The sequence below is a fragment of the Tenrec ecaudatus genome, chromosome 2, assembly GCF_050624435.1.
Source record: "Tenrec ecaudatus isolate mTenEca1 chromosome 2, mTenEca1.hap1, whole genome shotgun sequence".
Taxonomy (NCBI): Eukaryota; Metazoa; Chordata; class Mammalia; order Afrosoricida; family Tenrecidae; genus Tenrec; species Tenrec ecaudatus.
The window spans coordinates 73,612,817-73,734,712 of NC_134531.1; the positions used below are offsets into that span (position 1 = coordinate 73,612,817).

Below are 121,896 nucleotides of genomic sequence, written 5' to 3' on the forward strand. Positions count from 1 at the left end.
GTGGAATCGTTGACCACGAAACAAAGGACGCAAAGGTTGAAAAGTGACGGTTGGTTTGGATAAATCAGAAACAATTCAACGGTGACAGCATATCCAAAAGAATGGTATGTGAGAAGGCTAGACATTTTCCATAGTGACTTAATGTCCTGGAAAAACGAATGTGTAAGTGCTAATTCGGGAGCCTCAGAACCAATTATTTGTTTTCCATTATTTCTTGTGGGAACAAGATGTTTGGTTCTTGAACTTGTCAGTGTTTAAACAGGAGTTTGAACCGATATCTCTGTAGTTATTGCCCGTTCCCCCTCACTTCTTCTCTTAGCAGCAACTCGCCTGTTTTCTGTCTCTGTGGATTCACCTGTCAGGTATAGTTCATATAAAGAAAGGTAAAGTTCATGTGTGGCCTTATACTGAGCATGGTGTGGGGGCTTGTATCTTGAACTGAGCATAATGTTTTCAATGTTCTTCCACATCGTAGACTGATCAAAGCTTCACTCCATTCTACAGCGGATGTATGTATTCTGAGGTATGTATGTGTGCATGTATGTATTCTGAGGTATGGATATCCATTCGTGAATGAATGGACATTTGGCAATGTGACTAGTGTTTCAGTGAATGTTTGTGTACACGGTTTTTTGTTTCGGCATCTATTTTTAATTCTTTAGGGTATGTGCATAGGATTGGAGCTGCTGGTAATTCTATGTTTAACTTTCTGAGAGTCACCAAAATAATTTCTATAAAAGCTGAACTGTTTTACATCCCCAACAATAAAAATCGAGTGTTCCAATTTCTGCACATTCTTGACAACACGTTTAATCTTCTTTTATTTTGATAAAACCGTCCTGTGGTTATGAAGTGGTATCTCACGGTGGTTTTGATTTGCACTTCCTTAGTGATTAATGATGTACATCATTAATGATACATCTAGTGGTTAATAAGTACATTTTTTTCATGTACTTCTTGGCCATTTGTATGTCTTTTCTAGTGAAAAGTTGGCAGTCCAGTGGTGGTTAGATTTTATGTTGACTTGATGCTACCTGGGTGGAAGTAGGAGTGGAGTTCAACCCACCAGTCAGATGTGTGTTCGCTTGGGTTCTCGAGAGAAACAAAACCAGTGACTTCTGTTTGCCTGGCATATAGATAGAAATTTATATACAGAAATGGCTTACACTGTTGTGTAAAGTAGGTAATTACAGTCTAGTTCAAGTCAGGCTTCTCCTGACTGGTGTGAGCTGATGAACAGGAAGCAGGACGAGGAAGAGATGAAGGGAAACAGCAGCAGGTGCAGTGGTCTAAAGCCACTGATGTGTCCACCGTTGGTTGTCTGCCGAGGGCTTCTGGGCCTGAAAGGCAGTGCAACAGCAGATCCAGGACCTAGATGCCAGATCCAACTCCAACAGGAGGGGAAGGACCCACAAGGATTCATCTCTCTCTCTCTCTCTTTCTCTCTCTCTCTCTCTCTCTCTCTCTCTCTCTCTCTCTCTCTCTCTCTCTCTCTCTCCCTCCCTCTCTCTCTCTCCCTCCCTCTCTCTCTCTCTACCTCCCTCCCTCATACAAAAAAGCTTGTGACACCAAGGAGGTGTCATAAGTCTGCAACCCAATTGATAGGTTGGGCTCTGCCTTTACCCTTACCCAGGAGCGTCTGATTGACATCATCCATAACTATCACAGGATGGTAGCCTGGTGATGCCTCCTTGCAGGTGTGGCCTCCTGTATAAGAGAGAGGTCAAGCAGAGACCATTTCTCTCAGTGCCCATTTCACCTTTATCCTTGCTGGAATTTCGTCTGCATCAGGGTCAGCCCCACATGGTCCCTTGCTGACCTTGGAAGCCATCCTGGAAGCTGCCTTCGCCCTGCTATGTTTCCACCAAACTTGGATCCACGCAACTCTGCACCCACCAGCCTGTGATCTCCCTGCACCCGCTTCACCTTTCTGCATTACCGACCTGAAGATTACATGAATCTGAAGAGGGCTCCAGCTAGCATCAGACCCATAGACTTAAGTTGGACTGTGATGGGGTGCCTTCTTGATAGAAGACCACTTTTTGATATAAAATCCCTTCCTATACATAGATGAGTGTCATTGGTTTTGTTTCACTAAATAACCCAAGCTAACACACTTTTCAAGGCTGTAATCGGCAGAAGCTGACTGCTATACCTTCCCCCCTTCCCCACCCACCTCCCACGCCCAGAGTGGCTCATGAGTTCAAACCTACTAGCAGCTGAGTGCTTTAAACACTGCACCACCAGGGCTCCCTAATAGGAACTCAGTACCCCATAAACAATAACTCCCTATACCTTTCACCCATCCCCTTAGTAATGACACGTAAACTTTGGTCCCTATAGATTTGAATTTGCATATTTAGATATTATTTGGAAGATCCCTGGTGGCATAGCTATACGAGAGGTTGGCAGTTTGAAACCACCAGCTGCTCTGAGGTAGAGAGACTGGCCTTTCTGCTCTCATAAACAGTTACAGTCTCGAGACATCACGGGGCAGTTCTACTTTGCTCAACAGGGAGGGTAGTGAGATGCCACTTCATGTAAGTAGAATCATATCATCTTTGTTCTTTTATGTTTGACTTAGTTTACTCAGCAGAATATTTTCTAGGTTCATCCATGTCATAGCATATATCAGGACTTCATTACTCTCTATGATGGAATAGTACTCAATTTTATGAATATATCATTTTAATTTTATTTAACAAAGATGCCTTTCCCAATTCAATGCCCTGCCCAGAAATGAATGTTGGACCCCGCACGGTCACCCTGTGGCCAGTGATGTATACTTCCAAGTCTGAGGTGCCTCCCTCCTGCGACGGGAGTCCTTGAAGTCTGCCTGCCCTACATGCGCTTACGCATCCTCCTATTGCACTCTCTCTTTCTTCTAACCATCACTACATGCTGTTGCCCAAACTCCCTTCTGTATGGTTTCTCCATTCTGTCTGCCTTTCCCTGGGAGATCCTGTGTTAGTCTGGGTAGACTAGAGAAACAAATTCACAGACATTCATATGTGTATAAGAAAAAGCAAATGAATAGTGAGAAAACAGCCCAGCCCAGTCCAGATCAAGTCCATAAGTCTGATATTAGCCCATATGTCCAATACCAATCTATAAAGCCCTCTTCAGTCTCACGAAACACATGCAATGATGCTGAATGCAGGAAGATCACAGGCCAGTGGGTGGAAGTCTTGTGGATCCAGTGACACTGTGAACATCTCAGCACTGGCAGGGGTCTACATGTGGCTTCTCTGGCTCTGGAGTTCTGGCTCCATCAGCCTCTCTCCATCATGTCTTCTCCACAGGGATGTCTATCAGGGAGGCAGCAGAGAGAAAGAGGGTCTCCCGCCTCCAGAGAGGAATACAGAAGTTCTCAGAATCCTCAGGGGAAGCCCCTGCCCAAACTGAGGCCTCATTGGCTATGGTCCAATTGACAGGCTAGACTCCACCCATTCACTGGTACTCCTCTCAACTTGACAACAGATTACCTCGCTACCACCGGGTCCATTTACTGGGTCTACAGACTACCTGCAGGGGTAAGGAAGGGCGGGGGCAAAGAATCAAAAAGAAGGCAGATTAAGGTTATGAAAATCCAACACTTACAAGTCTGTTTGTTGTGGTTAGGAGCCACCGCATCGATCCTGACCCATAGCAGCCCTATGTACAACAAAACAAAATACTGTGTGGTCCTGTACCATGTTGGCTGCGTTTGAAAAAGATCTTCCTCCTCCTGCTCCTCCTGCTCCTCTTCTTCTTTTGCTCCTCCTGCCTTCTACTCCTTTTTCTTCTTCCTCCTTTCTCCCCCCTTCCTCCTCCTCCTTTTAAAATTTTTAATTTATTTATTAATCATTTTATTGGGGGCTTGTGCAATTCTTATCAAGATCCATACATCCATCCATTGTGTAAAGAACATCTGTACATTTGTTGCCATCATCATTCTCAAAACATTTGCCTTCTACTTAAGCCCTTAATATCTGCCGCTCATTTCCCCCTCCCTCCTCACTCCCCCCACCTCATGAACCCTTCATCATTCATAAATTATTATTATTTCATCATATCTTACACTGTCCAATGTCTCCCCCTGCCTTCTTCTCTGCTGTCCATCCCCCAGGGAGGAGGCTATATGTAGAGTCTTGTAATCAGTGTCCCCTTTCTACCCCACATTCTCTCTACCCTCCAGGCATCGCCACTCTCACCACTGGTCCTGAAGGACTCACCTGTCCTGGATTCCCTGTGTTTCCAGTTGCTATCTGTACCTATGTACATCCTCTGGTCTAGCCAGATTTCTAAGGTAGAATTGGGATCATGATAGTGGGGGGAAGAAGCATTTAAGAACTAGAGGAAAGTTATATGTTTCATCGTTGCTACCCTGCACCCTGACAGGCTCATCTCCTCCCCACAACCCTTCAATAAGGGGTGTCCGGTTAGCTACCAATGGGCTTTGAGTCTCCACTCTGCACTCACCCACGTTTTCAATGATAAGACTTTTTGTTCCTTGATGCTTCATACGTGATCTCTGCGACAGCTCGTGGTCACACAGGCTGGTGTGTTTCTTCCATGTGGGCTTTGTTGCTTCTCAGCTAGATGACCACTTGTTTATCTATAAGCCTTTAAGACCCCAGACGCTATATCTTTTGATAGCTGGACACCATCAGCTTTCTTCACCACATTTGTTTATGCACACGCTTGTCTTCATTGATCGTATCAGGGAGGTGGGCACCCATTAATATGATTTTTAGTTCTTTGCCTCCTCCTCCTTTTTTACTGACCATCTACTTTACCAAGAATGATGCCCTTCTCCAAGGACAGGTGCCGGCTGATGCAGTCTTGGAAGCCCACAGGGGCAGTGTTAGTCTGTTCAATAGGCCACTATGCGTCCGAATTGACTTCATGTAAATTAATAAATAATTAATAAGTTCATAAATGATTATATAATGAGTTAATGAATGATTTGAGAAGCTCTGCTGGTGCAGTTATTAAGCATTCAGGTATTAACCCAAATGCGATAGTTTATTGTGCCAGCCTGGCCGATAAACACAAGTAGGATTAACTGAAGGGCAGAGGGATAAATGGCTCGGTGAGCCTCTCCTTGCTTGTTCTGTGCCTCAGTTTAAAGGGGTACACTACCTGTGGGATGCCTAGCCTGTGGACTGTGTCGCTGTAAGTTGAGGTCCCTTTAAGCCCACATGATTGGAATGTTCATCTCTGGAGCTGGGGACCGACAGTTGATAACAGTTGGGGACCTGCCTTGCTGTTTGCTGCCTGGATATATATAGCCCAGCTCTCTCTACAGAATGGGACTGGCACCTGGTGGCTCTCAAGCCTTAAAGGACTGCTAGTGTCTCACTGCTTTATAATTTAACTGTTAATTTCTTGTATTATCTATCTGTATATAATTTAATGGTTCATTTTTTGTATTATCTATCTATCTTTATAAATATATTTATATATAATTACTAGAAATCTGGTTTGTCTCTCTAGAGAACCCTGTCCAATACACCAAAGGTCAGCAGTTCGAACCCACCAACTGCTTTTGGGAGAAAGATGTGACCATCTGCTTCCCTATAAATGTACTGCTTGGAAAGTCTCTTGGGCAGTTCAGCTCTGTTCTACAGAAGCACTGAGTCAGAACCACTGATGGCAAGCGGTGCCATTTGGATTTGGAATGCACTGCTTGGTTTCCCATTGGCATGGTTCATAAAGATGAAGTCAAACACAGCTTTTCTTTACCCATTTCCACATGCGTTTATTTCTGAATGATCCAATATTCACACCACAGCAGGCATTGCTGAAACACGACATGTAAAGTGAGTGGCACAGAAAGATCTCACACAAACATATACTTATGGGATGCACGAATGTGTCAGGATAGTCAGCATGTCTCTTTGTTTCTTATTTTCTTTTTAAAATAAAGCTCTAGAGAAGATTCTGGATTATTGTAGGATTTTATTTTCATCAAAGGAGCCATGATGGCACGGTGAGTTATGCTTTGGACTGCTGATCACAAATCAAGAGTTCGACTCCACCAGTCACTCAGTGGAAGGAAAATAGGGCTTTCTACTCCTGCAAAGATTTACAGCCTCAGAATCCACAAAGGGGCAGTTCTCCTCTGTCCTACAGGGTCATTGTGAATCAGAATCGACCTGATGGCCATAGGGTTTAGGACATACACACACGTGTATTTTTATGAATTTTTAAAATTGTAAATTAGGTGTTTGTGGGGGCTTATATTTAGGAGAATCAACTCTGCATCCATATTTCAAACCATTCATCAAACCCTGCCTCCCATATTCTATCCCACCCCTACTTCCCCTGATTTCTCCTCCCTTCACCCACGTCAACACCTGTTGTCCATTGCTTCATCTTCCCACCTTTGCGTTCCATCCCGTGTGGTAGTCTGGGATTTAAATTTAGGCTTTTGATCTATCTTGAGTTCAGTTTAGTTCCTGTTTCTTTCTTCTGCAGATGGAAATCCAATTTTGCCAGAGCTATTTGTTGAAAAGACTCTCTCGTTCCTATTTCATGTTTTTTGGCCCTTTGTCTAAGATAGATGGTCTATAGATAGATGAATTTATTTCTGGGTTCTCTATTCTTTTCTATTGGTCTATGTATCTATTATTGTACCATACCTGGCTTGGTAAAGGAGAGGGTTAACAGAAATGGAGGAAGTACTGCAATGAGAGGAACTGACATCATGGTTGCAAGAATGAGTTCAAAGAAAGCACTGATTGTGAGGAAGACAGGGTTTCATTCTGGCACCCAACACAACATTTGGTTTGTGCAATAGATTAGCCTATGTGTATATTCTTCAAATTACTTCCTTGTTAATATCCAGTGCGGGGCCACACTGTTGAGATGGCTGACCTTGCTCCCAGGGCTTTCCCAGTTATCCATACTTACCATGGTATAGCTGAATCACCAGGATGCAAGTCTAAGCTTCTGAGCCCAAGTTCCTTCAGGGTGGGAATGGGATTGTGCACTGTAGCTGAACAGTGTGCTCTGATTCTTTCATGGTTGGAAGACAGCAGGCATAGGCTGTGGGTCATCTCCACCGGTCGCCACCATTTTGGCTCCACTACTCAGAACAGGAAACAGCTCAACCTATGCCAGGAGTCTTTTGTCCGGGTCAGTGCTTTATTGCCATCTGCTGGCCACAAGGTGATATTCACGTGGTTTCATAAAAAGGGTTGAGAAAATAAAAATTCATGACCAAACAGCCATTCTAGCTTCCAGTGACAATTTAGAATATTAAGTTTGTAGACAGACTATTTTATATCCTTTTATTATTTCCCCCCAAGTATCCTCACATATATATTGGTAGAGGAGACTTGGTGGTGTAGTGGTTACACATCAATCGGGCTGTGATGACATGGTTGGCAGTTTGAAACCACCAGCAACTGCGCAGGAGAAAGACTGGGCCTTCGACTGCCTTACACAGTCTCAGAAAACCCCAGGAGCCCCTGTGAGTCCTCATTGGCTCAATGGCAGTGAGGGAAAGGTGTAGATTACACACACAGAAAAGAATACAGTCCTGAATGTTAGCGTAGAAGAGGCAGAGGGTAGTTTAAAGATCTGCAGGTGTGTTTTAAAGAAGTCACTACATGGTGTATTCACATGTGATCATTGTACTCTGGTGGCTAGCAGGTTACTCTATGTCAGCAGTTCAAAACCACTAGGTGCTCTGCTGGAGGAAACCGAGGCCTTCAATTCCTGAAAAGAGTTAACACAAAGGCAGTCAGTTCTCCCCTGTTCTCTAGAGTAACTGAGAGTCGGAGGCACCTTGGGTGCAGTGAATTCACATTAATTAGATCACTGTAGCACTTGAGATGAGTGGTGAATGATTTCTATAGCAGCCCGGTAAGAATACAGGGAATCACCACGGACCATTCCATTTTCCTACTGATCATTGGTGCTGCCACTCTTTCTAGAATGATCCCATGTATACTTTCTTCATGAGCAAGTCTGTGCGAGTCCGGATAGGCTAGAGAAACAAATCCATAGACATCCATATGTGTGTAAGAAAGAGCTTTATATACAAGAGCAGTTGAATATGAGACTACACCCCAGCCCAGTGCAGATCAAGTCCATAAGTCCGGCATTAGGCCATATGTCCAATACCAATCTATAAAGTCCTTTTCACACTCACGAAACACATGCAATGATGCTGAATGCAGGAAGACCGCATGCCAGTGGGTCTTGCGAATGCAGTGGAATTGTAAGCATCTCAGTCATGGCAGGGGTCTCCATGTGGCTTCTCCGGCTCCAGAGGTCTGGCTCCATCAGCCTTTCTCCAAGTGTCTCCACAGGGATGTCTCACAGGGAGTGAGCAGAGAGAAAGAGAGACTCCCACCTTTCGGGAGGAAAAATAGGAATTCCCTGACTCCTCAAGGAAGGCCATGCCCACACAGAGGTGTCATTGGCTATGACCCGATTGACAGACTAGACCCCACCCCTTCACTCTTAATCCTCTCAAGTCCCAAATTGACACCAGATTATGTAACTCCCACAAAGTCTACTTGTGCAGCACAAATGCAAGTCAATGAATAAAATTGATATGCATAGTTATGTTAGATAGGGTTCTCTAGAGAAATAAAACCAGAATGCAAATAATTTTATAGATATTTATACAGATAGCTAGATATATAACATAAGAAATAAACAATTAATTAAATTATAAAGCAGTACAAATGGCTAAGTGCAACTCACTCCCGTGAGACAGTTGTGAGACACTGGCAGTCCATCAAGTCTTGAGGGCCACCGGGTAGTCCTCTGTAGAGCAATTCAGGCTATCCAGGCACAGGCAGCAAACAGCAAGGCAGGTCACCAACAGTCATCCAGATGACATGGTCCAACAGTCCCCAGCTCAAGAGATGTAAATTCCAAAGGTGTGGTGAAGCAGGTCTTAAATAAATCTCAAATTACAGTGACACAATCCAAGGGTTAGGTGTCCCACAGGCAGTGTAGCTTGCAAATTGAGTCACAGAACAAGCAAGGCAGCCGCACACTGGTCCAATGATCAAAGAGCAAGAGACAAGACAGGCAAGGCTCGCTGAGCCATTTACCTCTTCGCCCTTCAATTAATCCTACATGTGTTTATAGGCCAGGTTGGCACAATAAATGTTAACTATCTCAATAATTAATAAAAACACTTATGGTGTAAATAGGCAAAACACTGATAAGGACTATGTCTGGGCCCTTCTGTAAAACAAGAAGGTAAATACATATGCAAGGCATTTTAATTCCTCCACTGGATAATTGCAATTTTCCTTATTGTATTCTTGGGGTCAATTGCTCAGTGCTTACCCAACAGTGCCACGGAGCCTCTTGCTTCTTTATTGTAGTCTTAATGTTTTAAACCACTGAAGACCGCATTTCAGTAGCAATTGCTCCATGTTTGTGAGAAAAAGCAATAACGAGGAGGAAAGGGTTCCAGCAGCCTGAGGAAGGATGTCTTCCATTAGCATCATCCCCGGAACAGTTGAGGAACACAGCTTCACATCATTGCACTGCCAGCTCAGGTCCTGCCAGCGCTCTCCTTCCCCTGGACTTCCCGGGTCTCTTGGAGACATGTGTGCACTGGACAAGGGGATGCAGGAGGGCAGGTTAGCCGCAAAGCCTTCTGGTCTGTCAATGGGGGATAAGGGTGCTGAAGAAATGAGTCCTTGTGAACCCCAAGGGGAACCGTTATCAGTATCCTCTGGTGCAGGTGATGGAGCAGTTCCCTCCAATGAGAGCTGAGCAACCTGCAGGTTCCCGAGCACCTGCGTCAACAGGGTGCCCCTGTGTCACATGGTCTCACTGGGCTCTTTGTTGGTGAACAACGACCACTGGCTATCACCAGAGCTCCCAAACCCTGCCTTCCTCCCACCACACTCTTCAAAAACAAGAAGATGAAATGTTTATTGTGGTTTGGTTGAAGGTTTGCAGAGGAAATTTGCTCCCATTCAACAATTTATTCACACTCTGTTCCATGGACAGCACTCTTCCAAATTTCTCCCTGGGTTTCCATCGCCATTCACCCACCTTTCCTCCCCCTGCTGATTGGTTTTGAATGCTGCCCTTTTGGTTTGGTGTATTTGGTTGTTCCGAGGGGCACATATATTCTCACAGGTGTGAAATTCGCTGTGCAGGTCTATTCTTTGGCCGAAAGATGAGCTCCCGGAGTGGGTCAGGCTCCACATTTGTAAGTTGTCTAAGGGTCAGAGTCTTGGGGTTCCCACCAGTCTCTATTTGACCAACCAGTTAATGTAGTCTTTTTTAGGATTTTGGATTTTTTTGTTCTACATTTTCGCCCACTCTGTCCAGGATACTTGATTCTGAGCCCAACCAGCGTAGTCAAGAGTGGTAGCCAGTTACCATCTGGTTCTGGCTCAGACTATGAAGACTATGGTTCACGTGGAACATTAGTTCTTTGGACTAATTATTTCTTTGAGGCTTTTATTTCTTTAGTCTTCTTTACTCTGGGCAGGAAGAGACCAGTAGTAGAGACCTTGAACATAACTCTTATTTCCTTTCAATCATAGGAAAACCCATTCCTTCTTTTAGCGCCTCACCTTCTCTAAAGATGCAGGTTTCTCTTCCATAAACTCAGGTCTTTGGAGTTCATGATGGTGTGGCAGCCTTAGAACCCATCACTGTTCCGCAAGTGTTCAGAGAAATTGATCTTCCCAAAAAGGTAGCAGGGGAAATTGTATCCTGCACTTTTGCTGAAGCAGAGCATAGGAAAGGAGATGAATTTCTATAGTAACATGGTCTGAACGTTGATATCTACTCAAATGAACAATTTCTATAGTTACATGGTCTGAATGTAGATATCTACTCAAAAGAAGAATTTTGATAGTAATGTGGCCTGAACATTGATATCTACCCAAATGCCCTGGTATGAGTTTAACTGCCCCAAAGAGACTGCCAGTGCAGGGGAGAATTTTGAGAACATTTCTGAGCAACTTTTGGGTCCTTAATAAGGAAAAAATATTGACTCTGTTGCAGTTGTTTGTTTTAATCAACTAAAAGAGAATTTTTTGTGGCTTAAAATTTTTTTTTGTATCTCTAGCTAGTAGAAAAAAAGAATTTGTTGCAAGACTTTCCTTACTCTGTGTTTACCTTCTTAGCACTTCTGTCCCTTAAACATAACTTCTATTACAGTTTATATTTACAGAGCTGGGAGTATGAACTAAGTTATATCTGCTAGGTCTCTAATCCTGGAAACCTTGTCTAGTAATTATACTACTCTACATGAATTCTGGATTAATATCTGGCCCCTCACTAAACTAGATGTCATACCTGATGAGGACATGCGTTTCTTTTCTTTCTTTCCCCTTCCGCCTCTCGAGCCCCACACCACAACTGGCTGGTCACAGAGTCAGAATTCAATAACTACTTGTTGAATAAAGGAATTATCCATATAACATTGCTTGAGGCATTTGAATAGTGCTTTAGAAATAAAGCAGCCGAGGAACCGAAGCAAGAACATTGACAGGCCAAGCGGGAAGTAAACGCAGGCCTCCCATGTTCCTGCTCGCTGGATTTTACTTGGGTGATCTAAGGCTTTCTCCACGCCACAGCCTCATCAATTGGTGTTGGCTCCTGGGAGAGGTTCTGTTGAGAAGGATTGCGAAACGGAGCCTACGCTCAGTGCGAAAGGATCCAGTGAGGGCGTACATGCCGTAAGGATCCTGCCTCATGTTGAAAAGCCACGGAATAATCACATAGCAATCATATTTCACACAACTCTTTTCAGCACGTAAATTTTGTGAGGCTCACAGTCCTACATGACTCCAATTCTACACTCCTCCTGAATCCCAAGGTCTCTGTTTGGTATTGCCATTCAACTCAGCAAGCATTGACTGAACAGTCACTAGCTTTGGGGAGCACAACGCATGCTCAGAATACACACACTCTATTTAATACTCACTTTGAAAAACAGCTGGGAGGAAGAAGCAGCTTCTTATAAAGCAGCAGTTCTCAACCTGTGGGTCGTGACCCCTTAAGGGGTTCAAATGACCCTTTTGCAGGGGTCGCTCAATTCATAACAATCGCAAAATTAAAGTTATGAAGTAGCAATGAAAACAATTTTATGGTTGGGGGGCCACCACAACATGAGGAACTTCATTAAGGGTCGCAGTATAAGGAAGGTTGAGGACCACTGCAGAGTGAAAGTCTCAGAGACCCACAGGGGCAGTTCGACTCTGTCCTGTAGGGTCACTACGAGTTGGCATCAACTCAATGGCAATGACATTGAAAATTAGTTACCTGCAAATATAGCAACGTTTGCTTTGCATATGAACCCCTATAGCACATGTACACAAAACAGCCCACCTCCTCTCTTACCACGTCAACAACTTATTCCAGAGACCATTCCGTGTTGAGTATTTACCAAAGGGAAAGGAGAAATTCCGACTATGTGATAATGCCCTAGAGGCCATTGTTTTGGTCACGTTTCTTTACCAAATTCCTAAAAGGGTCTAAGATCCTCCTGAGGGTTTATCAATTAAGTAATGTCGACCTCCTGGGGGATACAAGGTTAATATGGGAGCCAACCCTCCTGAAATGCTTCTTAATAAGTGTGTTTTCTAGGACATTCGACATTCACAGGGGCAGCACAAAAGATGGTGGGGGAAATCCTGGACACTCTCAGATCTTAGCATGCTAGTTGAAAGAGGAAGTTAGAATGTCTTTAAATTTCATGTCATCTTATCAGCGGTCATTCCATGGGTTGAAGTTCTTATAAAAATAAAGTGTGATCACCAGCTAGCACAGAAAATGCTGCTGCACGGAGGCACGGGGTTCCTGAAAGTTCCGAAAGCAGGTAACGAAGTAGAAAAACGACCTAAAACGGATTGTGTCTTTTTTGAGTATGCGTGACATTGGGTGGAGGGAAATGCAAACCTACCCATGGTGACTTCATCAAGAGCGGTGGACTTTTCTCATGCAAGAGGAAGTCTGGGGCAGGAGGCTCACAACGTCACCACCTCAGGCTCCCTCTGTCCTTCTGACTAGTCATCAGCTTTCCAGAGAAAGTGGGGTTCACCTCATGCTTCCCTCGCAGGCGCCTCCAGCTTCAGATCCACTTCCCAGAGGCCTCCCCTCTCCTCCATGTCACACATGCCGCATGGCCCCCAGCTGCGTGGACGAGGGGCAGCAGAAACTCACTGTCCAGCACATTGTTAACCTGAGCAATATCGGGGGCTCTTCTATAAGGAAGGAAGAAGAATGGCTCTTGGGTTCGTGCCTATCACTTTGTGAAAACGGATTCGGGAACGAGGATGTTCCCCATGCTCCCACCAGTAGGCAATGAGATGTGGTTCAACATGGATTTGTAAGAACTCGCAAGACGCCTGCTCTCTTGTGCTGTTGCTCATGGCTGTGGCATTGACCCAACTCATGGGGCCTGTGTTGTCTGAGGCAGCAGTCCTTATTTCATGTCTCTGGGTTCTAATACCCGCTGCAGTGGCTACACAGGGTTCACAGGCTGTAGTCACGATGAAAGGGTTTATTAAGGAAGTTGACAGGTTGTAATGCAAATGACAAATACTCAGGATACAGTTGTTTACCAGGATATGTCACAGAGCTCTTTCAGGGCCGCTAGTGACTGCCCCCAGGGGCAAACCACACCACAGTAAGCCTCCACCTGAACGCATTCAGCTCAAGCTTCATGGTCAGTGAACCCTGCTCCACACACAGCCTCCTGCCCCAAAGCACTCAACGCAACTTGTTCTCTGGTCTGGGAAGTCCACTTTGTTTCATGTTCTGGTTCCTGGCTCTGCTGCTGCTCCTCTGATAGTGTAGCTGTCATCTGGATCCAAGAGACTCGCTGCACAGGAGTCTTGGGTCCAGAGGACATGCTCTACGCCCAGCTCTTGTTGGTCATGAGATCCCTCCTCTTGCTTCTCAGAGGATTCATTTTTATACACTGCAGGATGGCACTTCTGGGACTCCTGTTCACAATCACTCACAGGTGAATTCCATCAGGATCTGAGGTAGTTACATAATCTGGTGTCAATCTGGCCTGTCAATCAAGATATAACCAATGAGGCCTCTATGTGGGCATGGCCTTCTCCTGAGAATTCTAGGAACTCCTGGATTTTCTTCCTGGGAGGCAGGAGACACTTCTCTCTCTCTCTCTGCTCACTCCCTGAGAGATGCTCTACTGACAAGACACATGATCCTACACCCTGGAAGTTGGAGAAGCCACATGGACCTACCCTGATGCAACCAGACCTCTGGAGTCGGAGAAGCCACGTAGAGAGCCCTGCCAGTGCTTAGATGCTTACAATGCCACTGGATCCACAAGATTTCCAACCCACTGGCCTGTGATCCTCCTGCATTTGGCATCATTGCATGTATTTCACAAGTCTGAAAAGGACTTTATAGACTGATATTGGACATATGGGATAATATCAGACTTAGGGACTTGATCTGGACTGGGCTGGGATGTTTTCTCAATATTCAACTGCCCTTGTATATAAAGCTCTTTCTTATACACATGTGAGTCTCCATGAATTTGTTTCTCTAGTCTACCCGGACTAACACAGCATATTACCTCACTTTTGTACCCCCTGCTTTCTTCCCCTATTCACTCATACATTTTCTTGTATTTTGTCAAAATATAGATGTATGATGAGTTAGAATATGTAAAAGTTCCTTTACTGCAGAGAGTTTGAGGAAGTACTGCTCTAGTCTACAGCATTGGTCTCCATCTCGGTGACACAGAATTGCCCCAATGGAGATACAATCACATTTGGAAGTCAGCATTGCTATTATTAGGTGTCCTACAACGATGTGCCCTCTCAGAAACACTATGCAGGTCTCGATGCGTCAGAATGGGCTCAGGGGTGGGTGTGTGCACAGCGGAGAGACAGCGTGGGAGGACTCGCTGCTGGTGCTGGGTGCCAGGGAACAGATTCTCACAAGCTCACCTGACACGGGAGAACCGCCTGACGAGATTTCCTGTATGCTTAATCTCCATGGGAACAACCGCCACGGGTTTTCTCCCTCGGAGTCACGGGTGGCGTTTCACCCCTGACCTTTCAGGTGGTTTAGCAACCCTTGTGCTAGACCGGGGCTCCTAGGTTAGACTTCTTAAAAAACGGCAACAGGAAACCATGGCCTTGGAGTGATTCTGACCCACAGGAATCCTATTAGGAAAACATATAATACTTTGTTTGTTTGTTGTACTCATTACACATTACGCAATCATAAAAAGCCAAAGCAAAACATATCTTTCAGTTGGAGGGAGGAGGGCCTGCAGAGCTTCCTCTATCAAAGCTCCCATGTCTCAGTGTTACACCCACTCACTCTTGCTTGGGCCTCCAGAGAAAGAACCAGGTAATGGTCAATTGACTAAAAGTAATCCGGAGCAATAAATCAGAACTAGCGAAGTGCTATTGCTCCCCAGGTATTCTTGTGTGACAGCAAACATCTGGGTCAGATATCAGGAGATGTCTAGTCACTGGGTCTCACATAAATTATCACAGGTGGATGTTCATTAAATATAGAATTTATGACATTCTAAAATAAATTGGATATAAATCTGGTTTTCTTTAATGGACAATATCCCTCTATTGTGGAATATGATACTATCTCAGTTACTTGGGCTCCAGCCTGCTGAAACGCACAGTCTTCTGGAATTGTGGTAGATCAGATTGGGGACTGCTGCATGCAAACCACCCCAACACACAGGGGTTCCACGTACGCGTCATTTATTATTTGTTATCAGCCCTGTGCTCACTTGGGGTTTGGCTGCTCTCTACCTGGGTGGAGTGAAAAGTAAGGAGTTTCTATTGACAGGCAAGGTAATTTGCAAATTGGGAACCACTAAGTCCAGAGGATTTTGAACTAAGTGATTCAGGCAGGAGACAGTTCAGAAAGCTTATGCAAGAGAACATGAGAACGTCAGTAAAAATCCAGGGATTGGCTGATATTTAGGTAATAATTGTAAAACTGGGTACCTCTGATTGGGAGATCACTTACATGGGTTTCTAAAGTTGTTGTTTCTCGAATTGCAAAATAATCATTAAATTGAAGGCATCTCATTAAATTGAATACATCTAGCCTCAGCCAGGGCTTTCTACTCCCGTGAAGAGTGACAATCTCAGCAACCCACAGGGACAGTCACCCCATAGGGCCGCTTGAGTGCAAGGAGGACATGCCTAATTCTAAAGTTCATTTTGAGTAATCAGTTGCCCTGGGAATTGTTTTGGTCCTGGCTTCCTAAGCAGGAAACAAAGTGCTTCAGTAAGCAGGACAGTTTCTCTGGAATTGTTTACTAAGTAACTCCCTCAAGGTGCAGTGGAGAGTTGCAGAAATGATAGACTGCCTTCCTGATGCTCAGGCTGCTTGTGATTCAAAATGGGGTTTTAGCCTCCGATCTGAGCGTAGCCACCATCCCATGTCAGGAGTCCTAGGGTAATTTGGGAAGCTCTTACACAGAAGGTGACTTGTGGTCTCTGCTCAAGGTGGACTTGGTTGTAGCACCGTAGGTAGGACAGATCCGCTGAGACCAGCAGACATGCCCAGCAAGTCCTTCTCCTGGCAAGGCAGGGTATGGGCTATAAACACACTTTCCCCCAGCTTTGTCTCCACCAAAGATATGCCAAACCTTAGAGGCTATTTGCCAGCACATGGTGGGAGGTCAGATGCTTAGAGATATTTTCCTTGAAGGCATTCAGCCATCAGACTATGGTCTGGTCCTCTGTAGGTGGGGCTCACACCCTACTGATAAGGATAGTAATTGTTTCCATGTAGAACCAGAGAAGTGGTCAACCTGCTCAGTGACATCCAAAGTTAGGCTTCCCATCTTGCCACATGTATACCCCCAGTCCCTCCCCTTCCTATTGTGTGTATGCCCCTAGATTGTCCCACTCGCTTTACTGTATTACCTATCGTACAACCCCTTCCTGCATGTCTTTACCTATAATCAGGGGGCTTGCACACCCCCAAAAGATATATAAGCCTTGGTTAGTAATAAATTGCTCTCTTGCCCTGCGATTCCCACCTTCCACATCTTCATATGGACCACCAAGTGGGGCTGAGGTGAGCATTCTACCATGAAATGTGCCTGACTCCTTCATTTTATTCTCTCTCCTATCTCTTTTGTTCTCTATGACTTTACTACCATCTTTACATATTATTGCTGTACAATTGTGCCTGCCAGCCTGTGATGATTTGTTAGGGGCTGGCTCCCCTGACAGCAAGGATGCAAGACAGCCTGAGGGTAGACTAAGGCCTGGGACATCACCCCGATAACCCCAGCACAACATCACATTCTCTTGGGTAAACAAAGCACATGGCCAAACCTAGATTCAAGGGTGATGGGTAGACGTCAGCTCTTTACAGGGGGGAATCACCAGTCATGTGGCAAGCAACATGGATACGGGACCAGATCAATAATTGGGGCTACAAGAGTGGTGGTGGGGGACTTTATATTTACTCTTGTAATGCCCCCCTTGCTTTCTTTTGATGTGTCTTAATCTTATTGGCAATGGTTATGCCTTTGTGAATTAGTGTTAGGGAAAGTTTTCCCTTATCATCAATCCCCATTGTTTGTGTAAATAGTGTTGTCTGCCCAAGAGTTTAATCTGCCCAAGTCAACAGTTCATGTTTTGGGTCTGAAGTCAGCCTATACTTTATCACTTCTTTTTCTCAGCAGTGTTTTAAATTCTATACCATTGGCTAAATTAACGACCCTATCAATAAAATTATCTTATGCCCCATGGGGATGATTGATCATGTTCTCTACCTCTGTAAAATGATAATAATGCTCTAAAGTGAACCACTGACTTATATAAACCATAGACATAGGAATGGATTTGGGGCTCATCCTCAATCATAACTCCAATCTAAGAACATTTAGTTCTATGGCATGGCCCTACTCAATACTCACCCTCATAAAGAGATCACCGAAGACATGGGTGCCGTGGCATGGCATGGTAATGAAAGCAGATGGTGCCAGGCTATAGAAAGAATGGTGTCTAAGGTCTTAAAGGTTTGTCTTCAAACAAGCAGTCATCTAAGTGAGGTGTCAACAAAGTCTACATGGAATAATTACACCAGCCTGTGTGGTCCACGGATTGTGAATATTAAAACCCAAATTCAAAAGAGGGAGCGATATCAGAGCTTACAATGTGAACCACTGTTTGCAGCAGGCTGTGTATGACAGTGGAAGCCAAAAATCCATTTGCAGGGTCCCCACATGGATTGTCTCCATTGAACTCCGTTGACTATAGTCCAGGAATGTGATTGGCCTGGCTACCAGACAAAGAGCGCTCTGAAGTTGATTATGGCAGATGTAGTTAAGTTAAAGGGAGCCCTGGCTATACATTGGGCTGCTAACCACAGGTCAGCAGTTCGAAACCACCTGGGTTTCGGTCCATGGGAGAAAGAGGCTTTCTACTCCCTTAGAGAGTTAGAGACTCCGAAACCCATAGGAGCAGTTCTACCCTGACCGATAGGGTTGCTGTGCGTCAGAAATGACTTGATGACAGTGAGTTGAATTGTTGAGTTAGGTTAAAATGTAATACCTTATCGTTTGATCTCCTTTTAAACTCATTTTGGAGTTATTTCCATTTTTAATATAGTTCGCTTTCTTCTTGATGGAGGCTTTTCTGTTTCGGCTAGTCATTTTTGTTGTTGTTTGTTTGATTTCTGCTTGAATTTTGAATGATTTTTTTGCATATGAAATCCAGGATAGGTGGATCTCCAAAGACAGTGAGGGGATAGGAGCACAGAAGGGGAAGACGGGGTGGGGGGAATGGGGTGCTAACAGCAGTGAGTATGAGAAGAAATGGTCTGAAATTGTTTGTGGTGATGATTACACATCTTAATATGATTGAAAATTTAAACTGTGTGATATGTGAAGTATATGCCAATGCAACTGTTAGAAAAAATAGGGCTATTGCAATCATTTAATGACATCTATTGGAATAATCAAAGTCCTAAAGATTACATTAGACCTGGGCTCTGTGGACTCATTGCCTGTGTTGACTGGAAAAATTAGTAATAGACATCTTACAATGATTTTATGGCTTTTTTCTTCTGTGGCACGTGGGTTAGAGTGCTTGGCTGCTAACTGAGAGGTTAGTGGTGCAAACTGATAAGCCACTCAGAGGGTGAAAGATGTGACAGTCTGCTTGCATAAAGAATTTAGCCGTGGGCACGCTGCTTCTACGTCGTCTTCTGAATCCAGCTTCAATTTCTGGAGGCTCCTTGTTCATGTTCTGCGGCAACTGTGTTGAATTATCTTCAGCAAACATCACTTAGATATTGTTGGGTAATTTCCACACTTTGTTGAGTCATCTTTCTCTGGAATGGCACATTCCAACCCCTTGCACAGGTGTCTTGAGACAGATGAGTGAGTGCTTTCCACATTACATTAGTTTGTGGAGACATTTCGATTGATATGCTGTCAATTTGGGGGCTTGGTTTTTCACTAATGCTTTCAACACGGCTTGGACTCTGTCTTCCAGTGCCAGTGGTTCTTGATCGTGTGCTACTTCTTGACATCACTTGGTCCAGTGACTGTGCATTCCTTCCATCTTTTCTCGATGCTTCCTACATCATTCAATATTTTGCCCATCTGGCCTTCAATATTACAATTCAAAGCGTGACTCATTTTTTTATTTCTTCAGGTTGATAAATGCTGGACATGCTCTTTCCCTTTTGCTTTTTAACTCTCCAAATTTAATTCTAATAATTTAATACTTTATTTTGTCTTCTTGAACTGTGCTTTGAAATCTGCTCAGGTGGTTTTTTTTGTGCCATTTTTATCCCATTCATTTTAGCTATTCTACATTCAAGAGCACGTTTCAGAGTTTCTTCTGTCATCATTTTTTGTCTTTCCCTTCTTTGCTGTCTTTTCAATAACTGGTTTCTTTATGCACGATATTCTTTTAAAAATCATTTTATTATGGGATTGTACAACTCTTCTCACAATCCATACATCGACTGAATCAGGCGTGTTTGTACATGTTGCCTTTATTCTTTTCTACACGCTCACTTTCTATTGAGCTCTTGGTATCAGCTCCTCTTTCCCCCCCTTCCCTCCCGCCACCCTCATAACCGCCTGATAGATTATACATTGTATTATTTTCAGATTTCACACGGACCACTGTCTCCCTTCCCCCATGGTTTCTGTTGTTCTTCCCCCTGGAGGGGTGTGTGTGGTTATGTGTCGATCATTGTGATCAGTTCCCCATTTATCACTTCCTCGTTCCCCTGCCCCCTACCCTTCTGGTATCACTATTCCCACTCCTGTTCCAGGATTCTGTGTGGCGTGAGCTCCCATCTCTTATCTATACCTGTGCACATGTTCCGGTCTAGTCTGAATTGAGAAGCAGCACTGGGGTCATGGTAGTGGGGGGTGAGGAAGCCTCAAGGAACCAGAGGAATAAAGTGTGTTTCATCGATGGTTTACTGCATCCTGGTGACTCATCCCTTTCCTGTGGCCCCTCTGTGGGGAGATTGTTCCATAGTCTACAGATGGACTTTGGATCTCTGCTCTAGCTCCCCTCTCTGTTGACAATATGTTTTTGTTATGTATCTGCTGATACCTATTCCCCAATCCCTATGACTCCTCATGATTGCACCAGCGGCGTGCTTCTTCCATGTGGACTTGTTGTTTCATGTTGAATGGTGGCTTGTGTAACTTCAAGCCTTTAAGACCCCAGATGCTGTATCTTTTAATAGCACCATCCACCTTCTTCACCACAGTTGCTTATGCACCTGTTTTGTCTTCAGAGATAGTATCGGGAGGGTAAACACTCAGACCGCAGATTTGTTAGAACAAAGTGTTCTTGTGTTGAAGGAGGGTAATGCAGGATATTCTTGATGATTCATCATAACCCATCTGGTCTGCAGTCATTCATGTTCAATGTGTCAATATCTTCTTGAGTTTATCTCTAAATTCAAGTCATCTAAGCTAAAGGTTTTGCTTGGTTTTCACTGCTGTGTTTTAACTTGAACTTGATGGTCTGTAGCACAGCCTTATTCTGACGGATGACCTTGAGCTTCTCCGGCATCTCTTTTTATAGAGGTCGTAGATTGTGTAGATTACCTGATGAAGTACATCTGTGTTGTGGAGAAAACGTACGTGGTCTCGCAAAATTCTACCGTGTATTCTCCAGCTTCAGCTCCACCACCAGTGCAATGTTTTGAAAACACTGACCTTTTTCCTTTGTTTCCGACTTTCACATTGCAGTCCCCAGTCGTTATCAATGCATCTTGATCGCACGTTTGATCATTTCCAGACTGCTGACCATTGTAAGAATCATGAATTTCCTTGTATTCGGCATCGGCGGTGGGTTCGTAACTTCAACAGCAGTCAGATCTGCTGGTCTTCCTTGCAGCGGTGTGGCTATTTCCTTTCCACGGACAGCGCCGTGCTTCAGGGAAGATCTTGACGCGCTCTCTTTGATGCTGAATGGGGCTCCACTCCTTTTCCAGTTGTTCACTCCCTGCAGAGTGAACCCTGGGATTTGCCCATTCAAAATGGACATGCACAGTCCATTTCAGTTCACGAATGCTACGACATCAGTCGGAATGGTTCCATTCCATTTTTGATGACTTACAAAGCTCCATAGTCATGCTTCATACATTCATGGGCCTATTATTCATGGATGTTTGCGGCTGTTTCTTTTTCACTTTGAGTTGTGCCACATCAGCACATCTGGAAAGCTTGACTCCGTCCACATCACTAAGGTCAGCTCTGCTTTGAGGAGGTACACCCTTTGCCAGATGTATTTGTAGCCACTTTCAACCTGAGGGGCTCATCTTCCAGGCTACGTAATGTTCCGCTGCTAGGATAAGGTTTTCACTGGCCAGGATCACCAGACCCTCTTTCCTAGTGTGAAGCTCTGCTGAACTCTATTGCCACCATGGGTTGCCCTGCTGGCACCTGCAATGTTAGTGGCATAGCGTCCAGCATCATGCCAACCAGCCAGCTAACCCACAAATGATGGAATGATGAGATACTTCAGTACATTCGTAAGAATGGTTAAGTGTACAAGAGTGATTTTTAGGCGCTAATTCAGACATCACGCTATTCCATAGTTTAATCATATCAAGCAGTGTTGTACAGCTGCCACCAAAATCAATTTCCAGACATTTCCTTCCTTCTTGAGCTCCTTGATATCAGCTCCCCTTTACCTCCCCACCCCCCCACCTCCCTCGCCATACCTGCCAGGAGCTCTGATTCTAGTTGCTGTCTGGATAGATTCACCCACCCTGGGTTTCATGTACTGAAAACATAGAAAAACACATGACAGAGCGTCAAGGAGGGTATCAACAATGACAAGATGCAACAGAGATAAACCCCAATATAACAAAACACACACAGAGAGAAAATATTAATAATCAGATCAACCCCAAAGGGTATCAGAAGGGAGATCATGACAGGTCTAACCAGCTGAGTCAGATTTATCATTTTAATCTTTGATAGTCATCTCTCCAATGCTGCTGCCTGAGAGCCAGGTTATTCCCATCACCAGAGGCTACTCCCTGCATAGATCCTGCACATTTATTTTCGGGTTCCACTGTCCTCCATAGCCTTTTGTACATGAAAATCTCACCATTTAAGCTCTGATACTATTACTCTCCTTTGGGTTTGAATTATGTAATCTCTAATATTTGCATCAGGGATGCTGGTGCACTTCTTCCATGTGGGCTTGGTTAATGTCTCATTTAGATGGTTGCTTGTTTGCAAACAAGTCTTTAAGACTCCAAGCATTATTTTTATGTGATAGCCAGGCACCATCTAATTTCTTCAGCCCACGTTGCTATAGCACTCAAGATGCCTTCTTAAGCAGGCTCTCTGCTCTGTGTTAGCTTTTGTCATTTCTAAAAGGCTTGCAAACCTCTGAGAGGTTTGGGGGCTTTTAGTTGCTCTTCATGAAGTCGCAGCCATCGTGTAGATTGCAGATCCTGGAACTGGGACACTGAGCAGGAGTGGATGTGGTCCCTCGTGTCTTCTTTGATCTCTGTGGCTCACTCACCAGCCACAGAAATACAGGAAATGTAAGAGTAAACTCTGTCCTTCCCTGATCTAGTGGGGCTCGGCTCGATGCGGGCAGCTCATTTTTGACAGGACAAGGACAAGTGTTTCTGATAAAACTTTGAAAAACAACCAACAAACATATTTTAGGAGTTTCTTCCCGCCAAAACTGGATTTTGCCCCCAAACGCTATGTATTTACAGTTTTGTTTTGTTTTTTGCTCTTTTACACAACAACCTTATCACCTTCAAAGTACTCTCCATTACACTTAATACATTTGTCAAATCTCCGATTCCATTCTTGGAAACATTTTTCAAACTCATCTGTTTGGATGGCTGACAGCACCTCCTATTTTTCTTCACCTCTTCTATGTCGTCAAATTGCTGTCCTTTCAAGTCCCTTTTCATTTGGGGAAACAAAAAGGGAGTCAAAGGGAGCGAGGTCAGGTGAGTGAGGTGCGCGGGGCAAGAGAGGCATGCTGGGGTTTGTTTGTGTCTTTGCCAAGAACGGGTCCACTTGAGATGGCTGAGTGAGCAGGTGCGTTGCTGTGGTGGCAAAGCCAGTCCCCCGTCTGCCACAGAGCAGGCCTTTTTTGTCGCACACGGTTCCGCAGTCTTTTCAGAAGCTCTAAATACAAAATTTGATCAACAGCCAGACATGGTGGATCACACTCCAAATGCACTATCCACCTCACATCAAAAAAACAAATGAGCGATGTTTCGATTTTTTATTTCACTTGATAAGCTTTTGTGGGAAAAGGTGATGATGGCATCTTCCACTGGTCTGATGGATGTTTGCTTTGGGGCCATAAAAATAGCACCATGTCTTGTCACCACTAATGACCTTGGGAAAAACGTCTGGGTGGCATCAGAACTGCTCTTTTAAAGCACAGCATGATTCCATTCTACGCTCTTTTTTCCTGGTCAGTCAGAACCTGAGGCACAAATTTCTCAGTCAATATAATCCAATCTCTGCTACTAGCACCTTAATGCAGTTCCTAACAATTCTGACACCCATGGGGTCGCCATGAATTGAAGTCAACTCGATAGCAGCTGGTATTGTGTTTGTATGTTTGACAGACAGGCTTTCTCTTTTTTCTCAAAGATAATATAACTTTTATTTTTTCCTAGACCAGTGGTTTTAAGTGACCAATAGATCAGCTGCATGATGGGGTTAAAGAATTCGGATGAAATCACTAGGAGTCATATATATATATATATATATATATATATATATATATATATATATATATATATGAAACAAACGTGTATTAGTGGTTTCCAGTGGTGGAGGAATGGTGATGGAAAAATCACTTTGATTAAGGGTAAGGTTGCACAGCTGATTACTGTAAAATTACTGTCAATGAGTTGGACACCTGTAAAAAATTAGATTGGCAAAAGTTGTATGATAGATATATTTACAATAATGACTGTAAAAAGATGTTGATGCTGTGGTTGTTTATGGACAGCCAAGCACCTCCTGTGATTTGGTTCCTTAGTTGGGAAGTTTAGGGGCATGGTTTTGTGGGCTATCCCATTGACTGCCTCCTAGTCCATTTGCCTGATAATTAAGTCCCAGCCATCAGCAAGTCAGGGTTTTAGTTCCTCAGGAGTAATTACTGGACTTCAACCCTGCTCATGAATGTTTCCTCTTTTTCAATGGCTGGCCCTTTTTTCCTGAGGAAGCTGAGATGTCTCACCGATACTGCCAGCCGTCTCCATTTCCAGATGTTTTCTGTTCACTCTTTGTTTCCATGAATGTCTGAAAAGCTTGCAAGTGGCCGTCTCAGGCACAGCAGGTGGATTCTATTCACCTCAGCCCTTCTTGGTGGTCCACGAGGTGATGTGGGAGGAGGAGAGGGCCAGAGAGAGGGCGGGAGCAGGGAAGGAGGGAGAGGGAAGGAGAGCAAGAATCTTATTTTAAAATTTGGATAGATGGCCTTGAAAATATAAAAAGATACATTCGAACAACTGGTTTTGGAGAGTACAGATGACAGCTGCCAATACGGATTATGATTTAACATAATCCAAATAAGTGGATGACATCATGATAAATGGAGAGAAGATTGAAGTCATGAAAGGCTTATTTCACTGTGGTAGTTACATAATATGGTGTCAATTTGAGGATTCAGAGTGAACTGGTGGAGTCTAGCCTGTCAATCTGCCATAGTTTGATGACCTCATCTGGAGGTGCTAAGGGGACAAATAGTTTGCTGGAGGAGGGACACATGCAGACTCCCTGTGAGATATTCTTGTTGACAAGCCACATGGAGACAGGCTGATGGCAGTTACAGCCTTGGAGCTGAAAGAACCACATGGAGATAGATCCCTGCCAGTGCTGAGATACCTCTACTGCCACTGGATCCACAAGACTTTCGACCCACTGGCCTGTGATCTTCCTGCATTTGGCGTCATTGCATGTGTTTTGTGAGTCTGAAGAGGATTTATAAACTGGTACTGGACATATGGGCTAATATCGGACTTACGGGCTTAGACTGGACTGGGCTGGGATGCTTTCTTCAGGTATAATTGCTCTTGTGTACAAAGCACTTTCTTATACACACACACGAGCTGCGAATTTGTTTCTCCAGTCTACCAGGACTAGCACAGATCCAGAATCAAGGTCCATGGAAGCAGCAGTCTGGAAATCAAATGATGAATCACACTGGCTATGTCTGCTGCAAAAAAAGAAATCACTTTAAAGTGTTAAAAAGCACTTGGCCCCACACCAGCAACGTGGACAACCGCCCCTCCCCCAGAAGAATTTACTTGAGAAGATGTCACTGAAGCTGCAGCTAGGGGAGAGGGGCATGTTTGATCAGAGCAAATGGGAACAAATGAAGGGGGACGAAGAGAGAGTGGAGCACATCCTGGCCCATCAGGCCTGGAGGACAATATCCCCTCTCTGAACAGCCAATGGACAGAGTGGGCAATAAGGCTGATCCCACTTCGAGACACGCCAACCCATTGATGGCCCAGGGCCCTAAGGGCGACACCACTGGAGACTTAGGGTTGGGACTGGCCCAGACTGACACTGTGACACCGAGACAAACCACTAAAAGTGTGCGGCCGAGCAACCGTGGGAGCAGAGCAGGAGCCCCTGAGGGAGTAACAAGGACAGACTCTGGGGTCAGAGCATGGTACCCCATTGGACCTGACTGAAGGACACGCCTAGAGATCAAAAATCAGAATTTGATCTATTTACAGGGTTTTCTTTCTTTAAAAATTTTTTTTCTTGTAATTAATTTATTCTTCTATATGTAATTGGTTTCCTTTTTTGTTGTCATCGCTGTGTTCTCACTCATCACCTATCTTGGTATGACTTGATTTTTGGTATATATTATTATCTCTACAGATCTATCTAGAAAAGATATACTGGATGAATAGTCTGGAGGAGAAAACAATGGGACCAATGGTTCCAGGGGGATACGGGAGAGGGGGAGGAGGGAGTAAGAAGATGGTGCTGACCAACCCTGGGACAGTGATCCAAAATCAGTAGCAAGGAGGGTGTGAGAAGCCTGGTAGGGATTCAGCAAGGGCAATGTAGCCGAGAGAAACTACTGAAACCCAAATGAAGGCTGAGCATGATAGTGGGACAAGAGGAAAGTAAAAGGAAATAGAGGAAAGAACTAGGTGACAAAGGGTATTTATAGAGGTCTAAAGACGAGAATGTTCATATGTAAATAAATTTCTATAAGAGTATGGGGAAACAGATCTATGTGCATATATTTATAGGTTTAGTATTAAGGCAGCAGATGGATATTGGGCCTCCACTCAAGCACTTACTCAATTTAAGAACACATTGTCCTATTAATTTGGCATTCCAGGATGCACACCTTCCCAACACGCTTGCTGAAGAAAAATGTGTGCATAAGCAAATGTGGTGAAGAAAGCTGATGGTGCCCGGCTATTAAAAGATATAGCATCTGGGGTATTAAAGGCTTGAAGATAAATAAGAGGCCATCTAGCTGAGAACCATCAAAGCCCACATGGAAGAAGCACACCAGCCTGTGTGACCACAAGCCGTCGAAGGGATCAGGTATCAAGCATCAAGGAACAAAAAACCATATCATTGTAAATGTGATTGAGTACAGAGTGGAGACTCAAAGCCCATTGGTAACCAACACCCCCTTACTGAAGGTTGTGGGGAGGAGATGAGCCAGTCAGGGTGTAGAGTAGCAAAGATGAAACATATAACTTTCCTCTAGTTCTTAAATCCTTCCTCCCCCCCCACCCCCCCACTATCATGATCCCAATTCTACCTTACAAATCTGGCTAGACCAGAGGATGTACATAGGCACAGATAGCAACTGGAAACGCAGGGACCCCAGGACAGATGACTCCTTCAGAACCAGTGGTGAGAGTGGCGATGCCTGGAGGGTGGAGAGAATGTGGGGTAGAAAGAGGGAACTGATTACAAGAATCTACGTATAGCCTCCTCCCTGGGGGATGGACAGCAGAGAAGAAGGCAGGGGGAGACGTCAGACAGTGTAACATATGACAAAGAAATAGTAATTTATGAATGATGAAGGGTTCAAGAGGTAGGGGACAGTGGGGAGGGAAGGGGAAAATGAGCAGCAGGTATAAAGGGCTCAAGTAGAAGGCAAATGTTTTGAGAATGATGATGGCAACAAATATACATATGTTCTTGACACAATGGATGGATGTATGGATTGTGATAAGAACTGTATGAGCCCCTAATAAAGTGATTAAGAAAATAATAAAGTGTGAAAGAGCAAAGGTATCCCTTTGAGGAAAGACTAAGGTATTATTTTTAGTTGCTTCACATGCATTCAAAAACTTGACATTTAATAAGAAAGAGAAGAAATTATGCATTTGAACTATGGTATTGATGAAAAGTATTGAGTAGATTATGGACTTCCAGAAGAACAAGCACAGCTGCCTTGGAAGAAGCATAGCCAACACAGAATATTCATAAATTCATGACTTTGTCTCACATACTTTGGACACGGCATCAGGAATTTTTAGTGAAAAAAATCATCCTTGGTGGAATAGAGAGCCAGTGAAATGTATCTGGATCCATTTATGAAATGAATCATAGCTTCACTGAGGTTAGCCACAGGGGCTCAAATGTACCAATGACTGTGAAGACAGTCATTGACAGACTGCGTAGATCTTCTGTTTTCTTTTACGTGAGGTCCCTGTGAGTCGGAACTGAATCAGTGGCACATAACAGCAGCAGTTCTCAAATCCAAAAGGTACTGAGTATCATGGACAAGACCAATGCCCCAGAGAAACTGCAATGCAGTCAATTATTTAATATAGCTCTGTCAGCCATAGTCCTTCTTACTCTCACAAAAACAACCTTCATTTCCCGTTGGGTCTTTGTAACAAGGTGGGGGAAGATCCTTACTGGATTGTATGATTCAGCTATGAATGATTGTTAATAGGGTTAACTGTGAGCATCATTCTGCTGGGAATGGGAAAACCAGCCATTTCAGAAGCAGATTTTGGAGTGGCTTAGTAACCATGATCAAGGAGTCAAGAATAGACTGTATCCTTTGAACCCCCAAATTCCTATGCACTGAACCTCATTGATCCAAAAGATACCATTGATATCAGAGAAGGAACAACAGCAGCAGAACCAGGAGGCAGAGTGGCGAACTTTCCTGGCTATCCAGAAAGTAAAGCAGAGTGCTTTCAGGCAGGAGGCTGGGTTGTGGAGTACAGTCCCTTTGGACACTCTGACCCAGAGCTGGAGCTGAGTGATTTCAAGTTGAGGCTTATGGTGAACTGGCATGCCCTGTTGGCATTTATTGGCAGCCCTAAAAAAATCATTGCTCAAGCAAGGCAGAGGCCAGGCCATGAGGCAGAAGGTCAGAGAAGGGCCAGCCTGTGGACATGGCATAGAAGACATTGTCCTGAATGAACAACTGTATCCTGAGCATTTCTCACATGAATTATAACTCATTAACTTACCCTAAACACCATAATCATAAGCATCATCTGAATTTTGTGTGGTCTCTGCAATAAATTATCACCAAGCTGAAAAGAACAGAGGGGTGTGGAGAACAGAACCGAAACATTGCTTCAAATTGCAACTAATACATTTACTCATTCATTCTTTGCTGTGAGGCATTGGTAGTTCAGAGGTAAAATTCTTGAGTCCCATATGGGAGACCTGGGTTTAATTCCAACCAATATACCTTGAGCGCAGCCACCAACCCATCTGCAGCTGGAGGTTTTCCAATTTGCTGCTATGTAAAACAGGTTTCGGGGACACTTCCAGACTAAGACAGACTAGGAAGAAAAACCTGGAGATCTACTTCTGAAAACCAGCTGATGAAAAACATGGACCTGGCAATCCACAACCAATCATGGATAGTGCAGGCCCAGGGAGCGTTGTTTTTTGGTGCCAACTTGATGATAGCTATCAACATGCACTCAGTAATAATTAAGACTCAAAAAAAACCCTTATTTTGGAGCTACCTACAGATGAAGTTTATGGAATTTCTAAATGGCTCCTATATAATGCATTAAGTTCTTTTTTTTTAAGCACTACATTCTTATTTTACATGGAAGATGGGAGAGGATGTACTGTTTTCCCACTAGATTTCCTTTAAAGGCTAGAGGGAAACTTCTGTCTGCTCCTCAGTGTCAGGGTAGATTCCTGACGTTTTCAGGTGGTGTCGTGGGTTCTGTATTGGGCTACTAACCACAGGTCAGAAGTTCCACACCACTGGCCACTCTGTGTGAGAAAGATGAGGCTGTTTGATCCCATATACAGTTATAATCTCGGAACCCCCAGGAGCAGTTGTACTCAGTTTTATGGGGTCACTGTGCGTCAAAACGGACTCAAGAGTAATGAGACCTTACAGGGAAAACTCGTGGGAAATGTGTGCACGATCTAGAGAGGGCAGGTCCTGCCTGTCTCAATGTGTCAGCTGGTGGGCCAGACAGAGTGAATCAGAAAAATAATGGTTATTGAACACCAGAGTACCCTTATACTTGGCAGTTTTATTTTTGTCTTAATATTTATGAACACTTGCTCTAAAACAGGCTCCGTGGTGGGCCTGGGTGAGGACAGACATTTAGTGTTAGGTCGAGCATTTGGAATATAAGGTTTAATTCTAATTGACCTTGCCAAATGAAAAGCCCTTAATCAATTTGAAGACTAGTGACCCACTGCTAATCCCCAAGCGGACGAAAAATCAAAGCCACCTAAATTGAGCATGTCCCTCCAGCCTCCAGAGAATCTTGCCACTATTTCCCACCAAGGATAATCTCTACAAAACAGGTCTAAGGAATTTTTCTTTTCCCTGGGGCTAAACTCTTGTAAGCCGGTAAAGTGACTACAAATTGGGTGTCAGAACCAAACCAAAACTAAACTCACTGCCATCGAGTCAATGCTGACTCAAAGCAACCCCCTGTGGGTTTCCGGGACTGTTTACGGGAGTAGAAAGCCCAGTTTTCTCCTTCGGAGCTGCTGGTGGTTTCAAGCTTTCACCACCAGGATGGCAGCCCAAAACATACCCAGTAGGCCAACAGGGCTCCTAGAGCGTCAGAACAGTAGGCACTAATCCGGATTATAATCATCTCTATAAGCCTTTGCTAAACGTCTCTCCGAAAATGTGCTCTGAGCTGCAAAACTGGTAAACGAGATCGTACGCCCTGCAGAGAAGGGCGCAAACACGCGTTTGAGAACCTTGCCCACCATCTGGGACGGCGGGAACCACGCCCTCCCCGCCACGCCGCAGTCGGGGCGAAGCGCGCATGTGCACGGCCAGACCCTGCCCGCTTTCCGTCGCTTCCTTCCTAGTTTCGACCCCGCCCCGTCCCGGACACCGTCATTTCCGGTGCACTCAGGAAAGACCGGAGAGCTTCTGGTCTCCGCTTCCCTGGCCCGCCCACCAGCTCGACGCTCCTCCTGCTTTCTCGGCCGCTGGGGAAGGTAGTTGCCAGTAAAGTTTTGGGTTTCCGCGCCGCGCGGGTCGCAGCGGAGCCTGCGTCCGCCTTGCACGTCCCCTGCCACCGCGCTCGGCCGCAGGCAGCGAGCTTTATTGAGGTCGTCATGGCCAGGGGCCGCCGCAGCCGGGCCGGCGAGAGGCGGCCTTTTGCTGCCGGAGCGCTCCCGTGGCTTCAGAGCCGGCCGTCGCCCGCCTGTGTTTGAGCGTCGCCCCCTCCGTGCCCGTGGACCCCCCTCGCGCCGGACCACATGGCCTCCGAGGTGCCGTCCCAGCCGCCGTCGCCTTCGTCGTCGCCCCCCACTTCCCCCGAGCCCGAACTGGCCCAGCTGAGGCGGAAGGTGGAGAAGTTGGAACGCGAGCTGCGGAGCTGCAAGCGGCAGGTGCAAGAGATCGAGAGGCTGCTGCACCACACGGAGCGGCTGTACCAGAGCGCCGAGAGCAACAACCAGGAGCTCCGCACCCAGGTGCGCGTTCCGCCGCCAGCCCCGCGCCCCGGCCAGCCCCAGGCGAGGCCTTCCGAGCCGCTGCCTAGCCTCCAGCCGCCTGCATGGTTACAGAACGACTCTATAAAGTACTTGAAATATTGAAAAGCCAAAGAAATCGCTCTCAGCGCAGTAATTCTAGGCACTTTCGGAGCATAACTAAGCATTCGGGTTACTCGATTTTTAAGTGTTGGAGTAGCCGTTATGGCTGGCCGGAATTGAGTGGAAATGTTTTGGTTCGATGATGCCCATTCTCACCTGTAACGCCCCTTTGGCAGTTCATTTGTAACAGTTTATTTCTGGATCATTTCTGAGTGTGTTAAAGCCCTGGACTTAATAGCAGCAGCCCCACTTCATCGCCCACTCACTAGATTTGTGAATTTCAAATCAAGTGTAGAACCATTCCACAAGCCCTCTGCCATCAAGTGGATTCCAATTCATAGTGACCCTAGTAGGGAGCCCAAGAATAAACCATCTTAGGAAGAAACAGCCTCACCATTCTTCCAGGAAGTGACTGAGGAGTTTGATTCACAGGCCTTGCTGTTAGCAGTTTGGTGCTGGCACAGGGCACCCATTCCAAATGTCACCTTAAAAAACCCCAAAAACTTGTAACAGTAAAGTAAATAATTTTGAAGGTTGGTAAAGCAATTCTAGCTTCCAAGGGAAGGGACACAAAATTCATTTTTCTCTCCTGTAGCCAGACTCAATCTTCCTGCTCAGCCCTCATGTGCTGGAGTCTAGACACATAGGTTCAAGTTAGTGCCACATAAATGCACATTTAAATTGAACACTTTGTGGCACAATGGTGGATGTACTGGGCAGCTAAATGCAAGGTGAGCAATTTGAAACCACTAGCCACTCCTGAGTGGGAAGACAAGGCTTTCTACTTCTGTAAACATTTGCAGTCTTAGAAACCTACAGGGGCAGTTCTATTCTGCCCTATAGGGTCATTCATGAGTTCTGATGGACTTAATGACAATGTGTTGAATCCTAAGACACCCTGGTGGCATCTCAGGTTAAATGTTGGCTTCTACTCAAGATTGGTGGTTTAAACCTGCCAACTGGGGCAAAGGTGTGACAACCCACTCCTTAGAAGATTGCAGCCTTGGACACCGTATGAGATGCTTCCCTGTTCTATAGGGTTGTTGTGAATCAGAATCCACTCAACTGTTACAGGCTGGTTGGGTTGAGCTCTTGAGCATCTACAAAACTAGTAAGGACCGTGCTAGGAAAAGATGCCTCACGTGGTAAAAGTGATTATGCAAAATATAAAAAGAAAAGTCCTGTTTCCCAAAGCGGAATATCATCCCCTGGGGGGCACTGAAATGATTGGGGGGAGGGGGTGCAGCCAAAGCAGATACCTAAACTTTCCTGGATTATGAGCTATTGTACAAAAGCTTTTAATTGCCAAGGGGATGCTAAATAACTTTTTCCGAAAAGAGGGTGATTGGCCAAATACAGTTAGGGAACTTTGGTAAATGGTTAAAATGTTGCTTGTTATAACCAAAAGCCTATTATCATTGAGCCAGTTCTGATAAGTGATTCTGTAGAGCTTTCGAACATTTTTACTAATCTTTTGAAGAGCCAACATTTTGGATCTGTTAATTTGATATTGGCCTACCATGAAAAAATTGAAATGCATCTGGCAACTTTGCTGATAATCATAACTCCTCCCTACTCTCTTAAGGAGCACTAGTGGCCTTTAGGGTGAGGTTCTGAGCTGTTAACCACAAGGTCTGCAGTCAAATTTACCAGCTGCTCAGAGACAGTTGAGGCTGTATGCGAATCAACTTGATAGCAGTGGATTTGGGGGAAAGTTCTTTTCTTTCATGGTCGCAGACAGAGTGGAGTTTTATTAACTGTAAGCCAAGGTAATTGTATTTAGAGCAGTAAACGGCCTGGGACTTAAGAATGAATGAATAGAAAAACAGTCTACACAAGCTTTGGAGTTTAAAAAAACAAAATAATTCTTGTGTAAATAGATGCTATTAGATCAGTTCATACTTCTAAGTATGACCTTGTAGTTTTCATCCATTGGTAGAAGGGGTTAAGACATCCTGACAGTGAGTGCTCACATTTGGTGCTCTAGGTACCTTGCTTGTTTCACCCCAATCCTTGCCCAGACAGTTACATGAAACACAGAAGCCCACTACCATTGAGTCCATTCTGATGCCTAGTGATCCCATATAGAGTTTTCAAGGCTGGAGATCTATGGGAGCAGATAGCCTCAATTTTCTCCTGAGCTGTTGGTGGGTTTGAACTAGTCTCTTGGCTAGTACTCTGCTCCTAGTGATTTATAAAATGTCCAGGTAATCTGTTCACAAGTCTTACAAACTTTATGCATCATTAAATTATTTATAGCTGCTTTTGGTTTGTTTCATGCTTATAAGACGAGATGTCTCACATTGAGCCAGCGCCCTACTCCTTCCCTGGCTTTTATAGCATCCTTTCAATGTATGGAGCACATGGTTCCCTTCAGAGTCACCTGTGCCCTTTGCCTCTAGCTAATTAGTCCTGTGACTGTAATCTAAAGAAAATGGTGTATATTTTAGATTGGCATGTGGTTTGTTTTTCCTAATGCCTCATTTTCTTTCAGGTGGAAGAGCTCAGTAAAATACTCCATTGCGGGAGAAGTGACGATAATAAAACGTCTGATGTAGAAGTACAAACAGAGAACCACGCCCATTGGTCCATCTCAGGTATTCAGCATGTAGTGAGGGTATTGTAATATTCTGCTAATAGTTTTCTTTAAATTTCAAATGAACAAAGATATCTGAATATGAGTGATGTTATAATGTCAACACTTCTCCATCTGATTTGATATTTTCAGATCTGCTCTTTTCGTTAACATAAGAATTGTTATCACTCCTGTAGGTAATGGGTTGATAATGTGCAGGTAGTACAGTGTGGGTCATTTTTGCAGTGATGGGTGTGGCTGTGCCATCTACTCATAGCTAGCCCTCCTTGTGACCAGCATGCTTTCTGGTGTGTTGTTTTTTATTGTATTTAGTGCCAGAGTGTTAGACTCTTTGAGGATTGGTGAACTCATCACTGTGGGCCACCTCATTGGCATTATGTTGAGGGGGGGGAAAAAAACCCTAACCTGAGTTTAATCAAGGTGACCATAAGAGGCGCCCTTTTCCTCTTATATAAGTTTCCCTGCTTTATCTTCATTCAGGGCACAGCTCACATCATTTAACTGTACAACAAAAGCATCGTGAAAGAAATCTGACAGAAACATCAATCCCTGAGATCTTTATTTCAATGTCAGTTGATAAAGCATGATATAAAGGGGTATGGCTAGAAGATATTAGGCTGTTTTTTTTTAAGCCTTGCCAGCTTGGATAGTGAACACAGTAATATTAGAATCAAAAATACAGATCTGCACCACCAGTTTTTACCCTTTTAAAGTGTGTACACTTACATGTAAAACTCTTAATTTGTTTGCAGCCCTGTTTTGGAATAAGTCCTTTTTATATATACTGTTCTAATATAATATCACTTGATTTGTCTTTACTGCAGATTATTATTATCAGACATACTATAAGGATGTTAGTCTTCCAAATAAAACAACTGAATTTTCAGCTCAACCAGGTCAAGATACTGAAGCTTCGACGTTTAAGTCTGACGAGCAGACACAAATAGGAAATGATGCTTACACTAGCACTGACGGAACAGAGAATGTTCAATGTGGACAAGAAGATCGTCTCTCCTCCACTGCACAGGTAATGTTAAGTGTCCAGTGCCTCAGACCTTGTCCTTTTCTGTTCTTGTAAGGTAGAAGAATTGACTTTGGTACATACATGTATTTGTGTTTTGAACATTATTGTGTATGTTTAAGCAAAGAATATTAGTTTTTGAGAAACACAAATCAGTGCGTGTTCATATGTGTACTTTGTTTTCCTTCTCTGTTGTATTTTAAAGAGGAAGTGGTGTTAACAGACCCAGGGACAAGGGAACAACAAGTGATCCAAAGTCAGTGGCAAGGAGGGTGTGAGAGGCCTGGTAGGGATTGATCAAGGGCAATGTAACGGAGAGGAATTACTGAAACCCAAATGAAGGCTGAGCATCATAGTGGGATAGGGGGAAAGTAAAAGGAAATAGAGGAAAGAACTAGGAGGTAAAGAGCATTTATAGAGGTCTGAATACAGGCATGTACATATGTAAATATATTTATATATGAGGATGGGGAAATAGATCTATGTGCACATATTTATAGGTTTAGTATTAAGGTAGCAGATGGACATTGGGCCTCCACTCAAGTACTCCCTCAATGCAAGAACACTTTGTTCTACTAAACTGGCATTCCATGATGCTCACCTACCCGACACAATTGCTGAAGACAAGTGTGTGCATAAGCAAACATGGTGAAGAAAGCTGATGGTACCTGGCTGTTGAAAGATAAAGCGTCTCAGGTCTTAAAGGCTTGAAAGTAAACAAGCGGCCATCTAGCTCGGAAGCAACAAAGCCCACATGGAAGAGGCACACCAGTCTGTGCGATCACGAGGTGTCTATGAGATCAGGCATCAAAGGACAAAAAAACCATATTGTGAATGAGGGGGAGTGCGGAGTGGAGACCCAAAGCCCATGTGTAGGCAACTGGACTTCCCCTGACAGAAGGATCTCAGGGAGGAGACGAGCCAGTCAGGGTGCAGAGTAGCAACGATGAAACACACAACTTTCCTCTAGTTCCTAAATGTCCCCCACCCCAACTATCGTGATCCCAATTCTAACTTACAAATCTGGCTAGATCAGAAGATGTACACTGGTACAGATAGGAACTGGAAACATGGAATCCAGGAAAGATGATCCCTTCAGGACCAGTGGTGAGAGTGGCAGTACTGGGAGGGAGGAGGGGCAGTGGGGGAGAAAGGGGAACCGATTACATATAACAACCTCTCTGGGGGACAGACAACAGAAAAGTGGGTGAAGGGAGACATTGGACAGTGTAAGACATGACAAAATAATAATTTATAAATTATCAAGGATTAATGAGGGAGGAGGGAGGGGGTGTCAAGGAGGGAGGGGGAAAATGAGCTGATACCAAGGGCTCAAGTAGAAAGCAGATGTTTTGAGAATGATGATGGCAACATATGTACAAATGTGCTTGATATAATCTATGCATGTATGCATTTTGATAAGAGTCATGCGCCCCAATAAAAAATTTTTTTTTAAACACGGTGTATATAAACTAAAGCCAAGAAAATATGTTGTGCATGTTAGACATTTTGACTTTGAAGTAACAAAAGAACTTTGGACAAGGCCAAAGATAAATGAGTATGCTTAATTAAAAGCCAAATACAGGAAATCTTAAAATAGACAAACACGTTTTTTTGTTAATGATATCAATGTCCGTTTGCGTTTTCTTCAGAATCTTGTGTGAATTGTTGATGCAATAGGCGAGGTGGCAATTATGTGAGAAACTTTCATTATGGAAAAATGTACGCATGTACAAAAGTAGATAGAAGAAATTATTAAATGAACTGACATGGACCAGGCACTCATCAACTGATGGCCAGATCCAAAAATCAAACCCACTGCCACTGAGTGGATTCCAACTCATAGTGACTCTGAAGGACAGAGCAGAACTGTTCCCGAGAATGTCACAAGTCTGCAAACCTTTGTGAGAGCAGGCAGCCCCATCTTTTTCCTCCCGAGCAGCTTGTGTTAGACCAGTGCGTAACCCACTGGACCACCAGGACTCTTAGCTGATGGCCAGTTTTGTCTAATTGATAGCCCTTTCTCCTTTCTCCACTCCCATGTTATTTTAAAGCCAATCCTAGCCATCACGTGATGAAGATTTCTTCACATATATGAGCAGGAAAAGGACTTGAAAAATTATTGTTTTTACACCTAATATTTTAAAACAGCTTCTTTCTATCACATATCTTTTTATTGCTCAAATTTCCCTGAATGTTTTACAATTCTGTTTTTTACAGTTTGAGTCAAATTCCCGTGCAGTTGATAGTGTTAACTGGTCCGTGTGTGCTTGAGCTCACTTAATCTGTAGTTTCCCTACCTCTCATTAAGTGTGACCGAAGAGTTCACCTCAGTGGTTCTCAACCTTCCTAATGCCATGACCCTTGAATACAGTTCCTCATGTTGTGGTGACCCCCCCCCCCACCATAGTTATTTTTGTTGCTACTTCATAACTATATTTGCTACTGTTATAAATCGGGTAACCCCTGTGAAAGGGTCATTCAATCCACACCCCCAAAGGGGTCACGACCCACAACTTGAGAACCGCTGGTTTAGATCATTTGTCTTACAGGATTTTTTAGGGTCTTTACATTGTGACTTGCTGTATTTAGAGTTTGAAACTACTAGCCACTCCAAAGGCGAAAGATGAGGCTTTCTACTCCTATAAACAGTTAAAGTCTTAGAAACCCACGCTGATCTTTAGGGTCATTGTGAGTCAGAATCAACTCATTGCCAGTGAGATTTTTGTTGTTGTTTGTCTGGATTTTAATTTGGAACTTTCATTGCCTTCAAAAATGGGTTATTTTATTAAATCACCCTAGACATTTAAAAAAAATGGATCAAACCTAATAGTCACCCTTTCCATTGTAGACAATGAAGTTTTATTTAAACATAGATTTTAAGTGTTATTTTATTTTGAATTCTGCTAAGTTTTAAATCTAGAGCATTTTGTCTCAATTCTCATTTACCTAGGAGTCTGTGTCTGCATTAGCAACAGAAGATACATCTTTAGAAGGTTCATCATTGGCTGAAAGCTTGAGAGCCGCTGCAGAAGCTGCTGTATCTCAGACTGGCTTTAGTTACGATGAAAGTACTGGATTATATTTTGACCACAGCACTGGTTTCTATTATGATTCTGTAAGTATCAGACTTTTCAATTCTTTGTGAAGCTATCCGCTCAATAACAAGTACGTGTATAAATGCCTAAGATGAACAAGAAAGCACGAAACCACACTTTAAAATGGTGTGTGATGCAGTGATGTGACAAGAGGCAATAATAATAAAATAGCCTTTGATGCTAGTTTTAGGTTGTTGTGGTTTTTATAGATTAATAATATTGAGTGGTACAAGAACTCTTTTGGTGGTCACAGTGGGTAAGTGCTTAGCTTCTCTCTGAAAGGTAGGCAAGTCAAACCCATCAGTCTTAAGTGAGAAAAGGATGTTGCAGTCTGCTTCCATAAAGATAGCCTTGTTTGGCTACTTAGAAAACAGCTTAAGAGGCTGGAGCAGTTCTACTGTAAGGTCATGGTGAGCCTGAATCTGACTTGGTGGCAGTGTTTGTTTGTTTGTTTGGAATAACTTTTTATATGTAGGGTCATAAGGACCCTGCTGGTCTAGTAGGCTCTCTGTTGGGTTGCTGTGCGCTCAGCAGTTTGAAACCACCAGGGCCTCCAAGGGAGAAACCTGAGGCTTTCTACTCCCATAAAGATTGACAGACTCTGAAACCCACAGATGAAGTTCTTCTTTGTCCTGTAGAGTTCCTAGGAGTAAGAATCAACTCAATGGCACTGAGTTTTTTAGATAGAAAATCACGTTCAAAAGTTAAAGCTTTTAAAGCTACTTTTTTAAAGGGATGTAAATTATTGCAGAAATAGTGAAAAATTTCAAAACCTAAGGTAACATTTTATAATTTAAAGTGAGATTTTTAAATTGTAGGCTTGACATGAGATTTCTAAAAATTTATTTTAAAAATTGTTTTCTCTCTGACATGAATAATGGATTTTTTTGTTCTTTTAAAATAAATTTTTATTGTGAATGAGTGAAGGTTTACAGAGTAAATCATTACTTTTACATTCAGCAACTTGGCAATTCTCCCATTGTCTTGTCTTATTTCCATCATCTCACCTCCTTCCCCATCTTCCTTCTTCTTCCCCTTCACCCAAATAACATCTCTCTACCCTCTAGCCTGTCGTTTCCCCTTCCTTTCCTTGCCCTCCCCACCTCTAGTGACCATCAAAGTCTGTTTCTTCAGTGTGAAAACGTTTTCTTGTCTTTTTTTAAAAAAACAATGCAGTGGTCTCAGAATATTTATCCTTCTGTTTGACTAATTTCACTTAGCACGTTGTCCTCTAGGTTGAACATGACCTGAAGGTGTTCACAGATTCTTCGTTAGTCTTCAGTGCCTCCTAACCTTGGACTGTGTGGGTATACCACAGCTTCTTTATGCAGTCTTCCATCAGTGGGCATTTAGCTTGTTTCCATCTTGTTGCTGTTGTGAACTAATCCTGTGATGAGAGCATCAGCGTGCACTTCTCTGTGTGATGACTCATTTCTCTAGGATACAAACCGAGTAGAGAGATGGTTGGGTCATGTGGCAATCTATTCCTAAATTTGAGGAAGTACCATACACTTTTCCACAGTGGCTCTACCAGCGGAGGGGTGTTCCAGTCTCGCCATTCCTCCCCAGCATTTGGTTTCTGTTTGGGGGTTGGTTTTTTTGGTGGTTTGTTATTAATTCTGGGTGAGGTGAAATCTCATCGCTTTTTCTCATTTGCATCTCTTGAATGACTAATAATCACAAGCTTTTCCACATGTTTGGTAGCTGCCTGAATGTCTTTGGTAAACTCTGTACATATCTTTTATCTATTTTTACATTGGATTACTTTATTCTTGTTGAAGTGTTGAAATTTTCTATAGATTTTAGAGGTTAGACCCTTGCCTAATATGACATTGCCAAAATTTCCACCATCTGTGGGTCGGTTCTCTTTGTACTCATTTAGTAAAGTTTTTTGATGCATGTAAGTGTCTTTAGGGAGTCCCAGTCATCATGATTTTTGTATGTTAGTCTTATATCCGGCCAATTTGCTAAATCTTTCAATTGGTTCTATCCATTTTCTTATTGTGTCTTCTGGGTTTTCTATATATAATCATATCATTTACAAATAGAATTTTATTTCTCTTTGGCAACTTAAATGCCTTTAATTACCCTTTGTTGCCTGATAAATCTGGCTGAGACTTCCAGCACAATATTGAATAACCCAAGCTCGCTGCTATCAAGTTTATTCTGACTCATGGGTGAGAGTGGTAATGGAAGGGCACCCTTGTCTGGCTCTGTTCCCCAGGGGGATGCATTCAGTTCCACTCTATTGAACACGAGAGGCAGTGGCTACTGACCTTTGTATGTGCCCCCTTTATTATGTGCTGGGGCACCTCCCTCCTTCATTCCTTTTCTGTGTGGGTTTTCAGAAATGGGTGTTCGCTTTTGTCAAATGCCCCTGTGTACCAATAGATAGGACCATGCAGTTCTTTTCCTTTGTTTTGCTTATGCATGAGTTGCATTGATTGCTTCTCTAATACTGAGTCATCCTTGCATACATGGTATCAATCCCACCTGCTCATGATGTATTTATTATTCTTGATATGTTGTTGGGTTCTGTTGGCTGAGGTTTTGTTGAGAATTTTTGCATCTATGTCCACATGTATTCCCCAGCTCCCCCTGCCTTCAGGTTGATTTCAACATAGAATGACCCTGTATAGGGTGTCTGAGGCTTTTACTCTTTACAGCGCCAGCATAGTTTCCTCTGTACCTTGCCAGAATTTAGGTTTGTGTGTCTGATTTACTAATATGTCATATATATATTAGGTATTCTGTTTTTGAGTTAGTGAAGACAACTCTTGATTTCTTTATATAGAATGTTATATTTATGAGCTTAAGTTTATCTTCAAATTCTTTTTTAATGATTTTGTAATGAACATTAAAGGTAAATCTTTGTTTTATGAAACTGAGAGGCAGATTTGAGGTTTCTACTACTAAACTATTATTTTGCAATCATTAAGGATAGTGACTCTAGAATCGCTTTGATATATATGTTTATTTAATTTATATATTAAAAATTTTAATATATATTTTATGTATGCGTTAGTTGTCTGCATTTAATAAGCGTTTTAGTTACTATTTTAATGTGTTAAGTTAAACCCTATGAAACTGCAGTTTCTGTAAGTAAAAGCAGTTCTGTTCACATAATGGCATTTTCATGTGATTCAAATGAGTTGACTTTGAGAAGTGTGCTTTGGGAAATCACTAGCACTGTTCATTCTGTTAGTTTCATTTCATTATCTTGAGAAAGCATTAACAGTCCTAAAAGAAACAAACATTTCCTATGCTCGAATGAATTTGGCATTTCTAGTCATCTTTTTTTCCCATTAATTGTATTTCATTTCACATGACTCGATTTTACTGTTTTCTTGACTTTGAAAGGAAAATCAACTATATTATGATCCTTCCACTGGGATTTATTACTATTGTGATGTGGAAAGTGGTCGATACCAGTTTCATTCTCGAGTAGATCTGCAACCTTACCAGACTTCTAGCACGAAACAAAGTAAAGATAAAAAATTGAAGAAGAAAAGAAAGGATCCAGATTCTACACCAAGTGAAGAAAAGGTAACGAAGGCCTGTATCATTTATTCTTAAGTTATATAATGGTGATAGCATGATATGTCAGAAAGTTTGATGAAGCCAAATATCATTTGGTAAATCTGTACTTCAAACATACTCCCATTAAGAAAACAGTGTAGCATAATCCTTATAAATCAAAGAGATTTTAGATGAGACAAACATGGACTTGGTCACAAATTCTCAGCCACTAGAACCAGAAGGCACTTCATACTTGAAAGGTAATTTTAGGGCAGGTAATATCTGACTGTGTAATATCTGAAGCATGATCCTGAACTGAGAAGTTGAAACCCATGCGCAATTAACAAAAAAAAAATAATTTGTAAGTAGAGTTACAGAAAGATTCTGCTTTCTTGGTTAGGATGAGTCTTTTCTGCTTGCTAGAAACCATCTGCTGTGAGTCGACTGGCTCGTTGCAGCCCTACGTGTGTCAGGGCAGAGAACTGTGCTGAGTAGGGTTTCCGGTGGCTAGGTTTTTAATCACTTTACTGGAGGCTCTTACAGCTCTTAGAACATCCCATACAGCAATTATGTCAACCATATTTTTACATATGTTGCCATCACCATTTCCAAAACATTTTTGCTTGAGCCCTTGGTATGAGTTCATTTTACCCCACCCTCGTGAATCCTTGATCAATATATATTGTTATGAAAGGCTGGTTTCTAAAAAGTAGATCACCAGGCCTTTCTTTCAAGGCCTGTTGGTAGACACCACCTTCCAACTTTTTAGTTAGCAGCCCAAGAGAGTTGATCATCTTCCCTACCACCCAAGATGACTGTTAGCAAGCTTAAAAAAAAAAATGCTAGCAAATAAGGAATGAGATATTGGTAGATTCTTTTTGAAAATGGAATGGCTCCATTTATCAGTAACCCTAAAAAGTGTTCACCTTTTCAATTAGAAATGATCAGTTCTAGCAACTTACTATTTTTTCATACAAAAAATATTTGCATAATGATGTAGCAATATTTATAAGAACATAGTATTGAGAAAAATATTGAGTTTAAGTCATCAGCAAGTTAGTGTTTACAAACATTACAGTAATTAAATATAATTGTAAAAGGATTGTGTAGCCCTTAAAAATTACAGTTTTAAAGAATGGAAATTTAAAAAAATACTTATGATAGCAAAGTTAAATTTAAAGTAGAATGTAAAAGCGTTATCAGTGTTCTAGTTCTGCTCCCAGGTATAAGGATGGTGGTGTAGAGACTGGAAACTGTCTATTTTGTGAATTGTGGCAATTGTTTGATACTTTACTCTTAAATTTTGTCTCGTTTGTTTAATAAGAATTTTTTTCTATTCTCTTTATCTTTTCCCTGACAATATTTAGAAATTGAGTAGTCTCTGACTAGAACACTAACAAGGGTTTTTGTTTGCTTATAATGACTGAAATGCAGTGCTAGTGAATGTCAAGGGTAGGTTGGTAAGTGCTTCTTAGCAGTGAGCAAGGAACACCTAAAGCCAGCGTCACTGCCACCGAGTTGGTTGGACTCAGCAACCGTGTAAGCCAGACTGCGACTGCCCTGTGGGCTCAGAGGCTTTAACTCTTCACGGAAGTAGAAGCCCGTCTTTGTCCTACAAGAACATGTAGGGGTCCTCAGATGACAGTTGCTGCCAACATAGAGAATGAACGTTGAAATTGTTAATTAACTACGTCCTATAACTGCTCATCTTTAACACTTTCCCGCTGAAAATAGGTGAGTCCCGGATACTCAAGAAAAATCCTGATGGAATTTTGAGAATTCCTCAAGGGTCCTTAAAGGTGTTGCTTTGAAGAATGAGAGACCATATAGGCCATCCTCATTTTCTGTTGCCACCCCCTACCCCCCATATGTTTTGGTGCCTGCCTTTTTAAAGGAGGAGAATTTGTGGAGGAGAGGAGTATAGTGAAGAGATTGGAAAAATGCCTTAATCTGTACAGATGTGTCTCGGTGTCCACATGTATGCACCCGCTTTTTAATCTCTTTTAATGACTACTTAACATTCTAGACTGGCATATACTGTTGGAAGAATAGTCCTATGGCAGTTTGACCAATTTTTTATGTTGTCCAACGGACATTAATAATAACAAAATTTCAAGATTGGAAACTTTTTTCAGTGTACTTACATAGATAAGACTTTTTGTTGTTGTTGCCATTATCCCTGGTGGTTTGTAAAGCTCCTTGTAGTTTTTCAACTCCTTGCCCTTATTCTTGTCCTTGATGTGTTTGTAGTGCTAGAAACAAACAGTTTATCACACGGTAATTGTTTAGTCCGTCTCCAAACTGAATTTATGCTGCTATTAAATGTGTGTCTAAGATGTTGTCATATTTCATAAAATAGCAAAGAGCTTATAAATTTATTTCATCATGTTGCTTTATACTACAAAAGAAATTCAGAGCACGTTACAAATCAAAGACAAAAGAGAAAAATAATTTCCTTGCCTGCTCTAAATTTAAAATAATAGACTTGTTTGGTATAAAACATTCAAAAAATGCATGTATAAAAAAGCAGTACAAAAATTGAATATAAAATATCTCATTCATTTAAAATTGATTACATGTTAAAATGATAATATTTTGCTTATACTGGGTTCGATAAAATATTAAAATTAAATTTCATTTCTTTTTACTTTTTTAAGGTAGCTATGCGAAAATTTATAGTCACAAATAGGACTCATGTTTTTATTGGACAGAATTTGTCTAGGTTTCATGATTCATGATGTGGGATTAGACGAGGATTATTGGTCTGTTGAAAATAGATGAGAATATATTTGGCATAAATTGTGGTTCCATGTGGTTGTTAAGGATAATTACAGGATTTTTAATTTGGACGATCAGGGTCTGGTAATAACATTCAGCAAGCGAGGGAGCTGGATGAGGAAAGGGGACACGGATGAGAACTATTAGTTTTGAGTTGGAGGAAATTCATAGCTGATTGTATCTTGGTAGAAGGTGATGGCTGTACACACAGATTTGGGCATTACCAGCATGTAAGTGCTAGTCGAAACAGACATTGGTGAGATAATGTGAGAGTATTAAAGGCAAGTGAAAGGGTGATGGTGAATCTAAGAAAACACGTTTAGGGACCTAGAGTGAAGGATATCTTTGAACCGATTATACTATCCTGCCAAATATTGTTTAAGAAGTAATTTCTAGGGAAATTAGCATATTGATGAAGTTCACTGAAAATGAAATTTGTAAAGATATGAATGAAGTCAACTAGATTTTAAATTCTTTTTTAAAAATCATTTTATTGGGGGCTCTTCAAGCTCTTATCATAATACATACACATGTGTCATCATCATTTTTAAAACTTGAGCCCTTGGTGTCAGCTTATTTCCCCTCCCTCCTCATGAACCCTTGATAATTTATTAATTTTATGTGATTTTAATTCTCATAACTCCTGGATTCTAAACTATCTCAGCATATATTATCATTTTGTTCTCTAGCCTCTCTCAAGGAAGCAAACGTTCTGATAGTGGAAAGAATGCTGGACTGAGGTCAGGAGACCCAAGTTCAGTTGTACTTAATTAGGTGGCTTACCTCGGTAATTCCATTTACCTCCCTCTTACTTAATATTCTTAATGTGTAGAGCAGAGGTTCTCAACCTTCCTAATGCCGTGACCCTTTCATACAGTTCCTCATGTTGTGGTGACCCCCAACCATAAAATTAATTTCATTGCCACTTCATAACTTTAATTTTGCTACTGTTATGAATCATAATGTAAATATTTGATATGCAGGATGTATTTTCATTGTTACTAGTGGAACATAATTAAACATAATTAAAGCATAGTAATTAATCACAGAACAATATGTAATTATATATTGTGAACTATTTATGTGTTTTCCAATGGTCTTAGGCAACCCCTCTAAAAGGGTTGTTTGAGCCCCAAAGGGGTCACGACCCACAGGTTGAGAACTGCTGGGGTAGGGTGAAGTCTGTGGGTTAGGTAGGGATTATTCAGAATTTTTATTAAATAGACACCTGCTCCTTATCAAATGAATTCTTCACCTAGAACCCCAGTGTATAAAGTTAGAGATACTTCAGTGGTTGTAGTGTCTTATGCAGTGAAAACTGCTACTCATAACCCCCTCTCCATCTAAAACACTTGTAACCCAGGGTATTAAGCGACACACGAATTTGACTACAGGAAGCCCTGTGACGCTATGGGGTAGGCATTGGGCTGTAAACCACAAGACAGTGGTTCAAACCCACCAGCCATGCCACAGGACAATGATGAGGCTATCTGCTTCTCTAAAGTTACATAGCTTCAAAAATAATAAAAAATATTTTTAAAGGTTTATAGTCTCCAAGGCCCTCTGTAGGGTCACTGTCAGTTGGAATGAACTTGATGGCCATACGCTTGTTTTAACTAGACTACACAATCTCTAGAGGACTCCTGCCTACTACTTTCCTTCCATTTGAAAGCAGTATGACTGAGCTTGTTCTTTGAGTTCGATGGTGGGAGATTTAGATTAAACATCCACGCTACCATTTTTGTTGTTTTCTTCTGTAATAAACAATTCAGAAGAGCTAGCCTTTATGCGGGAGAAGGATGAGGCTTCTTAATTGCATAGTGCAGCGGTTCTCAACCTGTGGGTCGTGACCCCTCTGAGGGGGTCGAACAGCCCTTTCACAGGGGTTGCCCGATTCATAACAGTAGCAAAATCACAGTTATGAAGTAGCAACAAAAATAATTTTATGGCTGGGGGTCACCACAACATGAGGAACTGTATGAAAGAGTCGCGACATTAGGAAGGTTGAGAACCACAGGCATAAAGAATTACAGTCTCTGAAGTCCACATGGGCGGTTCTATGTCTTACAGGGTTGTTGTGAGTCAGAATCGATTTCATGGTAGTGAATTTGGTTTTTGGGTTTGGCCTTTCTATTCACTGCTCCTCAACATGTGGTCTGCTGACTGCCACTAATCTATGAACTGACCACACAAGTCATTTGTAACAGAAGATAAATCATACTCTGCCATTAAGTGTAGTGTTTTGTTTAGTTCACCTGAGTTCCTTGTTTTTTGATATCAGAATATTCTCTATGATAGAAGCAGTGTCTTGATTTGCCTTTTGATGGAAGCCTTTTGGTAGACAAGTTCTACAAGGAACCTGGGTAGCAACAGCAATTAAAGTGCTTGCTTTTTAACCAAAAAGTTAATGGTCCAGACCCATCACCCACGGGAGAAAGATGTAGCAGTCTTCTCTTGTAAAGATTACAGCCTTGGACACTGTATGAGGCAGTTCACTATACTGTAGGGTCAATATGAGTTGGAATCAACTTGATGACAATGAGTAAAAGGTTCAGAACCAGCACTTTAGATATCATTGGCAGAATTTCATAATCAGGGAATTAGTACATAATCCAATATTTTCTAAGCCTCCTTCCCGGTTTTTAAAATAATCCTGTTTCGTTAAGCAGTGAGTAAAAAAACAATGTCATCAAGTTGATGCTAACTCTGATTGTATAGGACACAGCAGAACTACCCCTGTGCGTTTCTGAGACGGTCACTCTTTACAGATAAGGTGGTAAAGGGGAGGGGCAGCAAAGGAGGGGACAGCCCTCCTTCAATGAGATGAGATGAATTGACACCATCCATCCTTCAAAGGGCTCAGGCATGGGAACAGGCATGTTCCATTCTGTTGTGCACAATGTCCCTCTGGGTCACAGCCAACTCAATGGCATCTATCAACAACAGTCAAACTCTTAGAAGAGTAAAAAGCTGTCTTTATTCCACAGAGTGGCTGGGGTATTGAACTGCAGCCCAACATGTAACCACCATACCACCAGAGTATATAATGTTATATTCTACAAAAATAAAACATTGTTTTCTTACCAAGAAAAAATATTCTTTGAAGATACAAGTTGAATCAGTATCGCTTATCTATCCATGTGTCAAGGCTAAAATAAACATAATTATTACCAGCTTTGTTATTTTAGAAACTAACCTTCACAACCATGGGTATCAAAGGTTATTTGTTTTGTGTAAATTGATTTAAAAAATCGTACTGATGTTTTGGGAAAGAAGTGTGCTACTCGTATAGGAACGTAAAGGGGAGGGAAAGCTCATGGGACACACAAAGGGCATTTTAATCTTTACCACAGTCACAGGCCTTCGCGGGGCCACTCGCAGGGCTTGACTCCACCTTCTGTTTGGCGTGTCCTCCTCGGGAACAAGGAGAATGATGATGTAGTGTGTGATTAACAAGTCTGTAAACTCCTGCGGAGCTTCCTGAAACAAAGTGGAATTACTGAATTAAATTATCTGGCACTCTTTGATCAATCTAGACAAGTGAACCAGAATGTCACAGTCTACAAGTATCTTGATAGGACATTTAAATGAAACTTTACTTTTGAACAAAATATTTTTAAGATTTTGTGTATGTTTTAAAGTGTGGACATTAAGAGGAAGGGGGAGCGGGGAGGGAGGGGGGAAAAAGAGGACTTGATGCAAAGGGCTTAAGTGGAGAGCAGATGCTTTGAAAATGATGAGGGCAATGAATGGACAGATGTGCTTTACACAGTTGATGTATGTATGAATTGTGATCAGAGTTGTTTGAGTCCCTAATAAAACATTTTTAAAAAAACAAGTGAAAACAAATTCTACAGAGTATTGCAAGATCAGGCCATGAAATACAAAACAAAGTCATACCATTCTTAAACAGATTGTAATTTAATTTCTTGCATAACCTCTAACAGTTTTTTCCTAGGCTTCATAAGTATTAAACACTGTACTATGGAATGTGGACTCATTCCATAAGGGTGTCGTTAGTCAACTTCTGTTTCACTGTAGAGTCCCTTAGTGGTGTAACAGGTTAATGTGCTCAACTGCTAATCAGAGAGTTAGGCATTTGAGTCTCCTCTCGAGACGTACGGAAGAAAGGCCTGGCGACGTGCTTCTGGAAAAGCAGCATTGAAAGCCTCAGGGAGCACACTGCTCCTCTGACAGGGTGACCATGAGCCAGAATGGGCTCGATGGCAACTGGTACTTGGACTAGAATACTATTTTGTCTTATTGTCAGGTGCTCTGGAGTCTTTTTGTGTCTTAGCAATCCCTACTACAACGCTGCCTGGTCCTGTGCCATCTTCACAATTGTTCTTATGTTTGAGTCCATTGTTCCAGCCACTGTGTCCGTCCATCTGGTCAAAGGCCTTCCTCTTTTTTGCTGCCCCTCTGCTTTACACGCTTGATGTCCTTCTCCAGGGACTAGTGTCAGCTGACAACATGTCCAGAATATGGGAGATGACGCCTAATGATCCTTGCCTCTAAGGAGCACTCTGGCTGTACTTCTTCCAAGACAGATTTGTTATTCTGGCAATCCGTGGTACTTTCAGTATTCTTCACCAGCAATTCAAATCCATTGATTTTTCTTTGGTCTTCAATTAGACACCACTCATAGTAACCCTATAGGACAGAGGAGAACTGCCTCTGTGGGTTTCTGAGACTGTAATTCTTAATGGTAGTAGAAAGCCTCATCTTTCTCCTGAGGAACTGGTGACTTCAAACTGCCGACCTTGTGGTTGCTAGCCCAGCATGTCACTACTATGCCATCAAGGCATCTCTGATAGTGCCTTTAATGCCTTCTCACTCAAAGTCGATGCCGACACACAGCGACCCTATAGGACAGGCTAGACCTGCCCCTCTGGGTATCCTAGACTGGATAGCTGTTTACGGGAATAGAAAGCCCCATCTTTCTCCCGAGGAGCAGCGGGTGTTTTCAAACTGCTGACCTTGTCAGTAGCAGCCCAAACTGTAACCACTATACACTCGGGCTCCTGCGGATAATACCTTAGTGTTGTAACTATTAACAGATCTTCAGAATTTTTAAAATGTTTGTTTAGAAATCCATGCAGTGGGTTAGCAGCATAACATAGTAGTTACTAATTCATTGGCCTGCTTGCTGTGGTCAGGAATTCTGGCAGTTGTCCCTTGCAGGGGCCCTCTTGGATGCAGTCAGATGTCAGTCGAGGTGGCTGCTCTCAGAAGACACAACTGGTTGGCTATAGGAGTGTCAGAGATTTGGTAAAGACTGCTTTCATACCACTACACACTTGATTTGTAGTCATTCTACTTCATAACTTACACAGTAATTTAGTATAACATTTAATGATGTAGTATTATGAAAGGATATTTAAAATTGTTTTTCCCTGTTTCTGCCTCTTCACCCACCCCTTTCCAGGATTTGAATTTAGAAGACCAAAAAGCATCCGGCATTGAACACACAAGCTGCAATGAAGACGATTTGGCAAATGTGAAAAAGAAGGCCAAAAGAGACATCCATTATAAACGGAGTGCTCCACAGTTCGCTGCCCCAGTTCATGGAAATAGTATTGAATCGCCTCTCAGCGAAAACACCCATAATTCCACTTCATATAAGGATGAGAAAACCATAGAGACTGACAGTGAGCCAGAAGAAGGTGAAATTACCGACTCTCAGAGTGAGCACAGTGCTGATGACGACATTACCAGTGAAGACAGTGTAACTGCTGAAGACACAGAGGACGAAGGTAAGTAGCCATATGCAAGTTTAACTTAATAACCCAGTCTGGTAACTGAGGGACTGGAGATGTTACTGACTCGCACAGAATATGGTAAAAACTTCTTTCATTTAGAGCAGTTTTAAATGGATTCTTTAGGGCATTGTTGAAGATGATGTGGGCTACCACTCAGTTATTTTCAAAAGTAGGATAGGCGCAAATGACTGATACTTAGACCAAACAGAACCTGCTGCATCGAGTGGCCTAATCCATGGAACACAAAACCAAGCTACCTATGTTCTCTTTCCCAAGTGCACACGGTGGAAGTATGTTTCAGTGGCTCAGGTATGTACAGAGGGGGAGGTTAAACCAACAAAGGAAACTCGTGTCAGTCCAGTAGAATCTGACTCGGTAGTGACCCTGTAGAACAGAGTAGAACTGCCGGATTGAGTTTCCAAAGCTGTAAAGTTTATGGGTGCAGACTGCCACATCATTCTCCCACGGAACTGCTGGTGGATTTGATCTGCTGACCTCTTGGTTAGCTGCACCCCAGAGCTCCATGGTGAGGGGTTAGTTGCCTTTCAAGAGCGAAGTTCTTGAATTCAGCTACCTGGGCACTGCGATGAACCTCGTTTGTTTGTTTGTTTATTATTTCTTTCCTTCCATGTAAGGATATAAAGACAAAATTTTTAAACATGATATAGTGTATGCTCCAGGCTGCTTTTGATCTGAACAAAATTTATTTTTCACTTTTTATCCAAAATAGACTCAAGGTTTCTAATTTTAAAAATACGAAAATTTTCACGTAGAATATTTTCAAATTCTAAGACATTAAAGCAAAGGTGATTACTTATATATAAAACTGAATACCCAGAGATTGATCATTTAAATGGCATTATTCACTGTGTATGACATACATTAGGATTGGAGAAATCAGTTAAGATTTTCTTGAGCAATACATTTTTTATCTCCTTTGGGATATCTCTTACTTATCCCTAAACATTAAAAAAATTAAATTTCCCATAATATTTTAATTAAAGAATATTTCTAATAAATCATTTTATTGGGGGCTCTCACATCTCTTATCACAAGCCATACATCCATTGTGTCAAGCACATTTGTGCATATGTTGCCCTTATCATTTTCAAAATATTTTCTTTCTACTTGAGCCCTTGGTATCAGCTCATTCCCCTCTCCTATCCTCCCTCCCTCATGAACCCTCGATAATTTATCAATTATTTTCATGTCTTACACTGACCACTGTCTCCCTTCACCCACTGTTTTGTTTTCCATCCCTCTAGGAGGAGGTTATATGTCGATCATTGTGATCTGTTCCCCCTTTCTCCCCACACCTTCCCCTTATCCTCCTGGTACCTCTACTCTCAGTGATCGAGAGGAGCTCTATCTGTCCTGGATTCCCTGTGTTCCAGCTCTTGTCTTTAGCAGTGTGCATGCTCAGATCTAGCCGGATTTGTAAGGTAGAATTAGAGCCATGCTAGTGGGGGGAGAGGAATCATTAAAGAACTAGAGGAAAGTTGAATGTTTCGTCAGTGCTATTATTTTTTTAAGCAGAGTGTTTAAATTAACATGTGCCCATTTCTTTCTCTTGGCAGACGAGGAGAAAATTTGGCCCCCGTGTATCAGAGTCATTGTCATCAGATCACCGGTGCTGCAGATAGGAGCACTCTTTATCATTACCGCTGTGAACCCTGCTACGATCGGAAGGTAAACAGTGGCTAATGTCAGGGTATCATTCTTTTAAAAAGACTTTCTGTCAGGCGTTGTTCAGTCTTCTAGGAATATAAAAGACGACAAGCCAGAAAGCACAGTGTGAGGGGGTGTGCATTACTACTCGTTGTGTAAACAGTGTGATTGAAACACAGAGACGCATGCTCACGTCTTACCTGTGAAGAACCAGGGGTTGTGGATAACAGGCCACTGGGGAGCCTAAGAGTTGATGCTGGGGCAGTGTTTTGATGGGTAACTTGTCATTTTCTAGGCAGAAAGGGCTTGTGTAAAGGTTCAGTGACACAAAGGTATGGTGTGTGTAGAGAACGGAGTATTCTGATGTAACTAGAATCTAAGGCATGTTTCAAATCATACATGGAAAATGGGTTGAGCAGATTTGGTAAAGAGCTTTCTGTGCCAGCTGTGGAATGTGCATGTCATCCCTTAGGTATGACAGTCTGTTAAAGGGTGTTCTAAACAGAAGAATGACCACCTACTCACTCTTCAGCTTCTGTGGAAAACTGATTTTAGAGTGGACCACGTGAACTTCTCGTTATGTGCCTCACTGTTTTCTACCTTTCCCTGTAAAGGACACTCCTAAGTTTGGCCGAGTCTCACATCTGCAGGATGCGGCCGTAAAGATCTGCATGTGAGCCCACAGTGTGCGATCGTACTGAGCAGGCTCTGCTGCTCTCTCCGTTACAGCTGCCATTCGCAGGGAAAGGCTTTACCATCTCCTGTCAATCACCTTGGACGTGTTCCCTTTAATTATGCCCTAACTAGTCACAGGCTGTTGATTCTGCCATGAACATCTCTCACCTATGCTTACCTGTCAGTCTCTGTTGCCGCCCTCCTGGTTAAGATGGACCCCACGATACCCAACTACTCGGTCTCCTGTCGGCATTTCCCTGGGTTGTCTCAAAGTCCTTGGATGATATTCCGTAGCCTAATGTGTGATTCCTAACCTCTTTAACAACTCTGGTGCTAAAAATGCTCTTTGTTACTAATGTCGTCTGCATCAGGGATTAGCAGATTTTCTCTTAGACACTATGCAGTGAGTAGGCATGTCCATGTTCCAAAACAGCTCTGTTTTTAACTAGAGATGGGGCATAGTTTGACAAGCAGATGCTAGTTTGTCAGCCTCAGGTTTAAATGAACTCAGGCTCCTCTCTACCTGTTCATGACATTCCTCCTACATCTGGAATCTCTCCCTTCATGGCTGGCGTACAAAGTGCTGTCTGTCTGCACGCTCATCCTTCCAGGCTCAGTCCACTGCCATTGTTTCTGTGACGTTTCAGACTCTGGGTCAGAACCAAAAGTGCCTGTTTCTGAAGTTACACGGACATAGTAATAGCTACTTCATAGTATCGATTGGTTGAAGCAAACTCAGGAGCCTGATACTGTGCTCTGATGTGCATGGGTACAGATAAGAGCTGGAAACACAGGGAATCCAAGACAGGTTGGTCCCCTCAGGACCAATATTGAGAGTAGTCATACCAGGAGGGGAAGGAGAAGGTGGGGGACATAGGGGGAACCGATCACAATGATCTTCATATAACCTCCTCCCAGGGAATGGACAACAGAAAAGTGGGTGAAATCAGTGTAAGACATGAAAAAAAATGTATTAATTATCAAGGGTTTATGAGGGAGGGAAGGGGAAGGAGGGGAAAAAATGAGAAGCTGATACCAAGGACCCAAGTAGAAAACTGTTTTGAAAATGATGATGGCAACACATGTGCTTGACACAATGGATGTGTGTATGGATTGTGTTAAGAGTTGTACAAGCCACCAATAAAATGATTTAAGAAAATACTGTGCTGTGATTCGAAGTTGGCACTGATTTAATTATTCTCTTTTTTTATATGAAGGTGCTTCAGAAAGTTTGGGGAAATTCTATTATTTTTTTAATTCAATTTCCCCGTGAATTTTTGAAGCCCCTTTTGTATTCTTTCATTTCCTCTGAATTCTTCAAACACCATTCCTGAAATTTTCGTAAATGGCTTATGGTATTAACTTGTCTATTTGTATATTTGTCTTATCCTTCTAGTGAATTAATTATAGGTTTCTTAACCACTTATGAAATAAGCATGACACTTGTTAAATAGGCAAAAAATGACAGTGACATCCCTAGTCTCTCACCCATGCAAAAAATGCTGGTGGCATCTACCTTTTATCCTAGCTTTTAGGAGTCAACCTAATGACATCTCTCTAGTCCTGAGATGGAAACCTGCTGTCGTAAAGAGAGAAGGCCTTGGTGATACCTTCCACTGAGGTTTTTGTTGCCTTACCTTTCGCTCAGTCTCTCTCTGAATTGTGTCCTGACCTAAACCCAGTCTTGGCTTCCTTTCCTTTCCCCTCTGTAACTTAGGACTCGCGGCTCAGAGGTACACTTCAGTCATGAAAGGAACCGTTCTCCCTGCCCAATGGGAAAGGTAAATCTAGCCTATCGTGGTCTGTTGGGATGGACTGCCACTGCCAGCTCGGGAGTTCAAACCCAACCAGCTGCTCCAAGGGAGAAAGACGAGGGTCCCTAAAGATTTACAGCCGTGGATGCCCTCTGTAGGGTCACTGTGACTCAGAATGGCCTAGTGCCCTTCGTTTACATCTTGTACCTTACCTTTAAATGCTTGGAAAATAGTAAGTTTCTGTTACACATAGTAATAGAAATAGGACATTTAGCCTTAGGTGGACAGAATATCCCTTTTTCCTAAGGAAACTAAATAGGACTAAGAAAACTGGATAATCTATAACCAGGAGACTCACCACAATAGGGAAACAAAGTTTTTAAATTATCTGTCTTTGTATATAGGTTTTGTTATGTTTTCACCTGTGCCTGTCACTCTAAATATTTATGCATATGCTCCAAAAATTATTGAAGACACTGTACTTTACTTCACAGAGAAAAGGATATGAAGCATACTCTGCGAATCCCTGAAGTCGGCGTCAGTAAGGTAAGTGCTTGGATGTTTACACAGCCCTCGGAGTCAGCCTTTGAGAGCCTCTTACAGCAGGAGGCGGAGGGGTCTCCTCCTCCTCGTTGAACAGGAATGTCAGCATTTACTATCGTAATGACAGTGAGAGTAATGCAGATGTGTTTATTCTGGTGCTTGAGAGAGAAAAACTTTTAATTATGTTCATTTTTTAACAGGCTAGAGTAGAAAATGCAAATTAATGTATTATAGTGGTCATCATTTAACAAATATTTATTAAATGAAATAAATGTGCTAGGGTAATAAAGCATTTCAAAACTGAATCAGACCTGGATTCAGGTTCTCAGCTGGATACATGGTTAATTTGAGGCCATAACATGTTACAATCCAATAATCAAAGTTTAAACGTTCTGATCTACAGCCCTTTCCAAAACTGAGCCATAAGATAGTTTCAAGAAAAAGAACCAATTTACAAACAATAAGAACAGAGTTGCAAGTTAGGTGGAAACCAGAAGAAAACAAATGTTTTAGCTACTCTTATAACTGGTATTTCCTTCTTTTCTGTACTACAGACATATTTTGTGGTTTTCTCCCTACCTTCAAATGGTTAATTCTTTCCTTTTTGTTTTTCTTTTACCTGTTCACTGCCCTCATTTTGATCTCATTTAATCGAGTTATAATACGGACATAAAAGAGGAGAGGGGCCCCAGCATTTGATATACACTTTGATGTACATCTCTCTGATCCATCCCTAGCATTCCTGACATCTTCTCAGCTTAATGCTGTTTGCTGAATTCAGTGTTAATTTAGTTAAAATACATCTCTTTACTTTTACCATATATAAATGTGTGTATCCAGAGATAATATATACAAGGGACCTGCCAGAAGTTCTTTAAATTCCATTTTTATATGAACTATTGAAGCCACCTCATGTGTTTTATATGGTATTTATCTCTTTGGAATGAAATTTGTTTCCCATTATCTGAAAGTCTGTTTTTTCCCCCATTCTTTTAAAGTGTAATTTGGTTATCATTGTAACCAAATTACAGAAGAAGGAGAAGCTAAAATGACAGTGGTATAAAAGAAAGTTGTTGGTCTCTACTGTATTCGGGGAAATGCAAATTAAAATTATACTGATTTCACATCAATTTGACTTTGGCAATGCCTGATGTTGGCTAGGGAGAAAGCCAATTGTTGACTCCTGTGAACAGTTGCCGTCTCAGGAACCCACAGGCATCTCCCTTGTCTAACAGAGTTCCTGTTAGTCGGCATCAACTCGATGGCAGTGAGTGAGTGTTGGTTAAAGATACACAGAGCAATCAGAATTCTCATACCCTGCTGCAGCTGCTGCTGGGAATGTGGATTGAGAGTGTCTAATCATATAAGGTTGCCGTGTGCCCGGCCTTGACTCAGTGGCAGTGAGGTTGGTTTTGGCTTGAGTTATACTGGAAAGTAGTGTGGCTGTGTCTAATGACAGGGAAGACTTGCATCCTCTGCGACTTACTCTTCCCATTAAGTATGTGCTGCACAATGCTGACTGTGTGGTTTTTAACTTGCATCATCATAGGGAGATGACATGTACAGGAATGCTAATAGTAACATTGTACTTTCTTGTTTGGAATAGTAAAACTTGGAAAAAGCATCAAATTGTTATTATCAGAACAGATTGTGAAATCCATACAGTGGGTTGCCATCCAGAAAAATGACCAAACTTAAGGTGTACAATAATTGATGAACCGTACAACATAATACCAAGTTAAAAAGATGTAATGATATATATATATATATATATATATATATACAGTAGCATACAGTTGTCAAAACTCATCAAACTCTACATTTGAAATGTGTGATTTTCAAATTATATAACTTAAATCCTAATAAAATATCTACATAGCATTATGTCAATTTACATTATATGCAAAACCAAGAAAAATTATAAGGAGGTCTAAGGAAACTCATAGAAAAAAATATTTTGTCTTTGAATTCCATTTTCCATAACTTTTGGCAGCTCCCTTATATATATTGTTTCTGTGTGTGTGTGTGTGTGTGTGTGTGTGTGTGTGTGTGTATGGATGGCAAAGGTGTAGGAGATGCAGTATAACTAAATAAACACCAAGTTTAGCAAACTGATTAACCTTGAAAATGCTAGGAATGCTAGGGGATGGATCAGAGAAAGGTGTCCTTCAAGGTGTGTATCAAAATGCTAGGGGAGGGATCAGAGAGAGGTAATATTTCTTTTAAATAGCTAAGACAAATACAGCAAAATTGGTGAAAGTTGACTTATATAGGTTTACAGGGGTGTAGTATATTCACTGGGGAACCCCGGTGGTGTAGCTGTTACACATTAGACTACTGCGTAACCTTAAGGTCAGCAGTTTGAAAACACCGGCTGCTCTGTGGGAGAAAGCTGAGGCTCTCCTTCTGTAAAAGGAGTTACCGTGTCAGAAACCCATAGTGGATGTTCTGCCCCACCCGATAGGTCCCCAACAGTCAGAGTTGACTCTGATAGTGCGAGAGAATATATTCACAGAATCTACTCACTAACGTCTTTGAAGCGCTAAAGTTTTAGCTATCAAGATGTATATTTACCTAACTGCTTTGTTGTTGTTGTTAGGTGCCATCTTGCCATAGATGAGTGAGTGCTTCCAGGACTGCATCAGTTAGAATTCTGATTAGTCCTGGATCCTAGTTTTCACTAATATCGTCAGTGCAACTTGGACTTCTTCCTGACCATTTGTCCTTGATTATAGTCTACCTCTTGAAAGTGGTGGAACATCAGCCAGCTCTGTTTGGGACAGGGACTCGCGCGCGCGCGTGTGTGTGTGTGTGTGTGTGTTTCTTGTATCATTCAATATCTTGCTCACAGTCAACTCACTGCCACTTTATTGATTCCAACTCAAGCTTGATGATGATGATGTTCAGCTGGCTTCTTTCACCGATCATTTTAAGATTCATCTATGTTGTAGCATGGAGCAGCACCTCGTTTTTCTTGCCAAATAATATTCCATTATATACCCATGATTCATTATCTTAATCTGTCAATTGATGTACATTTGAGTTTTTCTACTTTTCACTTACGAATAGTACTGCTTTCGTTCACAGCTTGTCATGTGGATGTATTTACTTCCCTTGGGTATATACCCAGGAGTGTCCTGTGATAAACTGGGTTGTTAGGCTTTGGGGTTTTGTTTTCTAAAATATCTATACCATTTTACATGCCTAACAGCATTTTGTAGAGGTGCCATTTTTAATTAAATGTTTCTATAAGTCTTTATTCAATTAAATACATTCATGCTGTGGATATGCCCAGTGCAAAACACTCTGTACTGTGTGATAAACTTGTGTGACATACACCTATGAAGAGACAGCATGTAATGTGTTACAGCAATATAGACAGTGTGGAAAACAAACAAGGAGTGATGGGACCTAAATATTGAAAATCTAGAAAATTCTCTGAGAAGTTAGCCTGAAACATTACCTTTTATATTAAGAAGAATTTTAATGATATGGGAAAATAGAGGTATATGTTGCTTTATATCCATTATGCGTCCAGTGAACTAGGATTTGTGTGCTTTGAACATTGTGTGGACACCTGTGTCTGGAACACTGGACTCCTGGGACCACTGGCCCAAGGGCTGTAAGCGTAGCACAGGGCCCTGTCAGCCCCTGCCACATCCCTCAGGCCAAGGCGCCACTGAGGCCTGCCCGACTATAGCCAGTTTCTATGCTAAGACATGGCAGAGCACAGGGGACCTGCCTGAGGAGGAAATGTGTGACCCGAGGGGCCAAGGGCTCCCTAGTCAGGGCTGGGGCACCCAAGATAACATACCTTCCCATTGCCACCCGACATAACCACACCAGGCAAAGTATGGGAACTAGTTCTGTCAAGTCTCATGAGCGGGGTGGGGGTGAGGGGTGGGAATTTGGGCCTGGGCCTCCATGCCTCAGAGAAGGAGGCTTCTGGGCTGCTCACAGAAGCCACGCCGATGTCAGGCTGCCACCTTGAAACAAGTGACATCTTGGCACTCAGATACCTGGGCCCACAGGTATATATGTAGTCAGACAAGGTCCATATGGATGTTAAGTGATGCATACCTGTATGTACATTGGGCAGGGAGTAAAAATCAGACATAATCACAACCATGTTAAAGAAGTAGAAAACAGTACATGTACTAAATTCATGACAATTCTAGTGACTTTTCCATTTAGATTCTCTAGTCTCATTTCTATCAGAATCTCATTTTTGTGTTTAGGGGGAAAGGTATTAAAACTATTAAAGTTAATAGTTCGCCACATATTATCTTAAAGAAATTGGACATCGTTTTTAAAAAAGAAAAATGCTTTATAGTTCCACCATCTCTTTTTCTAAGTTCCATGCAGAAATTCATTTTGACCATGACTTGCAAAGTTATGTCCTCGTGGATCAAGGCAGTCAAAACGGCACAATTGTTAACGGAAAACAGATACTTCAGGTGAGTACATAAATAGTATCTGCATAGATTTAAAAGTTGAAATGTTTCATTTTTTTAAGCCATTAGTATAGATATCACTTAACTGGACTAATGTGCTACTTGGAAGGGAAGTCCCAGAAAGGGACGGTTCACTGTTGAGTTTTGACTTCAGATTATATACCTGGGCCTTGTTCTGAGCTCTCGGTGCATCTTAGACCTACTCAGACTTTGTCTCTTAAGATTTGTTTTAATGGGAATGTTGCTGACTTGGAGACTCCTTGAGGGAAGAGCTGTGTCTCTCTCCTTTTGTAGTGCTCAAAGGAGAGGGCCTTATAATTATCATCAGCAGTGAAAAAGAACTGAATTACCAAGGGAAAAGAGGGAGAGCTGTACCTGTACCATGTCTTTTTAATGCAGAGACCATGCAGTAGATGTTTAATTACAACCCACACAGTCCCCTCACATAGCTTCCCGTGAGCACTGTGTGGGTTACAGGCATGTGGGCATAGTATATGCAAAATAACACGATATTGCTTTCCTTTAGCGCTTTATCTTTATAACAGGCTACTGTTTGGTAATAAAAGTGTTATTTGAAGTATTAGGCATTTCTAGTAGCATTGCGCCTTGAGACAGAGAAATAGGTAGACTTGATAAGATGCCAGTTATGAAATGCCCAGTTTACCTCTCTTCTCTGATCGTAGAGCATTTTCTATGGATTGTCTGTGAAGTTGTGGGAGTTTAGGCATGTTTAGACAATGTGGATCTATCACTAAAAATTGTTATGAAGAGACATGACTTAGAGTGGACACAAAATTACAGTTCTATATTAAAACTATCTTGTACTGTCTTTCCCTGTAGCCAAAAACGAAATGTGATCCATACGTACTTGAGCATGGAGATGAAGTGAAAATAGGAGAGACCGTACTGTCCTTTCACATTCACCCTGGCAGTGATACCTGTGATGGCTGTGAGCCAGGGCAGGTTAGAGCTCACCTGCGCCTTGATAAGAAAGACGAATCTTTTGGTATGTCTGATATTAGACTGTGCTGGTGTGATTCCTTTTTTTCTCTAATTCACTTGAGTATTATAAACTATTTTAGACACCAGCTGCATATCTAATCCAAATAATACTCTGTAGAGAGATATTCTTACAAAGCTTTCCGCCAGTATCTAATTGATAGTATAATGAGATACATTTATTTGAGTGTATGTTGCCAGTTAGACTATTTGTCAAGTGACATGGATTTGGAGTTGTGACCTAGGGAAGTTGATTATGACTCTTCCATGAATCCTGGGAGCTGGAGCTCACCTGGTCTACCGCGTTTCCCTTTGGCTCAGCATTTTCACCTTTGACAGGTGCAGGGTCACCACTTCCATGTCATCCATCTCCTGTGCTGACAGGTGTCCACTGTACGCAGCTGCTGATTTTCTCAGGTTTTAGTGTAGTTAATGTTTCCATACGATAATATAGCTCTGTGATATTAGAGTCTGAGGTTACATTCTGGCAGGAAAGGGTACTTGTTAGCTTGTTTTTGCCAACCCAGCTTCATAGCTCTTAAAGCAGCTCTGCAGTGGTCCTTCAACAGCCTGACTGACACCGTTATCACAAGGCTCGGTTCTCTCTTCTGATGTATTCATTGACTGCCAGACACCATGCACAGCTCTGTTCTAATGCTGTGTTCACTTGGGAAATGATGGGCCAAGGCAGTCAGGGTTATTGACTGATGTGTTTGTTGTCCTTCATAAAATTCATTTTGATAAATTGGCTGTTACTTTCTGTAATAAATAAGACTGTAAGAAGTTTATATGCTGCCTTCAGTCCACCCAGCTACAGCTCCTAAAATTTAAACAGATAATTTTGAACTAGGAGCAGATAGTGTTCACAGCATCCCCTCCTTTATTTCTAGTAGAAATGTCTCTGTTTTCTCAGATTATAAAATGAATATGGTATATTATGATAACATGAACCTAGTATTCTGTGATTTTTTTCTTTCACATACCTTTCAATATTTCTGCACATGGGATTCTAGTATAGTAATAATGTTGAAAACATTGATCTGTTTGAAAAATTGAGCTGCTTAGTGTTCATCTTTCAGTCTGTCCTGTAATTTTTCTCGAATCCATTAGATTGTGGATTTGGCCTACTTTCTTCCAATAGGGTTGATTCTCAGAATGCTGATAGCATCTTCACATCCCAGAATCCTCTTGTATTCATGTTTGTTTGAACTCCTGGGCAGTCATCACATGGACCATTCATGCTATTTGTTACTTTAAAAATTATTATTTCTACAAAATTTTATCAGGTTAGTGTGTTTTTCGTAAACTAAATTTCTTTTTTTTTTTAATTTAGTTGGTCCAGCACTAAGTAAGGAGGAAAAAGAGTTGGAAAGAAGAAAAGAATTAAAGAAAATACGAGTAAAATATGGTTTGCAGGTAAGAATGTTAAATAATGCTTCCCGTGTTAAAGTATACATCTGGTTTTGAGTAAAAATGCCTTCTGATAGTTTTGAAATTTATGTCATCTTTATTAGTTATTTACTGTTCCAATATTTGTAAGATAACAGCTGTTAAAATTAGAGGAGAAAAATTAATTTACCTATTAATAATTCCTTATTTTTGAATAACTATTTCTGCCTTTGAAAAACCTACATTAAAAGAATACTTTTAAAGAGCATAGCTGGACAACTAATATTACCTAGTTATATTAGGACTAATTGTAAAGCTTGTGTAATTAAGACGCTGCCCTAATTAGCATAAAGATAGGCACTTAGATCAACGTAATGAATAGTGACTCCAGAGAAAGGAAAAAAATTGAGCAGCTGATTTGAACAAAGGCGCAAAGGGGATTTTAGTGTCAAAAGGATAGTCTGTTTCAACAGATGGGAACAGAAAGTTAACTTTGTTTTTTAGAAAGTGAACTTTGATTCATACCTCATAACATATGTAAAAAGTCAAAGTTCATCATATTTAAGGTTAGATAGTATTTTTTATGGATAAAACATGTATAAGAAAATTTTCCATTTAAATGTACGAGTTCAGTGGCATCAATTACATTAATCACCACCGACTTCTTCCAAAGCGAGTTCATCATCCCACACAGGCTCTGTGCTCATTAAGCAAGAGCTAAGCTACCCATTCCCCCGACACGCAGTCTCTGCTAACCTCTAATTACACTTTGTGTCTATGAGTTTGTCTGTTCTAGATTTTACATATAAGTAGAAGCCCTTTCCTGTCAGACTTACTTCACTTAGCATGTTTTTAGGGTTCATCCATATTATGTATCAAACTTCATTCCTCCATGTGGCTGGTTAATGTTCCCTTGCATGAATATATCACATTTCATTTATGCATTCAACTTTTAATTGATATTTGGGTTGTTTCCAGATTTTGACTATCGTGAATAACACTCTTCTAAGCACTCAGGTGCATGTGTCTTAGTCCCTGTTTTCAGTTACTTTGGATATATGAGGGAGTACCCCCCCAAAGCCGGACTTAAGCTAGGTGGAGCGGAGCTCTTATACCACGCTTTTTTCCAGGGTGTTTTTTGGGGGTACCCCCTTATGTAAATAGATTTGGGGCCACACTTAAGCATAGCCCTAAGCTAAGAATAATTATTTCTTATGATATTGCCCTACTCAATTCTAGTCCTCATGCAGAGATCACTGAAGGTATGGGTGTTAGGACAGAGTGTGGTGAAGAAAGCAGAGATGCCTGGCTATCAGAAAGAAAAGCATCTGTATTCTTAAAGACTTGTCTTAAAACAAGTAATCATATATTTGATAATGTACAAAGAACTCTCTAAACTAGTTAATGAGAAAACTCAGTTTTTAAATGTGCAGATGATTTGAACAGACTTCACCAAAGAAGGTACACAGATGTTCAATATCATTAGTTGTTAGGGAGATGAAGCTGTCTGCTCCCATAAGAATTTATAGCCTTAGAAATCATGTATAGGGTCCCTGTGAGTTGGAATTGACTTGATGGCAGTGGGGGAGTTTTATATAAAGAGACGATAAAACGTTTTTTTCCAAACTATAACAACATTTTTGTAAGATTTTCATGGAGGAAAACTGTTAGGGTATTTTTCTAATGTTTTATAAGTATAAAGTATAAAATCATGTGTTGCTTACTTTAAATGAGGAGCCCTGGTGATGTAGTGGTTATGAATTTGGTTGCTAACTGCCAGATCAGCAGTTCAAATGACACCAACTGCTCCACTGGAGAAAGATGAGGCTTTCTACCCCCTAAACAGTTATTGTCTCAGAAACCCACAAGGACAGGTCTGTCCTGTACTGTAGGGTTGCCATGAGTCAGAATTGACTCATTGGCAGTAGTTTTACCTTAACTTGCTCTGTCAGGCTACAGATTCTCTCTGGGTGACTGTCATATGTACCCTTATGTAAAGGTCACATAATGATGAGGTGGAAGGGAAGCTTTGTCTGAAAGCTCCCAGCTGGATTGACTCTCTTCTGTGCCCAAGGAGCCCTGGTGGCATTGGTGGTTACTCATTGGGCTGCGAGTCACCAGATGGCAGTTTGAAGCCACCAAGCAGCCCCTCCATTGGAGAATGCTGAGAAGATTTACAGCCTCGGAAGCCCCCGGGGAGCAGTTCTGCTCTGCCCCAAAGGGTTGCTGTGAGTCAGAAACAATGGGATGCAGCGGATAGGGTTTGGGTCCTTTTGTGCCAAGGAGCCATCCATTGGTGGTGGTGCAGTGGTCAAAGCATTGGGTTGCAAACCGAAAGGTCAGCTGTTTGAACCCAGTAGCTACTCTGTAGGAGAAAGTTTGTCCACTTTCATAAAGTTCTATAGCCTTAGAAACCCTTAGGGGGCAGTTCTGTGTCCTGCATCAGATTCTGCTCACAGCGGTGAGTTTGCTGTCATGGTTTCTTCTGTGTCCCTGCCACAGCGGGAGTATGTATGCCTTTATTGCTGACCTAGTCAGGCTGTCTCACGCTGAAGGGTGTGTGTGCCGTCCCTCGTGGGGGCGGGTAAGTGTCGGCTCCACCACCTGACGTGACTGACCTGAGGCCTCACACACATGGCACTCTCAACTATTTGAGTCACGAACGATGTAGAAAAGCTATTATTCTTAGATTTGGATTCTTTCTTTCTTTCTGTTGTTTATTAAAAACCACAAGTTTTCCCTTCCCCAAGGCAGTATCAAACTACTTTGGGTCCTTTGGAACTTTGTTTCATGGAGAAAAATTGAAATGACTGTCCTTTTAGACTAGCAAAGGGCGCCCTTTAGATTGCTTTCCAAAGCCTTCTCTTAAATTCTCTCATTCTTTCTGTTCTAACCTTTGAAAAAAACAGGTGAAAATGGATTTTTTCCCCAACCCTAGGGGTTTTGCCTGTTCAGGAGCTTCAAAAAGTTCGTGGGAAAATTGCCTTGTCATTCAGTTCTATTTTTTCCATGAACATTTTTAAGCCCCTTCATATTTCTTTGAATATTAATAACACAAATGAAAATGAGTATGCATTAAGTTAAAGTCCACGAAGATCCCACCGTATTTTCTTTTTACAATTCATGTTTATGTGTGATTCAACTTGAAATATTAATTTTAAAGTAGAGAATAAAAATAAGTCAACAACATAAGGATCTTGGTTTATATTATGGCTTGATTGATACTGTTGTTTATATAAGCCACATGGAACCATATTTACTAATTAAGTATGCAGAAACGACATTTTTCTTCATCAACTCCCTTCCTTGATGGGTATTTTGTGTTTGTGAAGAATACCGACTACGAAGAGGAAAAGGCATTAAAGAATCCCAAATACAAAGACAGAGCTGGAAAGCGGAGGGGGCAGATTGGGAGTGAAGGGACGTTCCACAGAGATGACGCGCCTGCATCTGTTCACTCGTGAGTACTCGTCGACAACTGCTTCGAGCATCGTGTTCCATTCTGTGGTCTCTGACGTTCAGTAATGCATGGTTGAGGGCAATCAGCGTGTTTACGCCTTTGTCTAATATCACAATTCCTTCATTCTCTTGAAAATTGCTGAACAGACACTGGTATGCACTTACGTAACCACATCTCTATGTGTATCACTGTAGCCATTAATTTGAGTTGACATCTATAGTCGAGATTTTCTAGTAAGCTAGGCTAGTAAGAATTGGTATCAACTGATAGTTTTTTATTAGCTATCAGTAAAAACTAAATAAGTAAAAACTTTTTAATACTCTAATACTTTAGGTGACCATAAGTACTATTTTTCTCACTTATGTTTTTTCTCTCTTAATTATAACGTGTTCTTGAAAAACCACCACAATGTGATCTTGAGACTTGTGCCACGATCATGTTTGTGTCTAATCATACATTAGCTTTTTTTCTTTACAGAATATTAATTCTGGATTTAATTAAAATTAAATCTGTCAGACAGAACAGATAACTAATTATAAAATTTTAATTAAGTTTCATGTCATTTATTTTAAAATGCAATATAAAAAAACATTTTAATATCCCTGAAATTGATGGCATTTTATAATGATAAATGGGCGCAATTTTTTCTTCTTGGTACATAAAATAAGTGGTGTATTTTACAATCACTGGAGTCAGAGTTGATGCAATACAGTACACTGGATATACTTGTGACTTTTTTAGTCTAATATTTTTTTGCATTTCTTATTGGAGAATGAAGACTGCCTGTGAGTTAAACTAGAATGCAGAAAGAAAAAATGAGAATAACCAGTTTAACAAATTACGTAGAATTGAGAATACAGTGATAGGACATCAAATGAAAACACCCCTCAATTAGCAGCACTTAAAGCCTAAGACAAAATGCAGACAGTGTGTTTTTGTTTTCGCCTTTTTAATGTATAGCTGGTGGCACAAACCAATAAGCACTGACCAGTCCACCCAGTGCTCTGAAGGAGAAAGACATGGCAGGAAGCGTCTGTGCAGACCACTGTCTAGGAACACCTGTACAAACAGGCCTGTCGCCTGCAATCTCTGTGAGTCGGAATGGACTCACCAGCCTAGCAGACAGGAAATTATACACATCAGAAGTGTCTAGCTCAGTGACGTGTCACAAAATTAAAGTTAGCACCACAGGATCCTCTTCTCCTGTGCACCCCTTTTCCCATCACTCCCTCTCTCCTCAAAGGTAACCTGATATTTTTTAAATCATTTTATTGGGGGCTCCTACAACTCTAATCACAATCCATACATACATCCATTGTGTTAAGCACATTTGTACATGTGTTGCCATCATTCTGAAAACATTTGCTTTCCACTTGAGCCCTTGATATCAGCTCCTCATTTTCCCCTCCCTCCCCGCTCCCTCATGAACCCATGATAATTTATGTTTTTATTGTTTTGTCATATCTTACCCTGCTCGACGTCTCCCTTCACCCACGTTTCTGTTGTCCATCCCCCAGGGAGGAGGTTATATATAGATCTTTGTGTCGGTTCCCCCTTTCCACTCCACCTTCCCACCACTCTCCCACGACTCACTACTGGTCCTGAAAGAATCATCTGCCCTGGATTCCCTGTGTTTGCAGTTCCTATCTGTACCTGTGTACATCCTCTGGTCTGCCCAGATTTGTAAGGTAGAACTGGGATCATGATTGTGTGTGTGGAGGGGGGAGCAGTTAAGAACTAGAGGAAAATTATATGTTTCATCATTTCTACCCTGCACCCTGACTGGCTCATCTCCTCCCAAGACCCTTCTGTAAGGAGGTATTCAGTTGCCTACAGATGGGCTTTGGGTCTCCACTCTGCACTCACTCTCATTTATAATGATATGATTTTTTGTTCTTTGATGCCTGATACCTGATCCCTACCATACCTCGTGGTACACAGGCTGGTGTGTTCTTCGTTGCTTCTGAGCTAGATGGCTGCTTGTTTGCCTTCAAGCCTTTAAGACCCCAGAAGTTTTTTTCACCACATTTGCTTGTGCACACCTTCGTCTTCAGTGATCGGGAAGGTGGGTACCCACTGATAGGATTTTTTGTTCTTTGATGCCTGATACATGGTCTCTTCTACACCTTGTGGTCACACAAGCTGGTGTGCTTCTTCCATGTGGACATTGTTGCTTCTGGGCTAGATCTAGATAAGATAGGCCAAATGACTAGTCTGGAGGAGAAAACAATGGGACCCATAGTTCCGGCGGGGACAAGACAGAGGGGGAGGCAGGGGAAAGAAGTTGATGGTGACCAACCCAGGGACAAGGGAGCAACAAGTGATACGAAATTAGTGGCAAGGAGTGTATGAGAGGACTGCCTGGTAGAGATTCAGCAAGGGCAATGTAACTGAGAGAAATTTTTGAAACCCAAATGAAAGCTGAGCATGATAGTGGGACAAGTGGAAAGTAAAAGGAAATATAGGAAAGAACTAGGAGGCAAAGGGCATTTATAGAGGTCTAAATACAGGCATCTATATATGTAAATATATTTATATAGGATGGTAGGGAAATAGATCTATGTGTATATATTTATACGTTTAGTATTAAGGCAGCAAATGGACATTGGACCTCCACTCAAGTACTTACTGAATTCAAGAACACTTTGTTTTATTAAATTGGCATTCCATGATGCTCACCTTCCCGACACGATCACTGAAGACAAAAGTGTGCAGAAGCAAATGTGGTGAAGAGAGCTGATGGTATGGTGCCCACTATCAAAAGATATAGCCCCCCAAAAAAGATACTGCGTCTGGGGTCTTTAAGGCTTTCAAGTACACAAGGTAAAAGTCAGGACTTTTAACAGCCATAAACTAATGTCTCTTATTTGTAAATAAATACGTGAAATGATTCCATATCTCTTTTGGGTTGTCTTCTTTGGGTCAACATTATTTTGATAGGTGTAGTCCATTTTTGTTGCTATAGAATACCCTGTTGTGTGAATATATCAGTCAGTCTGTGTTACCGCTTAGACATCTGCTTGTTTTCAGTTTGTGGCCATTTTTGCTGCAGAAGTATTCCTTTACAGATTGTCAGGTGCACGTGTGCCTGCTTTTCTGTTAGGTGTACATGTAGGAGTGGAACAGCATTTGTGTATCTTCACCTTCATTTACGTAAAGCCTAACGGTTTTCTAAAGCTCTTTTAAAATGTATTAATGCTTCATCAGTCATCCAAATGCTTTTTTAAAAATACATTATCTTACTTTTTCTTAAAGTGAAATTACTGACAGCAACAAAGGCCGCAAGATGTTGGAGAAGATGGGCTGGAAAAAAGGAGAGGGCCTAGGAAAGGATGGTGGAGGGATGAAAACGCCGGTAAGGCCTGCTTGTCTTTCTCCCCTTGGTGCTTTCTTTGAACGGACGTTCACTGGGTGCCTGCTGGGTGCCAGGCACTGTCCCGGGTACTGGGAATGCGGCAGCAAGAAACACAGGTGCTATGACTTGATGAGATAATTGCTCATGTATGTTTGTGGTAGTTGTGTGTCTCTCACACACAGATAGAATAGTTGTAAACTCCGTGAGCTCAGTCACCATCCTTGTTTCTGCTTGCACATGGTGGCACACAGGAGGGGGCTTCAGAACGTCGGGGAAGGTTCCGTTATTTTGTAATTCAACTTTCCCACCAGTGTTTTGAAGCTCCCCACATATTAGCCCTTTTGCTGGTTTCGGTCCTCTTAGGACTCCCTCTGTAGAGCTTTGCCACACTGAAGCTGGGATACAGCCAAATCCAGTGCCAGTGAGTCGGTCCTGACTCGTGAGAACCCAGTCGCACAGACGGGAGCCTCCTTTAGGGTTTCTGAAACGACGTCTTTGCGGGAGCAGACAGCCAGCCTCCTCCTCCTGCAGAGTGCCTGGGGGGCTGGAACACCAGCCCAGCCTTTAATACACTGCCCCATCAGGGCTCCATGAAGCTAGAGAACGTAGGTTTTATTTTATGAGCCAAACATTCTCCTCATTGTCCTGGTGGTTTTTAAGGATTTCCTTTCTATGCCTCTTATGAAACACAACAGGAACAACTTCCGTGACAATGGGAGAATTGGTATTGGGTGCAGAGTCAAAACAGGTAACAAGCAGTGGAGTCTGCCTGTGGCAGCTGCTGTAGAGCAGACCCCAGCGTCTGGGTCTGACACCATTCCTATCCTAGGTCACCTCCTGGGCTGTTGTGATCCACAGGATTGTCTTGGCCTGATACTTGGAAGGCCTTTGTTTCCGTGGCAAAGTGATTAAGTGTTGGACTGCGAACCACAGAGTCAGCAGTTTGAAACCACTGGCTGCTCCTCAGGAGAAAGCCCACGCTTTCTATTCCTGTAAAGAGAGACAGTCTCAGAAATCCACAGGGGTAGTTCTACCCTGTCCTGTAGGGTCGCTGTGAGTGAGCATTGACTCAGTGGCAGCAGTTCGGTTTTTTGTATTTTATTTTGACACCAGTTCCCAAGACTGACTGCTAAAAAACAAAGGTCCAACATGCCCCGCCTGCACCTTTCTACCAATTCCGACACCAACTGCCCTCCTATAGCACTCTGTGTGTGGCTGGCTTCAGTAGAGTGCTGAGGTGACTGTGCACAACGCACAGGGGATGCAGTTCTGGGGTTTACTAGGAACGCCCTACAAGAGGCAAGTGCTCAGGATATAGTGCATTCAGAACATTTTCTTCTCTGCTGTGCCCACAGGCAGGCCATTCTTTGTCCCTCAGCCTCTAGGCCGGGACTCTGCCCTGCTCAGGCCATATACAGAGCTTGTTTAGGGCTGACAGTAGTGCCCCAAGGTCATGCTACTCAGCTATAAACCTCAGCTTGAAGGCCCTCAGCTCCACGTCCATGGGTCAGCAAGCCTAGTTTCCCCAGTTACCGTAAGGGCCCAAAGGCACCCATTCCACAGGCTTCCTGCCCCAAATCATCCACCTTCGCGTGGTCTGGGAAGTCCACTGCTCTGGCTCCTGGCTCTGCTGCCGTTGCTTTTCTGCCGTCACAGCTGCCTCCTGGATCTCTCAATGGTCGTCAGACGACCCCTCCCGCTGAGTGGCTCGTTTTATACCTAGCAGGATGGCAATCAAGGTAACCCTTAATAAGCACGCATAGCTGAATGATAATCCAATCAGTGTCTTCCCCCACCTAACCAAGACCCAGCAAGTAAAATAGGTCACCTTGGTGGGAGTAACAAAGACTATGACCAGAAGAGTCATCTTAAGTAATTCACTGTGTTGTGGTCTAGAAGGCCCCTTGGGACCCGTTCAGCACCACAGGCCCATGCAAGGTTCCACTGACAGGTGGTGGCTGTGCATGCTGTACCCTGGTTGGGATCAAGCCAGGTTCACCCACGAGGAGGGAGAGAATTCACCAGTGACCCACCACTGCCCCTTGAAAACACTGTGGTGGCATATTCATCCTGTAGTCCCGTGGTTAATAATCCAGAGTTTCTTTCATAAAAACTTTAAAAAAATAATATTACTTAAAATTCTCTCTTGGTGATGAGTTTAAACTTAGAGAAATAATGGATGAATCGGTGCTGGTAATATATATATAGCAATTTTCTCGTTTTTTTATAGGGTTACCGTGGAAAGAATATGGGTCCTGTAGTCAGCCCTAGGGAACCCTGATGGTGTAGTGGTTGCAAGCTGGGCCGCTAGGGAGAGATCAGCAGTTCAAAACCAGAGCCCACTCTGTGAGAAAGACTTGGCTTTCTACTCCCGTGAAGAAGTATAGCTTCAGAACCCTCAGGGGCAATCCGGTCTTGTCCACAGGGTACTGTGCGTCAGCATTAACTCAGTGGTAGTGAGTTGTTGATTTGAGCCCCGCCTAGGTCATACGTTGTCAGTTATTCTTAGTATAACTTAGGGCATTGTGACCTCCCGCTTTCTTATGTAAAAGGGGGATAATAACTGATGGTTTAGGGATGGTCACACTCTGAAGTCCTTAGCATGGTGTCTAACATCCATCAGGCCCGCAGTAACTGGCAACTTCCTGTGTCTTAAAATAATGGCATCCCTCATCTTGGCTATGAAAATAAAGTCATGTTCTCTTTGACTTTTACTGTTTAATCTGTGCATTTAATTGAGTATAGGACCAAACCCAGGGCCATTCACTCCGTTCCAACTCGTAATGAATGACCCTCTCTAGCTTTCGGAAGCTGTCAGTCTGCATGGGAGGTAAGGACAGCCTTAACTTTCTCCTATAGAGTGGCCAATACGTTTGAACCATGAACCTTGCAGTTAGCGACCCAGGGCTTAGCCCACAGTACCACCAGGGCCTTGAGTATAGGACCAAATTCACTACCCTTGAGTCAGTTCTGACTCATTGCAATCCTATAGGACAAGGTAGAACTGCCCCTTTGGGCTTCTAACACTAATTCTTTACAGGAGTAGAAAGCCTTGTGTTTGTGCCAAGGAGTGCCTGGTGGTTTCAAGCTGCTGACCCTGTAGTTGGCAGCCCATCCCATAATCCAGTACCCTGCCAGGACTGCTGTGTGGGACATTGCATCACTTCCGGTTAAAGTGTGATGTTCTGCAGTGAAATTGGTGGTTTCTGTGTAAGGTGCATTGTGTTGTCTGCTGCCAGCTGTTCTTAATGACTGACCAGCAGGACAACGTAGAAAAGGGAGTTTAATTGACATATAATATGTGCCCTACTGTATATAGTTTGATGTTTTTGGCAGGTTTGAAGTGTTCTTGGAGCTTTTTGTTTGTTTCCTCTTTTAGCTGATAATCAGAATTCTAGCTCAAGGTAGAATGCAGTAGGCTGCAATGTGCTGAGACTTTAAAATAGTTCTTCTGCTCAACTTTTGGAAACAGATCCAGCTTCAGCTCCGGCGAGCGCATGCAGGCTTGGGGACAGGGAAGCCATCCTCGATTGAAGATGTGCACCTTTTCCAAAACAAGAGCAAAAAGAACTGGGACAAAGCCCGAGAGCGGTTCGCCGAGAACTTCCCAGAAACTAACCCTCCAAAAGATGCACCAGGATCCATGCCTTGGGTCAAAGGGAGTATCGAGTGAAGGCCAAGCAGAACAAGTTCAGACTTTTCCAAAGAGTTTGGAAACACCCACTGCAGAATTTTGTCTTCGACAGGCGTCAGTGGCACCAGGGAACCATGGCATAATTTACACCCTCAGGACTCAACGTGTGTAATAAATCTGGTTTTGTTATATTGGTAAACTTTGCAGCCTTTTAAAGCATTTTTTAAAGAAAGAAAGAATGATGCTGTTGTGGACTGACTAAAGTTCACAGGTCATGGACGAGTTTATCAAACCGTTCTTTGGTCTTGTCATTTACATCATCTACAGAAACAAATATCCATGGAGCAAGCGCTATAGAGCCACGAGCGACTTAATGTACATTTGTCCTGTCTCATATTTGTTACTGTAAGATGCACAACAAAGAAACAGCTGAGGTCAAAAAACAAACAAACGAGAGTTGTGACCATGTGCGTCTTCATTTCTTCCCTTTAGAACCTAGGTCAGACGCTGGGAATTTGGGGTAGCGCTGTGTCCATTTCATTAGCTCGAAATAACAAGCGATTTCACTGATGAACGAATGATCAGGTGACATGTAGAAAACTAGTGCTTTATTTTCTTCTGTGAAGAATCTATTTGTATCATATTTTAAGCATTTACTTTTGGTTTGTTTCATAGCTGATGCATATTTAGGTATGGACAGCGGAGTGCAGTATTACAATAACTCACCATGCTGGCATTTGTCGCTGTGATCGCCCCCATTGCTGGCAGTGGGGCTGTGCCAGAGAAATCTGATTGCTCGTGCAAACAGGTGACCAATCCAGGGCCTCACACCCAAGATAGTTATTGCAAATGTACTCAAATGCAATAAAAACATCTTACAACATTAAAAAAAGTGTGATTTCATTGAAGCAAGGATTTAAAGGCCAGCGGTCCGTTTAGAACTTAGTTGCAGCCAGCATGACCCTCTGTAAAGTGCTGGAGCTCCGTGCCGCAGGCGCAGGTGGCCCTGGGGACAGATGCCGTCAGTGCGCTTCTGCTCCGCGGGAGTTCTGGCAGTGGGTTTAAGCTATAGCTTTACCTGACTGTCAGAAAGAAATATCCGGAAGAGTAAGGGAAGGAAAGTTCTGGAGAGGGAAAAAAAAAGTGCCTTGGGAAAACTAATTCAGAAAGAAAGGTACTGCCTTACAGAATGTCCAGCCAAATTTTACAGAATCTTTAGAAAGAGGAACAAGACAAGGTCTTTCTCTGTATTCTCCTGGATACTTGTAGCTACATACCTGTTAGGAGGTCACAAAAATGCCCACCACCCCACCCTCTTCTTTCTTTAAAATAGAAAAAAGTACATTGTCATGGGTCTAAATTTGATTCTGGTTTGGTACTAGTGCCTTTAGCAAGGGCTTCAAAAGTTGGTAGAAAATTCCATTATCTACTCTGTTTTTCTACCAGCTACATTTTGAAGCCCCTTCACAACATACAGCTAATAGCGTGATAGGAACCAGGAGCGCAGTTCCTGAGTCGGCTCCGACTGCCATCATGTCAGTGTGGAAGCGTGCTCCATAAAGGCTGCAGTGGCCTGTTTGGCAGTCGTCAGCCCAGGCTTGCTTCTGAGGCACCTCTGGGTGGATTTGGATTTCCAACCGTTTAATGTAACAACCAAATGTGTTCATCACTTGCACCACCCAGTGACTCATATAATACAAAATTTTGATGTCAAGCTGATTGACTCAGAACAACCCTGTACGGCAAAGTAGAAGCAGTCATGTAGTAGGTTACGTGTTGGACTGCTAACCACAAGGTCAGCGGTTTAAACCAGCTGTTCCTTGGGAAAAAACGGAGCCTTTCTGCTGCCTTGTTCTATCGGGTCGCTCTGAGCCAGCATTGACTCGATGGCAGAGGTTTTGTTAGAATTTTTATTCTGCAGAGTATCTAGTAGATTCTACCTGCTGACCTTTCTGTTCGTAGCCAAGCACTTTGTCACTCCTTCCTGTGATTATAGAAAACCCAGCGCACTGCCATTGAGTTATTCCAGCTCCCAGTGCCCCACTGTATAGGACAGTGTGTGTCACTCTGGGGCGTCCAAGACTAAAGCTTTCGGGAGCAGGCAGCGTCAGCCTTGTCCTGGAGGAATGACCGAGGACTCCAACTCCCACCATCCCATGAACAGCCCAGCCATCAAGCACTTTCATTGTCACGGAGGACCCCCAGCACGGGGGCTCGTATACCGGTCTGTGATGGCTCCTGTTTTTATTGTTAGTTACTCTGGTGTCCATCCAGACTCACCGCCACCCTGGGGACAGCTGAGCTGCGTGACAGGTTTTCCTAGAACGTAGTCTACGGAGCAGGCCCTCCAGTCTTTCCAATCAAAGTAGCAGTGGCTCAGAACCAGCAGCCTCAGCAGCAGCAGCAGTCTTTCCTTGTGCCACCATGGCTTCACTGGGTTGAGGGACACTGTTTCATTGTTTTCTATTGTCAAGAAAAGGGACCCTAAACTTTTTTTTTTTTACAAAACAACCTTAGCACCTTCAAGGTACTCTCCCTTAATACTTTTGTCAAAGGTACACCATGGGTCCTCTGAGGTAAGTGCAATCCGCACGGCAGGAATGAAGGAGTAGACACTTACCTCGCAGTACACAGGTGAAGGCACAGGTGACTGGGAGAGGTCAGACCAAACCCAGGGAGGTGCATGTGAATCCACTCTAAAGTTAAAGGGGAAGGGAGAAGGAGGAGGGGTAGAAACTGAGATGACATGGGGTGGGGGGACAGGGCACTAACCTACCCAGGGGGAGAGTATTGGTATGTCCCCACAGAATTGAAATGTGCATAGAGACCCCACCTAGGCGTGCCAAACCAGGAGGGCAACATAACACGCCGAGGTCCATAAAAAGACTGGACTATAGAGCCAGCCCCAACCAGAGTCAGCCTGACCCGCACCATGGAAGGGTGTGCCACAGGGAATAAAAGACCTCCTGGTGGGGAAAGGAACCAACCTACTGTACCCAGACAAGCGGAAGCAAATGAAGGGGGAGGAAGATTGTGGAGCACACCCAGGCCCACCAAGCCCTGAGCACAGTAGCCCCGCGCAGAGCAGCCAATGCACAGAGAGGACCATATGGCCGGCCCCACTACGAGACACATCCTGCACTGACCCATAGCCATACAAGGGACAACACTGGAGACTGGGATTTGTGCCCAAGCTGACCCCACCACACCGAAGCAAAGCACTAAGGGCCTGCAACAGAACAGCAAGGGGAACAGAGCAAGGAAGTCCTGAGGGAGTATCAAAAATAGACTTGGGCCAGGGCATGGCACCTCATTACACCTGACCAGAAAACACCCCTAAAGTTCAAACAGGCCTTGAACTATTTCCAGGCTTTGATTTTTTTGTTTTTGATTGTGTGTGTCATTGGCTTTTTTGTTGTTGCTGCCCTTGTTTTGCTCTTGTTTTATGTGCATGTTATTATCTTTGCAGATCTATCTAGATAAGATAGGCTGGAGAAGAAAACAGCAGGCACGATGGGTTCCAGGTTGAGAGGGGGAGGCGGGGACATTGGAGAGAAGAAAGTGGTGGAAAGGAAGTGGTGTTAACCAACCCAGGGGCAAGGAAGGAGGGAGTGGGAGGACTGGTAAGACGTGATCGAGGGCAATGTAACAGAAGAATTACTGAAACCCAAATGAAGACTGAGCATGATAGTGGGACAAGATGAAAGTTAAAAATAGAGGAAAGAACTAGGAGGCAAAGGACAATTACAGAGGCTTAAATACAGGCATGTACATATTTAAATATATATGATAATGGGGAAATAGATCTATGTGCATATATTTATAGGTTTAGTATTACGGTAGCAGATGGACATTGGGCCTCTACTCAAGCACTCCCTCAATACAAGAACACTATTAAACTGGCATTCCATGATGCTCACCTTCCCGACAATCGCTGAAGACAAATGGTGTGGTAAAGAAAGCTGATGGTGCCCAGTTATCAAAAGATATAGCATCTAGGGTCTTAAAGGCTTGAAGGTAAACAAACGGTTATCTAGCTCAGAAGCAACAAAATCCACATGGAAGAAGCACACCCACCTGTATGATCACGAGGTATTGAAGGGATCAGGTAGCAGACATCAAAGAACAAAAAATCATCATTGTGTGTTCACCTTCCTCATACAAACACTGAAGACAAATGGGTGCGTAAGCAAGTGTGGTGAAGAAGGCTGATGGTGCCCAGTTATCGAGAGATAGCATCTGGGGTCTTAAAGGCTTGAAGGTAAACAAGCAGCCATCTAGCCCAGAAACAACAAAGCCCACATGGAAGCAGCACACTTGCCTGTGTGATCACGAGATGTCGAAGGGATTCAGGTATCACCAAAAAATAAGCATATCTACGTGAATGAGGGGGAGTGCCGGGTGGGGACCCAAGGCCCATCTGTAGGTAACAGACATCCTTTTGCAGAGGGGTCTTAGGGAGGAGACAAGTCAGGATGCAATGTAGCATCAATGAAACACAACTCTCCTCTAGTTCTTAAATGCTCCCTCTCCCCCCACCCTGCACCCCACTATCATGATCCCAATTCTACCTTACAAATCTGGGTAGACCAGAGGATATACACTGGTACAGATAGGAACTAGAAATACAGGGAATCCAGGACAGGTGAACCCCTCAGGACCAGTGGTGAGTAGCAAGGATGGAGGGAGGGTGGGGTAGAAAGGGGGATCGGATTACAAGGATCTACATATAACTTCCTGGGGGATGGACAACAGAAAAGTGGGTGAAGGGAGACATCAGGCAGTGTAAGATATGATAAAATAATAATTTATAAATTATCAAGGGTTCATGAGGGGGGGGGCAAGTGGGAGGGAGGGGAAAAATGAGCTGATACCAAGGGCTCAAGTGGAAAGCAAATGTTTTGAGAATGATGGCAACAAATGTGCTTGACACAATGGATGTAAATATGGATTGTGATAAAAGTTGTACGAGCCCCCAATAAAATGATTTAAATTAAAAAAAAACTTTTGTCAAATCTGCCATTCTAGGAAACATTCTTCAAACTCATGTTCTGGATGGCTGACAGCACCTCCCTCGTTTTTTTCTTCCCCTCTTCTAAGTCATCAAATCGCTGTCCTTTCATGTCCCTCTGCACTTGCAGACACACAGGTCACACAGAGCGAGGTCAGGTGAGTCAGGTGCGTGGGACAAGAGAGTCTTTTTGGCCAAAGACTGGTGCACTGAGATGGCTGCATAAGCATGTGCGTTGTCATGGTGGAAAAACCAGACTCCCATCTACCACAAGCCAGGCCTTTTTGTTGTAAAGGGTTATCCAATCTTTTCAGAACCTCTAAATAGAAAGCTTGATTAACAGTTTGACTGCCTGGAACAAAGTCCAAATGCACTACAAATTGACATTTTCGTCCATTTGGGAAGTTGACTGACGTCCAGAACGAGGTTTGTCATCAATTGACATTTACCTTTTTTGAAATGAGAAAACCACTCAGCCACTTGAGTTTTTCCCATAGCACTGTTCTTATAAGCTGTGTTCAACATCACAACAGTGTCTGCGACATTTTTCCCAAGCAGGAAACAAAATTTCACAGCTCTACAATGTTCTCCTAAATCAGACATCCCAAAAAATGAAGTTTGAACGAAACTGCTTTTATGAAAAAATTCACTGTGACCAGAAAGAACCTTTCCAGGCAACGCCACTGGGTGCACACTAACTCAGAGTGAAAGGCTGGATGTTCGCACAGTGTGAAAAATGCATGCTACGGGAAGCTCTGCTCCTTCCAGCGCATTTCTGTTTTTGGGGGGTACCCCCCTCATCTGTGTGGTATTTGCATTACTGTATATACTCTAGTATAAGCTGACCTGAATATCAGCCAAGGCACTTAGTTTTACCACAAAAAGCTGCATAGAAAATGTGGTGAAAAACTCGGCTTCTACACAAGTATATACGGTACTCCTTTGCTGATCGAATGTCTCAGGGCTACCCTATAGGGCGAATGAAGCCGTGAATGAACTCCTAAGTCTCTGCTTCTGCAAGCCAGGAGTAATATTTTGCATGTCTTTCTTGGATAGCAAATGGGGAAATATATAGAAAAACAGATTACGAACTGTAAAAAATGCAAATGTGAGTTGCTTCTAAAGATCTAGAAGCATAGATTTGAATTATGTACAATGAAGATATACAGAAAATTGTTTTATATCTAATATTTTCAACTATAGTCACAGCTATCAATTTACTAATTCAATAGCTTTTGGTATGTAAGTGACAATACAAGTTGCTGAATTTTGAGAAATCGAACACCTTATATTTTTTGCCAGAATAATGAGAGGCTGGCGAAATGGAGCAGAGCAGAAGAAAACAGCATTTGAGTAAAATAACAAATTGTTTTCTAGCATTAAATAGCGGGAGGAAACACCTTCAGAAAAGGAACTTAATCTTATTTTTCCCCTGAGCTCTTTTGAAACTAGTTTTCTTTCTATTGTTTCATTTTACTCATGATCCGGATAATAATAGCTCATTACCGCTCCCCCTCCCCCGACAAATCCTATTATTCACGTGAAAGTTGATTCCTTCATGGCACTCTCCATATTACCCAAAAGATGAGGGAAAAAAATCTCAGGGGAAAACAAAAGGTGTCGGCATCTGTGTACAGAAGTCACCGTATATCCACTTGCAGGACAGAAGACTGTCCATACAGGAGCAAGACGCTATTTCTGGATCCAACACCCTAAAGATGCTCTTGGGAATTATTGAAAATATTTTCCCCAACATCTCTAATGTGCTGGTTATATGTGTAAAGTGTCACATATCCTGATCTGAATCTTTGATCCCAAACATTTCATTTTACTTTAGAATTGAATATTTTTTTTACTATTATTATTTAGTTAGGATTTTATTTAAGTATTTTCAAAGAACTTTTTTGCATAATAACAGTTATCTAGAAGAATTCTTTGGGGGGGAAGAATTATTATTACATTAGCTTTGATTTTTGAAAGTGTATTCATATATTAATTTTATAAAAGCAACATAAATTTAACCTGTCAAATGTTTAAGACAACATGTTCTAAGGTTATCAAATCTAAACATTAGTACTGTATTTAACAACCACTTAGGATTGATAAACAACCATTTTCTTTTATCAGGAAAGGAGGCGCTTACTTAGAAGTGTTTACCTCAGACCTCTCACTCATTAGCCAGAAGCGCATCACCCCCACCCCCCATAGCTGCAAGGAAAGTGGACAAGAAATAGTCAAAAGGATGGTCGTAATCAGCTTAGATCAACCACCAGCAGGGTGGGAGCATGTTGTCATGGATGTTGAAGGAGCAGATAACTCCCCTCAGGGGGAGCTCGGGCTTTGTGGCCATAAAATGAACAATTGTCATGGTATACACGAATGTTCTCATCCATTGGAGGCAAGGAGAAAGGAACCCTCTCGGACAGCCTATTCTCAACATCTCCTAGCTTTCACTCGGCCTTTTTCAAACACGGCTATTTTGCTATAAAGCTTCTAGTGAGGCTGCTTCTTCAAAACCCTTCAGTGGATTTGTCACTGACTCAGCAAATCCAGGTTTCCTGGCACGCCATGCAACTGTGGCTGTTACACAAGAGGTTCTCCTCCCCCTCGCCCCCTTTTCTGATTGTAGGACACAACCCTGCAGGCATTATGAAACCCGTGTAGAGAATTGGCATCTGTGATTTGGAAAGCAGATTTAGAATAAAGCGCACAAAGTGCATGGAATTGGGACTGCTTCAGTACTGGGACACGGAACTAGAAGATACTGGAATTGTTCCGTGAACTTTCCAGAGCCCCCTTATAGAACCTTACACACCGGTTGTCATAGAAACTGTATTGCTTTCTTACTGTGGCTTGTGGTCAAAACACTTGGAGAGCCCCACGGCGCGATTCAGATCTCGTGTCGCTTCCGTTCCTTCTGCCTTCCACCAGCCACGTCACACGCCACGTCACACGCCACGTCACACGCCACGTCACACGCCACGTGAAGCCACGTCACACGCCACGTGAAGGGCCCCCAGACTCACTTTCATGCCTTCCAGCGTATGAGGGCGCTTCAGGGAGCAGCTTATGGGAAAAGACACTGGAATTCTTTTATGCGCTTTTCGAAGTCCCCCGATGGAAGCCAGAGAAGGACGTCATGCTCGGTAACGTGGAGGAGCCTTGACAAGGAGGAAGGCCCTCCGTGGAAAGGCCGTGCACAGTCAGCGGCTGCAACCATGGTCTCAAGCACAGGAACGGTTGTGAGGATGGCGCAGGTCCGGGCGGTGTGTCCTGCTGCTGTGCACGGTCGCTAGGGGTTGAAACCCCCTCCATGGCACCCAACAACAACAACAACATATAAGCCACACACAGTGCGAGATTACACGCTGATACCGCAGTGAGCAAAACCAGGCAGGGCTCCAGCCCACAGAGTGCTTACGAATCTCGAGACACAATTACATGACATGCCCAGACTGATGAATGTGTGCTTGTGGCTTGAGATCCGTAGTCTAAATGAAAGAAGAATTTTCAAGAACCTGTCTCCCAGCCAGTTACTCTAGTGTGGAGAAAAAAGTAGACATCCCTGCAGACTCATGTAGATGAGAAGGATCTGTCATTAACTAGGCAAACGAGGGAGGCGTGCAGAAAACGCATCCTCGACCTAGCAGCAGGTGATCGCGGAGGAGCCTAGTGTGGGATGGCAAGGCGGAGTCACGAGCTGTGAATGCAGGGACCTGTGTGTCTGTCGCCGCTGAATCTCGAGAACTTAGCACAAGGCTGCAAGTGTGGCAATGCTCAGGACCTGTTGGGGTGGCTGGAACAAATCTTGGTGGTGTGTCGCTGCTGTGGTAAGCACTTCATGTCAGACTCCCTGAGTCTCTGCCAACTCATGTTGCTTCACGAGGGTGGCGCAGAATGGTGCGGCAGGAAGATCATGGGCAGGAGGATGGAGTCAAGTGGATCCAAAGTCCCTGGAAACATGGCTGGGCGGCGACAGGTGTCAGGGCCAGGCGGCCCACGTGGGGCCGTGGAGGCAGGCAGAGTCCCAGTGAAGCCCCAGGGAGGAGAGAGTCCTTCACTGTTATGCAAAAGGCTCAGACATCAAGGTGTCATCAGGCTGTAACTTGATTGACAGGTTTGACTCCACCCCTAGCCAGGAGTGTCTAGCTGATGTACTCCTGAGCTACCACACCCCTTTTCATCCCCCAAGAGTGGTTAAGACCACTAACCTCAGTTCAAGTGACAGCTCCACCCTTTTTGCGCTGAATGTGTTTATGCCTCGCTACTGCCCCGTCGCCATATAACCACTGGGCAAATAAATGAGCTACAAGGCCCATGTGACACTTAGCACTGTCTGACACACAGCACCCCCACGAGTGCTGGCGATGATCACTGCCATTATTGTACTGCATTCAGGACCAGTGGCGTCACTGTCAAGAGTAGACTGCTGGAAGGGATGTGAAGGCTACTGAAGTGAAGGGGGCAGAGGAACGGGGCTGGCACCCAGGTGGGTCATCTTCATTCCCCAAAGTGAAGATGATGTGTGATACAGTGATCGGAGAGCTTGGCTGCTAGCCAAAAGGTTGGCGCTTCGAACCCACCAGCTGCTCCGCAGGAGAAAGGGGCCAGTCAGCTTCTGGGAAAGCGACAGTCTTGGAAGCCTTGCCAGGCCACGCTTGTCTGTCACGCAGGATCGCTGGGGTTTGGAAATGACTCAGTGGCAGTAGGTTTGGGTTTGTAGACCAGGAGACCGAGTTAGGAATGGCATGCGGAGTGGGTTTTGTATCCCTTGAGAAATGAAGCCGCCTGGAAATGAGAAGATGGTCGACTAGGCCAATGCTGGCTCTCTGTGCCCCGGAGCGGTGCAGAGGAGCTACAGGAAGAACTAAGGAAAACTAGATTTGGATAAGTTTATATTGGCTCAGCAAGTCATCATGAAGGATTTGATAATTTAAAAATTTTTAATTTGATAGATCATTTCCTATTCTTTAAAAGTCATCATAGTAAGGTTTACAGAGCAGATCATCAGTTTCACATTCAGCAATTCAAACATGTTGTCTCAGCCCTCCTATTACACCCCCCGGCCTGGTCCACACTTATCCATCCCACTTGCCCCTCACGTTTCCCACATCATTGCTCGTCCTTGCCTAACCCTTTGAATTTTGTGACCCCTAGTCACACTTCAGGTCTGGAATCAAATTCCCTCCTGCAGTAAAACAGGCAACCATTTAAGATGCAAAGGGCAGCATCTACCTAGCACTTGACACTAGAACCAAAACACCAATCCATTACTGCTTTCCGATTCCTAGTGATCCTACAGGACAGAGTAGAACTGCCCCATTGGGTTTCCAAGACCATAGATCCTGATGGAAACAGACGGCCCCATCTTTCTCCGATGGTGTGTGGAAAATGTGGGCCTTTTGATGAGCAGACAGGCACTTAAGCACGGGGCCACCGGGGCTCCTCCTAGGCTCCCCACTACTCACAACCATCGAGGCCAGCCCCACTCACAGCAACACTACATAGGGGTTGAGGCTGTAAACCTCTATGGCAAGATACAGCCTCATCTTTTCTCCCACAGAGTACCTGGTGGTTTTGAACCACAGACACTGGTTAGCAGACCAACCCTACCCAACAGCATCACCCAGGGGTCTTTCCTATAGTCACCGCTGTGGTTATTTGGTGCCATCTAGTAGGTCTGACTTAATGACCCCATTCACCACAGAGTGAAACCCTGCCTAGTCCTGCCCTGTCATCACACTTGTCATGGTTACAGCCATTGTGTCAATTCATCCTGCCAATGGCCTTCCTCTTTGTCATCTTCTACTTTACTAAGCATAATGTTATTTATCCAAGGATTTGTCTCTCCCAATCACATGTCCAAAGTACATGAAATGGAGTCGCATCATCTTTGCTTCTAAGGAGCATTTTGATCATATTTCTTCCAAGACAGATTTGTTTGTCCTTCTGGTAGCCCCTGGGGATTTCAGTCATCTTCACCAGCACCGTAAGCAAATGCATCCCTTCGTCCTCAATCTCCATTATCACCATTCAACTTTCACACACACAGGAGGTGAATGACAACACCATGGCTTGGCTCAGACACGTGGGCAACAGCTTTGCCCTGTGCAATCAGTTGATTTCTTGACTGCTTTTTCTTTGAGTGTTGATTGTGGACACAAGTAAAATGAAATCCCGACAGCTTCAGTCTAGTCTCCATGTATCAAGATGCTGTCTCTTCATTGAGTTGTGAGGATTTGGGTCTTCTGTACATTGAGTTGCAATTCATACTGCAGGCTACAGTCGCTGATGTTCATCAGCGGGTGCTGACGTCCTCCTTGTTTTCAGCAAGCAGGGTGGTGTGGTCTGCATATTGCAGGTTGTTAATAAGCCTGCCTCCAATCCTGATGCCATGTTCTTCTTCATATAACCCAACTTCTGGGATTGTTTGTTCATCCTCCAGATTGAATAAGCATACTCAGAGCATAGTCCAGGCAATAGAGGTATTAAAGCCATCAAAAATAACCATTGTTGTCAAGTGGCTCCTGACTCTGAATAGGGATGCTCTATGGGTTTTCTTAGTTATAAGATTGCCAGGCCTTTACTCTGTGCTGCTGTTGGATGACTGAGCCAGCAAACTTTTTGAAACACTTAGGTACCTACTAGGGATAGAGTAGTGAACAAAAATGGGCGTAAGACAGATACGACTCCTTCACGGAGCTCACATTCCTTTCAGAAACGTGTGTGGAACCGAAAGGCCAAGTAGTGCTATGAAGGCTTCCAATTCATTCCAGAATTTCAAAGGTCTAAATTCCTCAGGAGTTGGCAATTTTTTTTTCTTCAAATGCCTTCTGACCTATTTTTAAGCCAATCCTTTTCCGGTGGAATCTTATAAACCTTTGCCTTCAAAATGATTTCCAGCTATGGTTTTGAGGATCTTGGATATTCAGACAATAGTAAGACCTTACCAGTTCCCCTCCTATTTGCAGATCTTCCTTTAATCACCTGACTAAAGTGACTCTGTAAGCTTGTGCATTTTTTAAAACCTCTGTATTGGGAGTTAGGTGAAGGTTTACAGAGATCATCAGTTTTACACTCAACCACAAATATACATTTTGTTTCACCTCATGCACTGCAATCCCCTCAAGAAACCATCCCTTACTGCTTGGCTTGCTCCTTGTGTCTTCCGCCTCTCTTTCCTCGCCCTTTGAGCTTTGTCCTTTGGAAAAGCTGCCCTTTTCGTCTGAAATATTTGACTATTCTAACACAGGAGAGAGTTCACTTCCAGATGTTCTCATCTGTAAGTCTGGTCTTTCATGTTTTCGACTTTCGGTTCACATTTTTCTCCCCCTTATCCTGGACCTTCTAAGGTGATTTTCTTCAGAGCAGTTGGTTATGGTACCATCTAGTTCTAGTTTCAGGGTGGTGAAGACAGAGGTTTTCAAGGTCCATTAGCCCTTTGGGTTGATCACTTCCACAGGACTTTAGATTTTCATTGCTCGTCTTCCCTCTAGCTCAGGAGAAGCCAATACTTGTACCTGAGATGGCTGCTCATGACCTTTAAAGACAGCAGTCACTAGTCACCCAATTAGGATGGTGAACATTTTCTTAATGAACTATGTTGCCATAGTGTCCACTGGGCATACACCTGCTTTTGTGATTTTACATAAAATACACACATGTGAAACTTTTTATTGGGATTGGGTGAAAGTTTCCTGAGCAAGCTGATTTTCTGTTTAATAGTTCGTACACATTTTTATTTGCATAACGCCGTATTGAAGAACAAAAAGAACGCAGCCCACATCAAGTCATCTTGGAAATTGGAGCTGATGAAGAACCGATAATCCATCCAAACTCATGCCATCGAGTCGATGCTGACTCAGAGACCCGATAGGACAGGGTCGAGCTGTCCCTGTGGGTTTCCAGACCGCAACTCCAACTCTTTACAGGAGGAGAAAGGTCCGCCTTTCTCCCACGGTGCCTGGTGGTGTTGAACTGCTGACATTGCAGTTAGCAGTCCAATGCTTGACCACTGTGCCACCCAGACTCCTTGATGAAGAACGTGGAGGCTGAGGAGCAGGCCTAGGTTGGGAAATGAATGAGTGGAGGCCATCAGTGCCTTCTGTGTGAGAATAATGTTTCTGAGATCTCTTCAGCCAGAAGCTGCCTTTCTGCACGTGTGCTCAAATGCCATGGCAGTTCATCGCTCGGGAAGCAGAGACTGTTTGGGAGAATTGGTGGACAATCATTAAATGTATTAAACATGTGACAAACTGCTTCTTAGCTTCCAATTACTGGTACACTTCAGGGGGCAGGAAGGGCACCGGCTCCTTCATCTGATCATTACTTTCCTTGACCAGAGGCTCAGGGGGATTTCTACTGAAAGAATAGTTTTCATTAGCATTTGATGTTTTTTCCTTCAAGCCTCAATTGATATAAAATCAGTTTTCAGAGAATGTCATCATTAAGATTTTCATAAAAGGAACCAGCTCCTGCTGTTGAAGTATGGAGTGGTTCCCAGTGCTACCTGCGTCGGGCACATCTCAAACCCAGACAGACAAGCTTTGCTCTAACCCGACCATGCTGCACCCACTTGCCTCTGATGCGAGTCCTCTTGCAGCCGAGTTCACGAGCCATGCAAACACCACAGTCACCACTTTGTTACAACCTCCCCCCATTACACAGAAATGCCAGTCCAGCGAATCCCCAGCCCCTTACACCAGGAATGGGCTCTTTTCGAAAGTCAAACTGATCCTGGAAAGGTGAGGATTCACCCCAACTGAAGGGTTTCTCCAAGAACATGTCCGAGGCTCCAAAGGCAGCTCGGCACAGGAGCCTCTCGGGAATAACTGCGGTCTTCCAAGGTCACTGACCCTGACGGGCAGGTCCTGTGATGAGCAGGTTCTGATGTATCTGTTTGTGAGGTTAGTGAGACATGCCCCTGTTCCAACTTCCTACCAACTCCGACACCAACCGTCGCTCCCACCGCGCTACTTTTCAGCGGACCTCAGTAATTCATTGCAATGGCCACACAGTGCCCAGAGGATATAATTATGGGGTTTATTAGGGAAGTTAAACCAAAATATCTCATTGCCATCGAATCAATTTTGACCCATAGCGACCCCGTAGGGCAGGGTAGAACTACCCTGTGGGTTTCCAAGACGGTGAATCTTGACAGGGGTACAAAGCCTCATTTTACTCCTGTGGAGGAGCTGGTGGGTTTGAACTGCAGACCTGGCAGTTAGCAGCCCAACTCGTAATTCACACCACCAGGTAGGTTACAATTCAAATGAGAAATGCTCAGGATACACATCAGGATATAGTCAGGGCAGTTACTTCTCTGCCATGCCCACAGCCAGGCATCTCTCCGGCCCTTCCTTAGCCTACTAGCAGGGCCTCTACGCTGCTCACGCAGTTTTACAAAGTTCTTTTAGGGCTGCTAATAAATGCTCACAGGACACATCACTCCATGATAACCCGCAGCTGAAGATGCTGTTTTTGCTCCACGGGTCAGCAAACCTAGCTCCCCAATTGTGTCTGGAGGCACCCCACTCCACAAAAGTTTACTATCTGAAAGTACTTATCTCCTTTTGCTCTATGAGGTGGGAAGTCCACTGCTCCGTCTCATGCCCTGGCTTCTAGTTCTGCTGCTGCTGTTGCTTCTACAGTGTCAACGCAGGCTCCTGGTTCAAGGAGGTGTAACTCGAAGAAGGGGTCCCAGGGTCCAAAGGACTCAGAATGCGTTGGACTTTTCTCTCTTGTTGGTGGTGAGCTCCCCCACCCCTTCTGCTTCACAGATGGCTCACTATAGAGCCAGCAGGCTGGCACTAACAATTAACCCTCTTAACAATCACTCACAACTGAATCCTATCAGCACCTTCTCCCCACCTTCTCTTATCCAAAGGTTACAGGGTGGGAGTTAAGAGATTATGGCTAGGAGAGCCATATTAAATAATTCGTTGCCCTGCAATTTCTAGATTTTTTTCCTGGAGGTGGGGATTATACTCGTCTTTGTGTGGATGTTTTGTGTAACTGACACAGATGAATGCCGATGGTAAAGCTTTTCTGCTTGCAAACTATCAATGACTCTACTTGTTTATGAGTTCTTGTGCTCGGCATAAAGAATTACGCCAACTCAAAAGGGTGTAATACAAAGTAAAATATCTGCCTTTCACACACACAGTTAGCACTCGGGTAACCTTCAGGACAGAAGGTCTCCTGACCACTCAGCTTCATACTCCTGCCAGCCATCTTCTCTGAGTGGTTTAGATGCTAACCCTGCGCTTTATTTTAATGCTTGTTTTGATTTTTCTTTTCCAGATTTAGATTTTACAGACAACTTATAAACTCATGTGGAAAAGGAACATTTTTATAATACTCAAGCGGGGGTAGTGATGGTGAAAACGATTTTCAGTTATGTAGAAATTACCAAAAATAAAGCTAAAGAAGGCATTAAAATATTCACAGGCAGGTGACAGGACTTGGGAGGATCTTGTCCTCCTTGTGTTTTTCCTAGAGTGACCTCATACCCTGTGGTTATTTGTATGATGGAATCTCAAAGTTTATGGAGCAATTTCATTTCATTTTTTCACACAAACTTGAAGTCACTTGTATAATGAGAGCAGTTTCACAAAATAGAAAAGGGTTTAAAAAAACCCAACTTTTTATTGTAACTTGGAAGATTTAGAGCAAATCCATTTTCCATTCAACAATTCATCCTCATGACCTTTCATACATAGTACCACTGATGGAAGAAATAACTTTCTTGATAATGATGTGCTCAAGTAGTTGGATTCAAACCAAATGGCTCATAACTGACACTTGTTAAATCTTTATTGACTAAACAGCTTAAAAAATTATAGTTTATGGGCTTTTTAAATTTTCTGTTTAAGAAATAACTTTCATATACTCAGAATTAGAATAAATGAAGAAATACATTAACTACAGAAAAGCCAGCTTGTAAAAAATCTGAGTCCTTTCAAAGCCTCAAATATGGAGCAAGGCACTGTGGGAGGCAGGAGTGCATGTTGTTCTATCCTTAGGGGCCAAGAGCATGGCCAGGTGAGCTCCGATCCTGTATCCTGTGCTACAGAGCCTGTTTTGAGGGTGACGAGACAGCGCTTGGAGGGTTCTGAGAAGGAACTGCCTGTACACGAGAGGAAAGATCAAAGATCGAGCTGCATGGAGCAAATCTGGCCGTAGCCTTACCTAATGGGTGGGGTTTTTCCATCCTCAAAGACAGAGGGTACCTTTCTTAAATGGCGGGCGGGTGAGAAGCCCCACAGAGGTGCCACGGCAAGGGCATGTAAGGAAGAACCAGGAGTCCCATTTGGCTGAAGCATATTTGGCACCAAGGTGGGGTGGTGGGTGCCTTGAATGTCAGGTGGCAAAGCTGAAGCTTGATTCGCCTTGGAGGGCTGTGGAGCCAGAAACTGGTCACCTCATTGTTGGTATATCAGGATGCTTCCTTTGGTTAATTGATTGGGAAAGATAAGGCTGAGGCCATCCATCTCAGGCAGGTGCTCAGTAGGGCCTGAGTTTTACAGGGGACAACTGAGGGAAAGGTGTAAAATTCTGTGGAAATAGATCCCCCAACAGCTTCCAAGCAGGGCTTCCAATCTCTCTGCCTCTCAGCAGCTGTGCGGCTGTGTGGACGTTACCTCCTCAGAGCCTATCACTCCATTAACAATACAGGCACAATAGTACCCGTCACAGGCTTGTTCTGCAGCATGTAATTATTCCTGTATTTAGCTTAGCACCGGGCACATAATCCTCAGTAAACGTGAATGTCCTTAATCCTCCCTGCCATCCAATCGCTTGTGACTCACAGTGACCCTGCAAGGCAGAACCAAGTTGCTGGTGGGTTCAAACTGCTGACTTTTTGGGGAGCAGCCCACCACCCACCCTAGCACGTCTCCTGGACCCCTTCCCGGTCCTAGAACTGGAGTTAGGAAGAAGGTGCCAGCTGTGAAGCCCGAGGAACGAGGGAAGTCAAAACCTCAGGAGGGAGCAGCTAAGACACCTGGAGGGAGACTGACGGGATTTGGATCCTGTACATGCTCCTGACCCCAGATGGGCACAGTATCCACACTGCCCCACGGAGCTGCTGAGAACAAAGGGAGAGAATATGTCAGTAACTAGCGCCAGGTTCCTAGTATGCACCCGTAGAGCTCCTGGGTGAGGCAGCACTTGTGACTGCGTTGATTTGCCCCTTCCACGCGTCAAGGAATATGTGCAGCTAGGGGTGGATGGGACCTGGGAGAATGCACGCTGGAGAAAATCCCATGATCAAGTTCATCTGTCACGTCCAGTTTTTCCACAAGCTTTTTGAAGGTCCCCCATACTTAGGACAACTGGCAGAATACATCTGCCAAGTGTTGAAAGTAGCCCGAGGAAGTGCTCAGACAGGTCCGAGATATAGAACATTCTGTACGCCAGTTCCCCGTGGCTCAACTATTCTAATGGGGTGTAAGTGTGGGCGATCGAGAAGCGTCAGTGGGGCGTCCCAGACTGTGGACAGGTGTCTGAGCCAGTCCGCAGTGGCAGAATGGAGCCCTGCCCGGTCCTGTGCCGCGCTCACCATTGTTGCTGGTGTTCTAGCACAAAAGAGGCTAAGGAGTTAAATCCAAAAGTAACCTATGAACCTTACATGGACTTTGTTTAAAATGAGATGAGAGGGAAAAAAGATGTTCTTAGAATAACGGGGCTTTTGACTCTATCAAGGAATCTACACTAGAGACTATTAAAGAATCATCTATATGTTTTGAGGTACAAGAATGGTCACTATGCAAATATTGACTACTCAGGGGCTTATGGGACATGCATGCATTCTAGGTGAAAGGAGAAACATGGCAAAGGTTAACACTTTTTCAATTTAGGAGACGCATATATATGGGGATTCACTTTTTCCCGGATGCTGGAAATGTTTCATTATGGTAAAAATTGGGAAAAGAGGGCTGAGGAAAAATGTTTGGGAACCAACTTACAGTAAGTACATCAGGAAGAGAGACTTTTTTTCTTTGGAGAAAAAGTAACCAAAGGAAGGGTTTCAACAAGGACGAGCCGGAGCAAGATGAAGGTGGAACACAACCTACTGTGTTACCTGGAGAGCGGTGGTTTCTTCAAAACCAAGGGGAAGGCGGAGCGGGTTCCACCTTTGTGGAAAACAGAAGTGATCCCCCATGATGTCCTCCCATAATACAGGCCAAACCTAAGGTGCTGTTTGCTAACCCATGGTCACTGTCTATACACTTGGGGGTCAACTGCTTAAAGGTATCTGCCTGAAGGTAGTCAGCCATCTACGGCAATCAGGCCCTATTGCCTGTCCCACCCGAAGTAGGGCCCACTCCCTTCTGAGAAGGATAATGGACTGTTCTCCAGGAGAGCCCAGACACCGAAGGTCAAGCCAACTCAGGGATGACCAAGGTCAGGCTGTCATCTCGACTCTAGAGCCCACTTATCTTGTTACCTGTACCCCTTCCATCACATTTATGCCTATTATACAACCCTTCCTGTTATGCATGTGGTTACCTGTAATTAGGGGAACTGGTATGCCCCTAGAGTGTATATGAGCCTTGATTGGAAGTATATTTGCTATCTCTGTGAGGATCTGGCTCCTGAAACCAAGGGGGTCCTGGAGGTGAGCATTTGCATGTTTATCTTGTCTAATGTCTCTTTACTTTTACCCTTCAATTACACAAGCTGCCCCTTACACCTGATTGCAGAGCAGGGAGTTAGTGAAATGGGAAGCCTATGTAGGCAGTGAAGGCTCCGTGACCTTCTTGATGTGCCGCTGGAAGTACCCGGTTGTGAGGCTTTCTTTTCAGAGCAGGGAAGGAGAGGGCGATGGCTAAGAGTGAGGGAAGCCAGGGAGCCGAAGGGGCAGGGAACTCCCTCGTGGAGCTGCACAGGTAGGAGAGGGGAAGAGATGGCCTTGGAGGGGAAGAGTGCTTTCTCCTTTAGCCGCCAGTGAGAACTGCTGATAGACAGGAAAGGACTGCATCTTCCCAGCAACCGTCCAGGAAGGAGTCAGAGGTGGGAGACAAGGAGGGGCGTGGGGCCATGTAACCATGGCCACCTTAGGCTCCGGAATAGGAATGAAGATGGCCAGTATGCCTGCTGCTTGCGAAAGGAATTCTTCCCAAGTCTGCTGAGAGAGAGAGAGAGAGAGAGAGAGAAGAGAAAAGAGAAGAGAAGAGAAGAGAAGAGAAGAGAAGAGAAGAGAAGAGAAGAGAAGAGAAGAGAAGAGAGAGAAAGAGAAAGAGGGGGAGGAAGAGAAATGGTGATGATGACGATGATGGTAGAGTGTTGCCCCTCCAGAACTTGGTGCAGCACACACATTAGGCAATAGGAAATTTTAAAAATATTGTTTGCGGGGGAGGGTAAATTTCCAGACCCAAGTTTGTCCTCAGGTGGCCAGCATCCTCCCCTGGGGGGCTGATTTGACTGGCATTGAGGCATATGGCAGGGTATGTCTTTGGTCTGTAAGGTAGCTCTGTGCTTCAAAAGTATCAAGTGCCAGGTTCTGGGCCCTGGGTGCTCATGGGGGCAGGGGAGGGGATTCCCAAAGGCAGTGGCAAGTGTTGCCCTGGCGCGCCACTCCACATCCCCATCCCCAAGTATGCCCACCGACCCGCCGCCACCCAAGGAGGCCGCGGGGGGCTGGGCTGGGGGGCCAGGCAGGTGACCAGAGGAACGTTCCCAATTCGGCCCGGTCGGAGTGCGGAGGAGCGGGAGCGAGGCTCGGCCGGCTGCGCGGAGACGCTACAGGGCCTTTGTTATGATGTGGTCGTCCCTCTCTCGGTCCCGCTCCTCTTTGAGGGCGGTCGGCTGCGGGGCCGCGGCCAGGCCCGCGGCGCCTTCCCGGGGGCCCCCGCCCCGCAGCCGGGGCCACTCCCGCAGCAGCGCCTCCCGCTCGGCCCGCAGCGCCCGCCGCGCCTGGGCCACGGCGCGCTCCTCCTCCTGCAGCGCCCGCCGCCGCCGCTCCAGGGCGCGCTCGCCCTGCTCCACGGCCGCCTCGCGCCGCTCCAGCTCCCGCTCCCGCCGGCTGGCGCGGAAGGCCAGCGCGCCCATCTGCTCCAGGAGGCGCGCCCAGTCGCCCTCGGCCGTGGCCGTGGCCGCGGGCGGCGCGCCGGCGGCGGCGGGCGGCTCGTGGCGGGCGGCGCTCTTCTCCAGCTCCCGCTGGTGCGCGGTCTTCAGGTGCTTCCACAGCGCCGGGGTCCCCGCGTGGAAGCCCGGGCTGCACCTCACCTGCTCTCCGCACAGCCGGCAGGTGGCCCAGTGGCCCGACGAGTGCCCGGGCCGTGCGGGCGCCAGGTGGAAGTAGCCCCAGGCCTCCGAGTACGGCGCCCCCAGGCGGCCGGGAGGCGCAGAGGCCTGGGTTGCAGCAGCATCTGGCCCGCAGCTCTCCTCCATGCTCACCACCAGCTCCTCACTCATGCTTTCTGCAGGTCTCTATGGGGGGGAAGAGAAACGTGTATGTATGCATTATGTATACACCCACACACACACACACACCACCACCACACCAACGTGTAATCGCTACACTACAGGGCTCCTTCTATGATTATAGTTAGCCTGAAAAAGAAACCTTTATTATTACAGATACAAACTCTTCTGCTAACTTCAGTAGATGCCTGCCTGGGTGTCTTTCTCTTACTATCCTGTAAGCTGATTTCTGAGAAAGAAAAACATTTCTATATTAATGTATAGTCCTTCCTATACTTGAAATTATTTTCTAAATTGGATCTCCCTCCCTGGGGACCTAGAGGTTAGGATTTGGTACTCTTTCAATTGGGTCCCCAGTTAATAAGTAATTTACACTGAAAATGGGAAACTCCTTGAATGGAAGAACTATCTAACTAAGCACTCACTTAAGCACATCTATAGATGCGATACTTTCAATCTCATTCTTGGCATTTAGTAGCTTTTCCTCCCTAGGAACTATTTTTTGGTTTCAGAAGTATTTTTAAATGCACAAAAGCAGAGGGAGACTAGCCAGTCACGGAACGGATCACAATACTGCTGATAACGTTAGAATATGACTGTTTCTGGGCATCTTCATCTTTTAAAAATCAAGAGTGAAGTCCTCCTCTCCCTTGTATTATAAGATTATTTTCCTGTCAGTAAATAGTTGCATCACTGTTAAATAAAAGTCTATTTCAGGAGTCCCGGTGGTGCCATGGATTAAACGGATTCAACAGCAGTGGATTTGGCTTGCTTTTCTTTTCTCCTCAGAGTAAGTGAGGTTCCCTTTCGTATTCTTCCTTGGAAATTTCAGAATATCACACTTTGGACAGGATTAGGAAATAAACTTCAGAAAACGAAGCGTTGCTTCTTTAAGTTTAGGGGTAGAAAGCCCAAGAGTAAATGCTTTTAAAAACACAGTCAATGACTGGACTTGCTTTCTAGGGGAAAATATCTTTGATTTTGATGATGATAAACAATGAATTTAGGAGAAAATTAGCACCAAAAGTCATCATTGATACAATTGCTAAAGACAGATGGGCGCATAAACAAATGTGGTGAAGAAAGCTGATGGTGCCCAGCTTTCAAAAGATATAGCGTCTGGGGCCTTAAAGGCTTGAAGGTAAACAAGCAGCCATCTAGCTCAGGAGCAACAAAGCCCACGTGGAAGGAGCACACCAGCTTGTGCATTCACGAGGTGTTGAAGGGATCAGGTATCAGGCATCATCAGAACAAAAAAATCTTACCATAGTGAATGAAGGGGGCAGTACAGAGTAAAGACCCAAAGCCCTTTTGTAGGCCACTGGAGATCCCCTTGCAGAGGGGTCTCAGGGAGGAGATGAGCCAGACTGGGTGCAATGTAGCAACAATGAAAAATACAACTTTCCTCTAGTTCCTAAATGCTTCCTCCCCACCCCACACTGACTATCATGATCTGAATTCTACCTTGCAAGTCTGGCTAGACCAGAGGATGGACACTGGTGCAGATAGGAACCAGAAACACAGGGAATCCAGGGCAGATGATCCCTTCAGGACCAGTGGTGAGAGTGGCAATGCTGGGAAGGCAGAGGGAGGTAGGTTGGAAGGGGGGAGCCGATTACAAGGATCTACATGTGACCTCCTCCCTGGGGGGGACAGACAACAGAAAAGTGGGAGGAGGGAGATGTCTGACAGGGCAAGATATGACAAAATAATAATTTATAAATGATCAAGGGTTCATCAGGGGGGAGCAGGGAGTGAGGCGGAAAAAGTGAGGACCTGATGCCTGGGGCTTAAGTGGAGAGCAAATGTTTTGAGAATGATGAGGGCAATGAATGTGCAAATGTGCTTTACACAATTGATGCATGTATGGATTGTGATAAGAGTTGTATGAGACCCTAATAAAACTATTTTAAAAAATTAAAAATTAAAAAAAAATTGTAGAAAGTATGCAGACTTGGGAAATAAATCTTTCTAAGCTTTTACCTTTAAGTTAAATGGGGGCTCACTTTCCGAGGGCCTGGGAGGTCCCTGTCATTGCCTCCAACTGAGTCACCTGGAGCAGAAATCCTGTGCTGTCTTCTCTGAGCAACATAGAACCAGCAGCAGTGCTAGGAGCAAATTCAGGGGGCAGGCCAGAAGAAAACCCCTTCCCTCACTCAGTCTGAAGCACTAGAATACTAGAGCTTAACTAGACTCTAAACGCTTAAATACCAGACTACTTACAATACTAGAAATACTAACAAGTGCCTTGATCGCCTTATCAATGTCCTCAATGTTTCACAGGCTTATGAGTCATCAAATAAATATTATTATGCTCCCCTACCCTCTATCTCAGCTAAATGTCGTCTTCTAGATATCTGCAAATGGAGCCCTGGTGATATGGTGGGTTAGGTATCTATCTGGCTGCTAACCACGAGGTCAGTGGTTCAAACCCACCAGGGGCTCCTCAGGACAAGGATGAGGCTGTCTGCTCCAGGGAAGATTTGCGATCTCAGTTCTATGATGTGTAGTCCTGGAGCCCCTATCTGGGATTGTTATCAGTCAAAACTGACCTGATGGCAGTGGGCTCCCCTGTCTGCAAAGGAGTCCCGGCAATCAACAGTTAAGTATTCAGCTGCTCATCCAAAGGGTCAACAGTTTGAAGCCAGCAGCAGCAGCCCTGTGGGAGAAAAGACCCAGCGGATCGCTTCAGTAAGATGAGAGCGTAGATGACCCTATGGAAACCCTGCTCTGTCCCCGAGGGTTGCCAGGAGTTGGAACTGGCTTGACGACACGACACACGACAGCAGCACCGATTTGCAAGACACAAAGCTTGGTCATATCTTCAATGAAGGAAGAAAGTGACAAAAGGGTAATAGCGTCTTATGCGTTCGGTATCCAACAAGAAGAGGGATCTCAGTGCAATGCAATGACCAGCACTCCAGTCTCTCCCATCAGGAAACAAATTTTTGTGGCAATAACCTGGTAAAGAAGGAAGGGACTGAAAAAGGAGAAGTTTGCTGTTGAGGAAGCATGTTTACCAAGGACCAACTGTGTGAGTCTAGACAACTCTGCCGGCTTCTGCAAGCTCTCCTGAGAACCTGTTTTGAGGTATAAGTCAAGACCCAGCTTGGAGCACAACCCACCGTGAGATGGCCAGTACCCACTCATATGGTCAGGGTTTGAACCACAGCAGCAGAACTGAGAAGGTTCTCGATTCGCTCCGGGAATGACTGGAAACAAAGAGGGGCAGTCTGTCTGGCTTGCTGTGGGCACCTACATCACAAGGAGGGTCCAGTTGTCCGAGAAGGCCATCATGTTTGGCAAAGGAGAGGGTCAGAGAAAATGAGGGCAACGCTTCACAAGATGGATCGATACTCGGGCTCCAGCAAGGGGCTCTCACACAGGGAGGGTTGTGAAGATGGTGCAGGAGGGGAAAGGTTTTGCTCCGGTATCTGCAGGACCACGAGTTGGAACTGATTGGACTGCAACTAACAATTCACAACCACAACCACTGCCTTTGTCACACAGTGCAACAACAGCAGCACAATGTTGGCCAGCATGGCACTGCCCCTCTGAAGGTGGCAGAGGGGCATCCTCTGCCCTGGCGACCCTTCACTTTCGGAGGCCTTAACCAGTCGATGGCAGCATGGTACAGAGCCGCCTCACCTTCTCAGTCCTCCAGTCCTCAGTGTTCCCGATCCAAAGTGGGACCGGCAGCCTTGGCCCCAGGTCCCACCCGTCTGCTAGCTCCACTCAGCTCTTAGGCCGCATTCCTTCCTGCAGTTCAGGGGCAGGGAGAGAAGGCTTCGGTGACTCCTGGTCTTCAGCCACAATGGCAATAGACAAAGAGCTCTTACAAACCAACTCGACAAAGGCAGACAACTCGTTAGGAAAACGGGCAAGAAACAGGAAGACGCAAGTCAACTAAGGCGCCCTGGTGTAGTGGTTACTTGTGGAGCTGCGATCCTCAGAGTTAGCAGTTTGAAACCACCAACCGCACCAAGACCCTGTCTTAGAGGGTCGCTATGAGTCAGCATCGACTTGAAAGCAGTGAGGCCATGGAAGAAGCACACCAGCCTGTGTGATCCTGAGGTGTCGAAGGGATCAGGTATCAGGCATCATCAGAAAAAAAAAAAATCTTACCATAGTGAATGAAGGGGGAAGTGCAGACTGGAGACCCAAAGCCCATTTGTCGGCCACTGGAGATCCCCTCACAAAGGGGTTTAGGGGAGGAGATGAGTCAGTCAGGGTGCAACGTAGCACTGATGAAGAATACAGCTTTCCTCTAGTTCCTAAATGCTTCCTCCCCCAACTAACATGATCCGAATTCTACCTGGCAAGTCTGGATAGAGCAGAGGATGTACACTGGTGCAGATAGGAGCTGGAGGCACAGGGAATCCAGGGCGGATGATCCCTTCAGGACCAGGGGTGTGAGGGGTGATACTGGGAGGGTAGAGGGAGAGGGGGGTTGGAAAGAGGGAACCGATTACAAGGATCTACATGTGACTTCCTCCCTGGGAGATGGACAACAGAAACGGGGATGAAGGGAGATGCCGGACAGGGCAAGATATGACAAAATAATAATTTATAAATTATCAAGGTCTCATGAGGGAGGGGGGAGCGGGGAAGAAGGGGAAAAAAGAGGACTTGATACACAGGGCTTAAGTGGAGAGCAAATGCATTGAAAATGATGAGGCAAAGAATGTACAGATGTGCTTTATACAATTGATGTATGTATGGATCGTGGTAAGAGTTGTATGAGTCCCTAATAAAATGTTTAAAAACAAAACAAACTTGAACAAAGAACAAAGGCAAACAGCCAGGAAATGCAGAAGCTCCGCAGCATCCCTCAGACCCGGGGGACGCTGTGAAAGTGGCAGGGCCTCACGGACAGCCAGCACACTCACAAATACGAAGCCCTAGCAGCAAATGAGAGGGGACGCAGAGGAAAAGGTCCGCGCACACGTGACCAGGAAAGGCGTGTGAAGGGTCTCAGCTTCTTAGGAAAGCCACGTGGCAAATTCCATTCATTTAAATGCGTATAATCAGCGGTTCCACTCCTGGGGAGCTGTTTTGTTTAACTGGAAGTGCCAATACGTGGTCACGTGGAGCATTGCTGTGCGGTGCGCCCCAGTCGGTCTGGCTCACCGTGACCCTGCATACAAGAGTGAAACCCTGCCTGGCCCTGTACCTCCCTCACAATGGTTCTTACAGTTAAGTCCAATGTGGCACCTTCTGCCAGTCCATCTTGTCTGGGGCTCGGGTGGCATAATGGCTTCAAGGTCAGTAGTTCGAACCCCCAGCCGCTCCTTGGAAGCGGAAGCCGCTCCTTGGAAGCTTTCCGCTCCTGTGCATAACTACGGGAAACCCACAAAGGCTGAACGACCCTGCCCGGAATCATCCGGATGACAACGAGTCACATGTATTAGGACATTCAAGCAGTACCTAGACTGGCAGGATCCCTCGTGGCACGGATTATGCTTTGGGCTGCTAACTGGGAGGTCAGGAGTTAGAGACCACCATCTGCTCTGTGGGAGAAAGATGAGGCTTTCCACTCCCGTAAGGATTTAGTTTCAGAAACCCACAGGGGCATTTCCACCCTGTCCCATAGGGTCATTATGAGTTGGAATCAACTCGATGGCAGCACGTTTTTTTACGTCAAATGGCAGATTACTGGAAATGGGGGAATGCCTCTCAGCAGGGGAATGGCCAAGTCCTAGCATGTGTCCACGCTCGGGACCATTATGCAGCCACGAAGAGGCTGCAATAGAGCCCTGCCACTTGACCTCGAGTGGTTTTGGAGGAACCGCTGAGCAGAAGCGATGTGGAGAGGTGTGCACAGGATGATCTCCTTAGTAAGAGTGGATGTGCAGACTGGCGTCGGACAGCTAGCTGTGAATGAAACAAGGAAGGAGGCAGTCCGGGTTAAGAGGGTAATAGATGATGTGAATGGAAAGAGAAGAGAAAGAAGAAAACTGAAAGTAAGGAACAGTATTAGGAAAGCATGCATGGGATCAGGTGTGGGTTTAGGTTAGAATATGTGTCTGTCAGTATCTCTATATACATTTTTTAAGGCTCCCTGATTGGTAATGCTGCAGAGAAGCAATAGGCTACTAACCACAAGGTCGATGGTTTGAACCCACCAGTCACCCCCAGGAAGAAAGATGAGGCTGTCTGGTCTCATAAAGGTCTGCAGTCTGGGAAACCCTACACAGGGACACTGAGAGTTGGATGAGACTCAATGGCAGTGGGTTTGGTTTATATCTAAATTGTAAAGAAGAACACTCCTTGTGAGCTCAGACAGGTCTACTCCAGGTCCACTTTTACTATGGAGGCTGGGGAGGTTGGGGTGGGGGGAGTCCCATGAGGAAAGCCATTACTGGCCCTAGGAGCTTGGCATTCAAGCGAGCTACCAAGGGGCCCTTAGGGAAACCTAGAGGGTGGGGTAGTTCGGTATCAAGGGGTTTGCTGTGCCCTGCTCAAGCCAGGACTTTCTATATTGACGGAGACAGAGGGCCCATGGGTGCTGACTCACCTCATTCCTCAGTCAGCACTAGACAGGCTCTCACGGAAGGCTGTGCTGAACGAGCCCCAGGCTATGTGTCTTCTCTCCTGCTCACCCGTGTCTCAATCGCCCCATCTGTAGAGGGAAATGAGAAGATGTTCTTCCTCTGAACAGGTGGCTGAAATCAGCTAATGCAAACGATCTCACCCCTGGGCTCCCCAGCGCTGTATAAATGCAAAGTACGATCAAATAGGAAGCACCCGGGCCTGCTGCTCAAACAGGCCCACCCGAAGATTTCTGTGGCTAAAGAGCAGCGTTACATTTCTCCTTGGCAGTTCCATGATTCAGGACTCCAGACAAGTTGAGCTGGACGGAGGCCCATTGGGGACTTCTGAATGCAAAACAAAACAATTACAGGTCTATTTCTTCCTCCCCAGGTTTATTTTCACTTCCTAACTTGATCCTGATGCAAAACAAGTTTGCTCATCCTTCAAGAAGGAGAGTTGGGGCGGCCTGGTTAGCTGGGACCCTGTGATGTGGTTTTCTCTTGCACCAAAGACAATACAAACACACCCGTTAGCTGCAGGTTAGCTAATAAAGAACATGGAAAAATCCAAGCTTCCTGAGTTTCTTCTTAAACCCTTCTGACTTCACCAGGGGTGGAAATGAGATCCTTTTGCTCACATGTCTTCATGTCACCCCGTCTTTCACTCCAGTGTTCTCAGTGCCTGCCCTCAGAGGGCTCACAGTTTGTCTAGCTTCAATGGGGGGAAAAGATGCTTCCCATAAGGGTGATTTTAAGAAGAAAACGCACAGCAAAGCCCAGAGCTGTGAGATCACTATGAATCAATCCCAGCTCCTGGGGACCCCGGCTGTCAGAGTAGAACTCTGCTCCATAGAATCTTGAAAGGCTGATTTTTTTGAAAAAGTAGATCACCAGGCTTTTCTTCCACGGTACTTTGAGTAGCTGCACACAACCATTGGTGCCACACACCCGGCTACAACGTGAGGTCCGCGTGCACGCTTTTGGGTGAATTCTAGCACAGGTGTCTACAACGGGGAAGGGTCCAGCAAAGGGGAAACTCCTTGACACTGAGGCGTGGGGGCCTCACGTACACATTTGTCACTGCTCTCGGCGCGTGTCCGTAGGGCACTCCTGCTTCAGCGCCTCTTTCCTGTTCCGCAACACAGGACAAGAGTTGGAGTAGAATAAATCAGGTTCTAATCTTTTAATCATAACACTTGGCTCCCAAGTCATTGTCTATTTAAAAAAATCATTTTATTGGGGGCTCTTATAGCTCTTATAACATTCTATACGGGTACCTCTGTATTTGAACCTCTACCTGAATAGCGCCTCATTCCTCAACCATATCTCCGTGAGCAGCCACGGAGAGGATAAAGGGATGGAAACCTGCTTGAGTAACGCCTACAACAGTGAAGCGTTTGGCTGGGCCGGCAAGGATGGTGTTTGAAACCCAGCCAGTGGCTCCGTGGCGGAAAGACCGGGCGCTCTGCCCTCACAAACATTACAACCCGGACACCCTGTGGCACAGTTCAGCTCTGTCACGTGCTGGAGGTAGGCAGCATTCGAGTAGGTTCCGACTCACAGGATGGTCTGTACAACAGAACAAAACGCCGTCCTGTCCCGCCCCAGCCTCCCCAGGGCTTTGTGCCCACTGCTTGCAGCCACTGTGTCCCGCCAGCTCGTCAAGGGGCTGCAAGTCCGAATCCACAGGAGGGCATCCCCCAACCCCTCACATGTGAAAAACAGCAGACAGCGCTGAAGACCACCTGACCAGCTAAAATTTTCAGGAGAGAATAACCGAGGAATTAGTTTTATGGATTCCCCCATATCACTTGAAAAACAAACAGGAGAGGTTTTATACCAATATGAATTGGTTGAACCTGGAACTTAGGTGAAAAACTCACACAGCCTTGTGAGGAGACCATTAATAAAAAAGAAAAATGTTTTTATTGGTGTCATCCTCCAGTGACTTCAATTATAGGGGAATATATTCATTAAGACAAATAATTAGCTAGGACAACTGAAGTGTCAAGGAAATCACAATTCATTCATCTGTCATTGGTTCATCTCTGTTGAAAAATTACTAGTTCGGGGCCATGTAGTCATCTATTTATAAGCAGATCCAATTACACAAATCAGACAATTAGACCAATGGTCTGGATTACCACTGAAGGCTGAGCTGAAGTTACAGGTAAGATGTTTTCGAATTGGAAAATGTGGACGTGGGTGCCCATGGAGGCTCCCTGGTGTTGTAGTGGTTATGAGTTAGGCTGCAATTGCAATGGTGGGCAGTTCGAAACCACCAGAAGTTCCAGGGGAGAAGGCCTGGGCAGTTACAGTCTGGAAAACCCACAGCAGGTTGCTAAGGATCAGCAGTCGCTGACGGCAGCAAGTTTTTGGGTGTCCATGAGCCCTGGTGGCATAGTGATTATGTATCGGGCTGGTAACTGCAAGGTCAGCAGTTCGAAACCCCCAGCTGCTCGTCAGGAGGAAGATAGGACTTTCTATTCCAGTAAACAGTTACAGTCCCGGAAACTCATAGGACCACAGGGCAGTTCTACCCTGTCCTATAGGGTTGCTATATGGCAACAGCAACCTCACGGCAGTGAGTTTTGTTTTATTTTGTTTGGGGGGGGGCAGGGGGGATTGGGCACACATACCTAGGCACATATGCTGGTTACAGGTGCCCACCAGTCTCAGGGAAGAACTTTAGAAAAAGGTTATAGGTGAATGACATGTGACTGTAAGAAATTTATTGGACCTACAGCCAAATTAGCTGGTGAGTTAGAGAAGTTCCCTAAAGCCCCACTCACTCTCTGCCATCAAGTCATGGCGACCCCAGAGCAGCGGTTCTCCACCGTCCTCATGCCACGACCCTTTAACACACTGCCTCATGCTGTGGTGACCCCAACCCAAAAGAAATGATTTTCGTAACTGTCGTAACTTCCTAACTGTCATTTTGCTACTGTTATGAATCATCATGTAAATATCTGATATGCAGGATGAATTTTCATTGTTACAGACTGAACATAATTAAACATAATTAAAGCATAGCGATTAATCACAAAACAATATGTAATTATATATTGTGAAATATTTATGTGCTTTCCGATGGTCTTAGGTGACCCCTGTGAAAGGGTCGTTTGACCCCCAACGAGGGTGGAGACCCACAGGTGGAGAACAGATGTCCTATAGGGTGGGGTAAAACTGCCACAGTGGGTTTCTGACACTATAACTCTTCATGGGGGTGGAAAGCCTGATCTTTCTCCCTTGCAGCTGGCTGGTTTTAAGCTGGTGGTCTTGCAGACCCCAACCATCTTCCTAACCACTACATGCTCAGGGCTCTCGAAAGCCACCCCACCAATAGCTTAACAAATGAAAACAGTAAAGCACTCGGCCGAAGCAATGTGGACCTTGGTTTCAGGTCTGAATCACTACTGAGTGCATAGATAGGTCCCTGTGTCTTATAACCTGCAAATCTACTACAAATCAGTGAGATTTAAAGCCGCCATAAACTGAAGCCCTTTGTAACTCACAAGTTGTTTCCTTAATTAAAAATCACTTCCTGCATTTTGTTTTCATAATCTTTGCAAGTGAACTTTTTCTTGCCAGTTGCCTCCAGCAAATTTGTTGACCTCAGAAGGTCAAAATGTAAAGCAAGCATTACTTAAAAGCACACAAAAGAATTACCCTGATTCGGTCCATGGGTGAAGTGACTTCCACAAATGCCAGACCGTCCCTAATTAGAAGGTTAAATGGCGACGGGTATTTATTTCTTCCTCTCAAGGAAGGAAAAGTAACGCTGCTCGCTTGGTAAGCTGCGGGCATTTTGTTCGTGGACGTTATTAAAGCAAGTTGCCCTGTTTAACTTGCAGGCTTTCCCAAAGTGGGGGACATGGCCTCCGGGTGAGGGGCGCTGGAATGACGGGGGGGGGGGGGCTGCAAAAAAAGATAGCTACACTTTATCTTGAACTGTGGGCTATGGTACAAAAATTTTTCATTGCCAGGGGGGCACGCATAATGTTTGTTTCCAGTTAGGTGACCAGACGTCCCGCTTTTGGCGGGACAGTCTGGATTTTTAACAAATTTTCCCGCGTCCCGCGGCGTTTTTTAAAAAGTCCTGATTTTTGGAAAGAATGCACAAGTTAGAGTGTACGGTTTTCGGGTGTCCCGCTTTACCAAGGTTAAAATTTAAGGGGGCGGTAAGCCAAGTAAGTTTGCGAACCTGTATGCTCCACAGGCACCAAAGAGTCCATTGTTTGAGCGCCATCGATTCAGGAGGGGCTCTAGAGGGAGCATCTGGCAGCTCCCCCCCGCCCCCCAGACAGAAAAGTCCCAAGGAAAGAAAGAGTGCAGGCAGGGCACCCAATTGTCTCTGCATGGTACAAAGTCAGCCTGCAAGAAGCCAATGTTGATCAGTGGGGAGCCAGAAAGGGACGACCTTGATCTTTCTTTCCGAAAACCAGCCCCCCTCCCCGCCTTTCTCCCGGGGAGACTTGGGCCTTTTCGCCGAACCTCTGGGCCGGGTTAGCGGAGGCGGAACCGCCGCGCAGCCCGGGCGAAGGCCGGCTCTGCGGGGGCGAAACCAGGGCTCTGAGCGCGACCGGGTCCGGGGTCCAGGGCGGCCGGGCCGGGCCCGCCCCGGGCTCCCGCCCCCCGCCCCCCGGCGGCGCACACTCACCGCAGGAGCTCCGCAGAGTGGCGGGGGCCCCAGGCTGGGGGCGAGTGGGCGACGGCGGAGCCCCCCGGGGTCCCTCGCAGACATCTTGTCTTTGCACGGACGCCTCCGTGCTTCCCCCTTAAAGACGCAGCACTCCATTTGCCAGGCGGTCACGTAGGCCACGTGCTTGCAAAAGGGGGTGTGTGTGTGTGGGGGGCGGGGCACACTCCTAACCCACCCAGCACCAACAGGAGCACACCCGGGCTTGCCAGGCTCCAAGTGATGCCTCAGCTGAAGGATGCCGCGGGAACCTTCCAAGCCCCAGCTCCTGGGTGCCGAGGCGCAGTTGGGAACCTTTCCGTTTCCAGGTGTGTGATGTCGCAAGTTGTTGACAAGTAAAGATTCCCGGAATCAAGGTGTGGAGAGATACAGGAAGCCCCCGCGGGCGGCCTCCAAAAGGTAGAAACTGCAGCATGGTGTCCCAGTAACTCTGGGATGAAGCCGGGGGTGGGGGGGGGCAAGAAATACCACCCGCACCCCAGTGACTGGCAGCCCAGGGACCTGATCTCAAGCAGATGGCAGATGCGCTGGGCCCGTCCCAGCGTGGGAGACCAGCTTTTATCTGGGACAACTCACTGATGTAAACCAGAGGCGGGAAGAGACTCTGATTTGACCTTGCTGCTGTTGCCCAAGGTGCAAACCCTCACCAAAGCGCTTTGACCACAAAGCCGTGTAACACGTGGTTTACCGTCGGTCCTCGCACAACACTGGCACGTGTCCCTCTGGAAGCTTTCTCACCTGTTCCCACGTCACAAACCGCAGGACCAAGCCCGAGGTCAGTGGGACTGGAAGCCTACGCCTCGGCAAGAAGCTTTGCAGGTCACGTGACAACAGCTGGGGCTACTGACCTGCACGGCCAGCTGCTCCCTGGGTTAAAGATTCACAGCGGACAGTTCTACTCTGACCCCCACGGTCGCCGTGAGTTCAGAAGGACGTGGAAGCAGTGAGTTGGATTTTGAGCGTTTTGAAAAGGAAGACAAGTCATCATTGTTTACATTCATCGAATCCACCCTACCTGGTTCGAGTGTTCACCTCCTTTACCCTCTGCATTGGTTTCAAAATTCACTTACTCGAGTTTCTCCTTACCGCTCCAAGAGCGTTCCACAAGAAAAGGGTGGATGGCTTTCAAAGGAGAGTTTTGCCGTGTTACTTTCAAGTTAGGACTTTCCTTGTGTCCCCAAAGGACACGTACAGCTGCAGGCCTCTGATGGAAAGAAAAATAGCTACTGCTACTACTCCTAAGTCAGGTTCAAGTCACTTCCGGTTACTATGTTAATTATAAATAAAAAATGTAAAGTTTATCTACCAGCCCTCTTATCAGGTGGTTTTCTTAGGTTTCTGGGTGAGAAATACCCTGGCCCTTGGTTTCTGATGAATTCATGCCCCAAACATGCCAAAGCCTGGTTTGTGGTCCAAGTGAGTTCTTCTAAAGGACAGAAACAGTTTCAGGGTTTACACGGGCACCCTCAGGGCGCTTTTCCGGGGCACATGGAAACCTGCGCCCAGAGAAAAGCCAGCAGGCTGAGGAGCAGCTGGAAAACAGAGCTGTGGTCTCCAAGTTTCTGGCTTTTCAGGCCCCCCCCCCCACTGGGAGGCATGGTCATGGATGGTGCTGGTTGACCGCACTTGCTGAATTAAACCCACCTGGCCTAGCTGGGGCCAATCCAGGTGAACCGCCCCCTTAGGTGTACTCTGTACTACCCCTTCCTGGCTCAGAGCCTGAATTTGGAGTATGCCCAGTAGACAACCTGGTCCCTGTTCTGCCTCCCCAACAGCTTTAGGACTTTGAGTGTCTTGGAAATATTTGCTTGTAAACTGGCCGTAAGAAGGCATTTTATTAGTCTATCTAATTGCTTTCTAGTGCTGCTGATTATGAGGTGCGCATTGTTCCAAATCCTATAAGGCATCAGGCGTCTAGCAATTCAAAAGGCCGTCCCTGCCCTCGTGATTGTGCCCCATGAAGGCAGTGGTGCAATGGGTATGCACTCGGCTGCGGACTGCACGGCTGTTTGCTCGGTGGGAGAAAAATCTGGGAACCTGCCCACATAAAGATTCCGAAACAAGCAAACAAACAACCCCCTCCCCCAACACATTGCTTCTGAGTCAATTCTGACTCCAACGACCCTGTAGGACAGAGTGGAAGAGCCTCTCTGGGTTTCTGAGACTGCAGAAGCAGAAAGCCTCGTCTTTCTGAAGAGAGGGGGCTGAATCGAAACTACTGACCTTGTTTTGTAGTCAGCAGCCCAACTGGGGACCCACTAAGCCACCAGGGCTTTGCCAGGAAAGATTATAGATTCGGGAAGCCAATGGGGCAGTTTCTACTGTATCATATATACAAACCAAACTCACTGCCATCAAGTCAATGCCATGACCCCATAGGACAGGGTAGAACAGCCCTTGGGGGCTTCTGAGACTGTGACTTTTTACCGGAGTAGAAAGCTCCATCTTTCTCCCACTGAGCAGCTGGTGGTTTCAACTGCTGACCTTGCAGTTAGCAGCCCAACGTGTAACCACTATGTACCAGGACACCTTATTGTGTCATATGGGGTCACAGTTCATTGTAATCGACTCAATAGCAAAAGCCAAGAGGATAGTGAGACAAACGCAACTCCAAGAAGAAAGTATAAAATGATGTCCAGAGGAAACATTCAAGGACCACATTAAATTGAAAACATCTTGAAAGTAGAAGCATTTCACTGAGACCCGAAAGGTAGTCTTTGAGCTCCTAGATATGATTGACTCAACAAGCTTTGCTAAATTTCTTTTTAAATGGCAGAGAATGGTTCCGTGCACAAACTTGCTTAGAATCAGAAACCTTTTTCTATAGTATTATGTTAGTCTGGGTAGACCAGAGAAACAAATTCATAGACATGCATAGGTGTGTAAGAAAGAGCTTTTTATAAAGAGTAATTGTACATTAAGAAAACATCCCAGCCTAGTCCAGATGAAGTCTATAAGTCTGATATTAACCCATATGTCCAATACCAATCTATAAAGTCCTTTTCAGACTCACAAAACACATGCAATGACACCAAATAAAGGAAGATCACAGGCCAGTGGTGGGAAGTCTTGTGGCTCCAGTGGTGGTGTAAGCATCTCAGCACTGGCAGGGGTCTCCAGCGGCTCCTGCAGCTCAGGGTACCAGTATAACTCCATGTGTCTTGTCGGCTGCAATGTCTCCCAGGGAGTGAGCATGTGTCCAGCCTCCAGTGAGCTATTTTATCTCCTTAGTGCCTCCAAATGAGGTCACGAAGCTGTCACCTGATTGACAGATTAACTCCACCCCTTCACTCTTAATCCCCTCAAATTGCTACAAGTATTGAATTCAATTTTAAATCAAATTATAAAATGGATCTCAAATACATAATAACCCTTCTTCTCTTCCCCACATTCTCTGACCCATGATAACCTCAACTGTCCCATGTTGCAGCACAAGACAATAGTCTTCGGTTCTTCTTACCTTGGTCGTAGCAATTCTAACATTCAGCATGTTTTTATAAATCCAAAGCATTTTGATGTTCATAAGCGGATCTCATTTCTGTCCTTTGTCTGGAGGTTGGCAAAGAGTAAGGACTTGCTTTTCCTTGACAATGTAGAATATTTGCTTTCCTGCTTCTCACTAAAGATTACAGATGTCTTCTGTCTAAACTTCACGCACAGTGTCAGGAGAGACCAGTCCCTGGGAAAGGACATCACGTTTGATAAAGCACAGGGGCTGTGAAGAAGAGGAAGGCCTTCAAGGAGATGGATTGGCACCATGGCTACAATGGGCTGAAGCACAGGAACCATTGTGAGGTTGGGACAAGGCCGGGCAGCTTTTCGTTCTGGTGTGCAGAGGTCGGAGCTGACTCGATAGTCCCAACAACAACAATATTCCTTTTTCAAAGGCTGGATGGAGAAATATATTATGCATATGACCTCAAAAATGTATAGAGACAAATACTTGGGCCCAAGCTATTTTGATGTCTCATAGATATTCTCTGAGCACCCTGCCCCAGAGGTCATGGAGGCACCTTATAAAAGCAGAAACCAGTTTCCATCAAGTCAGCACCAACTCACGACCACCTGCACGTGTTTCAAAGTAGAGCTGTGTTCCATCGGCTTTTCAACAGCTGTGATCTTTTGGAAATTGATCACCAGGCCTTTCTTCCGAGTTATCTTTTAGCTGCATAACTTCATTATCAGGTCTAGGAGCAGGAGCTATCCAGCCCATCAAACCTGGCTTCTCTGTAGGATCCCGAGGACACCACTCGCTGAGCTCTCAGTGTCCTGCAGATCTCTACCTGCTTTGAAGAAAAGGAACCTTTCAATGCAGTGGGGAACTGCGGATCTTGTAACAGACCGAGGGTCCAATGCGGGATACCTACCTACCACCATCTCTTTCCTCATTAACAAATATTAACTTTGGTTTTATTGAGAATCTTCACAGCAAAGCATATTCTCAATTCAGCAAGTTTCCACGTATACAACTCAGGGATCTTAGTTACATCCTTTGAGTTTCATAGCTGTTCTGACCCTTAAAAAAAAAACTTTTTGCTGTAAATGAAGTGGGGGTTTATATTTCAGATAATCATGTTTGCATTCAATAACTTAAATGACTTAGCCAACCTCCCAATAGCTTGTCCTGCCCATCCTCCTTTAACCCCCTTCTTCCTCTTTTAGGATTTTATCTTCCCCTTTCCCCAAGCTAAGCCCTGCCTACATTCTAGCCAATGACTTCAGCTTCCCTCCTGTCCCGGGTAACCATCAAAGTATATTTCTTTGGTATGAAAATTTTTATCTTGAATATTTTTTCTTTTATAACAGTGGTCTCATATAATATTTGTCCATGTGTGATTGAGTAATTTCAGTCAGCACAATATCTTCCAAATCCATCCATGTTATGAGGTGTTCCATCATTATTCTTTAGCGATGCCTAGTACTCCACTCTGGGCATGTACCGGTGTTCCTTATCTACGCTTCCACGGATGAGCATTTTGGCGGATTCCATCGTCTTGCTGTTGGGAATAGGGCTGTGATGAGCATGGCCGTGCATCTACCTGCTTGAGCCTTCTTTCTTGTTCCTTCAGGGTGTCTATCTCATGGAGGGGTCGCTGGGTCATATGGAATCTCTATGCCCACTCATTGAGGAGTGCCACACAGCTTTCCACAGGAGTTGCACAGATTCACGGACCCACCAGTAGTGTTCGAGGATTCCAATCTCTTTGCACTCTCTCATTTGTTATTTTCTGTTTTTGTGTTTTTCACTTTTGCTATCAATGCTGGTGTGATCTGGCATCTCATCATTGTTTTTACTTGCATCTCTTGAATGGTTTATGATCAAAGACTTTCTTCATGTTTGGTGGTCACTGGATGTCTTCTTGGGTGAATTGTCTCTGTCTTTTTTTTTTTAAGTGGTTATTCTTCTGTTTCAATCCGAGGTGCTGTCGTTTTCTACAGATTTCTTTGAAGACATTAGTCCCTTATCTGACATAGTAGAACCCCGGTACTTGGCCACATCAGTACTCAACATAATCAGATTTTGACACAAAATATCGAGAAGATTTTGCATCGGAGCTCAAATAAAACATCGAAATCTGACCCAACATATGCGATTTGTTTTAAACAAAAGCAGTTTGTGTTTCGGTTACTCAACATTAGTTGGCATTGGTAGTACAAGTTGTTTATACCTTTTGCGGCTGTGTTCCAAGCGTTTGGCTATAATTTTCTTAGTTTTTGTGGCTTTTTGTACTGTTTTAGATCAAAACCATGGGTCCTCAGAAAGAGTTTTTTGAAAAGAGTCATCATGACAAGGAAATGGTTAACTGTTTTATTGATATTGTTGATAATTTAGAAAACAGTTAAGGAACCGCCAACAGTGGACCACATTAGACAGATTTTTTTTTTTAAAAAAAGAGAAAGTCAGCCAGGTCCTAGTAAAAAAAAAAGGCAAAGAAGGAAAAAAAAAAAAAAACTCCTGAAAAGCAGCTACCAGTTGATTTTATGGAAGGGTATTTCCCTTGGTCTCTTTTGATGAAGTCTTTTGATGTCCCTAAGGGCCTTTGGAAATGTGGCCTATGTGAAAGCTTCACTTCTGTTGGATCTGGGTCTTGCACTGGGTTTGCCTCCTCCTGACATCCTGCCTCGTGGACCCCAGGAGACATCAGCAGACGGCCTACCTTGGATTCATTTTCCTCTGTATCTACCAGTCTGTGGTTTTCCTACTTCCGCTTCTGGATTCATCAGTCCCTGCAACTACACAAGTCAGAAGATGGCTTCAGTTTACCATCCGACCCAGGAACTTGAACCAGACTGGACTTTGCTGCTCCTTCAACTGTGTGAGCCATTTCTTGATACAAATCTCCTTCTATCCACATAAATATGTAAGCATCACTGACTTTGTTTTTCTAGAGAACCCAGCCAAACACAGATCCCTATTTAATCTTTCACATTACTGTTGTTAGTTTGATCCCATCAAAACAGTTCTTAAAAGAGCATAATGCTCAAGGAAGACTCTTTAAAAAACTTTTTTTTAATAATTGTAAACAGGTATTTGGTTTTAGTCTTCATGGGGTTATTTTTGGTTTAAGTTTCTTTGAATCATGATAATCAATTCAAGGTTTTCTCCAGTCTCTATGACTCCAGAAATTCTAGATTCCAGGATAATGTGAAATTCTGTTCTCTATTTCCTTCCTCCTTTCAATTAGGATTCTTCTACAGAATCTTTAATTAAAAGGTTTAGTGATGGCAGCCAGGCATTACGGAGTTTTTCTGGTCGCATGGTCAAGGGAACAGTTGTTCATGAAAGTAATTAGTCTCACGGTCTATATGCTTTTCTTGTTCCTGACTCGTCTTCCTCTGCTGCCCCAGGACAATCGAGACCAATAATTATCCTTAAGATGGTCACTTGCAGGCTTTTTAAGACCCCAGGCACTGAGAAATGGACTAAGAAGTAGAACAGAAACATAGAACAAATTAAAGGCCAGTTATGTGGGCTATCCCATGAACCATGGCGCTAAGCCTCCAAACTCAGGACCCCAGTCCCACAAGGTGTTGGGTTGCACAGAACAGCCTCCGCAGCTACTCTTTATTTATTTTTAAGTCATCATTGTAAATATATCACTCAACTTTTTACAGGTGCACAACTTATTGACAGAAATTACATTACTCGGCTGTACAACCACGCCCTTCATCAATGTCATTTCCATCACTGTCAGTCCCCTGGCTCGTTCTCTCCTTACCCCCGTGACAACTCATACACGTTGGTCTCTATATTTTTGCCTTTTCTTGATTAAAATAAAATTATTAATGTCAGTGAGGTCATAGAACGTTCCTCCATTTTTAATTTTCACATCGTATATTCCTATTGCTTAGAGTCCCTAGTTTCCTTAGTTTCTTCTTGATGACAGGCACTGTTGACAAGATCTGAAGGAAAGAAGACAGAAAGGAAGGAGCGGAGAGAGAATAGGAAGGGGGCGTAAAATTTGACCAGAGAGACTAGACATTAATGGGTAAGCTATGGAACCAGGGGAACAAAGTGGCAGGAATCTGGAGTAGGGTGGAGAAAGATTTTCACTCTTTGGGTTCTGTCAAACTTAAAACCCAAACTCACTGCCATCGAGTTGATATCAACTCATAGCCACCTTATAGGACAGGGTAGGGCTACTTCTGTAAGTTTCCAAGACAGTACCTCTTCACAGGAGTAGAGAGCCCTGTCACAGTCCCTCAGAGCTGCTGGTAGTTTCAAACTGCTAACCTTGCAGTTAGTTAGCAGACCAACACATAACCAGTGTACCACCAAGGTTCCTTTTGGGTTCTATCAGAACTCCCGAATTACTATATTTTAAGAGGGGTTGACAGCTGCTGACAGCTCAACTGACCTAGAGAGACATTAGAAGGTAATTTGAGGGGCTGGAGATTGAAGAGAAATACAGTCCAGTTAAATCAACATTACAAAACACAAGGTAGATGCAAATTTTATGCTACTTGAAAGCGTATGCAGTTTTGAGGATCCATGTATTGTAGCTATTGAGAAGACAGATCTAATCATTAATTTAAGGCATACAATTTACACTAGAGGACATTACCTTATCTCTGCAGGATATCATGATTTCAGAAATGGCACTTTGGCTGAAGATTAAATAGACAGTTCCATTGGTCTATAAGGCTCTCTGATTCTGGATATATTTATATATTTTATATAAATATAAACCAATGAGACCTATTGCAAAAAGCCCAAGTGGTATAATGGGTTACTTATTGGGCTGCTAACCACAAGGTCTGCAGTTTGAACCCACCAGCTGCTCCTCAAGAGGAAGATGAGTCTATCTTTTCCCATCAAGATTTACAGCCTCAGAAGCCCGCAGGGTCAGTTCTACTCTGTCCTGTGGAGGCACTAAGAGTTGGAATTGACTTTATGGCTGTGAGTTGAGAGCTGCTGCATAAACCAACGTTTCTCCTTCTACATGTTTCTCATTTTACTCCATCGCTGTTGAGGATATTAATCCTAATATCATAGCATGCCTATAATTCTCATCACTTCATTTACCACTAGAAATGAATTTCTGGTTACTGCTTCAAGAATGGATGAGCCTCTAGCTCAGAAGCAAAAAAGCCCTCATGGAAGAAGCATACCGGCCAGTGTGATCACGAGGTGCCAAGGGACCAGGTATAAGGCATCATGCAAAAAATAAAAAGATATAAGTGTGTGTATGTATGTGTATATGTGTGTATATGTATATGTATATATATACCATATTAAATGAAGGGGGAAGTGCAGAGTGGAGACCCAAGGCCCAAGTGTCGGCCAATGGAGATCCCCTCATAGAGGGGTTTAGGAGAGGAGATGGGTTAATTAGGGTGCGAGGTAGTACCGATGAAGAACACAGCTTTCCCCCAGATCCTGGATGCTTCCTCCCCCCAACTACCATGATCCGAATTCTACCTTGCAGGGCTGGATAGGGCAGAGGCTGTACACTGGTACATATGAGGGCTGGAGGTACAGGGAATCCAGGGTGGATGATACCTTCAGGACCAAGGGTGTGAGGGACGATGCTGGGAGAGTGGAGGGTGAGTGGGTTGGAAAGGGGGAACTGATTACAAGTATCCACATGTGACCTCTTCCCTGGGAGAGGGACAGCAGAGAAGGGGGGAAGGGAGACTCCGGATAGGGCAAGATATGACAAAATGACGATGTATAAATTACCAAGGGCACATGAGGGAGGGGGGAAAGGGGAGGGAGGGGGGAAAAAAAGAGGACCTGATGCAAGGGGCTTAAGTGGAGAGCAAATGCTTTGAGAATGATTGGGGCAGGGAATGTATGGATGTGCTTTACACAATTGATGTATGTATATGTATGGATTGTGATAAGAGTTGTATGAGTCCCTAATAAAATGTAAAAAAAGAAAAGAGGAGAAAAAAATGATTAGGGCAAAGACTGTACAGATGTGCTTTATAACAATTGATGTATGTATATGTATGAACTGTGATAAGAATTGTATGAACCCCAATAAATTGTTTAAAAAAAAAAAAGAATGGATGAGCCAGTTCTAGAATTCCATTCAGAGGAATGGAAGTTCTACTTGCTGGGGCCACTGTGTTAAACTGGGTTCTTTGTTGTTCTTATTGCTGTGCTTGATAGATGCACGGAGTCTGTGCCGACTCGTAGAGACCCTATGTACAACAGAGTGAAACACTGTTCGGAACTGCCCTGTCCTCGCAATTGTTCCAGTGCTTGAGTCCATTGTCGCCGCCGCTCTATCAATCCATCTCCTTGAGGGCCTTCCTGTCTCACTGCCCCTCCACTTTAGCAAGCACGATGTCCTTCTCCAGGGCCTCTCCTGACAGCATGTCCAAAATAGGTCAGACGGAGTCTTGCCATCCTTTCCTCTAAGGGACAGTCTGGCCAAACTTCTTCCATGGCAGATTTGTTTGTCCTTTCGACTATGGTACTTACAATATTCTTTGTCAGCACAATTCATGTGCATCGAGTCTTCTTCATTCTTCCTTATTCAACTTTTCCATGCATATGAGACCATTGAAAATACCATGCCTTGGGTCAGGTGCCCCTTCATTCCTAAAGCAACATCCTTGCTTTCAACATTCTACAAATATCTTGTTGGATCTTTTGACTTCTGCTTCCATGAGCACTGATTGTGCATCCAGGCAAGATGACGTCCTTGACAACTTCAATCTTTTCTTCACTTATCATGGTGTTACCTATTTGTCCAGTTCTCTAGAGAAGCAAACCCAGTGAGGGGGAGGGAAAAAAGGAAAATGAGCTGATTGCAGGAACCCAAGTAGAAGGCGAATTTTGAGAATGATGAGGGCAACGAATGTATAAGGGTGCTTTGCTCAATGGATGGATGGATGGATTGTGATAAGAGTTGTATGAGCCCCAATAAAATGATTTATTTTAAACAAGAAAGGATGGGGAGCTCGCGGCTGTCTTCTACATTAGTGGGTTAACGGGTCCGTGAACCCAGGAAGCAGGACTGAGCGAGCAGGAAAGGTAAGGAAAGAAAGGCCCACCGTAATAAAGATAACACCTTTTTCTATAATTTGCCCTAATTTCGTCTTTCAATGACGTCTTTATTCTCCGTTTGTCCTTCCACTGGGACACTTCAGCCACGGAGTGAACTGCCCCCAGTGCGCTCCTCCAGGCTTTTCCCACCCCGGTTCTTCATTTTTTAACTTTGCATCTTCTGTGATTTAACATCGATGATTCATGGACGCAAACTTTGTTTTTGTTTGATTGGTTAACATTTGAGTTTGAGACTTAAGGGAATTTTTGAACTTATTTTTTGAAACTTCCCCCAAATACTACTTCTTTTTCCTTCAAAAACAGTGAGCTAAACTTGGAGTGTATCCTGTTTTGAGCAAGTTTTCTGTTGTGCTTTATAGTTGAAGTATAGCACTCTGGTGAGTGGGGATGTATATGAAGTAAAGAGATCAGCGGAGGGCGGACCAGTTGAATGGTTGCAATATCAAAAGCCAGCGCTAAGATGGTTTTAAGATTCAAACTGCGAAATACGTGGCAGCAAGTCGTGAACGAGGGAATGCGTGGACAGAGGAGGCGGAGCTGGAGCTGGGAAGAGGTAGCTCTGATGTGGTTTGTGCTTCCTGAGGTCCACTGATGTCCTTTACCCACCTGAACCCCCGAGGAGACTGAGCTGCGACTCTGAAGGCCACATCCTCATGGACCTCACCAGTGGGGGGCTTGGAAAGAATTTAACAGTCAGTTCGCTGCCCTAGTGACTGTTTTAACTATTAAACAAGGATATACCGAGAGATATTTTATTATGTCATAAGCTTAATAAATAATAACAATTAAAGAGGAACACAGAACTAGATGATGTTATGAGTTTTAAAATATTAATGGAAAAATCTTAAAAATACCTGAAAAGAAACAATAAAACTGTTGATTAAGACTATTCCATATTGCTTCTTTTTCTTAACTTTTAAAAAATACTTTTATTGGGGGTTCTTACATCTCTAATCCCAATTCATCCAGTGTGTCAAACATATTTGCTGCCTCATCATTTTCAAAGCATTCTCTTCCCTCTTGAGCCCTTGATATCAGCTCTCCATTTCTTTCCCCTCCCTCGTTCCCCCACCCGCCCTGCCCTCCCTCACAAACCCTTGATAAGTTATCGATTGTTTTTTCCATATCTTACATCAACCTCTGTGGTCTACTTTTCCATTATTCGTCCCCCTGGGAGGGGGTTCTAGGTTGATCCTTATGATCAATTCCCCCTTTCTCCCCCGACCCTCCCCCTCCCCTAATCCTGAAGGGTTTATCTATCCTGGATTCCCTGTGTTTCAGACTCTGTAGCAGTGTGCATGTTCTGGTCTAATCTGATTTGTAAGGTAGAGTTGAGGTCATGATAGTAGGGTGAAGGAAGCACCAAAGAACTAGAGGAAAGCTGTGTGTTTCATCAATGCTATACTGCAGCCTGACTGACTCATCTCTTCCCTGTGACCCCTCTGTGAGGGGATGTCCAATTATCTACACATGGGCATTGGTTCTCCACTCCATGCCCACCCTGCCACCCCCATTCACCTTGGGTATGGTTTTGTTCTGAGTCTTGTATTCAACCTGTCCCTCAGGTCTCAGTCTGATGGTGCCTCCTTGTGGGTGTGGCTTTCACTTAAGGAGGACCCTGGGAACCTGCCCTTCTCTCCACGTGACTCTGCACCCACCAATCTGTGACCGTCCTACATTCTGCATCATTGCCTGTGGCTGCGTGAGTCAGAAGACGGACTTATGGACTAGTATCAGGCTATGGACTTGAGAAGGACTGGGCTAGGATGTTTTCTTGATATAAAGCTTCTTGGTATAAAGCTCTGTCTTATACGAATATGAGATTTGTTTTTCTAGTCAATCCAACCTAATACAATGGGCTCCAACATAACAATTGCGAGGATGGAGTATGACTGGGCAGTGTTTTGTTCTGTTGTGCATAGGGTGCTATGAGTTACAAGTGACTTCGTGGTACCTCATAAATATTAGGAGTTTATCCCATGATTTCAATCCTTTTCCCAAACCCTTTAGGCCACCATTTTGAATTTTGTGGTAGCTTAGGTGCACCTGTCACATTAAACTACTACTACATAAGAAGGTGGGTCAGCGTCCACTTGCTGCCATTTTGTATTTGACGTGGCAGTTATGTGTTGGGCCGCCAACCATAGACCAGCAGTGTGAAACTACCAGCCACTGCGGGTGCTCCACGGAGAGGGATGAGGCGTTTTGAAAACCCACAGGATGTTCCAAATGTCTTACAAGAAAGTGTGAGTTTGTGACGGTACGGTAGTGAGTTCGTTTGTTCAGTTTGGGTTTGAGGGTTCTAAGGAGCTCAGGTGGCACTGCTGGGTCAGTAGTTCAAACCTCAGGAGAAAGGGGGCGCTATTTGCTTCTGTGAAGATGGACGTTCTTGGAAAGCCTATCTGGAGCCACTGGTAGTTGGAACGACCTTGACGGCAGTGCTTTTTCTTCTTTCTTTTCTTGGCTGGTTCTGAGAGGCCCTGGTTGCACAGTGGTTAAATACTAGGACTCCTTCCGAAATCAAACTCGCTGCTATGGAGTCAAGTCTGATACATAGTGATCCTATAGGACTGGGAGAACTGTCTCTGCGAGTTTCCACACTGTCACTCTTTATGGAAGCAGAAGGCCTCATCTTTCTCTCACAGAACCTCCCAGCGCATAGCCATTACTCCAGAGCTTCCTACGGCTCCCTAGCCCCTTGTACACACGTGCAGCAAGTGCAGTAGAAAACGCACACTATCGATAGCTGAAACTCTTGGCTAACATCAACGCTAACTCGGTGTAATATGTGCTGAATTAATATGAATTTTAGTTTGATGGGCCACCGGGCAGACTCCAGACACTGAGGTCAGCTTCCTACACACTGAACTCTACCACTCCACCCCACCCCTTTTTAATCATTTTATATTCTGGGGGGAATAAACACAAGTTTATCGGTGACGCTGCTACAGGGTCCTCCCTCTCTCTGGCATAGCCGTGGCACAGCACCAGGAAACACACACACAGACAAGTGAGAGCTTTGGGGTCCCTGCATAGACAGAGTGATGCCACGTGGGGAGGGGGCGCCCACTGACCAACCCCCCCCCCCCCCCAGGCACAGACAGGTACATGGACAGCACACAGACAGGCAGATGCCCACAGTCGGTCAGCCTGCCACAGCCTTAATTTGGGTTTCAGTAATTCCTCTCGGTTACATTGCCCTTGATCAAGCCCAGCAAGCATCCTACGTCCCCCTTGCCATCAATTTTAGATGAAAAAAAAAAGACAGAGCAAAACAAAACAATGACGAGAGAGAGAGAGAGAGAGAGAGAGAGAGAGAGAGAGAGAGAGAGAGAGAGAGAGAGAGAGAGAGAGAAGGAAATGCATACAAATGGTTCAAGGCCTGTTTGTTGACCATTAGGAGTGTTTTCCAGTCGAGTCTGATGGGGTGCCACACCCTGACCACAATGTCTATTTTTGGTATTCCCCAGGGACTTCATTGCTTAGCTTCCCTTGCTGCTCTGTTGCACATCCTTAGCATTTTAGCCCCAGTGTGATGGGGTCAGATTGGGCACAATTTCACACTGTGTCCCTAGTGCGGACCCCTATAATACTCTGGGTCAGTGAGGGACGTCGTGTCTCATGGTGGGGCCAGCCTTATGATCCTGTCTGTGCATTGGCTACTCTGAGCAGGAATATCATCCTAGGGACTTGGTGGGCCAGGATGTGCTCCACTCTCTCCTTCCCTCTTCATGTGCTCCTGTGTGCTCTGATCAGACATGTCCCTCTCCCTGAGATGTAGCTTCAGTGCTGTCCTCTGATGTGCATTCTTCTGGGAGAAGGAGGGATGTGTCCACGAAGTTGGGATTGGGGCAGCCCTGGAGACCTCTCTATTAGTCCCCTGCTTCATGACGCTATGTTGCGTTCACATCTTGGTGCACCGGGCTGCAGCCTGGTCCCTCTCTCCCTCTCCTGTGCAGATATCAACAACACCCTTCCATTGTCCACCCCCTTTTTATTTTTGGGGTTTTCTTTTTTTTTAACATTTTATTAGGGGCTCATACAACTCTTATCACAATCCATACATACATCAATTGTGTAAAGCACATCTGTACATTCATTGCCCTCATCATTTTCAAAGCATTTGCTCTCCATTTAAGCCCTTGGCATCAGGTCCTCTTTTTTACCTCCCTCTTCCCCCTCCCTCATGAGCCCTTGATAATTTATAAATTATTATTTTGTCATATCTTGCCCTGTCCGACGTCTCCCTTCACCCACTTTTCTGTTGTCCATCCCCCAGGGAGGAGGTCACATGTAGATCCTTGTAATTGGTTCCCTCTTTCCAACCCACTCTCCCTCTACCCTCCCTGTATCGCCTCTCACACCCCTGGTGCTGAAGGGATCATCCTCCCTGGATTCCCTGTGCCTACAGCTCCACCCCCCTTTTTAACAAGAAAATTTGCACCAAGTTTTTTTGTTTCTTTTTTTTATCCCTTATGTCTACATTTATGTTTAAGAACGATTAGGGCCCAATCCCGATCGTGAACAATGTTGGAATGCCATTCAGGACACTGGAAGAAAGCTTAGTGACGGTGTGATCTGGGAGAACTTGCTCAGTACCTCAGAGCAGCCTCGAATCCTGTTAGTCTTGGATCTCCCCTGTAAAACGGGGATGGCAATAGTACCTGTCATCGCCGGGTGGCTGTGAAGGTGAAATGAGATGCGTTATATAACACACCAAGTGAATCACTGGGACAGAGCAAGTGCTGGAAAACACGGTTAACTGCTTAAAAGGTCACCCGGCAGTTGTCGATTCTTTGATTTTGTGACGTCAGTTTGAGTTTGAGAAGAACCCAAGCAGACCTTTGGGGACAGACATGTAACCAGTCCCTGGAACGCACCGGGGTTTGGTACAGGCTGGCGGCCAAAGGAGTGACAGCGGCGTGCCAGCAGGTATGGCCTTCTGCCGGCACTCAATTAGAAACCCAGCTGCCAGCAGCTCCTGGGCTGCATATCTCCCCTTTCCCCCAGGTTGTGCCATCTTTCGTTCAAATTCAAGCCCTCTTGGGAAAGGACGGGAAGAGACGCAGCGTGGGTCCCTGGCTCCTCTACGTGGTCAGGCTGGAGCCATGCAGTTGGAGTGGGGAAAGCAGCTCTCCCGGGGGGAGAAGGCTTCTGCCTGGAAAGGGAGGGGGCGGTATGTGTGAAGGGAAGAGACGTGTCCATCCTTCGCTCACTCAAGGGCGGATTCCCAATCAGGGTGAGCACGGGCTGACTTGACTTGGCTTACTCATCTGCAGCGAACAATTTCACATGAATTTCACCACGTGGTGCAGTGAAAACATCAGAAACTGTTCACTACCAGGTGGTAAGTACTCTAACCTTGCGGGCCCTCCATCTCGGCCAGGGGTTGTAAACTGGAAAAGAAGTTTTGATTCTGTAGGAAGGTACTAGGGACTTGGGAGAGAGACAGATGCCAGCCATGCCTAGCAGCCTAGTCTGTGCTGTGCTGAAAGTGTGTGAACTCGTCTGCCACAGGCCCTGACCCCTCTGGACTGCACGCTCCCGGCCACACCCTCGAGGCCCCCGGCACCGCGAGAGCCGCTTTGTGACCTTATGTTTCTTCTTTTCAAAGGGAGTCAGATACTATGATCTGACAGAGCTTTCAAGCTGGCATCTGGAATCATCTGATTTTGATTCAATGTGAGGGAAACGTATCAGGTCATGAACTTGTGAACATGAAAAAATAAAAATATTTAATGAAAAATCCCCCACTCAAGGCCACATTACCATTTTATTTGCACTTCCAAAAAGAAGTTATTTTTACATGCATATTTTCTCGAATGATATGCTGTGTAGTTCATTTCCCCCATGACTCAATATGATGGGATTTTTTTCCCCTTTCTTCAAATAGTTCTCAATTTGAATGTCACACAGAGTCCCCATTTTCCTGATAAATTATGTATTTATAGCACATGGGAGTAGCTGGAATGCAGCATATCTCTTAAAAGCCCTTCCGTGGTTGAATTATAGAGAAGATGACTTAATTGGATTCTGACCTTTGGGTGCTCTTGATGTGGCGGAGTGGAAAGGAGAGCAGAACTGGTGTTCCGGGGCTATCTCGTGTGCTGGGCACGCCGTCCTCTGAGGCTGGCCCTGTGGAGTGCGGGGAAAGTGGCTGTGACTGTGCGAGTACGGGCAAGGGAGCCACAGAGTCACCGTGATGCTGGAAGTTCTAAACATCGCACAAAGTCCCGAGAAAGACCCAAAAGAGCATTATTGGCTTGGTAGGAAATCCGAACCTGTTCAAAACAAAACCAAAAAACTATGAGCAGTAATAAGTTGGATTTAGGAAAGTCCTAGAACACAAGGTCCGTGTACAAATTTCCATTGGGGCTCCATCTATAAAAAGACCTGTAATATAAAACGGAGAATTAGAAAATGTTGTTGGAAAGTTAAGTAAGACAGAAATAAATGGAGACCTATGTGTCAGGTTCATGGGTGAGAAGTTTCGATATTGTTAAGATGGCAATGCTTCCCAAGTGCATTCCTATGTTCCATACAATCCGAATAAACGTTTCAGCAGCCGTCCTCCTCCCCAGTTTCATTATGTTACAATACACATTACACAAAACATGCCAGTCTGGCCACTTTAAAATACACAGTGCTGTGGCATTTAGTACATCACAACATTGTGTTAGCTTGGACAGCAGAGGCAGAGATGGCCGTGACCCATGGCAACTTGGTAGTGGCAGCGGCAGGTGCAATAGCAGAGGCCAGGCCATCTCCCAAAGTGTTCACAGAGCGCCCATCAGAATCACCTGGCTGCTTCCAAATCTATGGAATCAGAAACTAATGGTGGGGCCCAGGGATTTTCCTATTGACAGGTTTTCCAGTTGGTCTAATGCATTCGGAAATTTGGGCTTCATCCAAATAGAATCTATGGGTAACCTAGAGACCAAGGACTTGAAAATGGTTCAAATCTGATATAATAGAAATGAATAATTAAAATGTATTTTACTGCCTCTGTGACTTTGCAGTATCTCTAATTATTAAGATTTGTCATTCTGCAGAAGCTGGAAATGTCCTTTTAAGTAGAAGTAGATGCTATTTAATAAAATAAAGTATTAGGACAGACAGGACAAATTGTAAGGTGACACATATCTCATGGAACCCATGGCCTGAAGGGAAGATTAGGGAAACTGGATGTCTAATGAGGAAGTCACACTGTCTGATGGGTAGATCTGCTTTGGAGTTTGGCACCTGAAGCTTACTAGCTCATTACAAGGACTGCTAGAGAATTGTGGGGTAACCTGCATCCTCAATTTCATGATGGAGAGGTTGTAATTGTGGTTTGTTACATGACAGCAAGATGGAGGGAAGAGAGACGCTGCAGCTTTCTAGAGGCTTCTGTGATCATTTTATTGAGGGATGGAGAATGGGCCGAGTTGTTAACCATAGGCTGGGATGGGATTCATAGTTCCCATGGACGTACTATGCACCTGTTTACCTCTTTATCACAG

At 44.2% G+C, this 121,896-nt stretch overlaps 2 protein-coding genes and 1 non-coding gene across 4 annotated transcripts; 1 reads left to right on the top strand and 2 right to left on the bottom strand.

Moving 5' to 3' along the window:
* Nucleotides 1–30,793: 30,793 nt before the first annotated feature.
* Nucleotides 30,794–73,092, top strand: AGGF1 (angiogenic factor with G-patch and FHA domains 1). The gene is made up of 14 exons (XM_075541197.1): nucleotides 30,794–31,375; nucleotides 33,990–34,092; nucleotides 34,916–35,118; nucleotides 38,066–38,230; nucleotides 41,571–41,756; nucleotides 49,936–50,263; nucleotides 51,847–51,958; nucleotides 54,861–54,912; nucleotides 59,265–59,366; nucleotides 60,204–60,369; nucleotides 61,696–61,778; nucleotides 65,084–65,211; nucleotides 68,467–68,566; nucleotides 72,039–73,092. The coding sequence occupies exons 1-14, from the start codon at nucleotides 31,160–31,162 to the stop codon at nucleotides 72,237–72,239; spliced, it is 2,145 nt and encodes a 714-aa protein (XP_075397312.1). The 5' UTR covers nucleotides 30,794–31,159; the 3' UTR covers nucleotides 72,240–73,092.
* Nucleotides 73,093–87,818: 14,726 nt separating this feature from the next.
* Nucleotides 87,819–103,974, bottom strand: ZBED3 (zinc finger BED-type containing 3). 2 transcript variants are annotated; one of them, XM_075541198.1, is made up of 4 exons: nucleotides 103,834–103,974; nucleotides 99,158–99,262; nucleotides 95,193–95,299; nucleotides 87,819–92,646 (listed from the first exon to the last, which is right to left on the bottom strand). In XM_075541198.1, the coding sequence occupies exon 4, from the start codon at nucleotides 92,629–92,631 to the stop codon at nucleotides 91,957–91,959; it is 675 nt and encodes a 224-aa protein (XP_075397313.1). In that variant the 5' UTR covers nucleotides 92,632–92,646; nucleotides 95,193–95,299; nucleotides 99,158–99,262; nucleotides 103,834–103,974; the 3' UTR covers nucleotides 87,819–91,956. The 2 variants fall into 2 exon arrangements, with proteins under 2 accessions (XP_075397313.1, XP_075397315.1); XM_075541200.1 differs by lacking the exon at nucleotides 95,193–95,299.
* LOC142441687 (small nucleolar RNA SNORA47) lies at nucleotides 96,166–96,303 on the bottom strand. The gene has a single exon (XR_012783041.1). It is a non-coding gene; the product is annotated as a small nucleolar RNA SNORA47 (small nucleolar RNA).
* Nucleotides 103,975–121,896: the final 17,922 nt, after the last annotated feature.

What these genes read in the sequence shown, in the direction of transcription:
- AGGF1 (XM_075541197.1), top strand. Translation starts at nt 31,160, where the DNA reads ATGGCCTCCGAGGTGCCGTCCCAGCCGCCGTCGCCTTCGTCGTCGCCC. An exon ending in ACGGAAAACAGATACTTCAG is followed by an intron (nt 59,367 to 60,203) that starts GTGAGTACATAA and finishes CTTTCCCTGTAG; the next exon opens with CCAAAAACGAAATGTGATCC. An exon ending in GAGTAAAATATGGTTTGCAG is followed by an intron (nt 61,779 to 65,083) that starts GTAAGAATGTTA and finishes GTGTTTGTGAAG; the next exon opens with AATACCGACTACGAAGAGGA.
- ZBED3 (XM_075541200.1), bottom strand. Translation starts at nt 92,631, where the DNA reads ATGAGTGAGGAGCTGGTGGTGAGCATGGAGGAGAGCTGCGGGCCAGAT.